The sequence below is a fragment of the Botrytis porri genome (assembly GCF_014898465.1).
Source record: "Botrytis porri strain MUCL 3234 chromosome Unknown BPOR_007, whole genome shotgun sequence".
Lineage (NCBI taxonomy): Eukaryota > Fungi > Ascomycota > Leotiomycetes > Helotiales > Sclerotiniaceae > Botrytis > Botrytis porri.
In genome coordinates, this window is record NW_024066081.1 from 120,525 (window position 1) to 242,537 (window position 122,013).

Genomic DNA, 122,013 nt, shown 5'->3' on the forward strand with positions numbered 1-122,013 from the left:
AGCTACTGTATTCCGCATTCGCTTACAACTGTAATACAGTAGCTAGTGAATTGAAGCTATTTACTAAATACTAACAATCAATATTCATACAGTATACCCCTCTCCCTCTCCCTCCCCACTAACTTCCGAGTCTCCATCCAATCCCTTTCCCCCCAAGAAATACTACCCAAACCCCCCTCCCCATCCACCAAAATACCCCGCCCAAAAAAATACCAAAAAAATACTCACGCTTCACACATCGCAATTCGAACCGAACTTCACGCCCGATACTCAAATACTAAAGTAAGTATACAATTCCACTCCTACCCCCCCCCCCCTTCTCCTTCTCCTTCCTCTTCTCCTTCCCCTTCGACTCTATTTAATTAATTAATTAATTAATTATCTATTTATCTATTTATCTATCTATCTATTTCTTTATTTCTTTATTTCTTTATCTATTTATCTATCTATTTATCTATACATTCCTCAATACTAATCTCCTCTTCAAAATCATCTCAGATATACAGAAATCATTCAATCTATCAACTCAAAATCCTAAATAACCTTTGATTCATTTGATTCAGCATTTCATGAGTGAGAATTTTAAGCTCCAAATGCCTAAATAGGTATATGCAAAGAGTACGACGCAGAAGTGAGCCTTTAACTAAGCGGAAAGTTCACAAGATAATAGAGTACAATCATCAGAGATAATTAAGTAAGATCGATCTTCATCTCCGTTCCACTTGAAGTTCTTACCAAATATTATGATCCCACATCACTTTTCAAACCCATCATGTCACATACATTACATCCAAGACAAAGAAAATTCACATCTCACAATATCACAATTACATATATAAAAAATTCATCAACAACTTTTAAATTTTTGTATCTTGTTCAGTTCAGTTCCAGTTGAATTCCAATAATACCCCCGAACCCATCCAATCATCCATCCATCTTCATCATAAAGTCATATCATTCAACCATTCCCATTCTATTCATTCCGATCACCGTCAACCCATTTGCGTTCAGGATTAGTTACAAAACATTCAAGCTTCGCACCTTTTCCACACATTCCATACATATGGCATTCATCCATTGGGCTAATCATCCTCATGTGGTAGAATCCATTTCATCCCCCTCCCCATCAAACCCAAGGAAACTCACAACTGCAACAACTAACAAGATAAGCAAGGAAATGGTCATAAATCATAATAATAATGTGTGTAAACGTCAAGCTCAACAGGAGCTCAACAAAAAGCAAAGAAACTAGAAGTCGGTCCAGGAAAGAAAAGCCGAAAACATTAAACAAAATTATTGTCTATTCAGCGATCCAGTTTCCCTTTCTCTATTCATCCTTCCCGACATCATGAGAAAATATTGAGACAGGTTCCTCGGTGCTGTAGATGTCGAAGAGAAAATGGCCCCATTCATTATTTTGGTCGTCCATCTGAACGAAAACAAATCATTTAAGCCTTTCCCATGAACGAAAAACACAAAATGCCCAAATCCCAAATATTTCATGTCGACGCCTAGAGTGTCATTAATAGGCGTGTTTCGTTTTTTTGTTCTCGAGTGCAAAATGAAAACCCCCAAGTAAATAAATCCCGCTTGCATGTGTATATCTTTGGGATCATTTCTCAACAGATTATTTCCTCTCCCATGTTTGCATAGCGTAAATTCGTTAAAGCCGTTCCGATGATCCACGTTAGGGTCATCTAAAAATTTCAGTCATAAACTCGTCGTCATTCCAGGTTCAAATAATTTGCTGAATCTATGTTCGGCGAATACAAAGACAATCGTGAAGATAAAAAAAATTCTTTCAAAGAGTGTGCTTGTGATTGTCGAGAATGCTTTTGTGGCGCGAGCCAAGAATAAAAAAAACAGTAGATCATGATGGAGAAAATCAGATCACTGGAAGAAAGTGCAAAAATATGCGTTCAAAATCATCGATTCGAGTTACCGGCGTCTTTGGGCAATGGTCGATTGAGCTCGGTTGAGTCCTGGATTGTAAGATGGTCCAGAAACTGAACCCTCACGGATCGTTTTCCGTCTCTTTAAACCATCAGCATCGGCCATTCCTGGACCTCTACTGGATGGTCGACCATCGTCATCGTCATCTCTGCCACGTTTGTTACTCCCAGGTGCACCATTCATGATATTTTGCTGTCCGGCATAACCATTAGACATTGAAGCTCCAAGATCTGATTGTGGTGCGTAAACATCACCACCTGCGCTGCCATTAGCTGTACCGCGTTCTTGACTGACTACATTATACAAATTACTCGAGGGAGGTTGAATTCGCGGGGGTGTACTGTAACCACCTTGCTGTTGTGCATAGTATGTTTGTGGTGCTGACGCCGTTCTAGGAGTTGCTCGTCCGGAAGCTGGATTATTTGGTGAGCCAGTCATCTCTGGTGACAAATGGGTGTGTTCACCTGTTATTGATCCTACGGCTGTGCCATTCGAGTAATTGTATGGCCGACGACTTGAATCGTAATTACCCTGGCTATCATGAGTGTATTCACCGCCATCATGATCTTGATCATGTTCTTCCTCAACTTGGCCATTCCCTTGGTGATGAATCATCCCATTCGAATCCTTTGGTTCATGATGTTGGGGCTCAGCATCTGGTGCTCTCGCCAATGGTGGACCCATTTCATTCTTGATGTATGAATTTGGCTGTTGCGAGTATTGAGGCATGCTTTGTTGAGGTGGTGGGGCTTGGGCATACGCATTCTGTGGCGGGGGTGCTTGAGAGTACATCTGTCGAGAGTCGTAAGGTTGTTGAGTTTGTTGATATTGTTGCATCGATTGAACTGCAGTTCCTGGAGGGGTGGTAGCTGGAGTTGTTGGCATTGAGCGAGCATTACTTAATCCAGTGTCAATTGACAGGGGATTGGTACCTTGCACATTGCCCATGGATTGCCCAGGCCACTGGAAATTGCCGTTAGAATTATCCATACTGCCCATTACACTAGATGCACTTGTGGGAGGGGTGGGGAATGTGTGTGATCTTTCGAGAGCAGGACGACCAACATTTGGATGAGGAGCAAGAGAATGCTGTGGACCTGGAAGGGGAGCGCCAATTGAGTTAGCCATTGAGTGATGGTGATGTTGGTGTAATGAAGGCAAACCAGGTGCTTGTGGGTTCCGCATTTGGTTTTGCTCATTCTTTCGACGTTCTGCGGCTGCCATTACGGCATTCGTTCGTGTCTGGTTCGTTGGGTGGTATAAAAGAGCGCCAATGTTGTGAACAAATAAAGGATACAATAATTCCGTAATCTTCTCCTTGTTTGCAAAATCCAGTGCCCGCTCGAAAGGAATCCTGATGTTTTGGTTAGATATGCACGTGCACCAAAATTCCAAAGTTTTGCTTACCAAACACCCTTTAAATGCATAGGACCAATTTTCACAACGTGTCTCATTTTCTCGCTTTTCAGGATACCATCTCGTCGTCCACGAGTCATACCAGCAACGTTCAATAATTTTGTGCCGTTAATCATGTGATTATCTTGCCAAGTTAGCATGATTTGTTTGATTCAAGAGAGCTAAGCTTACCTTCACGTCGAGCCACGCAAACACCCTTTGCCTCTACTTGAAAGCACAAACTACCCTCGTCTTCCCAAAGAGTCGCTGTGACTCTGGGCTTCATTCCTGGTGGGGCAACTTGGCCAGTTTGGTCAAATTGTTGTGGTCCACCGTAACCTTGGCTCGGCATACCAGGTTGAGTGGTCATTGCTGGAAGTGGTAGAACGTTGCCTTGGCCACCCATTGATCCAGGAATTTGAGCCGATTGTGGAGATTGAAGTCCATTGCCATAGTATTGACCGTATGGTGCTTGCTGCGCCGGTGAATAATGTGGAGGTCCAGGTTGAAGTAAAGGTGGTTGATGTTGAGGATATTGACTCAATGCACCCGATGTGGCAGTTTGAGGTGGTGGTTGTTGACCAGCCGACATGTGTGGAGGATAGTACATATCTTGAGGACCGTGATTCATGTTGTTCTGATATGGCTCTTGGCTGTAAGAGTATGCTGGGTTTGAAGGTGGTGTACTGTAAGATCCTTGAGGCAGAGAAACAGGTAAACCACTGCTAGCTTGAGTGGGAGAAGGGGTTTTGGGTCCGTTTGAGGAACTCGCTGTGGTGTAAGATGAATGAGAACCTCCGTTCAAAATTGAGGAAGATCCAAGTGAGCTAAGTGACCCAACCCGGGGAGATGAAGTACCAGACGAATATGCCTGTTGCGGCGGTGGCAAAGGCAAAGCGGGCAACCTTTCATTCACGTACAGTGGTCGCTGCGCGGCGTGATGATTGTAATATGGTACTTCGGAAGGCCCCCGGGTTTGCACTTGCGATATCGACGGAAGATCCAGTTTTTCGGTTGGAATGATCAAGTCCTGAAAGGACAATGATCTGGCAGACTCAATAAAGGGTCTTCCGAGAAGAAAGGTAGAATTTTACGTTAGACGACAAGATTCAACTTGTGGTCTATTCGTGTATGCGGGTAAAATGAGTAACTTTTTCAAGAAAGATAAAAGTTGCTGAACCAAGAATGGAGAATGATGCTTGGGTATATTGACTATCGTCGATATGAAAAATCAAAACAGTCACTGCTTTTACAACGAACGCGAACGTAATGGGTCGTTTATTTTTCGTGAAATAAGATGCATATGCCAAAGATGCAGAAGCAGAACGATCTTGTAAAACCTCAAAAAAAGACTCGAAAAAGAAGACGTTTGGCTCGTGGAAGTCGTTACAAATGGACTTGAAGCTTTGTTAATCCAATTGAGGTGCGATTGAAGCTCCACGACAGGATCGTTGGCAGTTACGCGAACCTGCAGGTATGTATGCTTGTGCTTGTCGCTTCTCTGGAAGGAATCTGATCCGTGCTTAGATTCGAGGATGGGAACGTTAAAAAAAAAACGTGAAGCTCGTAGAGTATTTCGTGGAATAGAGGAGATCCAAACTGCAGTGGAGTTTACTTTGCAAGAGGCGTGATGTGTACTGGTGGATAGGTTGTATGTCGGTCAAAAGAATTGAGGATATTCGCCAACTCTAATGCAGGTACACCAGTCAGCGCTGCAGCAATTGCTATGAGAAACGATGCGCAAATCTACACGATGGGTGAATGGGGGAGGGGGAGGGACGAGGTGGATGGAGAGAAGCGGGAAGCGCTGGACATTGAAGGTTGAAGATTGAGCATTGGAACAATGAGGTACATACCTTTTGTTTGAACTTTTCTAGGATTTTCCTTTTTTTTTCTTTTCGTTTTCCATGCACCTCTTTGAGGTATAAGAAATGGGGGAGATCGGAAAAGGGAGGATGAGAGAGTGGATTGGAGAGTTTAAAAAAAAAGGCGCGGAGGGAGAGAAGAATAGAAACGAGGGAGGAGGTTGGGCGGTGGTGATGTGTGAGAGTGAGTGGTGGAGGTGGGTTTGTGGAAAGTTGAAGGGTATTGGTTGAACAGGATAGTCTTAACGAGAGTGCATGGATTGGTGAGAGTAGCTCTAGCCGTAGCCGTAGAAAAATAGATTGAATGGATGAGGTAAGGTGTGTCAAAGTGGTCAAGGTATGGGTTGAGTGTTTTGAGGTAGTTAGGTAGTAAGGTAGTAATCGAAGTGGGTGAGTAGAGTGGAGTAGAGGAGAAATAGAGGAGAGTAGTTAAATTTAAGTGTAAGTGTAATAAGTAGAATGAAGTAATAAGTGAAGCTAGACGGAGAGGGAAGCTAGCTCGTGAATAAATAAAAGAATAAAAGAAAAGAATAATAATAATAATAAAAATGGGACGAGTAATCAAATTTAGATAAAACCATCAAAGATGGATCAAAGATGGAGAAATAGTTTATCTAATTAGTCGTTGATGGTGAGGGGGGAGGTAGATGCGAGGAAAAGAGGTAGATAGGTAGATAGGTAGATAGATAGATAAATAGATAAATAGATAATAAATAAATGATAAAAGAAAATGAGGAGGAGGAGGATAATGTAAATAGATGATGGCTGATGTCGATAGATAGTCAATACAAGAGTAGAGACAAGAACAATGTTCTTCTTGTTCTCTTGTTCTGCGTGTGCCTATGTCTCTCTCTCTTCTTCTATTTTCCCTTCTGTGCCTTGTCTAGCTGGCCCTTGTAGGAGAGGTAATGTTTTGGTGTGTAGTACAGTAAGGAAGAGTGGAAGCGTGCGGGTGGAATGGATATGAAGGGTTATGAAAAGAAACAAGGCGTACAAAACGGAGTAATAAAGTGTTCGATTTCTTGGTGGACCTGACAATGATAATGATAGTGGAGAAAGTCTTCAGCCTGTTTCTCTTCTCTGGATTGGTGGAGTGAAGGGTGGAGTTGAAGTTTGGAGTTGTTGATTCTTCTCTCTCTCTTTTCGGGGGGTTCTGAGGTTTCCCTTTCTTAGATGTTTTCTCCCTCTCGTGCTCTCCCTCTTCTCAATTCAATGGGTTGATACAATAATGTTTTTCTCTCCCTCTATCTCTCCAGCCTTTTCTCCCTCTTTCTCTCTCTCTCTCTCTCTTCTAAAGTCTCAGGACGTTCAGTATGTTCTGCCCTTGGGTGTACACTCTGAATCGGGACTGGGTACTTTCGAAAGTGGATGTTTGAGGCCGTAGCGATCCCGGAATGAAGCTAAGGGGTGGTGGACGTGTGAATATGTATGTGAACACCACCGAGCCCAAATATCTTGCGCTAAAATAGGACGTTTCTATACGGACGTCGGAAGCACCTAATCAGCTAGAGTGAAGTTTAATTTTGGTTGATGAGATAGATAATGAAGTGAAGCTTGAGATTGCAGTCCAATATGTCGAATTCAAAGACGCTTGTGTGTGTATATGATCTTTATTTGAAATCGTTGATGAACGAATGATATGTATGATATGACATGACATGATATGGTATGATCCCAGTGGTTTGTTCCAGTCTACAGGAATGAAGGACAGTTGGGACTCTCATCCAATTCCCATTCCCATTCCCATTCGCATTCGCATTCTAAAATTCTCACTGCTCCATCATACTGCGCGTCCAAATCATCAATATAACCTGAAGTTTCCACTTTTAGTTTAACCTTTGCATAAGAGATATCATTTTTCTTTCCATTTCTTTCCCTTCTCTTCACTTCACTTCACGACTCTGGGCTCCTTCTTTGCCATATCCTAGTCAAGCTTCACTCGAGGATCCAAGAGGCGATAACTACGATACAACCTTACCTTGCCCGTCTTCCTTGTAAAACATTTATAATAAAATGTAGATAAAAAAAATAAAAAAAATACTTCTCGTTTTCTGCCAGGTCGCTAAATTAGCGTGCACATTAATTAGAGTTTCTTAGTTGGGTAGTAGTTGTCTCCCTAGTCGCACTAGTCGATCTATCTGACGGGCTGCGTCGCTCCTCCAAAACATCAAAAGCTTTTTCTTCTTTCTCTCGCATCCATCCATCCCCTAGTAAATCGCGCCAATGCTTAAACCTTGTACAAAAACTGGGGTGGTTGGACAGCACAATGATTGTCACTCTACGAAGTAGACGAAGGGTGCGAGGGTTGGTCCGACCGAATTAGAAGAAGAGGAAGAGGGAGGATCGAAACGAGAGCGAGAGAAGTAACAGGTGTGTGAGGAGTTGACTGAGTGAGTGACAAGCCAGCAAATGATTCAATTATACTGTCTAGGTCCAATACCATCTTCAACCTCCTTCGAAGAACGAAGAAGAATAGCTAAGGGATTGTGAAAGTATGAATGCAAAACATTTTACAATACGAATTCCTATTTTCATGTTCAAAACCTGCATGCATGTCACCCAAAAATACCAATCTAGTACAATCATCCCCTTTCTTCAATCCCTAGGTACATTAATCATGGTTACTCGTAGTGCTTGGTGTTGTTGTACTTTTCACTCTATTTTGCTGCGTTGGTTGTATTCTACTTGTATCGTGGGGTAGGTATCTCGAAAATGTGAACGTGATACCTCTTAATCCCTACCTTTGTCTGCTCTACGTACGGAGTACATGGTACCTTTTACCTATCGAGGACTAAATCCATCACGGACTTGACGAGAGAAAATGATAAAAACCATGAACGGACAAAAAAAACTGCGAGGTGGCAGTATGGGGCCAATCCATCCATCAAAAGTGGCAGCGTCGCAGAGTGGCCGTGACCGTGGCCCTTGAGTTCTGGCCGCTTGAAAACAATGGATACTAATAAATACAAGGATTCGAGAAAGGCTGGCTGGCTGGTTGTCGATTGACTCAATTGAGAGAAAGAAAAAAAAAGAGGAAAAAACAAGTACGAAGTAATTATGAATTGAAACGAGGGTTTTTAATATATGATCGCTGACGGCCCGGCAATGATTGGATGATATTGATAGCAGCCGTTCCGGTTCCCAAAGTATCAATGGTGATCAATTCACTGGATGAGATGAAGTGAATGTGAATGTGAGGGAGGACGAGGACGAGGACGAGGGAGAGGAAGAGGAAGAGGAAGCGGAAGAGTTATTTTTACTTTCCCCTTCGGATGGTTTTGTTGAGAAGATGATGTGGTGGTGTGGTGTGGTGTTGTCGTTGATATTGTTATTGTTATTGTTATTGTTTTACCTTTACACCGATGAAGGGGTAGTGATGGCGTTCAAGTTTATTCTCCTGATGGATGTGAATGTGAATGTGAATGTGAACGTGAACGTAAACGTAAACGTAAACGTGAGCTGCTCTCTATTCTTCCAAATCCCCAAGGGCCAAAGGGAATCAGATCAGAATATGAAATATCGATACATACCTTCGATACATACCTACCTACATGACACAGTAATGAATTGCATAAAAGAGAGGTTCGAATTCGGATGTAAAGTAAAGAGAAGGCTGCTTTAAGCATATAGCGTACTTTAAATACCTTCGGATCTTCGCTTTCTTTAGTAGCTGATCTCTTCTTCACAATCCTAGACAGAGACCTTTCAAACCGAAAAAAAAAGATGAAAAAAAAAAGTGGCCAGGACAATGATAAGCCGCTTCAACCCCAAGAAAAGACGGAACAGCAGATGGTGATGTGATGATGAAGGTAATGATGATCTGATGCGAGTATTTACTGGCGGGGCATCTTTTTTCTTGATGGTTCATAATTGAATCAAATCAAATCAAATCAAATCATAACATATCACATCACATCAAATCAAATCAAATCAGATCAGATTGATCATTAATACCGGTACATGGATGGCCGACAAAGTGGCGAGCCCGTTCTTTCTCTTCTGTCTATTCCTACATCCGGATTGTGATGGATGATCTTGGTTGACGAATGGATCTTACATACCATCCCGGATTCAAGTTTTACCAGGGAATTAACTTTCTTCAACAGCCATCCAAGCACTCCAAGCATTCTTCTTTGCATTTGAACCTTTGCTTTACCGATCAAGCCTGCATCGCATTACCTGCTGCGACGTTTTCCCTCCTGGCGGCGGCGGCGGCGTAGACGTCTCCTTCCGTAGCTAAATGAAGACATGCTGTTTATGTATTGTACATTGCCCTTTCTCAAACAACCCCCAACCCCCAGCCCTCAGCCCTCAGCCCTCAGCATCCAACCACATCATACACCACACACTACATTCATTGTAAATACCTAGAACCTACTACCCACACCTTGCTGCCGCGCAAGAAAAGTTAAAATTGGGCTGAGTGAGCCCGGGCAACTATTCCATTATAGGAGGGGCCGAAATGCACTCCAGACTTTTCCATCCAGAATGAAAGCACCGTGCCCCAATTCTGCACAGATTCTGCGTTCTGCACATTTCCGGCAGCGAGATGTACGGAGTAAGCAAAGTGATGAAAGATTCCTATCGGAAATTTTATGCTGATGCTCATGCTGGTGCTCATGCTCATCATGCTTATACTTCAAAAATGGCTCATGCTTCATGCTCATCCAATTGTCCGACGTGTGTCCTGTGCGGTGGCCGGGCTTGATTCTTTCAAGCTTGATCGCTGTGAGGGAAGGGAAAGGGTTCGGTGGGTTACTGCGATGCACTTTACAAGCTTGTTCCGCCTGCAAGACGGGATCTCCTGCTTTTGCATATCGTTTTTCTTTGATCCCGTCCCCCTTTTTACTACGGTCTATCCTTGAAGGCAGAATAGCTTGGATCATAAATATCTCGTGGATGTGAAGGCAACACCAGTCACCAGTGCACAACAACACCCCATCGAGGACCACCACCACACAGTGACACACATGCACAGATGGGAGATCAATGGTATTGCCGGCATAGCATGGCATGGCATGGCATTGACAAATACTACCCAGGGAACAACAGTGAAATTATGTAACGTAGCCCCGTGACCTTTTTAGTATTAGTAGGTATTTGATGACACCAAGCATTCATATATTATCATCTAGAAACTCTAACTTCTTTACTTCCGTATCTACCGATTAGATACACGAGCCGCTGAACCAGTTTCCAACCGCCGTCTTCTGTGCATAAAATTTGAGAATCTTCCGTTCCTCATCACGACATTTGCCAGATCTGCCACCAGCGCCGATCGCATATCTAGCTTCGAACGCCTCGTGAGCACTGCTTTCTCCTTTGGTGATGCACTGGTTCTCGGACTTTTTCCAGCTTTTTCATCATATCCTATTCTCCCACAGGTCCTTGATCATACAGTATCTGAATATTATCATTCCTATTGAGTCCTTTGATACTTTGTAAACTACTCGGTGATATACTCCGCTGACAATATTCCGTCTTCCGTATGCAAATCTCGTAGATAATGTAGATGATGCGATGCGGTTATCGGTTACATGTGCGTTCATTACCTACCTAACCTTTCATGATTGATCATCCCTAACGAGAATGTCCGACATTTCACGGACTGATCGGAGCGAGTCTTGCATTTGCTTAGGATCGCTAAAATAGCTAGCGTTGACTGAGCCTTCGCTAGAACAACATCTAGTGTGTGTGATACGCCACGGGAATTCGATATATTTATCCCCTACCTAGGTAATTTCCTTTACTAGAAGGGAGACCAAAAACTTGGTGGAAAAGGAAGTACGAGAGAATTTTGATATCAGCCTCGGCTTCCGGACGAGATTTTACCAACGATTGCGGCGCGTGCAAAGTAGCATCCTTCTTTCAAAGCGACTTAAACATGATAGTATATCCTCGAGGGTTCTCAAGGGTCTCAACCAGGTAGACGGTGGGGCGTTTCGATTGTCAATAGATGAAGAGGAGAAAAGACAAGTTGTATCCCTGATGTGATAACAAGGTGGTAAGGTAATTAATTATTGATTATTGGGGTGGTTGATACCTACCTGGTCTCACACTTGGAGAGTGATATCGATTGATTCTCAGTATCGTATCCAACCACAGATTAAGTCTCTCCGTGATAGAAGATTGTCCAAAGGGATCCATTGAGGCATTAAGGAAGCCTAGATGAAGGGAGCCGTTCTATCAAGCCAGTAAAGTATCTCATGACAAGTATGCTGAGGTTTAATAAAGCAGCATCAATTGTAACTTTCCTCCTGCCACTTTTGCAACATCCACATATCACGCCTTCGGCTCTTTTCCCCGCCACTTTACCACCACCAGTTTCTTTCTCTATCCCGAATTAGACATATCAAATACTGTTGTCAAGAAGGTCTCGAAGCCAAGGATCTTAAGAAACAGCCGTAAGTTACTCTATCTGTGAAGTCTGTAAACCGGGTTGTAACCCTTCATCAGTACCGAGTAATGTAGTCGTTCGGATCATTTACTAATTTCATAATAGTATGATCATACTCTATCTGTTCTTCAACGATGCCGACAGGCTACAGTAAATTGACGGCGATATTACCTATTCATTAACCGGTCTCTGCAAGGATGGGGATGTCATCCGGTTTCCCCATTAGTCATGTCACACAGCGTGCACCGAAATGGGCAATTCGATGTCCATGGTCTTGTCATCTTCCAAGACTCAAGAGCAAGGTTTCAAGGTCAACAGCAAGGTTGGTGAATTACAACTGAAGCCGGAACAATGGCCGAATTAAACGGTCATCGGTGTCATTCGAAAACGAGTGGTCTTTTGCGATTATAAAGATGCTGCCCCGTTCCATCCTTACTAGTATACATGTGCTACAATGACAGGCTTTCAGAGCGAGCGTGTTCAACGCAGGGTTCCTTCCGATGTGAAAGGGAACTCCCTTCTTCTATGCTTCTCCCGTGAGAAGTCACGCTTGGTCACAATGAATCTAGCAATTGAAGAGGCTCAAGCTGCCATGCCAGTGGTGTATGCATGGAAAGACTCTTTCCTCAACAGATAATCCGAAAGATGGGAGATGGTAAAGCTCCATGCTTCAAACAAAATCATACATACATACCTACATTGATTCGCATTGGCAATGGAACCTCTGACACGGCTTACTTCCTCCAGATTGCATTTTGTTTGCTTACAAGTTGCAACCAAACAATCCATGTACCGACATGCGCGAGTCAGGGTTGCAGGTGAGATTCTAGATCCCTTTCGTATTAATTGTCTATCCAACATTGAATGCATTCCATCTCCAGACAACAGACATCATGATGAAAATGTTATCATTGTAATATCGGGAACGAATCGGCAACACACGAGCTGATTCGAATTGAAGCCCCAAGGACATATACTGTTGGATGAATATTCAAAGGGTGGGGATGTTGTCTCAAAGCTCAAGATGACATCTAGGGTTTTCGAGCTTGTGAGTCGTGACCCAGGAACCTCGTCACACTTCGTCTCGATAATACCATCGTGGACGAAGGAGACTGGTGGAACGAGCACCTTGCCAGTCTCGAAGTTAGCCATGGTTCCTCTCAGCCAACATTTTCATATTGTCAATCCGCCTCGAATTGAAAAGAGTCATCGGAAAGATATGAATTCAATTTTGTATCACATTCCCACACGGTGAGAAGCAAATAGTGAGATTTCGAAGTTGGGTGGCCGGTCAGCCAGCCCTTCCGCGACCCCGACGCAAGGAACGGTGCGGAAAATAGTACACAGCATATGATACCGCTACTAGAACTTTTTGTATCTGAAGTCATGATTTTTTTTTTACTCACAATGGGTTTCATTCATTCATCAACGTTTATGGAGCATTATCATGTGCTTTCAACTCCTTGAGACGAGACCAAACGAAACTTCCCAGCTCACTTGCGTCATCACGCATACATGCGTATCAAATATCTAGATCTTGATTCTTAAGGTTTGATCAATTACTGACAGCTTGATCTTTTTGGGGCAATTATTGCGTAAAATCATGTCGATCTATTTATCTCCAAAGATTTATCTTCATGTACTCTGTATGTATGTACCGGTATGTATGTACACATCGCAAATCCATGAACCCGCCGATTTGCGGAGGCAAGATGATGGAGATCTATTTCATTTCTGTAAGAGCAGTTCTACAACAGTTGGTTATGTCTGCTGGTTAATGGAATAATGCGGCTCTCCGAGACAGGTATTGTATGCCATGCTATGGTATGATTCTATGTCGTACAATGAACTAGAAATTGTATGCAGATGGGGAGGAAGGAAAGGGGTACGAGAAGAGGGAGAGAGATTCAAATTGCACCTTCAAAATTTACTCAATTGGGATGCATTATTCGGACCGCATGTGAAAACTCAACGGCACCAAACCGATATGAATCCGAGAGATGACTTTCAGGATTCTGGATTCTGGATTCCGATCCATACTGGTATCAGTGTAAAGCTCACGAGTCACGTTGTCTTACACTTTCAATTCTTTGTATAGACTATCCAAAATCCATTGGCAATACGTGACCCACGTATACCCATGAACTTTTTTTCACCGCCTCTCGCGAACACGATCCCAGCCACCTTGCTCCGCATCCAATTGGTCCCGTTTTACCTTTTTTCTTTCCCCCAGTCTCCGTGCAGCAGCCTGTGAGCAGCCGCTGCGCATGCAGGATGCAAGTGTTATGAAGGCAAGGGCCACCAGAAAATTTCGGCATCAGACCCTGCAGAGTTTTGGTGCGCAGTGTGCTAGTATGGCTATCCTTGTTGGATGAGATGAACGGAGGAAGGAGGGGAAACTTAACACTGCTTGCTGGATGCTTATCGCGACGGGCGTCATCGAGCATTATCTGGTATGGTTTCTGTTTGTGAATCTTTCTTCGTGATTCAATCAGTTCACCACTTCGAACCATTTCCAATCTTCTCTCATGAATACGAAAGCCCAACAAACAAGGAACAATCTCCCTTAACCTTTAACCCATCACGCAAAATGAAAAAATTCTTATTCATAGTACATACATACGTACCTACCTACCTTATCCTCCTCCAATAACCACACTCCATAAGGCTAGTCCCCTTTATCACTTTTCTGCACACGCGGAAAACGGTCCGTCTTACACCATTTCCAGCATCCCTGTCCTGTGTCGTTCTTGGCCTGCTTGTCTCCAATCAATACCTCCTACACGATTATGGTCTGTGTATGTAACGAGAAACGCACAACATCGAGAAGCAGCAAGCCCAAAGATGCGCTAGCGCAAGCCCCATGGTGAAAATCCCGAAGCGAGGCTTTCCCAAAGCGTGTCACCGAGTAGGAAGTACTGCTTCTTTGGGACTGGGGTGGAATATATTGTGGTTTGGGGGAGGCTTTTTGTTTTTTGTCTGGATGGAGGAAATAAGAAGAGACTAGGGATGATCATGGATGGAGGGCGAGAAGAGCGAAAAAGGCTCGGTCTACGACGTGGTGGATGGTGATTGGGGTAACGTTGTTCAAAGCGAGGACGAGAGCGAGGTTTTTTCATACTCCGTCGTCTGAGAGCCTATCCGCGAGTCTCGAGGGGAGGAAAGGTTTGTTCTAATTTTTGTGATCGACACTCGTTGAGGGGGTTTTGGGATGTGGTTCATATTCATATGATGATGAGAAAAGAATGATCTGGGAGCGTAAGGTGGGGGGTGGGACGAAATGAGTAATGGAAGTTGAGTCTCGAAAAGAGGGGAAGCCACTTGATTTGAGCATTTCGTGAGTCTAATTGAGGTTCGAGATTTGCAATGTTGGGATCTGGATTCTGGACATGCAAGTTGACAGTATACGTACGGTACAGTTGTTGTGCATGCATACGGAGTAGGTACTGGATCGTGCAAAAAGCTTAGACTATCACGACGGAGTATGGAGGATATACATACGTACGATATTGACATTTGCCCGCCGAAACTATAATGTCGATGCGGTATAGATCAACAACCTAGCTTGATGATGGGACTACGCACTACACTACGCTGCTGCACCGCGCTGAGCGTATAAATTCTTGGCGAGAATGGGAATCATAGGACAAAGCTTGAACCCTAGACGCCAGTAATCATCCCTGAGGGGGAATTCCTCATTGTGTATGGTTCATGATTGAGTGCCGAATAAAAAATCATTAATAGCTTTAGTATGATAAGAATCCCCATCCAACATCTAGTCATTCAACGAACTATACTATCGCAAGTTATTATTGATCTGGGTCTAGTGGTAAAACCATGAAGAGAATGGATTAATTTATTCTTTTCTTTTCAGAAGCAAAAGAGTGCTAACGTTAGCGGGGGACGGAGAACCGTTTGAATTTTCTTTTCTTTTTCTCTTGTGTTGGCGATCAGAATGAGGTGGATGACGTCTCTTAGCGTCTTCTACACCGCCTTTTTGTGGTTGAGAACCTAGAGAGGGCGAATGAGGGGTTCTCGCTCTAGCGACAACGAACCTTGGAAAAACGACTTTTTTTTTCATTGTGCTATCGTTATCAATGACTGATGGATTCTCTGGGGCATCCAATTGATGGCTTTGAATTTGGAATACGACTAGGTCGATTTTTTGTCATGATTATGAAATAGATGGTGACTTGGAAACTTGGAAGAGCGATTTTCTTATCTCACTACTTTAGTCCAACAACCAGAGATAGTTCTAGTACCCACGTACGGTAAAATAAGACAGCGAAATCTTACGGGAATTGGAAAGGACGGTTTGGACAACGAAACACCATGCTTGATTGTACGTGAATGTCAGCTTCTAGATACCCATGAAACTAAATTCCCATGGGGTTATAGACAAGGGCTGAGGTAAAACAAAGAAAGAAAGAGACCCAGAAATTCTGTACCAAAAGTTATGAAAGTACACATATTGAACCCGAGGATCAGTTGCAAATGAAAAAAGTAACACAAACGCTGCTGACACAGTCGATCAAAACAATCAAAAATCTAATATAGCCTTAATATGGTATCAATATATTGTAATTCCTCAAGACCCAGTACGTGCTTACCCTCGCAGGGTAATACCCTTCTAACCCCAACAAAACCATTCGGAGATACTCCATATGTAAGTACCAAGAACTTCACATGGGAAGGACGTTGAGGGGAGTGGTACTTGCATCTTACAGTGGTGAAAGAAAAATATATGTCCGCGAAAACGGGAGTATCCGTTCTCATGTCATGTCATGACCCTAAAACCTCAAACCAACCCGCGCCATACATACATACATACCTACATACATACATCAGTCCAGACTCGCCATGTCAATCCGTACATGTTCTCGTGACCCTCACATGGTTGGAAAGATGTGCACATTTTTGACCTCTCGGACTCAACCCCCAATTTGGTACAACCCTCGTGTCCCAAAAGATGCAATTCTAGGATCGATGTATATTGCTCGCGCATAATTTTTTAAATGATCTGGGTGTTTTGTATAACCCCAATAGCGGCTCATCCAGACTATCATTACACTATCAACCGGTAGAAAAAGAGTTAACAGGGTGTTGTTGATAGAGGTGATGTTTGCTAATGACCGGAAAACGGCTGTTAAATTCAAAGATGGAAGTACAAAACATTTATGTAAATAAAGAGCAGGCGCGGCACGCAGGATAGAAAAGGCATGTGAGGAAGCAACTACGCACGCCACTCACTTGATTGCCTTGAATGGAAATAGGAACTTGCAGAACTGGGAAATGCACAATTGGATACTTTTCGTATTTCGGCTTCTTCTGAAGGACGCACCAGCCATCCATCTGAGGAATGAATAAAAAGACGCACGACATAGTTGCAGCTTTCAAATTACATGGAGAGTACAGTAGGCACTATACTGTAACGATCGTGCATCAAGCCGGCTGCTGTTCTGCGAGGCGAGGCGAGGCGAACGGGTACTTGCTGCTTGCATATCCTATGCTATGCCCTCCTTATCCCAGTGCCTCCTTCATGTAACCAAGATATGTTTTTAATGAAAAGATTTGGAAGGGCAAAGGAAGTGAGTGGCAAAGTGAAGATCAAATGAAAGAGATGTTAAGTTTGTATTCAATCTCGTAACGTATTGAAAATTCATTCAAAGGGATATTCGGAAGCTCTTTCGCCTTGCTCGACCAAAGATTTCGAGATGAAAAGGGGGAGAATCTAGAGGTATCGGATGACATTGAAATTTGAAGGAATCATCGGATTGAAATGCATGATCGGGGATGTTTCTTCCTAGGGTATGACTGATTCTCGCTCAACCTTGAATTTTGAATGAACACCATACACATCATCTAATAATTTTTCATTCATTTTTCAAAACATGATGTGATCACCCATCAATCATCCCGTATCCGTTCGAAACTTCGAAGTTACTGCAGTTCTTGAATGGAGATATCGGAAAATAAGATTTTCTTGGTGAATTTGGTGAAACAGACAGTGTACATGGCTTTTGAAGTGATGAACTGGTTTCGGGAAAGAGAGGTTGTTGTCTTGAGATTGGATTGGGGGCTAATCGATTTCTGGATTCTAGAAATCAAATCTAGCCAGTTGTACCAATGAGGTGATCCACGTGATCAGGCGTTTTGGGCGCGCCTTCTGTAACTGTATCAACGCATTCGCGCTTGTCAATGTTTTCTTTTACATCTCGTTTTTGGAAGTCAAAATCAACGACGAATGAATACGTGGATTGCATGAACTGTACAGTTGAATCGTCGCGATTTTGAAAAGTTACCGACTAACCGTATGGGCTCAGATATTCGATACGGCAACAACTATAGTGTGATTTTTCTTTGTTTGAATAGATTATCATGATCCTTGAATCTCTACGACTCGCAAACTTTACAGGAAGGATACACCCAAGCAAGTATAGGCTCAAAGGATAGCCTGATCTACAACCTTTTACGAGAAAACAAGCATGGCACCCCCAAAACCGCAAATACCTCCGGCGGCAAAACCAGTATTTGGTGCCCATTTTGATGCGTGGAATTCATCAGCGACAGGTCATCAACGGGCAGAGAATAAGATAGGTGGTTCTACAGGATGGAGAGAATCTCGAGCATCGAAGCTAGGCCACCAGTTCAAGTCTGGTGGTACAGGTGGCAAAAGGATCTCCGACAAAGTTGGGGCAGGATCTGAAGACTGGGATAAGAAAGCGAACGCCTTGATTCCGAAAGAAGTCAAGGCAAGGGCAAGACGAAGTGTCAGCGACATGTTAGTGGGGAAACCAGGCTGTATGTTTTGTTGTCCCTTTCAAATTCCCTGTCCAATGCTATCATATATACTTTATTGATGCTTGTCTTTCCCATTTAGTGCCGATGAGCGCCGAAGAACGACTGATGGAGATGCGGAAGCTCGAAGATGAAACTAAAGCGGAAGAGGGTGATCTAGCCCGTAAGTCTAGAGGCATCTTTGATGAGCTGGACATCTACATAAACGGTAGTACATATCCAATGGTCTCGGACCACAAGCTCAAGCAGTTGCTGGCAGAGAATGGAGCACGAATGTCGATGCATCTGGGCAGGCGACAAGTCACCCACGTTATCTTGGGCAAACCTTCTGGTGTAGGAAGTGGAGCTGGAGGTGGTTTGGCTGGGGGAAAGCTGGAGAAAGAGATACGAAGGATTGGTGGTTGTGGAGTGAAATATGTCGGTGTAGAATGGTATGGGCCTTCCAGTATCCCCTGTTTGCATATTCATACTAATATTTCTGGCAAATACAGGGTATTAGAGAGCATCAAGGCAGGAAAGAGACTTTCCGAGACGCGGTTCTCGAATCTGAAGGTAGCTCCGAAAGGCCAGCGGAGCGTTTATGGCATGTTCAAAAATACAGCCAATGCCAACGTAGATTAACAATTGACGCTAAGGACACCGAGTGGGCAAGCGAATTGTTCATGCTTCCCAAACTTTTTTGGCTCAAGTCTAGTTTTCGAGTCTTGGGAGGTATGTCATTGAGGTCCATGCATATAGTATGTATGATGTATCTTTATATATATAGCATAGATGCCATATTCGGGTGTCTGCTTGCTTCTACGGCGTTGTGTCAGGAATTGAGGTGCATTCTAGGTGGCTGCATAGCATCTGCGATAGGGATAGGAATAGGAAATATCATTTGGGAGGTCTAGAGGCGTTTTGGTGAGATTGTGGAAAAGGCTGTCCCATGACATAATTTGATATAACAGTAACTATAACAGTAACTAAGAAACATCAATCACATTCACCTTCATCATGCTGTCTTGTCATGCATGTTTAAGTGATGTACCTTCAAAGAACGGCAAGAACATACTTAACAATGACATTTGGCCCATCACCCCTCATACAAGCATCCAGTTTCTTTGATGTGAAGTATCTGAGTCTTTTCGAATCTAACAGTGTCTCTCTCATTGAGTGAGAAACACTCGAATGTCGAGAACGGAGGCGGTGACGATAGTTCCTTGAATCTATGGCTTAGTATCAGTTATTTGTGACCAAAATTGATATATCTAAAATGTATCCAGAACACTATCGTTCACCTATTGCATCACTTAATAGATGAGTTCCGACAACATATAAGGTTTGAAGTTATTGACAATTTGGATTGTCCATTCTGAAAGTAGAAATGGTAGATTCAATTGTCCCAAATATCGGAACGGCGAATCGTTTACCGATGCACGTTGCCCCGTAAACAGAAAAATCCACCATTCACAACACATCATACGAAAAGGTTTATCCACCACCGCACGATATCTCAAACATTACATGATCACTGATTCAAAAGATACACTATCATAATCACGAACAAAGAGAGTTAGCAGATGGCGGAGCCCCTTTCGGATTTATCCAGCGCAAATATCAATACTGGAAGCCCATCAGTTGTTAGCATTACAAACTACACCATGTCTGAAGATACCAGCTTTACAGAAAACACCCCCATGAGTGGGAGCGTGGGGAGTCCACCAAGTTCGCCCTTCGTCGATGCGACACACGATGCGACAGATCCAAGTAAGGAGAATATCTCTCCTATTAAGAAACAAATGCTGGTGTCGAGGAACTCAACTGATGGAGACCATATGTCACCCCTGAAGCTATTGAAGAGCCAGACCTCACCCACCAAATCATCAGATGGCACACGCAGTCCGAGAAAGATGTCGACGCCCATGAGATTCCCTGTGAAGCCCACGACTGCCACACCTTCACCTTTGAAATCGCCTGACCCGCCGGTCGTTGTTGAGCATGAAATGGACCTAGATGACCCAGTACTAAGGGATAATGAAGGACTTACGAAAGCAATCGAGATATTGGAAGAAGACGATGATGATAATGATAACGAAGAGGGGCAAACGATAAACGAAACTTTTGCATATATAGGTACCGGCAGCGCTACTAGTGCTTCAGAGAAAGATGCGCACAATTTGATGGACGATACAATGGTCAGCACATTCAGCGAATTTTCCGCTATGCCAGATCTAACAACGTTTTCGAAATTGGGACATACCAGCCCGAACTTCCCATCAATGGGTGCACCGACACCAAGACAAAATCATCGATTCAGTACCCCGGCTACGGCGCGCAGGCAAGTGAATACATCTGAGGAATTTTCACCAGCACCATACGGGCATAGAAATGTCAAGAGTAGAGATGATGAGAATACCACTAACCTTCTTGACTTTACCGCACAAATGAATGGATTCAACGGTCGCGGTCCCTCACCTTCAAGGAGTAGGATGTCAATGTCACCTTCGAAAACTTCTGCACCTGAACATTGGTATGGGCCAAGCACCGCCGCAACACCTAAATCAAACCGAATGAGCAACTTACTCGATTTCGATATTCCTCCTGCACCTACACCTAGAAGTTTACCTTCTATTACACCTAGAGAAATCGAGAGATTGAAATCAGACTTCTTATCGGAGATTAGTAACTTGAAAGCTACGTTGAGCGGAAAGGAAGCTGAATTGCAATTCATGAAAACGGCCGTTGGAGACGCGGAAAAGAGAGTTGGGGAGAGTCAGGAACAATTACGAGAAGAACGAAATTTACAAGATCAACTGGCGGCCGAGAAGGAGGAGTGGGAGAAGAGGGGTCGGGAAATGGAAGCTGTGTTGAGGAACGTCAGAGAAGAAATGGTTCAAACAGAGCAAGAACGTGAGGAGTTGGATGGTCGATTGGAGGAAAGTGAGAGAAGAAGAGAAATGGCTGAGATTATGGCTCAAGAGGCACAGAGGAATTTGGCGGCGATGCGTGCTGGAAAAGCTACACCTGGAGCTACTTCACCCCCTATGGAAACGTCTTTGAAATCGCCAACAGAATGCCAATGCGGAGGTCGAACTGTCGAACTTGCGGTCGAGAAGGTATCCAGAGAGTTGCATTCCCTTTACAAAGAGAAGCACGAAACTAAAGTCCAAGCTCTCAAGAAAAGTTATGAACGTCGTTGGGATAAGAAAGTTAAAGAATTGGAAGCTACTGTTGAGGATCTCACCAAGGAAAACGAAGAATTGAAGTTGGGCGGCAATACCACGACAACTAGATCGGAACTTTCGGCGGACGATATCGAACAACAAGCAGCACTCGATGCTAGAACCAAGGAATTGGAGGCAGAACTCGAGGGCCTGGGTATGGAAATTAAGAGCGTCAGGGAAGACAACAATGATCTCCGACACATGCTTGAAGAGGAAAGAGCCGAGAAAACTAAGCTGGTTCAAGCTGTTGATGAAATGATCCCGATGATTGCAATGTTTGACGATATGGTCGCGAAAAATCTTGAGGAGGAGAAGAAGCCTGTTCCAGTTCGAACATCTCCAATACCAGAAACACCCGCCTCGCAAAAGAAACAACATATCTTCGAAAGTCAGATGAAGAGCCCTACCTTGGCGAGAACGAGTAGTGTTACTCGACCAAGTGGATTAAGAGCGCCAAGTGCGGCTGGAGGAAGTAGGATCGGCAGAGGTGGAATTGGCATGGGAATGGGAATGGGAATTGGTGGTGCGGCAGGAAGAGAGAGAAAAGGAAGTCATGGGAGTGTGGCTAGTCAAGGAAGTAGACCAGGCAGTGGACTTTCGGGCAGAACTAGTAGCAATTTATTGAGTAGTATCGATAAAATGGGAGGGGGAGGGTATGGCCGTTAATTCTATATCATGAAAGGATTGGCGTGGAGGGAACGGGTAGTAGGCTCTTGGGTCTAGTTTGGTTTGGTGCTTGTATATTCTTCTTCTTGGTGAAAATGCTGTGATGATTATTGTGGTTAGGTTGGAATGCTTCAGGGGAAGAAGCGAGGGGGATGATGGATTGGTGAAGATACGAAATAATGATTGGGTGGCGTGCTATGGGTATGGATATGGATGGATGGATGGATGGTAGTTGCATACCAATGAAAGCTCGACCACTTGCCATATCTGGTTTATGTTATAGTGGCGGCTGGTTGGCGCCTGGGCGTTGGCGGCATTTGCGCTGCGCTAGGGGAGGCTAGTTTCATTAATAAATTGGTTTTATCTGTGCTTGTTCTCGTTATTGTGATGAAGTGCTATGATGCATTTTGATGAATTGTGGTGAGGTAGGATGGGATGGAGAGGTAGGGGTGTTTCCGAAATCGTCCTCCGGTTATACATGTGTATTGTGCAGACTTGAGACTAACGATTTGGGAGTCAATAATAAGCACGCTGTTTGTGTGAGCTAGAGAGTGTGAAACTGGTTCTTGCAAGTGCAGGTTTGGTGGTGAGAGCAGAAGTAGGGGTGGGGGTGGGGGGGTTAAGATTCCCCCTTGGTTGGTGCAGTGGATAGGTATGCTGAACTGCATTTCCGAAGAGCAGAAAGATATACAGCCATTAGATCTATATCGTGGATAGTTGAGTGGCAGGGTGAGGTGATTAGCAGAGCGGGATGGGGAGAAGGTGGTTTCGATGGTTTATATGCTGGGGATAATGATGAGATTAGAGGTGGAATGATGTGCGTTGACATGGGATATTATTGTCAGTCATTATTATGGTGCAGTATTCATGTCTATTCTCCTATTTTGCTAATTTGAATGTGATTGATATCATGAGTATACCATTTCTTCCTTCTTCCTCTTGAAAACCCATGCTCATCTCGCTTTAACGCGGAAGCTACAATACATGTGAAACGAAGAGCTTGGAAATTACAGGCCTTCTGTGTTGGCTGCTTCTCCCGATTCTGTGATTGCGCTGCTTTCTTTATAGTTCGAGGTTGCTGTAAATGGGGAGATGGAAATGAAAAATTGAGTGGAGTGAGTTAGTTGAAATCATACTCGCTGCCACTGGTGTTCTAATGATTCAGCAGCAAAGTAAAGCATGTAAGTGTAGCTGACCCACAAATTTGAGATCTTAAAGGGAGGGTGTAGAACTATTTTTTTTTAGCTAAAGGTAGCAGTGTATAGGGTCGGCTCGCATAGCATAAAATCACATAAGTCTTTGGTGATTTTTGGAATCTAAGATGTGAATGTCATTTAATGAAGGGGTTGATCTAGGAAGTTATGGATGTGTGTGTGGATGACTAGAAGAACGGGTATATATGTTTCCATTATTCCTTTTCAGTTCGCGCTTGCGTCATGGTTTTCGATAATTAAGATTCACATTCTCGGTCTCTCTTCTACGATTCGAATACCAGAGTGTTCAAGTATTCATATCCGAGGCATGTATATTGCACAGCCGGAATATTGCTCGTAGGTCTCCTCCCCAATCAGTGGCACTGGATGAATGATTACCATTTGTTTAGATCATCATGGGACTGTTCACATATCCCATATCTCAGCTCCAGGTCCCTGATTCCTTCAGCATGAGACATCTATAAACCATCTTTGATCCGTACCAGAATGAACTCAAGAAATCAACTAACTATCTACCTAGTATTACCATGACTCCATGAGAGATCAAATTACTTAAGGAATGACGTTCGAAACTGTCATGGGGTGTATCAAGAGATTTGCGGCAGGTACGCATCCGAATGCGGTGAGAGTAGGCTTCTGGTCCCTGAATTAACTAAGTATTAGCATGGAGCCGGACTGCAAGTCGGAACTAGAAACATTCGGGAGCTAAAGATAAACTGGAACTACTAAGGAGACTAGGAAATTCTCAAAAGCGGTGTACATACGGTGGGGGTGGGCAGAGCTAACAAGATAGCCGACGGAGTGAAAATAAGGGGGTTATAATAGCCGAGTGACGGGTATGGGGAAAATGTTAGTACTGGGATTGGAAGCATATTCATTGAACGAAAACGTTTATATTTAATACTAGCTATTTTGTATGATCTAAGAGTGACATTCAAGTTTTGTTCTACCGATGGATTTCCAAAAATTGTTTGGCGGGGTTGGTACTCATGACTTCGCAACGTGTCATACCTTACTTCATTCTCCGGTGATGTGTGGGAATCTACTCAAGCATAACCAATTTCCTTATGAGTTCCAGGAAAAAGATTTGTTTCAAGAGCACAAGCCATCCCAAGGATTCGAGAGGAAGCGAATATGATTTGTTGGGTTTAGGTTTCTTAATTATTGCAAGATTACAATTTTTTGTAGGATGTGATAGTTCTTAGAATCCTATTGAAGGTATGAAATGTAGACTCTAAGTTATCCATCAGATTTCAAAAGGTACTGATATTCCCGGATTTTGAGTTGGCTTCGGCTGATGAAGTCTGTAGATGTAGGATTTTATAACTCCTCAAGTGAGCCCATTCTATCCTCTGACAATACCTGGTTCCACAAATGTTTAAATCAAGCCGATTTTAGATAAATCGATGTACTCTTCTATACATACGGCAAAGAAAGATTGAGGGTTCCTTCGAATCTATAGCGTGGGTGGTAAGTGAGAGTAGTTTCTTATAGCAATTTATCATGAACATACTGTGGAAATCCCCCAAATAACTTTATTTTCATACTTGAGACAAAGAAACTTGTCAACAGAAACAAAACAATCTTGGAGATGTGACTGTACAATAGCGTTGATATTCTAATCTTCTGCAGAATAACTACTCATCAATTCTATAAAAGCCAGCTCCCCGACGACTCTCAAGTAATATTCTTATCATTCATAGATTCATCTACTCATCATAACACACCACAGCCAATCCACTAACTTCCCCCACAAAATCTACAACATGTCACAACTTAGCGTCTCCAACGACAAAGTCTTTAGGACCAAGACTAGAAACAAGACCACGAAGGTCAGGAAGAACAAGGTACAGATCCAGAACCATATCACACAACTTCCCGAGACCCCATACTTAGAGATACCACCCCAAACCGAAGAACCCCAATCCTTCGACCCCTTCGCGGAAGCAGAAGAAGTCGACCTCAAACAAGTCAAGCAAATTCACGTTCGCGCTCAACAAACTCAAGTCCGAGCTAAGATCGGGAAAGATGGAAAGAGAAAACCACATTGGGTCACCACCATCCAAGGAATTCCCGAGAAGTTCGAAAAGAAAAAGATCGTTCAACACTTCAAGAAGGCCCTCGCGTGCGCGGGCAAAATTATTGAGGACGAGACTTGGGGTGAGGTGATTCAGTTACAGGGAGATTGTAGGGAGGTCGTCTTTAAGTTTCTCACGGGAAATCCAGGGTTGGAGTTGAGTGAGAGTGTTGTTATGGTTCATGGATAGGTTCAGAAGATTGTTTACTCGCTGGTCGAGAAACAACAGGTGAGAGGTATTCCTTTTATTTGTAATCGTTGGTCTAAGTACAATAAAGTGAAACCTTTCCTTTGTTGTTTGTTGAATGAATGAATCAAATACCCAACACCCTTTCGAGTGAAAGGGAAATTTAAGAGGTTTTTACCCACCCAAAAAATGTTCCTATGTGAATGTGATACTATGACTACAAGAAAATGTGTGCCTATTCTTTCTTTGAGCTGTTGATCTGACTACCAAATACAAGCTCTATCAACTACGTGATGCTCAATAACTTTGTTTGGAGAATTGTTCAATCTTTATCCTTCCGGTTCCTTTGTGTATGAGATTGACCTCGCTCGAGAAACCTCTATATACCGATGAGCACACTCAGTATTTGTGTTCCGCTCGTAAGATCCGACCAAAAAGTCTACGAGACAAGTAAATCTTCGTGTGAGTGGTAGTTGCTTATTACCAACTTCCTTCTATTTCAGTATATCTCGCACACCATCCATACCAGTTTCTTGTTGAAGTTATGGTGATCAGAAAACAAGAGAATCATGTCGTTCCAAGGAGAAGAAATGCACGTGAAGTAGTAAACACTCTACACAACGACAGAATTAAGATGACTGGTCCTCTTGAGCTGTCACCTTCACTTTCTTCCCCTTACCGAGAGAAAAAATCCGTGGACTCAATCTCAATCAAGGTTTGTTCATGTGCCTAACCTTTGAACTCAACTGATTAGCTGATCAAACTTCCAATTAGTGCGGGACAAATGACAGAGATAAAGAAAAGAAATTCGGAAGAGTCCTCAAAATCCTATTATATGGCATCGATAGAGGAATAAAAGAACTCCGGGCATTGTTGGGGTTCCATTTCCTTTCACATGGCTGTTGTTGGTGTTTACCACTAGGCAGTTTTCACTAGCTTAACAGAAGTCATTGTCATCAAAGCTATCTCTGCTGAATAATACTACCGCTGGCGTCGCTAGTTTCTATGATTTCTCTATTACCAAAACACAATTGACAAGATTCTCCTTAGAATATTATATATTTCTTAGGGTGATCTAGATTTCTCGTATATAGGCTTCCAATACCTTCATTCAAGACGATCCGACTACATTCCTTTGCCGTAAAATTGCTTTGTTTAATTGCACTGCAGTACCCTCAGACTCCCACTTGATTCGCATCCAACAATCACGGCGCCAATTGCCAAATATTAAGACAAATAGGTGCAGGTGCACAATCCCTCGCTATTTATATATCAGATCAACCAAAATCTGTCCTTGAGAAGATCCCAAGCTTAATCTCTCCACCGGGAACCGTATCAAATTTCCAACACCGAGCATCCAGACGAGAAAGCATCAATGTGGTTCCTACCTTACTGATGACTCTAGGGTCAATATGTATATGTATTCGGGCGTGGGCAAAACTTGTGATTGTTCGTCCAGTCAAATTACGTTGGGAATGATTGTAAGATTTATGCTCTCTGTTATGATGTTGAAAATAGAAAACTAATTGAAGCTCAGTGACCATTTCTCTAAGCTTTATACGTAGCGTTTCTCGATTAGATTTTCGAGTGCTGATTATGTAGCTTTTGGCTATAGCTGCATATATCACTACAATTTTAAGTAAATCTAATTAGAAATTTACATCTACTTGATCTTAACAAAAAACTAATTTCAAAATAGCCGTTACCCCTTGAGAAACAACCCGTGACCACCAATGTGACGTTCCCCTATCCGCAATATTTACCAACCACAGCATAATTGCATGTCTAATAAATTCTTCTATTCTAATTTTACCGGGTTCAAAAGTCCAAATCATGCTTCATACAATACTCACTCAAATCTAGCCATTAAGTTTAACCTTCATCATCAACCCCACAACTCTGGGTTTCGTCAAACTCACTCTCTTCATCACTTGTATGGAAATATTCTTCACCCAGAGCTGGGCCAAAATAGCTTGTACAATCGGTGCCATCATATCTTGAGTATTTTACACCATCAATCTCAATCTGGCATTGGTCTGGGGAGACCTGCGTAATGGTAGACCATAGAGACATCAAATATTGTCTGATTCTTTCTTTCGCATGCAAACTTTAAGTTTACCTCGGGCTATTGTGGGGTTCATAATTGATATATACTTGATTATAATACCGTTGATTGCGGTCAGTAAGTTAAAACCAACGCCGAGAAAGAAAATTGGCGTGGGGTTGATATTCGCTACGGGATTCATGTAGGTCAAAATCTATCCATGAGGGGGAAAACATACTGATAACTGAGTAGTGCTACTATTGGATCAATTCTGAGTATCATTTATCGATTGAGAATTGACAATAATGATGATGTATTATGGAATCTTTCAGGTGTTGCACTTGTTAGGTGAGTAGATCTTAGACACGGAAGATTACATTTATGCGTAACTAACGATCCCGAACTTTCAGTCTGCTTGAAATCCTTCTCGGCATCTTCATAGCTTGCACAATAGATATCTCAAGATTCATCTGCATGTATAGAGGGAGATTCAAAGACATAAGATGCTCGTTGTTATCCTGTTCTGGTTGTAGAAATATGATGAAGACTAGAAAGATACGAAAATTGACAAAGCCGATAGATAATAATTCCAAGGAAAGTGTTCGGGAGGATGAAAATAAGCATGAGAAACCTATTAAACTGTATCCTGGGCTCGATATTTCGGAAACACCTCCTGGGTCTGCTTCTAGTAATGTAGAGACGTCTAGACCGTCGAACGGCAACGAGATGCCACTACGAGTAGTTTTGGCACCGGGGTTTTGGGTACGAGGTTCTTTTTGTAGTATATGATCTGCAAATCAGTTGGGTATGTTGATTGAAGTATGATGCCCTTTGGGATAACGCGAATCTTTTAACTCGACATCGTTTGGTTCTAACTTCTGCTTCGACTTTCAGAACTCGCTTAAAGTTAATATACAATCGTTCGTTAGACTCGCTGGGCTTCTTTAGAGAATCCCTAAACTACGGTTCCTACCACATGAAATTTCGTTGTTGTTCAATATCAGCATGTAATGTAATCCATGCGAGACTGTCACCGTCGTTTGAGCAACCTACGGTCTTTCTATTGTCAATCCCGATTCATAGATTTCACCACTGGATTTAGGAGTACGAAGTCAACTGCCACTCTAAAGAACAGATTCAGATAAGTTTCGGACGATGTAAAAATCATCAATTTCCTTCTTCGTCATCATTACCACTATCGGCATTTAACAATCCCTTATGCCCTTTCCACATCCAAAGTTTCGTAGTTTATGTACACCACCTTTGAGAAAGTCGCAGAGAATCAAGCGAGTAGACTAGGTTCCAGTTATTTTCCTGTCTTGACTATTGCAATCCTGCCCCTTCCTCTATCAGGTTAGGTAAGAGTTCTTCGACATCTCGGTATTCCGCCTAGATTTTGTATATAAATATTCTTTAAGCAAGAGAAGGGAATCAAACATATGTGGATGTCTGAAATACCGACGTATGTCACAACCACAATATCTTTGGATTGATTCTCAATGTTGCGCTACACACTTTGAGTTATTGGGGTTTTGGTCCACAGTTTTGGCTGTGTGTCATAGAGAGAAACCTAAGTTCGTGCCCATTCAAAGAAGCATGCAAAACTATCGCTGTCATTATACTCTTAACACAAGATAGGCTGTTGCTGCTTCTGTCATTTACTTCTTGTCGTTTACCAACTAAGTCAGGGGATGAAATTTTTTTCCGCTTGACATCCCAAACTTCATCTGTACTGGAACTCATAAAAAATATCTCACCCCATTCAGCACCTCTATCCCACCGCAGCTCTATCAAGGTATTGCACCTCCCTTCTCTATCCTCTTCTGAAGTTCTTCTTGCTACCTACATAAATTCACACATATCCTCTCACAAGCAATTCTTGGAAGAAAACTTTGACACGTAAACACGGCTTCAACTACGCTATATATTTTGCAGGGCTGAAAATAAAACAACCGAGCTAGACATCTCGTCTTCAAGTCACGACTCTGTGGGTATAAATGCATCCATCGAGTCTGAATCCCAACATCCAAACACATAAATTCCAAGGTGGAGATTGGTCAATATGGGACTCTAACAATCTATACTCTTGTCCCATCTCTTGAATTCTCATTCTCATTTCTCATTATAAGATTTTTTACCAAGTGTAGCCCGACTTGTATAGTCAGACTGTCAGACCAACTGTCAAAGTTCTTATTGTCATTTTAATCTTACTCTCGCAGAATATAAGGTTTACTGTCACTAGTAATCACTCACTGATCACTGTACCAATATTCTCCTCTCAATCTCCAAAGTACTCAGGTTTGTAGAACTCAAATCTGGCAATCCTCTTCAGTGCCACACCTCAGACTCCATCCTACTCAGCTGACAAGATGAGAACTCCATTTCCTTCCATTGTTGAGCTGGCTGTTATGTCCTTATCTTTTTCTCTTTAGTCGCCTGTGTATGGTCTTATATACCATAAATAAGAAAGATCTCTCCATCACCAGAATCCCCTCACCGAGCCATGATTCTGAAAGAGTGAATATGAGATCCCGATTCCCGAAAAGTTTGCACTACCTAGGTAGTTCGTTCATCTCCAATCCCATATTCAGATATAAAAGCACACCGATCTCCCTGAAGAAAACCCCTAAAAAAATCCACACAAAGGAATCGACCATGTCGATGAGGCAATCCGATTTCTGAGACCGGATACACGCATCAAATTCCCATTCGGCATCAAATTCCATGCTTAGGCCAAGCCAACCAACTTCCACATGACCATCGTCGAGATATCTATCATCTAGTTACAACAATGACAGTAGTAGTAATTCGAAAGAAAGCGACAGTGAGAAAAGGTGTCGTCATTCAACTGAAACATAACATATCTCTCATCACCACAGAAGATACGTATATACGATGCAACTCATCTCCTTCCGACTCCCATCCCAGCATCCATTAATCAATACAACGGGATGGGAGAAACTTCCCACATTGTAAGATTGCAAAGCCATCCACAGAGATGTATCTCAGCAATACTATCCTACTTTCCGCAATGCATGAGTCTTCTCCAGCGACCTCTCATCACATCAATCTTTACACCATTCGCTACCTCTACACTGTACAGACCGCATCTCTAGCTCCCAAACTTCTCTCCTCGTCGACCCCGCCATCTCAATGTTATTCGCTTGCTGATCCCACAACGCTTTGTTTTCAGATGTATCTCTGTAATCAGACCTCATGTACCCATCCAACCCCCCCTCATCTCTCATCTATTCAACTTCCATCCCCGTATCACCTCTCATCTCATTCCAACCCACCGAGTTCCCATCTCAATATTCCATCCCAAGATCCCAGCCCAATATCCCATCCCCCTACCCAATCTCCATCCCCCAATTTCCAAAACATACCCACCGCACACAGTCTACAGCACAAATCCCATAATCCAACAAGTCTAGTCAGCATATCCAGCATATCCACCCACCCACCCAAGCAGCCAATCTATCCATCTCGGATTCAGATTCTTACCTCCTACCTCCGACTTACAGCGACAGCATCAAAGCAGATTCATTCACCTACTCATAACGTATTTAGGTACTTCACACTTATAACAATACCATAGCAAGCACCGCCCTCGCCCCCCATTCTACAGCCCAGCTAGGTACTGATAGGAAAATGAAAAACATGTGTGACCCCATTTCGATCACATCCAAATCCAAATTCAAACCATCAAACATCATGTCCTCATATGAGCCAAATCAACATTCAACAGATTTTCAATTCCATTGTATTTTCCCTTTCTCAAAATAAAAAATGACGAAAACTCCCAGTGGACTATGTACATTTTGTACAGACTCTTAAACCCACCCCACCCCAATGTCATCCGCATATCCATCCATCAATCCGTCTATCCATCCATCTGCAATCTATATCAAGCAGCCATGAGATTCCTCAACTCTCCACACCTCCAACCACACCTCCAACCACACCACACCGACCATCTACTTTCTATACCACATCCTCGTAATCTTGGTATGTCTCATCTTCTTCTGCAATTGGAAGATTCCATACATAAGCGCCTCACTAGTTGGCGGACATCCTGGCACGTAAATATCGACCGGAACAATACGATCACAACCTCTTGTAACACTATAACTATAATGATAATATCCTCCGCCATTTGCACAACTTCCCATACTAATCACCCATCGTGGATCTGGCATTTGATCATAAACTTGACGAAGAGCAGGAGCCATCTTGTTGGTCAAAGTACCAGCCACAATCATAACATCGGATTGACGAGGAGAAGCACGGAAAATGATACCAAGACGATCTTGATCGTAACGTGGGGTTGAGAGATGCATCATCTCGATGGCGCAGCAGGCGAGTCCGAAGGTCATGGGCCAGAGGGACCCTTGTCGTGCCCAATTGGCAATTTGATCAAGTGTGGTTCTGTTTGCGTAGTATTAGCTTTTGTTCTCACATTCCCTTTTTTGGTCGCCACTCTAGCGGAAAGGTCCCAAAACACAACAAAAGTCTCCAGTAAAGCGAACACTTCGAACGAATGTATCTCCCGCTTATCCTATACCATTACTCCTGATCACATTACTCCCCCTGCAGCCCGTCCCGCTCCCCCCATATGTCCATCAGACAACCCCCAAATGTAAAATCAAACTCACAAAGCATATTGCATAACACCCTTCTTTCCCTCTTGACTAGGAAGAAGCACTTCTCTCCTCTCCTTTCCCGTAACACTGAGTTTGAGGTTTCCTCTATCTGCCGGGTGTCTCGTTTCCATTGCCTGAACTTGTGCTTGAGCTGGTTTAGTTGCGCTGTTGGAGATTGCTGCTAGGGATCGATAAGGGAGGAGGGATGAGGCGGGCTTGGCTATTCATTGTGTTAGCATTGGGTATAGGGTATAGTTGATGCGATGGATCAGTATAGAAATGCAAAGGTCAAGTTGCCATCAGTGTTCGCAGTGAAGAGGCAAAGAAGGGAATAAAGCAAAACAAACCTCTCAGTACCATTGCCCCCGCAGATCGTGTAGTCTTGAACATTTTGCTCGTCTTGCCTATCTCGTTCGTCTTATTTCTTTGGATCTTATTAAATCTCCCTCCTTTCAATTAATTCAATTGAGGATAACACAAGGAAAGGAAAAATAGAGGGGAGAGGTCGGTGTCGGGAATCCCGTAGCGTTCTGAGGTTACCAGTAAGTCGTCGATGTCACTAAGGTTCAAATTATTGATCTCGGTTGATTAATTCAAAACTGGTGATTGGTCGAGATCACGTGGCTGATTTGTGATATCCTCATGCGTGCCGCCACCACCGAATCAATGAGATGAGTTTTAAGATATTGTACATTGACATATAAGATTCTAGCATCCGGACTGTAAGAATTAGACCTACTAATTCAAAGTCACAAAAACATTTCATATGAAAGAAAAACTTCAGTCCAAATCAACGTTATCATCCTAAGTTTTTGTCTATCCAAAAGTGCAAACCATTGCAATTCCACCATCATTTTCCATTAACCCATTTCTTTTCCATCAACTCTAGCAATATAATGATAAAAATACAAAGTGAGTAAGAACCAACACAAATACTAAGCTTCGGACCATGTTTCTCCTGGCCGAACACACCTAGGTGGTAGGTATATTGAACAACCCCTTTCGCGCTCCCTAGGCATCATACCTATGCATTTCAGACATTCACTCCAACATACCAATATTCATACCACTCTGCTTGAAAAAGCTCACCCTACTTCCGGACAGTAATATCGCCACGACCCTCAGGTATTTGCTCGGACTCCAATGGTTAAATCTCTTCCTGACCATCCCACACAACTTGCCGAATACCCTCACGTAGGTCTGTATGTATGTATGTAGCACAACAAAACACCATAAAGTATATACATGGTAGAAAATAGGACACACAAAACAAAATGAAAGACCTTTCAATTAAGTCCTGTATACCCTGCGTCATCCCAGAAGCCAATCCACATTTATTGACCAGATTTCTTAGCATTTTCCGCCATAGCCGCATCAATTTGTGCATCGACTTGTTCTTCATCAACTTCATTCTCATCAGATTTGAAATTATCCTTTTCGCTTCTACCACGTGGTGAAAGTCTTTCATCACTTTCCTCTTCACTGCTCTCACTTCCGCGTAAACTATCACGATTGGTTTGACGACTTCGAGTCATCTAGAAAATAAGGTTAGCTTAAGTAGATATTGAGAATGGATCAACATACCCATGACCGTACACCACCAATAAGACCTAAACTGTATCCTGTTGCAAAATCACTACCCGGACCTGGACTATCATTTCTTGGAATTTCCAGGCGACGTGTAAGATGTTGTAGAGCAGATGGGCTTGTGAGGGATCCGGCACTATTTGCTTCGAAACTGTGCATGCGTGCGGGACTACCGGGACGACTGGATTGCCAGAATTGTTTCAATTCTTTGCCCAATTCTTGACCAGTGGTACTCCAATTCGTTCGGATAGCTTCTCTCATCTCAGCAACATGACGTTTGAGATCGAGTTCATTCTTTTTGAGCCATGATACGTTAAGCTCCTGTCTTGTTGTGCCCCGCTTGAATTGACGTGCAATATATTTCTCATAATCTCGAACAATCCTGCGTAGATGTTAGTAATGATTTGGGAGACAGAGAATCAAAGACATACTTTGTAATGATACCAGTCGTGCTGACACCCTCAGTTCTCTGTGTAACCAAGAATTTTCCTTGCTCCTTGATTGGTTTGTAAATATCATCTCCCTCATCAGCTCCATATGGAAGATCATCATGCGCAACGTAATCAATCCTTTTCTCTGCTAGAAATTCCGGAGTAACAATCCATGGGCAGTTCTCAACAACCTCATCAACCCATTTGCAATGTCTTACAGTCTCAGCTCGCTCTTGCCCAGAAAGAACCGTAAGTCCTTTTCTCTTGTGTGTTTCCGCATCTCCTGTAACTCCGACCAAAAGGTAAACGTCTGGGAATGCTTTTTTAGCTTGTTCAAGCTGTCGCATATGTCTGCCATGAATTAGTTACTACTTCCAAGTCCGTAGTTTATAGAATACATACCCAAGATGAAATAAATCAAACACACCATCCGCATAAACACGAACTGGTCTGTCAGCCGGGGGTGGATTGGTTTTGTATCCAACTGGATCTGTCAATTTTCCAATTGGTGGCGGAGCCATTGATTGTGTGGTCTCTTCTTTCTCTCCCTCTTGTTCTGGCACTTCCTCCTCTCCTTTGGAAACACTTTTTCTTCCCTTCTTTCCAACTCTGTTCGCAATGTCTGTACTACCTTCAGTTGTGTCGGATGGTTCACCTGGGTCCCGCGCACTGTCGGATCCATTAACTGCTACTTTCTCGTGTGTAGATGAGCGAAGACGTTTCGCGGGTGGGTTTTGAGAGTCCATGGAGATAGTCTTTTTGTGACTTGAGCTACGTGTTTCTCTGGTTTCTGGAGCTGTGGATTCGCCATCTTCCCCAGATGCATCTCTTGATGAATTTTGTAATTGATCGAGTGTTGAAGATTTCTTGGATGATGAAGCAGTAGCAGTACGCTTTCTCTTTCCTACACTTCCGCCCGATGATGGAGAAGACATTTTGAAGTTTTAACTTTCAATCTGAAAAATACTCGACTGACAGCGAGGGGGATTGAGACAAGTCGATTATAAGCTTTCGCGTTTTTGTGTTTAGATTGTCGGTGCTGTGCTTTGCTGCGCTGGAGGTAGTTCTTTGACAATTGGAGGAGCTTCCGGAATTTTCAATAATTTTGACCAGGGTTCAGTTAGAGGTAGTTGACCGTTGATGTAGTCTTTCTTATTAGTATTGCTGTGGTGGATTAGAGAAATTAATATCAATGCAAAGACAGCTTTGAGATTCGAGTACTTCGTAGATGTGTAGATAGGTTAAATATCACGACGACGATGAAAAAAAGAGTTATGCTTTCTTTCTTTCTCTCTGGAAGAAAAATCAAAACTTTATGTAAATTTGATGAACATTGAACATAACGTTAAGCATAAGTTAATATAATCATAGGTGTGTGATAATTGATTTGAATGGAATTGTCTTGTTGTCCTCACATAAAGCTAGTTTTAAACTAAATTATGACTGGGTAGGTAGGTAGGTAGGTAAGTAGGTAGGTAGTCGGCAGGTACCTAGGGACGGGACCTGTTCTGTCTCTCCTGCTTCTTTCTGCTCTTTTGAAACTTAAACCAGGTTTTCTCTTGAGTGAGGCGTGGTTTAAATTTCCCAATATCGTCATTCCAATTGCTATCGTCAAGATCAAGTAAGGTAAGAAAAAGTACGCACGTGCGACGCTAAGAGAATACGAGTGATCGATTGGCTGTGAGGGATTAGGTAATCTGGTCAATTCACATACGTAGGGAAGGAGTACAGTACATGTAGGTCGTAGGTACGTAGGGTAGGTAGATAATAACAAAGAGACGGTGAACTTCATTCCTCCTCCAACTCCTCTACCAATTAAATAATCTCACCATCCCACCATTCCACCATTCCACCATCCCACCATCCCACGACTTGAAAGCATTTTTTCACTCTGCAGTTCCGCCCGTTCGTGGGGTACCTAACTAGGAAGGAAAGCTCATTATCATCCATTGACCGCATCTCTGAGTCTCCAGGATAAAACTTACCTTTCTCCACTTCAAAGCTGTGACCTATGATCAATTCCCCCCATTCGCTGCAGTGCAATGGATCCAAGCCAAGTACAAAGCATTGCCAACGATTCGATTCCATTCGATTACTCTGTAGACACTTCATCACTCTACTCGCTATCTATTCGCTACGTCTTGGGAGTCACCTTGGGGCTAAAAAGAGGGGACCATCTGCAACTTAACACACCTGCGAACATGCAAACACATTCAATCTAGAAACATTAGATGAACTCGTAAAAGCTTTGGTCAGGAGTATATCAATTGATGGTTTTCAAGGTACATTGAAACTCGGCCTTAGTCTAGGGACCCTTCCTATAAGAGATCTGTAATGTAAAATTGAAGAAGAGAAAAAAAAAGGACTCATCATCATGATAATATGACTCGCTGCGTATGAAGATCGTAAGTTCAGAAAATGTCATGTTGAAGGAGAAGCCACCACGCCCTAGGCATCTCTATCATGTTTACTAGATATAAAGTTTTCATAACCTTTATACCTTCCCCACTCCATACGCCCTATTTCCTCCCTGCAGTCATGAAGATTTCCAGGAGACATTGCAATACGTGAATTTATCTCACGTTATGCTTATAAAAATGCACACGATTCGCAGCCCCTTCTATTCCAGATATGGCCGCAAAAATAGTCATTCATCAAGATGAATCTGGTCTGCATAATTTCTCGAGTCATTAACATCTTCATTCCAACATCCTCCCCTTCCTTCGTCTTCCACTTCATAAATCTCGAAAGGTATACCCATGATACCCAAATTACTCCTACTTCTCTCCCGCTTTGTTCGACTTTGGTAAGACTTCGTCTACGACTGCCTGATACTTTGGCTCTTTTGGGTCAATTTTTTCGGGTAAGGCATCGGATTCGGGAACTTCGGACTGAGGCTGTCCCTTGGGGACTTGGCTGGCGAGGTCCTTGTCTTCTTCACTGTGATCGAACATTTCTGTATCATCGGAATCAGTGAGGACTTCTGTACCATCTCCAAGAAGAATGATCCGTCCACGTGGGTTCCCACCGAAAGACTTAAGCTTCTGGTCCATATCAACATCATATCCACTGTCACTATCATCAAAGTTATGATGAACACCAGGTCCACGGAATTCAGCTATTAAATTTGTTAGGAAATATTCTAGTCTTGGGACTCAGCGGAGTACTTGCCATACTCCGGAGGGGCACATGGACCATCTCCATTTGCAACACGCTTTGCGATTTCATCGTACCACTCTTCCTTGGTCTTGCCGTTCAAGAGACCAATGACAATCATAGTCATGTTATCACAACCAACACCACCAGTTTCCGAATTGGATGCTAAACAGTTATCCATCATATTCTCGCAGATTTTAGATAAATCTTGCTTGGCAACAATGCCTCGTCGAACGAATTCGATAACAGCTTGGGATGATTGGCAATCCCAGATACCTGCAGATCGTGTTAGCCTTGTTGTTCTCGATGACTCGTCGTAAGCTACTGACCATCACAAGCGACCACTAAAAACTCGTCATCGTCTGTAATATCGTGTACAGTAACATCGGGGAATGCAGTGACGATTTGCTGCTCAGGCGAAAGCTCTGCGCTCTTTTTGAACTCGAAATCGCCAATGGCTCTTGATAATGCAAGGTTACCATTGACACGACCGAAATCGACGAAGCCTCCAGCCGCATTAATTCTGGCTTTTTCGCCTGCACAGTTATAGATTAGTATTTTGTGCAGTCCATCGCTAATATAATGAGAAGCTACCTTCGTTTTGCGGCTTGTGGTCGAATGACAGAGGCTTGGCACGACCCTTGACTCCCAAAACACTTCTGGAGTCTCCAGCATTTCCCTTATGAACAGTAAGCATATTTCGGCGTCTGTTGCCTCGTATAACATACCACATAGATCTTCTTGTGCGAAATTATGCCAACTGATGCGGTACAGCCAGAAACTTCCTCCTCGTATCTTGGATCTATAACTCATATTAGTCTCGCTGTTTGGTAGAAGGAGGATTTTGCTCTAACCCATCAAGATTGCTCTGTCTGTTGCAAGGAAGCCATCCTTCAAGGCTTGTTCAATATCACCCTTTTGGAATGCTTCTTGTTTCGCGATGATCTGGTGTATATTTTCTCCTGCAAAAAGGGCTACCCGATCCCCTCCATGTCCATCGTAAACACCGAAGAATGAAAGTCTGCTATCGATTGGAGCTGGCTTCAATTCCTGTCCCTTTGTATGTTGTAAATCGAGGATAGTCGCGTGCGCGTCCTCCATGCTGATTCTCCATCCCTGCATGGAGGAGACACCATAAAGTAATCTCTCATCGCCTCCAGTAGCTGAGTGCTATCAGAGAAAGCCATGTTAGTAACCATCGGCAGTGGTGGCAGATAGATCTTGGTTGCGGGAATGCAGCTGAAGACCGAGTCTTTGCGGGATATTTTTGTAGAGAGATTGTGCTCATTTAACAAATTACATAGAGTCTCTATACTACTGCGCGGCGCAGAAGTATTTCAACACCAGCAGGCAATACCAGGTATGCGATACCTTGGCATGAAAGACCAGCGCCGACAATGACACAGTAAACAGATAAGGCGAAAAAAGATAAAACAAACGTACCTTCTCCACGACGGGCTCCGAAAGAGTCTGACCCATCTTGAAGATAGATCTAAAACCTCTCTACAAAAATCCAACACGCAATTCAGATCTTTCTCTCAACAATATTTCGAGATCTTCGAGTGGTGTTCCTTGACAGAGATTGCAAAGAGGTATGGGTGGGATGCGGGGTCGTGATTTTCTTGGTAGGAAAGGTGGAAGAGATTATAGATAGAATAAATACCTTGGTATTATCTATAAGAAAGACAATTATCGGGATTGAAAATCTAATTTAATGGGAATGTCAAGATTTGGAAGAATTGTCTTTGTTCTTCTTTGCAGATCGCGTGCAGTTTTCTGGAGGAGGGAAGGAGAGAGGTGATGTTACTAAAAATGACGCTTTTCTTTGCCTTTTCTTGCCTTTTCTTGCCTTGCCTTGCCTCGCCTTTCTTTGCCTTTGGCTTGCTGTATGTATTAACGAATACCCTGCGCAGAAGAGCAAAGGACGCTAAGAGAGGTTCGCTTATTTATCTATAAAGAGTAATAAACTGTGATAGAGTGGGGGGGGGGAAACAGGAAGGATCGATTCTTTTGATAGGGTTGAGTCAGAAGAGAAGGGAAGGGAAGGGAAGGGATACTCCGTATATCGTAGTAACTGAGGTGACGGAATGTGAGTGAATGTGAGTGAATGTGAGCTTGTTTTTGGGGGGTGAATGGCTTGGTAAGAAGACCTCGGTGTAGGTAGGTAGGTAGGTGCATGCAAGTATGTGGGTAGATAGCTAGCCAATAGGTTATTTTCCTAAAAAGGGATGTAATTAACTTATAGTAACTATCTGGTATATCTAGAATCTATCTAGGTACATGGCTCAAAGACTCGTAGGATATATCCATCTTAACATCGTGAACAGCTACCATATACTCACTCGGTTACACACCAGACACCACATAATAAAATCCCAAATCTTCGAGCGCAGCGAGCTATGGGGGTTTGGGGGCTTGGCCCCATCAATTGATTCGTTGTAAGCAGTAAGTAGTAACGAATGTGTTTGGTAAGGTTTCAATGACAGTAACGGTGAGAATACTCCGACCAGTGGCAATTTAACTCATGATAGACGAGTGAGTGTCTTCAAGAGCTCAAAGAGCGAGACCCTCGAAAGCTTGAACATCATGAGTACCCCTATGGCTCTTATGTCAAATTATATCACATTTTTGCATTTCTCATCTAGATGACGGCTATACCAACGTCCTTAGCCATGAGAACGAATGAATACCAACATTTTTGTCATATGTATTCTCCCAGTTGATATCTATCAAAAGGTCACACCATGATACCTTTGATAAGCTCTGAACTTACCCACCTACCTGATAGCAATATTTGTAATTGGAGTTCCCAGCCTAGGTATTTTCTTCTACTTCGTACATTTAATTAGTTCGTGTTGCGTTTGAGAGCAGTCTGGGCCCGTTCACCGGGTGGACCCTTTGGATGTTTAGCTTTCGGAGGAACTGAATAGACTGCGCCGCGCTCAGATATACCTAGTAATTACTCTGTACATTCTGAATAACTCAATCGCTATCATCAGTTCCTTTCCTCTACCTAAGGTACATACATAGGTACTTATTAGCTGGACAGTGCAAACATCCATCGTCATTCTGCTCGGGCAGACTACAATTGTTAGTCTTTTGTTTTGATTTCTCAATAAACAAATATATTGACAAAGTGGTATTACTCGATTGATACAAGTATATTCCGACAACAATTTGTTCGTTGGATTTTGGTGGGGGGTGGTGTCATCTGTCATAGCAATCACTGTACCCAAATTTTTCCCTGAAAAGCAACAAAGCTGGGGAATCTTCGCTGAGCTTCCGGTATATGCATAACAATCGTTTGACAAGTCATCTTCATCCGTTACCACCCGCGCTGCGTGAGATTGTATCATCAGTCATATTCTACCCGGTTCCAGGGAGGTTTTCATGCTGTCAATGATGTTGCATCAAGTGGTCCTATGGATCCTCGTCAACTCAAGGCGGATTATGATGTGGAACTCTATGGTGTTTTCTCGAAGCAACCGAATGACTACATCGTGATACCTCCCGGTACGATCATAGGAGATCTATCTTTGGGAAAGGGGATAAGTGACCCCAAAGTATAAGGGAATCCCTAGCTCTGAAACATGTCTACTTGGTGGTCCAAAGTTAGTCTTGCCTGTCAAGAGGATGTTTCGACGTCTAGCAAGTCTATCCTGTGAGAACATCAAGGAATGTGTCGATTCTCTTATTCCATTCAGAGAAATCTGGCAGATACAGGAAGATATATCAAAATTGTCTGCCACGTGGAACCATCAAGTTGGCTTCAAGAGACAAAGAATACAGCTTTGGAGATGTCAAGATATGCCGCCAACACATGATTTGGCAGACAAGGAAGACATTACAATACATTTGTTACCGCGATTCACCAACAACTGAGCCGGTGTATATTTGTTAAGATGGAGAATCATGCCCTAAAAGGTTTCTATTTACTCAAGCGAGTTATCTCATCAAGCAATTGCCTCTTGTATAGCTGTGAGATATGCCGGTTTGAATTGCGCAGGCAGGTTGTAATTATAGGTTAATGGGATGGGATCAGTCAGTCTTTTCTTATGGAAAGATGTGACTAAGAGTTAACAGCACAAATATGGAGCAACTATTCCATCTTCATCTAGCACTTTCAGACATGTTCTTTATTACACATACTACTTCATCGAATTGCCAACCTTCTGATTCTCTTTCGTCATCCTTCCCTTTTTTGCTATCTCTTTCTCGTCTATCAATTTTGTCGGCTTCTAGTGTTTTCATTTCCAATTTCTTTCCAAATCCAGAATTCGGCGGAACACCCACTTGGATGCGTCGAACTCTTCATTCAAGCAAAATATCAGTTTAACAACATCTTTTGGAACAATTTGGGATTCGAGAAGCTATCTTGTCTCAATTCTACTGGCATATTCGGCTTCGAGACGATCAAGGCACATTTTCGAATCGCCTGTCAAAGCCCGATATTTACATGTATATATAGCATCTCATCTTCATAGTTTGTAGTCTTCACTAAACTCGCCATCTCTGTCTTCCGTCACTATTTACTACGCACTTGTAACGACTGCAAATTAAATCACACACCATTCACTCTTACCAACTGATCCGGCTCTCCTTCTCTGATCCTCTCCAACCATCATCCCCCATTCTCCCAATAATTACATAGTGAGTCTTCCAATTGTCTACTTTTGACAAAGATGGTTGCTTTTCAAAATGTCTTGGCCTTTATCGGAGGCGCAACAATCCCACTTTCTGCAATGATTTATCGCCAACTCAATCCTCCACATACAGCTTACCAAGATTGTCTCGAACATCTCATGGAGTTGGATCAGCGAGCGAAGGAAACATGGCAACGTTCTGAGATTCCAGATGGGACCTGGATAAAATCGAAAACTCGTCTTACGCATACCGCTTTGTGCAATATGCATCACGGACTCGAAAGTATGCCCTGGAAAGTTGAAAGTCACAACTAGTATAATATGATGGATTCGGAAGCGAACGTTATCGTGCGAAATCATTATGCTGAGTATGATGCCACTTCTAATCACATCACTTGAATTAGTTGACTTGATCTGTACTGACAAAGTTAAGGAATCCGCAAGAAAAACATGGATCGTCGAAATGAGACAACTCACGCGGTATCAGTGCCAACCGGTTTGTCAATTGGTTGTAAAACAGGTCGTCTTCAAATACGCTGTATGATCCCCTATAGCCGGGAAATTCACAAGTTTGAGGATGTGCTATCGTCTTATACTTGAAATTGTGAGGCCTAGAAATTCTTGGAGCAAGTCACGATGGAGCGATAATTAGATTGGATCATTTCATAAATAGTCGTTGATGATTGGAGAAATCATTTTGATGATAGATTCTGGCTTGCAACGGGATTCAATGTGTATTTCTTGCGTTACAGACAGTAAAAACCCCATTCCCTACATTACATTCGTCTCTCGCTTGCTCCATTATCTTCCATGTCTATTCTCATTATCAATGTTCTTGTGCGTGCAGTATACATGTAGAATTGAATAGTTCTAGTCAGTTTCCTAACATAGAAATCACCATTCCCTTTCCGCAAAACGCAAATTGCAAAAGTTTGAAAGTTTGAAAGTTTAGAAGTTTAGAAGTTTATAAATTCACTCTTCCACTCCAGCAATTTCGTTCTATCCCCTATGATCCCAACATCTCTCAATATAAGAGATAACAACGCTTAGCAAACATCAAATACCAACTAGTGCTCCGAAAACCCTAGCCTCCTATCGAGTTTCCTACTGTGATACATATAATCAAACGTCCATCCCGAATATTCCTCTCTCATCTCATCTCCTCTATCCAAAATAATCCTCCCACCCATCTCAATCCTCCAAGCTTCAGAAGAGTATTAGCAAGATAATAGACATAGCTATGAAATCAGTCACTAAATGTCTCAGATCCGATTCGGAAACTTTCTAGAGTGTTTTTGATATGTCGGGTTGAGGTTCGAAGGGGGGGAGGGGTTTGAGATGTGTATATATATGGTTCGTTTGTTCAGTTTTGGTTGTGAGTTTTTGATTAGTTTATGGTTCTGGGTTGTAGATTGTAGATTGCATATTGTTACTATATTTTCAAGCTCATCGTCTTGAAATATTGAATATCAAGATCAAACATCATACCCGCCCAACCCAAGCACCACAAATCCAATACTCACCACACGAAACCCCCACACGCAGAGTAGAACAAACAGATCTCCACACCTACACCATTTCCTCATCCTCTCACCCACCTGGCCATCCAACTCCAACTCCCGCCCCGAAACGAGGAATGTCCCTATCCGCCTTTATTCTGTCCCTCATCATCTTCAAGATCATACATCATATCCGCCCATATTGTTTTTTCGTTCAAACGCCTTTGGACGAAATCGTTTATTATTCTATGGGGGGGACGCTTGCGGGTTTGTTTTTGATTTGGGTTGATTTTGGATTTGATGGTTTGGAGGCTGTGTTGAAGATTTTGCTTTGTGTTGAGAGGAAAGATGGGGAGTAGAGATAGTTGGGCTGAGGATGGGATGAAAGAAGGAAGGGGGGGGGATGAGAGATAAATGGAATGGTAAGGATGATAGAGAGGGGACTTGTATTGACTGGGAATTACTGGTCAATGGGTGGGAATTGAGAATTTAGAACTGATGCTTAAATGATCAATTATCAGTTCTTGAGGAATTTGTATCAAGGAGTTATTAGATTGGTAGTCTCTGTGTACTTTGATGAATAAATTCACCTGAGGTTGAGGAATTACATTCTAAGAAACTCGTCACGGAGATTTTACTTTTCCCTTTTTTCCCTTTTTTTGCTTTCTTTCTTTTTGATCATCTGTTCCTGTTCTTTCACTACCATTCTCATCGCTATCTCTGTATTTTTTATTACAATCTCTCAGATTAGGATTAAACTATGCTATGGTTCCAGATTTCAGGTACAGCTTCAAGCTGTACATCTCTTTTCATCAATAACTAGCCCGCTACTTCAACTCGAGAAAGGATTTCCAGGGCAAGGTATGGAATCCGGAGAGAGATATGAGTGAACCATCATGAATACTCTTTGTACAATTGCCACATCTGCGCGGACTCGAATCATTAGTATGCTGGCTTTGTTTTAAGTGTTAGTTGTATCTCTATCTTCGAGTTTTTATGTTCAATCTCTGGCTCGTCAAGAGAAACTGGCTCCTTGCTGATTGCTAAGTGACTCTCGATATTGGATGCTCATCAATCCTCAAGTACATTATGTATCTTCTGGAGAATATTCAACAGCGTAGAAGTCTCAGTATGGTAGCAAGAATCCAATGAGCTGCTATGGAATGGGAGGATATCGTAGGTCCGGAAAAAGATGTTCAGAGGAACATTACATGAACGATTGAACCCCCAATCTTTCTTTTAATTAGATTTTACATTTCCTATTCATTTGTTACTCGGCTACCTACGGTAATCACAAATTATATATTTAGAGAGTGTTTTACCCGAACCAGGTAAAACTCTCAAGTACTTGAGTCAAGTTTTTCAAGCGTATTGTAATGTGGTTCTGCACACTTTTCGTTATCCCTGCACTAGAGAAGGAACCCGGAGAGATAGAGCAGTGTTTTATCAGTCAAGAGGAAAGTTTCTGGTATGGAGAGTGGTAAGAAGAGAGTAAGGGTTTGAACATGAACATGAGAGGTGACAAGGTAGAGCACTTGGTGACATTAAAGGTCCATAAAGGGATTTGCTCGTTGATTAGGGAGGGGGGGTCAACTCTTGAAACCCTTATTCGTGATGAATAATCATCCATAAAGGTAGAGATAGGTGTGAAGGCTCAAAAACACGAGTTGATACAGAGCCGTGACATGGAACGAAAAGTAAAGAAAAGACTAATAAATGAATCATAAAAGATAAATAAATCGTGTCACAGATGCTTACTCCCAAGATCTTATATATACAGCTAATTGAAAAATAAATGATCGTATATACTCCCTATTACAACAAAAGTGGATACATACATTCGTTCTAGAAGCTCAAGCGGAGTGATCATAAACGTAGCGCTTATTTTGACCCTCCCTTCTCCCAACACCAGCATAGGAACTTAAACCTGAGAATACCCCTACTTCCTCCACAAGGCTCAAGAGTGGAGAAATATAAATCCCCAAAAACGGACAATACCCTAACACCCAAGTTTTAGAGTTAAACCCAACATTCATCTTATCGTACCCCAGATGTGTTTCACCAATGTCAAAGATGTTGGATGGGATTTTGAGAAGTGATGGGTTGGATGAAGGATTATTACGCAAAACCAAGAGAGTTTCCCGCTGGATATTATTTGGGCTAATTATGCTGTGGTCAGAGTGTGATGTATAGAAGTTGTATACGCCACAGCACGATTAATGAAAGACTAAGTTTCTAAGGGTGGGAATTGTAGTTTGAGGAATACACTCGGGTTCGTGGAGGATATGTGCTGTAATTAGTTACTGAACTTCGAATGCAGAAAGATATCGCATCATGTTGCTATAGCTTGTGAAAATTTACCGCTGTCAGATATGTAGCATCACGAAATAGTAAAGAGTATCTAGCGTTCACCAGATCTAGTCGGAACTAGTTTTGCATCTACATCACGCATCACATCTTGTTTCCCTCCTCCTATTGACATGCTACCACACCCAAAGAATTACATACATCTGTGAACTTTGCAAGCTTTATTACTGGCGTGGATTTCTAGTCTTGAAAATCGATATTGAATGTAAGATTACATAAACTTTCAACACAATTAAAGGAGCTATTCACGATAGCCGAAGAACATTAACCTCCCTCACATCTACATCCCCACAAACCTGAAATTGACTCAATTCTTCCAAAGGATCTCCCGATTTCAATAATTCTTCTATCCCTACCCACCCACTCTTTCTCATAACAAATTACACTATGCATCCCAAACATCCAAACATCATATAAAATTAGCCGCCATACATCTGTATCCACTACCAAGCCAAGGAAATCTCTCCACATCCATCCATCATCCATCTACCCATCCTAACCCACCCCATCAGCCCCGTATATCGCATATAATTAAAAATTGACCTTATTCCCAACCCTACACCTCTGTTCCTAATTTCCCGTCTCACTAACCTGTCTATTGTCATCATCATCATCATCATCATCATCATCGTCAAAGAATAATCTCCAAGCGCCCGCGCGCCGACCGAACAAATCTCATTCCCAGATCCTGGCGGTAATCCGGAGACTCGGACTCAGCGCTTGCGATAGCTCGCCAGTTGGGTTGGGTCGCTGGGAATATCCCTTTAATTCCTAGCATGTTTCAATGGGCGGAGTGATAGTTATGCTATAGCGGGTGCGAGTACACCTTATTGCTGAATGGGAATCTCGGTGTCATCTAGATGTTCCCTGCGAGTTGATTGCAATTGAGATTTCGACGCTAAATTTATAGGTGCGGGCTAGCAAGTGATTTCCATAGGGTTGGTTCGATGGAATTGATGGATATTCTATGGATTTTCTGGAGGAGATGTTGGTTGAGGATTATAATATTATTTCTCGACCATTGATACCTATCCACAGTAACCCCATAAGAAGTATTATCAAGGTTTAAAACTTCATTGCTCATTAGCCACCTTTACGATTTCAATGGTTGAAACGGCTTCATGGGTCACGTTGTAATCCTACAAGATCAAATGAACAATCTCATCACGAGGACGAGGGAATCGACCGCCTATACGTGAAAGCCCAGAACGGCGTACACGATAAGCAATGCGAAGTTACGGCTCGTGAATTGTGTAGAGCCGTGCTCATGCTCAGTCATGCGTTCAGATAGAGGAAAGATGATTCTACGTACAATGGAGAAGAGAGTTTTACGAATTCCCGATCCTGTTGCCGCGGGTCTGGCTTGGCTTTGAGGATTGTGTTGTTGAGGAGAATGGTATCGTGTAGATGGATGTTGATGTGATGATTGAAAGGTTTGAGATGAGATGGAAATGTATAAAGTACTGAGATGAAGCTGTCGGAATTACTTTCTACATCATCAACATCATCAACAATAACAACATTCAATCCAATCTACAACAACTTCCAATATCTTCACCACCACACAACAATCGCCCACCAGCAAATCATCAAAATGCAATTCTCCACCATTACCTTCCCCCTCCTCGCCCTCTTCCTCACTAACACCCTCGCCATGCCCTCCAGCCCTAACCCAAACACTAACCCCCTCGAAACTCGCTCAAACGATTGCGCCACCTCCTGCTCTTGCGGCACCGTCGTTCCCGCCCCTAAAGGATTCAATGTAGTCGGGAAAACCAAATGTCGCTGCTACGGACAAGTCGGAGATTGCGACTTGCTTTTGGGTGAAACTGTTGATTATAAGCAATTGGTAAGCTTTTTTGTTTTCTACTTTCGTGATGTGGCTAATTTGATCTGTGATTTAGCTTATTTGCGGTCAAGATGGTTCAGGATGTGTTTGGGTTTAAGAATTTGATGGGGATAGTCTCTCTTTTCTGTCTTGGTTTGGATTTTAGGCGTGGGAATCTCGATTCTAGAGTTTGAGTGAGGTAGAGAATGGTTTGAATGTTGTCCTTACACTTCTTCTCTTCTCTTCTCGCAATTACAACGACAACAACGACAATCCGAATCCTCCATCTCTCACCTACAAGAAAGAGAGTACGAAATGCGAATCGAGAGACTGATCAAAGAGTTGGTGATCGGAGGACGTTGTATGATTGATTTCCTTTTTTTATGTGTCATTGTTTTCATTTGTATGTTTGGGATATGATGGAATAGAGTTAGAAGTTAGAACTTTTCTTATGTACTGGATACATAGAAATTGCTTGCAGTTTAGATAGAATATAAGATTGCCTGGGCCTGGGTATTACTTACAACTTTCTGCTTGGACGTTTTGAATTCTTTGTGAAAGTGATTTTTGATCTTATGTTTTGATTGTGGTGGCAAGCTCTTTCTTTCCTTTCCATCCAGATTCAGTGATCTGTCTTCCATTTTCTCTCCAACACCTCTCCTCTGTACCCCCTTCATATTCTTGATTCCTCGCTACACCAATCTTCCATAGTCATTGGAATAGTATATAATAACATGAATTATAAGTATGTCACTTCAGTGAAATACACATTTTATGTCATACGTTTTAATAATTATTACTAGATTCTACATCACTAGACCTATTCATTTGAATTGAATATTGAATATCATAGAAAAATATCAAAACACTGGGATTCAATCTATTCCTTCCCAAAGAGGTAATATCAAAGCTATTTTCATTGGAACATATAGAAATATATTGAATACCTTTAGATTTGAAAGTAATATGATTGAAACCTTTAAAGATTTATCTAATTCCAGTATTTCTATAGATTGTTAGTGTTATACGTATTTGTATATATTGATGTAACATAGAAGACTTCAATGAAAACTACTATATTAATAATTGACACTGCTATAAACAATAAGAGAAAGTGGTAATAGTAGCACCCCTAATGAATCCTATCTCGTTCTGTGACAACATTCCCCTTCATCACCCTCCTCTCCCTAACCTCCTCAACCTCTTGTCTTCAATTCTTTTCTCCCCCTGCCCATTCATTTACTCCCCTCCCCCCAGTTTCTTCCCTCCCTCCCCATTGTTTCCTCCTCTCCTCCTCTCCTCGGCCCGTAGAACCTCCCCTCTCTCCTCCAATCCATTCATCTACCTTTCACATTCCACATTCCACATTTAACTTCCCAGCTCAAATCAAATCAACCCAGCTCAACCGAACCCAACTCCAAAACAACAAAAGCCCCTAGATCCCAGTCCATAAATCTCCTCCAAAAACTTCCAAACTCATCAATCACACGTGCCGGTATACCTCCCTCGAGGAATTACTCATTCACCCCCCAAGCGATTCTTTCCCGGAAAGATAAACAAGATATCCACACCCATTCCACAACCATAAGCATAGGTATGACTATATATGTAATTATCGCTAAGGGGAAAGGGAAAGGAAAAAGGAAAGGGAAAGGGAAAGGGAAAGGAGAGTAGAAATCTAATACAATCATATCTCCCTCGTAAACTCTCTACCTCTCTCAATTTTTTTTTCAATCAACCAACACCAAAACCAAACACAATACATCGAAATCCAAAACCCCAGCATCGAAAATCACAATCACAATCACAACATGATTTAAGTTACCCAAAATATAATACCTCAAATATTCTACAATATATCCATCCACCCGTCCGCTTCGACTTTCGAGATTCGAATCTCGAATAGCCAGAAAACTATATAATCTTACCTCGTATTTCGTGTCGAGTATTTCGTATCGAGTAGTTAACTTATATCAAGGAGATAAATCTCAACTTAGCTTCTCAAACAGGGAAAATATGAGTGGTTGAAAACGTGGAAAGAGAAAGGGGGCAAGTTGGAAAAAACAAGACGAACAGGAAGATCCGTCGCATCAGACGGTATATTATCATGACTAAAAACCTGAGAATCAAAAGACTATCTTTGTATTCGCATTTGAATTCATGATAATATCTATCCTTCCTATCCTTCCTATCCTTCCTATCCTTCCTATCCTTCCTATCCTTCCTATCCTTCCTATCCTTCCTATCCTTCCTATCCTTCCTATCCTTCCTATCCTTCCTATCCTTCCTATCCTTCCTATCCTTCCTATCCTTCCTATCCTTCCTATCCTTCCTATCCTTCCTATCCTTCTACCATCCTCCTACCATCCTCTTACATACTCATCACTCGCCCTCCGGATCCTATTCCCGTCCCTTCGATCTCTCCCCTCGATGAAAACCGGATAGGTAAATACTAAACAATCACTCATATACCCATCCACCCATCTACCCATCATCCCATCATCATCACCTTCACAACTATCATCTCTCCCCATCCCTCTCCATTCTTCCCAATCCCCCCTCCTCTCGATAATACAAGAGTTGAGGCCCCGGCTTATCGCACACTAAGCGAAAACACACCAAAACCTCTCATTTCTTTCACTTTTGAACTATATATTGATTTAATCAATTTTTAAATCAAACTTGTTAGAGCTACACGTAGAATAAAAAATGATGAGAATATTTCAAAAAAAAAAAAAAGAATAAAATATTTTTGCTATTTTTTTTCCAAAAAGTTGTAAATTTCTAAAATTAAATTTTTTAAAAAATCTCAAAAAGAGATTTTTAACATAGGAAAAGTAATATATGTTATAAATTTATAAATAATTAAATTTTGATAATCTATAAATTTATCAAAAAAGAAAATTTAAAAAAATCAGTCGTTTCTAAGATTCTTATTATACTTATTTCTAAATTGTCTAATTTTTAAATCAATTTTTTCAATTTATTAAGAAATTATAAAAATAATTCTTTTTTATATAATGATATCTGAATGTTATAATTAACATTTCTTTTTTAAAACTAACAATTTTGATATTTTTTACTTAAATACTTTTTAAAAAAAATGACACTTTTCTCCTAAATTTCGATTTCTTAATAAATTTATTCTAATCTTAATAAAGGAAATATTATTCTGATTTCAAAATAGAAGAATAATAGTCTAATCTTAAAATAGAAAAGAATCATATTCTAATATAAAAATGAAAATATAGTTTTATCTTATAATTCTATATCTTATGATATACTATTATTCAATTAAAAATTGATGTTTAAAATATAATTTGAAATATAATTTAATAAAATATTTTAATTTCATTAATTTATTTAATAAAGAAATGTTTCTTTTTAAAATTAAACTGATTTAAAAATAAATCTAGAATATTATAATTTTTAATTTCAGAAGTAAAATAATGAAAAAGAACTTAGAATAAAAATATCATTTTTGAAAATGTATTTAGAACAAAATATCATTCTTTTAAAAATACATTTAAAATAAAAATATCAAAAGAACTAATTAAAAAAAGAAGTATTAATTTTAACATTTTAAATATCAACACATAAAAAAGTGCTATTTCTATTATCTACCGATTTTATATAGGAAAACAATCTTTTTGTAGGGATTTTGTTACAAAAAAGAGTAACATGTAATAAGCCAAGGCCTTAACTCTTATATGCACTATACACATAATCAAGAACATCCCCCATCCCCCCTCCTCTCAATAACATACATGTACACAACCGAGAACATCCCCATCTCATCCCATCCTGGAGGAAATAGGAAATAAACCACATTCAAACTTCAAACTTTAAGCTTCACTACCTTACCACCAATCTAACCACAACCGCACAATCTAAAAAGAAAATTCCCTATCAATCATTCCGTCCACTTCCGCCCACTTCACTTCCCCTCCAGTTCACTTCCCTCCAGCTCACTCCCCTCCAGCTCACTTCCATTCCGTCCCCCAAAAAGAAATAAACCCAATCGAACCAGACAATACACATAACAAGGACTAGACGTAGCAAGAACCAAACATAACAAGTAAATACCGTGACACTTGCAGATCCTCTCTCCTCTAGACGTATACATATACAAATAGTCCCCCTCGCTTCCCCAATCCATGATCACAACACCTCTCCCCTCTTCTCCCCTCCCCCTTCCCTCGAGTCCCTAAAGTACCAATATACGTCCCAGTATCCTAATATACACCCATGCACACCAATGCACACCCATACACATCAATACACACCCATATACACCAATGCACACCCATACACACTAATTTACACGCATACACAAAAACAACCCACTCCTCCCCCTTCTTCTCCAACAACAAATCGTTACATATCACACAACCTCCCATCTCCCATCTCCCATCTCCCACCTCCCATCAATCTATCAACTAACTAACAAACCAACCACCCAATCAACCACCCAATCAACCACCCAATCAACCATCCCCGCCTGCCCCGCCCCGCCCCGGCACAAGACTGCCTCTCTATCCTCCTAATCCATCATCAGATTTACCAGTAGATTTAGATCCAATTTCAATTTCAATTTCATTTTCAATCTCAATCTCAGTCTTCAATTCGAGAAAAGAATTCCTCAACACCACACACCGGCTACATCACACACACCACTATACAGTATGAAGCCACAATAATCAATATAAATCCATCACTATCCGTCCACGTCCATTGCACTCCCATTACACAGGATCATCTCACAGTGCACATACACACAACCCGCCATCTCAACACATCAATCAATCCATTTCAATTTTCAATTTGCATCGAATGTATGTATGTATGTACTGTTTTTATTATAATATACCTAATGTCTCCATCATGAACCTCCGTCCCTCCCTCATTTCCACCCCCCAGCAACCCATCCCATCCCATCCCATCCCCAGATAACCACATAAACCCCTCTCCCTTTATGAAAATAATCTTTCTCCTTCCCCTCCTCAATCCCATCCCACATCTCATCAAATCATATCAACCGCCCCTCCCCAACCCCAACCCCACCCTAAAATCTATAAACCCTCAAAACTCAACGAATGCCATTGTAGTTTGTATTTGTAATATGCAATACGCAATACACATGAAAAGTACTGTCTTTCATTTCATCAATCCCATTCCCACCCAACCTAACCTAGTCCATTCCATCCTATCGTAATCCTCCTCACTTCTCATCATCCCCCAATTTGAAAATTGTAGGAGAGAAAATAAAGCAATATCATAAATAAAGAGTAGAGAAGAAAGCGCTTGCAAAAAAAAAGCAATAAAAAGATAGAAGTCAAAAGCTTCAACTCCGTCATTCACACCATCAGGAAAATGTCTATCACCAGTTATGACCCCCAAAAAATACAACGCTTGCTATTCATTCCATTCCAGTCTCATCCTAATCTTTGCCCTATCCTTGTCTCGGCCTCACTTTCTTATTTGTTCCATTGGCGTCAGGTACCTCCCTTACGAACGTAACATGTTTATCATCTTTCTTGGTGCGATCCTGACTTCTCCCTAACACCGCTCCTCTGACGACTTTCTCGGTGTCTCCATCCTCGATATCGATTTCGGCGACATCACTACCCTCGTCAGCATCTCCTGATGATACACTCTCTGCATCATCATCACCTTCGTCGTATTCACCATCATCACTAACAAGACTTGGAGCGTTGTTACTAACAACCGTGTTTGGACTTAGGTCAATAATGGAAGATGTATCGGGGATGCCCATATCAGTATCTCCATCATGATCGTGATCTCGAGTATTAATAGGCTGTGAGCGGTTATTTCTGGTTTCCGATACAGGAATAGAAGTGTTGAGGGTAGCGAAAGTTAGACGAGGTGAGATATGAGCTTGACCAGGTCTCCCCGAAGCATCTATACCTTTGCTACTTGTAGGTCTACCAAAAAATGGTGACATGGTAGCCCGAGCTGGGATACGCATACCAGTCATTGGTGTATCTACTGCACCATCATAGCCACCAGGACGGCGTGAAGGTATAGCAGCAGTCGATTTTTCAGTGGCTTCATCATCAGAAGATTCCTCCTCAGATGCTAAAAGTTCATCCATATCAATACGTGTTTTCGCATCACCCACTATCTCATCAAGATCACCACCAAAGCCTCTGCTTTTTAGTAGCTCGGAAAGATGAGGTGTAGCGGTTGATGGTTTGAAATTTTCCCTTGGAGGTTGCACTTTGGGTTTCACAACGGGTTGCTTTTGTGGTGATGACGTTGCACTTCCAGGAATCGAAGTCACACCAGGGAGCCTGCCTTGTAGGTACAGATTCATAGAATCTTCGATACGAGACCGAAGAGCAGTATAGGCTTCTTGATCGACGGGCGTACTTTTAATGAGAGGATGAACACCGTCTCCAATTGGTGGTGCACTTGGACTCTTCTCCAAGATAGGAGCTGCACCAGCTTCATCGACTTCGATAACATGTCCGCAAGTCTGAGCAGCTTCTTCATGACTCTTGAATTCACAATGATGAGCAATGCGACAATGATTGATGAAACCTTGAGTACTGGAGAAATCTTCGCGATTGCAAGTCAGGCAGACAAGCTTAACCGTTTTACCATCACTCCGCTTGAGAATACATGGTCCAGACTTCTTTGGTTGAACATGACCGGTGGAAAGAGATTGCAAACTGTGAGATCCACGAGATCTCGATTTAGATGAGACATTACCTCCTTCAGCGATACTATTTCTAGTAGCTCTTCCTTCTGGTATCGACTTGCCAGCGCGTGGCCTTCCCGGACCTGCACGTGAATCAACAATATCAATACCATCAAAAGCAGGATCAGGAATTAACCATTTTGCCCAATGTCTTGTGTACGGTCCTTCGGTAATTCCATACGGCGGAGCCCACTTTGGAACTTTGTCGCCACTCCAAACTGCTGGACCCGTACCATCACTAACATTAACCCTCGACTCGGAAGAAGCTTCAGCATCAGCCCCTTGCATGCCTGGGAATGGTATCAAGTGAGCGCGACGTAACTGTTCCAGAGAGACTTGACATTTTGCTAGTTCTGTTTCGATTAGGCGCAATTCGTTATGCTTCATGAGAATCTCGAGGCTGAGTTGCGATTCGATTGTTTCTCGAACCAAACCTAGATCGACGACGTGTTCTTGCATATCTGTCATTACAGCATCTTCCGCCGACGAAGGCGATCGACACCCTTGCTCCGACATTTCGCGCTTCCTCCGTTTCACTTCTTGAGATGATGTTGTTGTCGTCGCCGTCGTCGTCGTCGTCGATGATGAAGTGTTGGTCAAGATGGGGATCGGAGCGTTCGGACTACTACTTCTCTTTCGTTTCGTAGGACTTGGGCATTCGTAAAGACCGGCGTTTGCCATATTATATTTTACTTCTCCATCTAACACTTGGTCGCAACCCCTGGATTCGGAGATCCAAGATGGCAGGCGAAACATTCGCATATAAATGGGAAGGAGTAAGTTGCGATATTTAAGTGAATGTGCGACCGGGCACTACTTTCGTTGAACGGGTGATTTTTAATGCGCTGATAGTTGACTTAGTTTGCGCTATAAAATATGGTTGAAGTAAAAGTCAAATTCACTGGTGGTGGAAGCGCAAGTTTTGCGAACTGACGTCGATGCTATGATAAGGACCTCCCTAAAAAGTGACGGAATGAAAGTCTAATAAGATAAAATTTACAAGTTCGAAAATGGAAATCAATTACAAGAGTTTATTGTGTAGAGAGAATTGGAAATCAAAAGAAGGATTGCGTGAGAATTGAAATTATGCCGTATGAATTTTTGGCTTTGTCGTTGATTTGATTTGTGTTGGAAGGGAAAGAAATGGGTGTCGTGTCGTTGGGGATAATAAAAGGGTTTGTCTTTGATTGAAATGTTGCGACCGTGTGGGTGGTGGTGGTAGTGGTGGTGGTGGTGGTGGTAGGTATGAGAGATGCGAAATTCGAATTGGGGGGTGTGTGTTGAGCGGGAGGGAAGGGGGGGATATGAGGAATGTGAAAGGAGTTGACGTATTGATTTTGGATAAAAGTAGGTACGGGTCGATGGGTCGGTCCCTAGTAAGGTAGTGTCATGTAGGTGGTAAGAGCTGGGAGCAGTGAAGGAGGCGAGACGGTAACGTTCTTTCGTTGGTACGTGAGTGGTTTGGGTGGTGGTCTTTGGCGGTGGTGCACACTTATTAATCAACGGGGTGTGGTGGTGGATTGAGTGGATTGAGTAGATTGAGTGGCTCGAGTGGTTGCGTGGGTGAATAGAGAGATGATGGGTGGATGGATGGATGGATGGATGAATGAATCAAGGAGTGGATGGGTCAAAGAATCAATGAAGTAATAACAAGAGTGGATGGAGTGATGGAGTGATAGAGTGATAGAGTGATAGACTGATGAACTGATAGACTGATGGATGCTACCGGTATGTCGAAAGAGACAAGCGGTAAAAGAAGTAGATACGGTACGTAGATACAATACAAGTATCCTAGGTAGGTAGGTAGATGGGTAACACAAAGCGGCGGGAAAGGAAAGGAAAAGAAAAGAGAAGGGAAAGTCGAATGATTTTGGGTCGTTTGGTGTGGTCTGGGTTCTGTTATTACCAATGAATTTCCAAATAAAATGAAACACTTACAGTAAAATAACAGAGAAGAAAGTCGAAGAGTGAATGATCAAAAAAGGGATTCTATAAAATCAAGTCGTACATATATGAAGAGTGAAGAAGTGAGGTTGTTTTCAATATGTTTCGTTGAGTACCCTCCGTATCGTATTGTATCGTATCCGTAGTATGGGATGGGCAGTGTGGTTGGAAATCCGGAGTGAGATTTGGTGGTTTGGTTTTGATGGTTTGGTTTTGGTGGTTTGGTGGTTTGCTTGTATTTGATTGAAAGCTGGAGGATATAAATTGTGTGTAGATTGTAGATTGTAGATTGTAAATTGTAAATCGTAAATTGTAAAATGTAAAATGTAAATTATAAATGGTAAATTGTATTTTCCAATCTATAAGTATAATCAAAAAGGTGTCTGTTCAAAGTGGAAGAAGTGTTCGTTGGTGGCTTAGAATAATAGGTTCATCACCTAGGGAGAATAATTAATAAAGGACGGGAAAGCCCATGAGACGTCTAACTTTTCATTCCTGGTCGAGTGGTTGAAGTTGGAAAAGTGTCACATACCTATTGCCTACCAACCACCCACCTACCACGACTCGACTACCTAGGGAGGGAAGTCTGATTAATTACGCTGGAAGAGGTCAAAGTCCTCTTTTCTTTTTCCATTTGATTATCACTCATCCATCACTCAACTCAACTCACTCCATACCATGCATTCATTCATTCATTCATCCATTCAACCTTCACCAATTCGTCCTCAGCGGACCCATAAAAAGATTAATGCTCACCAAGTCTACCAGACTACGAAAGTACACTACCACACTACCACACTACCACCCGTAATGCCCGTGAATAATTTACATTCCGGGTGGCAAGGATGACGACGGGGATTACCAGTCTGATTATTGCTTGGGGAAATATCTTGGAATGAGCAAATGAAGGAAGATCATTGGGTAAGAAGATAAGCAATCCCGGTTACGGCCCATTGTACTTCCCAACTAAACTATTCAAGGATATTTCTTCTATTCTCGATCCCCCTTCTTTGATTCCATGGACGACCCATTTTTGACGATGTCCATCTTCGTATGCAAGATGTTGGACCCACGAAACGTATGGGTAATGGGAGGGATGTGCTATTTCATCCATGTATCGCATGATTCCAAAAGTAGATCATACATGGAAAAAGGGGAGAGGAAGTAGAGGTGAAGCACATGTGAAATCGACCTCCTGGGTATATAAATGAAGGGAGGAATCCACTAGGTGATGTGTTTCTTATGTATGTTGCGGTGTTGAAGCCATTTCCACTTCACCAACATGTCTACATATCATTCACCTACTCGGTCTCTGCTTAATGCGTATACACTTCATACGTACTTGAACCTAGTTCATTTTGAGCTTTGGAGGGGGGTTACTTTTCCACTATTCTAAAACTGACTCATAATGTTCTCGACCAAATGCTAATAGTGTAAGCCAAGGATATTGAAAAGGCTGCCCCAGATTTATACATCAAAATTAGAACCATTTCATTAGCAACCGTGCGTGCTCTCCAAAAGGTACTTTGGCATGAATCCCATGAATCCCCGAAGAGACAAGACAGAAGGCCGCGTGGATAAACCTACATTCCTATCACATCGTAGAAATTTCTCAAATAGATATCCGATACGACCACACTCTTTTTTCTTACTTTGCGTCCTCGTTCATCTTGATATTGGCTTGCCTAGGCTTGACGGTTTAACTAAGACCAGGGCAAAGAGGCGTGGATGCTCCCGAAAGGTTCAGTCAAACAACTGTATCTGAGACTATCTTGGGCAACTACCCTTGTTTGATTTTATTAGATGTGTATCGAACATCAACCTCTTCGGGAGGCTGCGCATTTCTGGTCCCATGGGGAATCTTTCGTGATGCCTTCCTGCATCGTGCTTGATACTGTACACCATTTACCGGCCGATATGCACAAGGCTTGTGACAGTGACATTTGCGTAGCCTTGAACACGAAACGAAACGAAACGAAAGAGCAATAGAAAGAAAGACATTCAACGCTTTCGTAACCTTATAATATACACGGATAAGGGTTTCGAGGCTGTCGATATGAAAGGGAGTAATTGATCCATTGATGCACGAGACAATGCCGTGATAAACCCCCCACTCATCTTTTTGATGAGGGGGAAAGCTTATGTGCTTATCTATTTAATATTGGCCAAGCGCCGATGATGATAAAAAAGACCAAACTAATCTATGGCTTTCATCCATGTAACACTCGGTGTGAAGAAATGATGCGCCTCTTCATGACAGGACAATGTCACTGCGAACCTTGGAACCCAACGAATCGGGATATTTTGTCTAGCCTTGCAGGACGATTCTACAACATCTGCAGGACAAACAGTTGTGGACTTCCCGATGAATTTCGGGTTCCTGTATAAAGAAGATTCTTGTCAGCCTTTGGTATTATGAAGATGATGAGATCAATGGATGAAGGAATACAACATAATTGATAAGTTTCAATATGTAATGAACGACGGAAATTTATTACTATTGAGAAGTCTCTCTGGGTCTAGAAACTATGAGGACGCGGCGGATGCGGCCGCTCTGCTGGCTACGAGTGAAGTGCTCAATTCTAGGCTTTTGATTGGTTCATTAAAATCTTCCGACCTCCGATGCTCTCCAAAAGCTGCCCAAAATTTACCCAAGGCTGGATAATGCTTCAACCTAAGTCCTCTCAAGATGTCGAGTTGATATTTCCAGAGTCTTCCTTCAAAGGTAAACAAATAATATCTTCACTCTTTATTATATGACTTCTTTCTATTCCATTAGCGAACCTCGCACATTCATCCCTTGACTGTATCTCCAAGCTACCATACTTTTTCTCATCTTGCAAGCTGGAACTTTCACCTTAATCTTCATACTCAAAGATATAATACAGCGCAACTTCGAATTTCAATACCGACAAGGACGAGAATGGCACGAACCAAGGGCGCAGCTCGCAGAGGCGAAGCGGGGCATGAGTTTCGAGAGAATAAAAAGCGCAAACGCGAACTGGCAGAGGGTGCCTCAAGAGACAAAGGAAATTTCCCCTCCGTCTTCCAGGAACAAGATCGACCCTCGAAAAAAGCAAGAGCAACTACAACTGTTACCAAGATATCTTCTCATCAATCTCCCTGTGTTGCTCCAGACACTCAAGATCGAGCACAAAATGACCTTTCCTCTTCCGTCCCAGCATCGTCCACACCTGGAGGGCAGCGTCAAATTCCTGCACCTCATGATCTAAACCACACACACCGAACAACCGAACTGTCTATCCTTTCCTCCTCGCAGATCCAAAAGAAAGCCTCGCGCATCCTCTCGATCCTCAGTACCTTTTCCTTCTCAGATCCAGCACCCCACGTCGTGCTTTTATCTGCCAAAGCACCTGTTGCAGGCAAACTCATTACTATTGCAGAGATAGCTAAGCGGGAATTGGCGAAGAATGGCGCCAAGTGGTTTCAATATAATGTTATTGGAGAATTAACTGCTACTATTCCGAGTAATACTGCAGAAGCTGAGAAGACTGGAGATGAGAAGGATGGAGACACAGAGATGAAGGATGGGGAAGAAGAAGAGGAGGAAGCTTTTGAAACCATGAAAACTCCATTTGAGAGAGCACTCGAGGCAGAAAATAGACCTATGATTCGAGCTGTGCCTACGTTTACTCTCTATCTATCTCGAGTTAGGATTGAAAGCTTGAAGAAGATGTATGGGTATGTATAACCACTTTATTTGAACCACATTCGCACCGTACAGTAACTAATCCAAAAGTTTAGAGAGCAAACTAATGCCTTGACTTGATCGAGCCATCGCACGGCTAGAGGAGAGGAAGGGTGTATTATACCATGACCGAATGGATGGACCGTAATTGAAAAGGAACTTGGCGTTTGACGGACCCGGGAGGAAATATTCATAGATGGAGATACCCAAATACTTGCTTTCAAGGGTAGCAGGATGGTAGTGATATCAGCGGGGGTGCATACACATCAGCGCACACTCAGCGATGCACCAATACATAATATGAAAGCCTTAGCCCAGCGTGTTAATTCAGACCCAAAAATATACATACATTTATATGACATGCCAGCTACGGCTAGTTATCACTATTTGGTGATGTGATTACTTCCACCTTTCCCCATCTAAATAAGCTCGCTCTCAGGTGAATAACTAACTACATTTTCCTGCGAATGTCCAATATACATACATGTAAGCAGTTGATATACTGCTGGTCTGGCAGTAATAATTATGTATCGCTTCTCGATTGTAACGTTCTCCTTCATCAGCAATATGTCCTCGACTCTCAACCCATAGTCTGCCCCTTATTCTCGCTTGCTCATACCCTTTACTACCCATCTCCTTTCCAACCACAATCACAACTACAAGCTTTCCCCCTTCTCATATTTCCCACTTCCCCTCCATCCTTCTCTGTTCTCCTCCTATTCAATCCCTCCCGTAAACAATTCTCAAAATAAAGTTCACCACCACTGCCACCAACAGCACCAAAGCCAACACAGTCGGACCGACCCGGTCATCAAATCCTCCCTGTCCTCTCAACCTAATACTCTTTGCACGCCAATGGTACGTATACAACGCATATCCCATTGTCAACATGGAGATGACTGTGAAAATGGAAGCGGAGATGAAGGCAGGACGATCGCCAAAATTCAACATGCCGATTGCGAGGGCGCCGAGGATGACGGTGAAGTTGAGCCAGGAGAGAAAGGTACGCTCGTTGGCGAAGAAGACTTTGGGTTCGACGCGCGTGGGGAGCGCGATGCGTTTTCCTATGAGAGGGGGGAGGTTAGTTTGAGGAGGTTGGGTGGGAGGGGAAAATGGGATTTGGAGTTGGGAATAGATTAAAAAAAAAGTTGGAGCTTGCGGGAGCTTGAAGCATCTGCATTTTGCGAAACTCTCTTGGAGAGATGAGAATTGAGAGAACTAACCAGGCGCAGTTTGAAGAAGTGGTTGACTCGACATCTTGAATAGAATGAGATTTGGTTGCGAATTGTGTGTATGAGGTATGACGATAAGGATTAAATGTTTAAGACACCCGATTGCTTGCTTCGACCAAAAACCGTACTACGAGATGGTAGAGGTATAGTCGCTTTAGAAACCCTTCTTCTTCTTAGTGGCAGATATTCGTACTCGATTTCGTAGAATCCGTGAGCGAAAACTCTTTCAGTGAATCCGAAGTTGTGAAATTATGAAGAAAGCTGGGAAGTTGCATTGGAAGATGATTCGGAAAGTTAACCTTCACATTTACTTTCTTCTGGGCTGAATTCATAAATGAGATGAGATGGGCCCCACTCTCTAACACGTTTCTACCGATGCGATATGATTGGACAATGCGTAGAGCTTTCTGGGACTATCACACTTGACCAATCAACAGTGATGCAACACGTTCACTCGAAACCGGATAGCTAGCTCCTTGTTTGTGTTGTGTTGCCCTGGCGTGCCTGGTAGGGAAATCAAAGCTTAAGCCTCGCAATCATAATAAAACAAAGGGAAAGATTCAACAACATTGACATTGGAGATTGAGTAACAAATTATCATACTATTACATCATTTACAAAAAAAGACACAGCGAATATGGCCACTCCTGTAAGTTTCTAGTCGAGGTTGAATTGGGAGGGAGGGGGGATGAAAGAAGATGGAACTGATTGTATCATCTAGCCAATTTCATACACACGATTGAGACAAATCGCAAGTGATGTGAGTTTGTTAAATACCCCCCCAACATATATTGTGTTGGCGATGTTTTCTACTGGATGGCATACTGAGAATGATGAAATAGGCCTGTCAGAATGCACTTGGAAGTGCAGAGTTCTATGAACACAGCAAGACCGAATCTTGGAATACTACCATCGTTGTATGTATACAACCCTTCCTCCTACAAAGACAACAAACCCGCCGCAGTACAACGCGTAACTATCTAACCGCTCCTCCCCACAGAACTCGATTCTCAAATCCCTCATCTCCGAATCTACACCTTCAACTGGCGCTTCCCCATCTTTCAAATATGCAGTCAATTCCACCATCATTCAACATCTAGTCCCTACCTCTTCACTCAACAAATCCAAAGCATCACCTCCAACAACCACAGAAGACACAACAGACGATGCGAAAGTAACAACAAGTGATGCACAAGGAGATGCCAAGAGTACAGATGGTAAACCTCACGTAGGAAGGAGGGGAATGCACAGTGCGACGGGAGCTTATTGGAACGAGAAGACGGATGGCATGTGGAGTTTTAAATATGAGGGCGGTGAGAATAAGGGCCTGGATGTGGTTATCAGTGTTATTTGGATTGCGTTGTAGGGTAAGAGGTTATGAGATGGGGATGGAGATTGGAGGATAGAAGGGTTTGATCAATATGAATGATTCGTCTGGAGGATACAAGGGTTAAGGACAATATATTGAAAGTAGATGATGGAGGGATGATTCCAGATTTTGTGTGGGGAAGAATGGGGGATATAACATTGAGAATTTGGGGTATGGGGTATATGATTCGCACTCTTTGCGCTCCAGTCGCAATTGAGATGATGGAAGTCGATCGACTGTTTGTTGTCAGTGGAAGAAATCCTGGCAGGAGACAAGTTTGATTGATATGATGTAAATTCGATAATCTTTGGCGGCTTATGCGAACCAATTGTACCATTTCATTCATTTCACTTTTCTATTTGAGCATTTGACCATGTTATGTTGAGGTGGTATTGGATGTCAGTATTGAATCGGCTGGTAAATTGCCTGATGTACCCTTACTCATTTTGATGTACGAACTGATTTTGTTGATTGGTCTACATGACAACAAGATGAGAAAGTAGCTCTTTTGGCACTCTTCTCAAGTACGGTGGTGTGATCTTTATAATCCCGTTTCCAAACCAACTCTGGGTGGCAGACTAGAAGTACCGCACCTTCAAGATGTACGATACTATTCCGAAAAGATGGTACTGTATCATATCATTAGCTCGGAAAAGTGTCGGTGAGTCTTGGTTGCCTTACATTGTCGGAGTTGCATTGCTTTACAACGATCTACATCTTATCTACCCGGATAGTCTCGATAGTATATAAAAATATGTTACCTCATCGCCAGCAGATACAGAATATATAAAAATAGACGCGATTTTGACATGATTGTTCCATGGTTCTTCATAACTCCCCCTTACTCAATTCTAGTCAGAATCGAAACCCTGAGATTACCTAATCATCGAGTCATGTACGAGCACTTCCGAGTCACGGATCTCATTCAAAAGATCCCACGGCTACCCTTTCAAAGCCTCGGATCAATTACGCTATCGAGGTTTCAATCCGCTTTTAGTGAGATCAACAGTGGGTCAATTCGAGTGAAGAAAAGGTTGGAAGGCAAATGGGAGCTCCGATTTTTCACCGCAAGAAGGGTCCTGAGTGGTCAATCCGATGTTGGGTCCTGGTTGGATTCATGGGAGAAGGGTTCCGGGCTAAAATGGTGCGTGAGAGACTCCGGGGTGGGCGGATACTAAATAGTTAGGTCATGTCTGGTTTTTGGAGATGGTTTTTGGGATAACTTGAACTTCTTCGTATACATACCATTAAACCATTGACGATTAGACGAATAGACGATTGAACGACGAAACGAAGACACGGATTTCAAGCGAGAGATTTTATATGCGAAAGGAGGTTATACTTGTTGTATAGATTGGATCACTCGACGAATCATCCCACACACGACTGTATATTCAAGAGAGAGTTTACTTTGTGGAAATTGCCACGAGTTTAAAGTTTCAATATAAGATAGGAATCACGAGAGTTAGGAATCACGAGATATATACATATACGAACGAGAAATCGATGATATTGTCGCCCCTGGAGTGATATTTAGTAGGAAGAGTGAGTCAATCTTTGGACAAACCCGGATTCTTTACTGATTCAAATACTAGACAACACCGCTTTTTGAATCATCGATCTTCTGCAATCAAGTTACAAATACATCTTGACGAGATTGAAATCTCATCAAACAAACCTGTGTTGCAAAAACCACACCATCATTTCTATATCAAACGATCCATCAAATTCACCACCTCACATTACCCCATCTTTCCCACAAGAAAATTCACCATGTCTCCCCACACATCACCAAGGGGAACCACAAGCTCGGACCCTGAACCCTCTGAAACGGGTCTCGAGTCCATGTTGAGAGATCTCATGACTTCTTCCCCATTTAATACGGCTACTTCTTCATCTGTTCCTGGTCTAGGCTTAGGTTCCCCGGCTTCACAGACTGCGGATCTGGAGAGTCTTCCTAATACCGATACTGAGAATTCTTCTGGAGCGTCTTCCGATTTTGAGGATGGTGATGTGGATGGAGATACAGAGGAAGAAAGTGACTGGAAATTCGAAGTTACCCCCGAGATGACTCGTCGATTATCCATCGTGCCAAGTCCGGAAATCACAAGAAGATTAAGTCTCGTGCCCATGTCTATGCCTTCACAACTTCTCCAAGCATCTCAATCTCTCTCTCAAGCTCTAGAAATGCAAGAACAAGATGAAGAAGCCGTCGACGAAGAAACCGAAAAAATTACTCTCCCCACCCTTCCAAACGAACTCAAGCTAGAAATTTTCTCCCATCTAGACCCCATCGATGCCACCTGTCTCGCTCTCACTTCCCGCCATACATATCTCATCTACCGCGCCATCCACGGCACCGCTCTCCCTCTCAACACCCGTCGCGTCGGACCCAATAACCTCGAATACGCGTTCACGAAATCGACCGAGAAGATGTGTACGCATTGCGGCAAGGGTCGCTGCGAACTCTGGATGCACATTCGAGAGTTTATGGAGACGGGACCCTTGCAGAGAGAATACTGTGGGATGAAGGGAAATTTTGGAGGAAAGGGAAGAGAGGGTGTAGATGGTTGTTGGAGGGGGAAACCGAGTAAACCGCGGAGATGCGGAAAACATCCTGAGCGTACGACGACGGTGAGGGTGGAGGATGGAGGGGAGAATCTGGAGAGGATTATCAGGGAGGCGAGGGCCGCGGTGGGGGTTTAGTTACAGTCAGTGGGGAAACAGCGACATATCGTATCGTGCCATGCCGAGCAGAAAGTATTCCGAGAATTCGCGAGAGAGAAATGGGGAATTGGAAACGGAGTGCGAAAGGAAATCCATATGTGAGCATCTGGAGACAGAGATAGATGGATGAGTACATATTCTCGATCGTTATCTAGATTTACACGCGATACCCATTTTCTTGATGATTATTGCATGTTTTGGTCGTATATTTTGCATGTTTGCATGTTTACATAGGTAGACATGGATAGAAGGATAGAAAGAGAGAATTGCAGGTTGATGTATGGTTGGGTGGCGGGTGGCCGGCAGGATATTTTGCTATTTTTGCTTTTGGATGGATGAATTGGTTGGTTGGTTGGTTGATTGATTGGTTGCTTAGTCGGTTGATTGCTTACATAGGGATGGGTGTGATGAACGGATAATTATGATGGATGAACGAATGGATATTGTGTACTTGAGTAGATTTCATTGCTATGCCAGATCCTTAGTCACAAATCGTAGATTGCAGATATCATGTGTGCATACATGAACTCGACTTGAGATTCCTGGAGCGTTTTTGAGGGGGTTTGAAATTTGAGGAGTTTGAAATTTGAGATTTGAGATGTTTTTGTTTTTGTGTGTGTGTGTATGTTATTGTGTGTGTATATATATATGTTTATATTTTTTGATGTGATATGATATGATATAATATAATGAGATTTCATACGAGTAGGTGTCTTGGGTTGGCTGAGAGAGATTTTTTGAAAGGTCTGAGATTATTAGTATTTTTTATGCTGTTGGGATGGGTTCTTGATGTAGTTGGTGTTAATGATTGTGTATGTGCATGGAGGCATACGTAGGCATGTATAGATGGATGGATACTGGGGATACATCATCATTAAATTTACACACGTGTTTAATTCTCTTTTTTGCACAGGTATGAGTTCTATTCGAGTAATCAGATTGGTTTGGTTTGGCTTGGGGCGTATGTAGGTGTGTAGATGTGTAGGTGTGTAGGTTTGTAGGTGTGTAGGTGTGTAGATGTATAGATGTATAGGTGTGTAGATGTCTTGATGGTGAATAACTGGTAAGTAGTAGAAGTCATTAGAGTCATGCTTACTACGTGGGTTTTTTAAAGGCTTCAGGCTGTATAGAGCGATGAGATAATATTTTGAGACTTTGAAAGCTGGTAGATGATGTGGTGTAGTTTAGTTTTTCTTGGTGAATGGTTTTTGCATAGGGGGTAAGAGGCGAACTTCTGTTTTTGGAATTGAAAAGACTAGTATACTCCGTATGAATTGATGTGTCTGATTCAGGTTCAAGTTGCTCTTCGTGTATAGATATATAAGCTGGATGTCGTTTAGTGGTAGTGAGTAGAATCGCGTTAGATACATCATATATAGCATCTCAAATCATCTCAGTCATCATTCTTGAGCTGTTCAAACTCATAGGTAGAAGCGAATAGGGGAACCTAGATAATGTCGTTTTTGTTCAAAAGCCAGTGCGAATAGTATTGTAGTTAAATTCCCCTTGCTCACTAGGTATCCAGACTATCTGCACCTTTTGCAAAGGGTTTTGGATCGTTAGCTGACGCATGTAGGTCTGTGATATGTGTAGTGTGGGAAAAGAAAAGCTTGGACCCGAAAGAAAAGAGTTTATCGGGCTGGCGAAGGCAACTTGACGGAGATAAATTGACGAGGAGCTCGAGGAAGCTGGAAGGGGAGAGCGGGAGGGAGGGAGGGAGATACTAGATTTTGAAGAACAGAAATGCCATGAAGGAGGAAGCAAGCGATATTCACAGGGAAAGATGAAAGAAAAGAAAGAGTGCACTCCGATCATAATTTACAGTGTTCTCGTCGTGTCATTCTGGAAGAATGAATTAAGCGAGTATGGATTGAGCAATTTGAAAGAAAGAACACAAGTTACTCACTGGAAGGATGGAATCCAATGAATAGGATTGTTATGGTGTAAAGATGAGAAATATGTATTTAATCCGCTAGTGTAATTGTAGAAATACTAGTGAGAGAAGAGGAGTTAAATTCTGAGAAACCGTGATAGTACTCTGCAAAATGAGAATGACATGCATGGGAATAAATAGAGATAAGATTACTTCAAAACCAATGCACACGCAATTAAAATAGACTATACTCGCGCTCAATAACAGATTATACCGTGGCAAAACATATCTCCGAATCCACAGTTCCAGTCTAAACAAGTCTAAACAAGAACAATATCTCGCAGCTCAGATTCGTCCTCCGGTCACCTTTGACCTTCCATAACTCCATATATATACGTACAAGGACCAATGAATGAGTAATTTTCACATATAGGTCGTAAGACAACTGGTACTTCTAGTCCCTTCAGTAGAAAAACTTCGTCGCCTTCTTGTGCTGTGTAGGCAGCTAAACCGAGCAACTGTCAAGAATAAAGAGAGAGTTATTCTGTAGGTTGCCAACTCTGTTTGAGATTATGATTGCTGTCCCTATGATTTCGCTAAAAACGTCAACCACGGAGAGCTCTGAAGGGAGATTAGAAAGGTGACCAGGGTCGGGACTCTGATTGTTGATCAAGGAGATATGAAAGAACATGGCGATCTCCGAAAAACCCTTCAAATGCAGTTCATCTCTACCTTCCACGGACAGAAAAATTTCATAAGCTTCCTTAGCTTCTGCTGGATCTAACAGCTGACAATCTGAATAAAAGCATCAAGTCATATAAAAACCCGAATACTGCCATGAACATTGGTTCTCTTATATAATGCATACCACTAGAGGCACATATGGTAGAAAGAAATGCGTTCTGTGATTCATGGCGTGTAGAGTAGAGAGATGAAGCGTCAACAGCACAACACCAAGCTCTAGAGACCCTGAGTGCCTCAGGTCTTGATTGTGATACAGATAAATTATTAGGAATATCGCAAATAAGCACATGCAAAATGAGGCCTAGACTCAGACCTTGTAGATGAAGTTCCCCGGCTATTATTTTAGGAGGCTCATCTAGCAGAGAGCCATTTGATGCACGAATACCCTCATGAGATTTGCCATGAAAGTAGCCAAGCTCACTTTTATAGATGGTTAGTCTATAGTCAAGCGCTGACTGTCGATTTCCGCAATCGGGTACCCAAGACGGCAGACGTGAATCATCACTAGACAGTCGCGCAGCGAGCAGAATGATGTTTAGATTTAGTGTTGAGTGAAACCAGCATCTAGTCAGTTCCTCACATAGCATCTCGAAAGGTTGATCGTAGCTGATTTCAGGGAGATCCAGATTCCGAAATCGAAGCAAGGGGTATATGGAGAATATCTTGTCATGGGGACTGTTGCATCATGCTCTAATACCGATGATAGGAGGTTCATTTCTATATCGAATGATTTCGGCCAAGGATGTTGTGTTTCGGTCAATTGGGGCGGAGTTGGATTGGATGATCTCTTCTGTGACAATCGGATGCATCTCATCACGAGAGATGTTTTGGCATCTGGTGAAATCGATCTTAATCGTTCCCGAATACTGATAGCCGGGAAATGACCACTGTTGATGCCAGAGTCTATAATCTTCACCAATTCAACAACAATCAAACCAGAGTATAAAAGTTGCCAGTGAATAGAGGATGATCTCCATTTGACAACGCATTTTCTGGAAAATGCCACTTCTTGAATGGTCCAACAGCGAGAAAACCATGGACTATTTTGCAATTCAATCCAACCATGATGAAGTTTCGTTCCTTCTATTCAACGATTATTTAAAGTTCATCAGGATACGTAAGATTCGATTGACTATTACCTCGTAGTTGGTCGCCGATTTTCTATGAAATATCTTGTCTCCATCTGTTAATCGTGATATTTGATACTCTCTTATATATCAGCTCTAGTATTGTGGATGCCTGTAGTATCCTCAAAATTCCTTTCGTCGAGACTGAGCATTGTCCTAGCCAAACTATAACACAACTGGCTATGCAATATACTTCGCCCATGAGTTGTATTTGTACAGTGCGCTCTTCCTCCGATGGCTTACTTTTCTCCTGGTCGATGCAAATAGAATCAATCCAGAGAGCTCGACTCCGAAACCGACGTCGTAGACGGACTAGAGCACTGTGACAATTTTCCGTCACGAGAAGAGACTTGCCCTCACATGCGATGGGTATCGAACCAATTCTCGAGCCCCAAACGTACGAGAGGGCTTCATCAGGCCCTGGAGTTTCATAGTGGTGAGATGCATACTTGTTGATGTCGAGTTCCTTGAGACGAAATTGAATGGGCGCATTTTGCTCTACTAAAGGGAGAAGCTTAAGAATACGAATGGATCGAGGAGACTCAAGTCGTTTGTGCTTATAAGGCTCTAGATTAGGCATCCTGTAAGGAGTTGCCAATCTTCAATTTCGGATCGATGTTGATTGGAGATTTTATGAGAAAAGTCCCAGACTTGGGTGTAGTCAATATATGTATGTGGACGGCGAAGTTTTCGGAAGGTTAGGCAAAGATTCAAAGACACCTCGTGCTTTAAAATTGTTTGTTGAGCCTTGGTCGGGGCCATGCGCGGATATATAGATATGCTGTACTATCAAACAGATACGATACAGCATAGCCAGGCCGTGTTGGATTCGCAGCCTTATACTTACACAGAATAGAAGTTAAGACGGGTCGCACCACCTCCAGGTGATCAGAAATACATGATATTAAAACTTGGTAATAAAATCGAATGTTTGACCGATCAGCGATTCTTTTGTAGGAAGAGAAAGATGCCGTGTAATCTGCGGACAAATATAGGTGAGATGTGATGACTTGCATATGAATCAGCTTGATTGACTACCAGTCGATGCGTGGATTGATGGCATACTTTCCAACCAAGGAACAGTAGGAGAAAAGTATGGACAGAGGAATATAAGACTGCAGAAACAGAATCCAGTTTGAAAATACCATAGTCGGTCACTCTTTCGGGACGCCCAAAAACATTGTGAAGATCTAAACTTATCCATTAGAAAGTTGTACTATACAACGGCTTCAAGGTATTCTCTAAAAGTCCTTAAGACTATCATGAATGATAATTATGACGAGATATGAAGACGAAGGCTGTGCAGGCCCAGTACGTATGTTTTTTGTGAATCTTGTATCGTCGTGTAAATCAAAGAGCACAAGAACTGCTTTCGAGTCCCCAAGGGCCCGAGTGTGTACTACTTACTCTATACTGATATCATTAAGATCATGGAGATCATGGAGATACCAGTGGTTGTACGAACTAACAGGACATTTCAAAATTGGACTTGAAATATCTCTTCACATAGCTACTCGTATATCTTTAGAATTATCAGAATGACTTATTAAAAATTGAATATAAAAAGATAGATTCTGAAATGAAACAGTTGGAGATTGAATTCGTTAAAGATTTTGAAAGATAAGAAATGCCATGTTAGTCCGTACACCCACTGGTTGGGGTACCTAGGTAGGTATATAACCTAGTAAATTTCTCGCACCTCTATCTAAAAGGAACATATGCATATACTCAGTCCCCAAGCTGAGCTCATACACCGTAACCCAACAGCCTAAATCAAAACTTAAACGAGTTTCAAATTGCATAGTTCACATAATGATTCATCCGAGCAGACACAAAACTAAAAATCAATCAGATACAAACTTCGCAGTAGTTAAGTCAAATAACAAGCCAATCGTCCTCATATCCAAATCCCAATCCCAAACTTTACATGTTACCAAAGAAAACCTTCCCAAATCCAGTTCCAAAGTCCCAGCATAAAACCCTACTCCACCTTCCAAGTCCCCCGTACCAGTAACCCTGATATCCAACTCTCACCCCCCCCCCCCCCCCCCTTCAGAATCCATCTCCTTCCCCAAAACTATCTCCTACCCCTCACAACCGTCCCATTAAAAACCTTTGTCACATTCCTAAACCCTGCATTCACAACCCCCGTCGCATTCCTCAACAACCCATTACTCGCCGAAACATACTCACAAGCGCCATCTGGACAATACCCCCTACTACATGCGAAATTACACAGACCATCATACAACTCATCATCCAAGCCCGGGGCCGCAGTGCCAGCTCCGTCAATAGTAGGTAGAGGTGCATTAAGCACGCCTTGAGCTGTGCATGTGCAGCTGTGGATGGGACAGTATCCGTAGGGACATGCGTATCCGCATAAGCCGCCTAAATTGTCGATGCCGGTTCCGCTAACGCAGGCGGGAGGAAGAAAGGGAGAGACGGTTTCGGGAATTACGCCGTAGTTTGTGGTGCCGCAAGCGCCGGGTCTGGAGGGTTTGTTAGTGGGAAGTTTGGACGGCTGGGTCATCAAAAGAGATGATACAAGAGCACCACTTACGGACAATATCCAAAGAAACAATTAAAAGAGCAAAGACCCTCATACTCCGAAGTTAATCCCTGCGCCGGATATCCAATCGTACCATATCCCGGTGTATTCACCGCAGTAGGCCGAGTCGGTTGAGGTCCATAATTTGTACATGTACACGCAGTATACTATCATCTCAATTAGCACGATTCCCAATCTTTCTCGGCAAAGCTATGACAGATTCGAGATACATACCGGACAATAACCCAATCCGCAAGCAAAAGAACATAAGCCTGCAAAATTATTCACTCCAAATCCTGCAATACAGACTTGTTCTGATATGTTAAGTGCAGGGGTGGCAGTTACAGCACTACCGGTCTGGAAACCTGTGTATGCATTATAGTTTGTGTAACCATCCCAAGTCGAACAGTCGCTAGCGATGGGATTTCCCTGGAAGATTATGGAACCGCTGGATGGGGTGTGTACTGTGACAATCACATTTCCGGTGTGGGAACCGTAGGCTACACTTCCGTGGTATATTCCGACGGCATTGGAGGGAGTGTCTATCCAAGTGGCGCCTATTAAGGAAATGAGTCTAAATTAGCCTTGTGTTCTTGATGATGCGGGGTGTGTCATTCTTTAAAGACAATTGAAACTTACCTAAATCAACACCACCAACAGTAACAGTAACAGTTCCAACCTCAGCAAGCACTGCAGAGTAGAATATCTTATCTTGGACAACATCTGTAGGGTAAAATTCAATCTGAAGCTGATTGGCAGTATTCCCCGTCGTGTCACCATCACTACATGCACTGTTGTCTTTTGAAGTAAGTCGATACCAAGCTGTGACGACTTCTTGTTTAACGGTGGCAATACCATTTTTGTAAGTATCAATCACAAAGGGTAGAGTTTGTCTCCATGCATCATGAGTCATATTATCGGCGTAATTGTAAGGGCCATTGCCATGTATGGAATCAAAGATAGAAGCATATTCTTCTTCGTGAAGAGGTCCTGAGATTTTGGATTAGAAGATTGGAATTTTTGGGGATCGTGAATAGAACATACCGATGTAATGAGACTCTCCATAATCATTCCATGTGATGATTTGTACCCATTCTGGTTGAGGGTCAATGGACAAAATTTCTTGCCAACGGCTATTTGAAAATTAGATTAGCTATTGAACATAAACTGGTGGTGTAGCGAGATATCTTACTCGAACCATAAATCATCCCCACGCCACAACCAATTCTTGTCGTAATTTGGCAAGTTTGTGTAGAACCACTAGAGAAACCCGAGGTTAGTGAATGATAATCTCGTTATTGATGGTGATTATAATTAGAATACTGACAGGCGAAACAGGCATCATGTATGGCATTGGAACGCCTGTTTGATTCAAGGACACGAAGTAAGAAGCATCAGTATATGCATTCATATCCTCGTTACCCCAAGGCCATCTACTAAAAGTTAGTAACAAGTCGATGTTACCAAGGGTGTGAACATACGCATTCCAACTGAACAATCCATCTGCAGTTCCACGGGCAACTGCCGCTTGTGCACCTAATGAGGACCAGTTCGGCACTAGAAAGCAGCCAGTTTGTGCTTTGATTGTAGTCCAATCGGCAATATTATCAACTCCTTCAAAAGTTGATACGAAAGGCTTCCCAAGATATTTGTAATAAGCAAAGCTTGATTTATAAGTGTTGAGAAGACTGATGACGTTGGCTTCTGGCCAACGAGCAGTGCCACCTAGTGAAGCAACTATTTAGTACATTCATGAACATAGAAAGATGCGTCAGAAAAAATCGAACCTGTATAATCGAAGGAGATAAACAGCTTGAATCCCGTAGTCTGTGCAGCAAGGAAAGCATTTGCTAAAGAATTGGGAATCGAGCTATCTCCGTATCCTACATTGAGCGCAAAAGCATCAATATGCGCTTCTTGAGCAAGTCGGATATCTGCTATCCAATTTGTTGTGGTCCATGATGCAACATTCCCAACCTATTGAGCATATTAGTTGCGAGTTAGATTTCAGAAGGACTAGCTGCACGAACCAAAAAGTGGGCGAAGACATCTTTGGCATATATATGACATGAGGCCAGAAGGATTGTGAAGATTGCACGAAGCAACATAATGTGTTAATATTTGAAAGGCAATGATCGACTGAATACAGAAGTACTTTCGCAAATTGAAGCTTCCAAAGTATAGTTGAAGGGTTACGAGAAACATTGAGACTGAAAATAGGCCTATATATACGAAGAATCCAGCTCACTTGAAGATCGAGTCACCAAGTCGAGCTCGCTTGAACATGAGCATCCTCCTGCCAATCTGGGACTTCTCATTTCGGATGAAATATCCTCGTCGTCGCTGTCAAGGTAGAATCAATATCATGGTGAAATTCTGATCTTTGTCGCAATTAAACTGTGAGCAGGTGCAATGCGCCGCGTTGCCTCGTTTGTAGATATTGGATTTCTTCCCCTTTAAGGTTATTCACGGCGATGGCTTACCATTTGATGTGATGAAGATAGATTAAACGATTGAGGCTACCTAGGTAAGTGGGGGGCCTGGGGGGGCTTCCGTTAGACGAGGAGAAGACAAGGGGCTGTGCCGCAACACAATCACACCTGGAATAATATTACACTGACGGCCTAATGACCGCACATCATCTTTTAGCGATTCGGACCTTTTTATTTGTCTGCTTGGGGTAATTTAACCCCTTGGGAATACTCCACTGTACACCACAGAAGAAATCCGGGGATAAAATTAAGTCAGACCGGGTACCTGTCCCTTGATGACTGCGCTTCTTTAGGTGTCATGATTGAAATCTTTCCTCGGCGCTACAAAAGGTCTTTTTCAAGGTTACAACGCTCGATTACGCCGTCGCCAGATATATTGTTTTTGCAACCGCCGCTTCTCTTGAAGAACCAGAAATGCCTACTCTAGGGCGTAAGGCGACAGCCTACATGAGCCTCGGTTCCCAAATTGAGCTCACCGAGCCAGATTTCATGAATGTAAACAGGAGGCCTCAAGAAGTCGCTCGAATTTGAAGCTGTAATGCCTAAACTATCATGGCAGGACACGTACCCCCGGATGCAATCTCTGTCAATTCGGTCTGACTCAATGTAACTGTACAAGTATCATCTGTTTTTGCATGCCAGATTCAATATCACCATATTGTAACACCATACATTTGCCTTCACGGTGAGATCTCCTTCGGACGTACGGATAGAGTCAACCTTTGATTAGCGGGAAGATATACACCTCGGTGATATTGTTGTCAATTTTCATATCGTAAATGAGTTTTACCGTTGACTGGAACTTTCAAGTCAATTGATACTTGACATTTCCTCTTTCCACCTTTCATCTCATTGTACGGTTGCAAACTCATCTTTAGGCTTAAGCTTTTGATCAAAATAATGGTGTTGTAGAAGGGGCAAGCTAGCATTGACTCGAACCCTTGAGCCAACTATGGAATTGACTGTGGAGGTGAGCTCTCGATCTGAATATATAGCAAACGAATTATCCCTTCATCATCTACAGAATGCTCTGTTCGGGTATATACTCACACCTCCATAAATGCAACTATCTCCATCTCTACCGCATAATGAATCTATCATTCAGATGGCCTTTAATTATCCGACTCTAAACGACCCTCTCCATTCTCCATTCTCCAAATCCTCATCACCATCCTTTCTCTTTCTAAGCTGTTTTTTCAATTCTCTGTTTTCCATCTCAAGCTGTTCAATTCTTTCTTCCAATCCATCCATCTGTTCCTCGGCACCAACACTGAATTCTTCGATAATTTTGAAGAAACGCCAGAGACGGAGGATAATCACAAGTGACACGACTTCTTCGAGGACACCATGAAGTAGCACATCAACTAGACGGAATATGGTTTAGTTTGAAAACAGGATAGAGGTGTAATGTGGTGGAGTGAGTGAGAGTAATTAATTATATAGGGTTAGAAAGAGACACGTGAATAGTACATACCAACGAATCCGGCAACGATCACAGTAGCATCGAAGCAGTGAAACTTGCTACGAAAATAGCTAAATGGATTCTGTTAGCTTGGGTAATAACAAGTCATGAGGGAATTATGTAATCCGAGGAAGTGGAATTCAACGTGAAACAAGTAGTATTGGCACATAACTAGACGTGAAGAGATATATAGCAGAACTTTAATGGTGGGTTGATTGGCATGCCAAGTCTAGTAAAGAGAATGGATTTTCGAAGCCAACAAGCTCCAATGTCCAGAGACCCAGTGGAAAATACGCACCTCAAACCAAAAGCCCAAAGGCTAGCAACCAATTCCACCATGAACAAGCAACTGAATGTCAATCCAGCAATTCCCAACCCACCTCTCACATCGTTCCAAACTGGATCCGTCTTGCCTTCTTTATCGTTGTCGCATTGATAGAGATTTATGATTATATCCGAAATAATGCCAATTAAGTCGCATGCAACAAGGAGGAGAACGGTGTAGTGTTGAGCGCGAGAGGATAGGAAGCTCTTTGCGGAAGTTTGAGACTTTCGGTAGCTATTTGAGAGCTTCTGGAAAAAAGAAGGGTGAGGTACATGGTGATAGGAGGGTCCAGAGGCAATGGAGATGGGTTGAGAGGAGGCGCGGATTAGAGGAGCATGTTCGGAAATGTCTGAGTTGCGTCGGGACATGTTGTTATTGTTTATCTTAATAGAAGATCAAGTGCCCTCCGCTCCAAAAGGCAATGCTATCGTTCTTTTGATGTTCGATAATTCTGGAGAGACTTTTCACGGAGGCTAGTACTTGTGGTTAGAAGTAGAGAGAACTCTGGTTGAAGCAAGAGAAATTACGGTGTACTTGAAAAGCCCAAGTGACTCCAATTTTGGATCCGAATTTCGAATTGGAGGAACATGTGATTGTACAGTGTTGAATCTGAGGTCTGATTGCGGTGTATGCGCAGCTCTTATCGGAAGGTATCCATCCATATGTAGCAGGAAACTCCAGCTGTTGTACCAACACCATCTTCTCTGCAGATTGGATTGAGTAGGGATTGTCAGCTGTAATAGTAAAAGATGGCAAAGCAGATTATGTTGAATCCCATTGCCATTGGCACACCTTCCAACCGTCTTATGGATTTCATCACGGAAAACATTACCTGGTGGTACCGGTAGCTCCAATCTATTTGAAGTCAATCTTCAAGCGCATTCAAAATGCTAGCTAGGGGCTTGGCATTGCTTATCTGTCTGGCAGGCGGCGGTAACCTCAAAGATCATTCCACGAGCGAGTGCAGAAGCCGAATTAGCCGACCTATCTATCCAAGCGCTTGAAAGATGGCATGGGCGGGTAGCCCATGTGTGGTAGCCTTGTGGAAGTCTAGACGATTTGTGAATAACCTCAACCAACCTCAACCTCAACCTCAATATATTTATTTTTCATTTGCAACCTTTGCATCTATATTCTATGACCATTTGAAAGTTTCGGTGAGTTGTTCTCAAGCTTTCCCATTAGTATAATGATGTCGTTTCATTTCTTTAAGCAGCTCAATGGTCAAATAACATTTACTCTTCAAAATTCGAGAAGAGTCTGGTAATAGCTTGAGTTATCATCGGATGAAATACAAGATCATGCTAGCAGATCAATTCACTTTCAATTTCATTCTCCGATAAGATTGTGCAATCTTCAGTGATTAGGTTACAGTTATTAAAGTTCTTGCTAATAAGATTCCTCGCAGAGGCGCAACCTTCTACTTTTCATCAACATCCTCCCTTCGAGCTTGCTTGAGGATCCATCTACTTAAATATTTTACAACATTACACAAGTGCAGTAGTACTATCTCAGGCGACCAAATCATGGCAGACACCGATCCAAAGCTTCAAGACCAGGTTATGGCTGGCGAGGATGATAATAATGATGAGGTATATTCAGAGGTGGAAGATCCTGTATCGAGAACCAATTGTTGACAACCGGCTTAGGAAGAGATCTCGGCCATGAAGCGCCGTGTTGCAGAGATGGAAGAGGAAGCTGCCAAACTTAGAGAAATGCAGGCAACTCTCGATCAACAAAGCACTGATCTTAGAGAAGACAAGGAGGATATCGATAGTCGCAGTATCTTTGTCGGAAACGTCGATTACTCTGCGTCCCCAGAAGATATCCAAGCTCACTTCCAAAGCTGCGGATCTATTAACCGTGTAACTATCTTGCTTGACAAGTTTACCGGTCATCCTAAGGGGTGCGTTCTACGAAATTTGGCTCCTTAAAACCTCGACGGATTGTGTCGAGTGTCATTGTGATAAACGCTACCTGGCAAGAGAAGGATGCTAATCTAGGTTTATGCAGGTATGCGTATGTAGAGTTTGTTGAGCCAAGTCTTGTTGCACAAGCTTTAGTTCTCAATGAGAGCGTGTTCAAGGGTCGCAACCTCAAGGTAAACCTTCTCTCTCAAACATTTCTCTGCACTTTAAGCTCATTGCTGTTACAGGTTGTCCCCAAGCGTACCAATGTCCCCGGAATGCAACGTGGCCGTGGTGGACGAGGAGGCGGTAGAGGTCGCGGCGGCTTCTTTGGTGGTGGACGTGGCGGCGGTTATTCTCCTCGTGGAGGTTACCGTGGAGGTTATAGAGGCAACCGTGGCAGAGGTTTCACACCATATTAAGCCACGAAAACTTTTGCATGAGTCTTCTTTACTCTAGCACATGATAAGATGGGGAGGGCTGCCGAAGTGATAGCATTAAAATGGGGAATTTGGGGGAAATTCATTTCTTGAATTATCAAACAATCATTCGAGAAGCGATTTATTCATGAAAATACCACGGCGTTTATCTTGAGCATATGGTCTCCTTTGTAATTCTCCATTTGGAGTTCCTTGATCATCTTGAATGAATAGTCTTCAACTATGAAGCAGAATTTGAGTGTATGCCATTAATATGATTGCACAGAATTGACGAGTACTAGGTGAGTAGGTAGTGAGTGATATGGTGCTAGCGTGCTCTATCTTATATACAATTGCTTTTTAATCATATCAAGAGGTTCCGTCACAACCGAAGATGGACCTATGCTACATAGGAGGTCCAGGGCCTACTCGAAGAAGTCTGACTACCATGGATCTGAATTCCTTCCTAATAACATTTATACTAAATCGCCTTATTCTTTCATGTTTTTCGTTTCCTAAATCGCCCAAGGTAAATCTAGAAGGGGCTATTTCCTTACCTTGAAATATCACGTTAAACACTGCTTACTCACGTGTTGGAGGGCACATTGTTCTTCTGTACACGATATGCTCAAGGATTTCGTATCCTGGAAGAATCTGACTCGATTTTGGTCATATCAAATGAGTCTTCGCAACCCTCATAAAATCTTGGTGCAAAAGCAGCAAATTGCCATCATATCCACGAATATTGGGTCTCTTCATTTGACGGTAGAGAACCTGGAAGTCTGGCTAAAGAGGTATGACGTGAAGTATAAAAATAGGTGGATGATTATCAATTTTGCCTGAGGAATTCTCAACCTTATTAGCGGGGGCATTCTGTGCCGCCTTGACGATTTGATTGACCAAACTCCCATTCCTCTTCTCAATCAATACATTGAACCCCCCTTTTACGAATATTCTCTTCATTATCTTGCCTTCATGCATGACGAATCCTTGAATCGATAACGATAATCGCAAAATCTGTCAGATTCGTAATTTGGGTGTAAGGGGGCTTTTGCAGCTCTACTTAACACAGCCCCAAATTGACACAAGCGCAAAGCTTCCACCACGGCCAACCTTTGAAACCCAGGGAACTTCAAAAGTATTCTACGATACTATTCTACCGTTATCTATCATTGACGCTCTAAGAAACGATCCCGCCATCGCTGGCGAACCTTTACGATGGCCAGCAGTAGCAGAATAGACTCAAGCCTTCCAGCGTATGTTTGGAACTCTGTCATACAAGGAGAAGAACAGAACTGACAAACTTATAGGCAGCCCAACCTGCGATTAACTAGTAGGCTTGTTCGGCAATTGAACGTCAGTTGATATACTAATCATCAACAGTAATTGCTGCCGACGGCTTGTACAAGCGTGATGTTTTTAGTACAGATACCGATCCTCCCCAGAAGACAACTGTTTTTAACCGTGTGACTTAGGATTTCCGGACCCTTTTGCGGTTGCGACATTGAGTGGCGAGCAGACGAAAACGACCGCTGTTATCAAAAGGACTCTGAATCCTTACTGGAACGAGATCTTCGACCTGTGAATATGGAATATCCTCTAAAGGAAGACTCTGGGCTGATTTACTTTTAGGCGTGCGAACGAAGATAGCATATTGGCAGTACAGATATTTGACCAGAAAAAGTTCAAAAAGAAGGACCAAGGGTTCTTAGGTGTAATAAATGTTCGTGTTGGAGATGTCATCGACTTTTCTTCTCCCCAAGATCGTGAGTCGTGATATTTCCCCTTGTTACTATTCACGTTTGGGGGCTTATATTCAATCACACAGAAATGCTCACCCGAGATCTGAAAAAATCGACGGATAATCTTGTGGTACACGGAAAACTTATTATAAGCCTTTCCACAAATCTAGATGCCCCTCCAAGAGGAGGTAGCCTCGCCCCGCCCACGAACGACCATTCAACTTCAAGCAACCGACCTCCGATCCATACTCCAACTGGCTCTGTATCTGGTTTCTCAAACGCTGCTTCTTCGCCTGCTTCTCATACTCCTCAACCACAAGGAGTCGTTATGGCAAACGGAGCTGTCTCAAATGGACCAACCCCAGGGCATGCACCCGCTGCAGGCAGCGGCGGAAGCAATGCACCTCCGGCCAGTGCAGGAGCAGGACATCGAAACGGTTTGAGCTCATTCGAGGATGCTCAGGGTAGATTGCCCGCTGGATGGGAAAGACGGGAAGATAACTTGGGACGAACCTACTACGTCGACCACAACACAAGATCTACAAGTTGGAATCGACCATCTGCATCAGGGACAACCGAGACAAGGCAGGACGAGAGAAATGCTAACACTCAAGTGGAGCGTCAACGACATCAGAACCGAACTCTACCTGAAGATCGCACCGGTGCCAATTCACCAAATTTGGCACAGCAACAAGCTGGCAGTAGTGCTAACACCGCTGCTGCGACTACAATGATGGCTACTGGAGCTACAACTGCAGGAACCGGGGAACTTCCACCACTCTGGGAACAGAGACATACTCCCGAGGGCCGTCCTTATTTCGTGGATCACAACACCCGAACCACAACTTGGGTAGACCCTAGGCGTCAACAATATATCCGCATGTATGGTGGTCAAAATGCCAACAACACCATTCAACAACAACCAGTTTCACAACTTGGTCCTCTGCCAAGTGGCTGGGAAATGAGACTCACAAATACTGCAAGAGTCTACTTTGTGGATCACAACACCAAAACCACTACCTGGGATGACCCGCGACTGCCCTCTTCGCTAGATCAGAACGTACCGCAATACAAACGTGATTTCAGAAGAAAGCTTATCTACTTCCGTTCACAGCCAGCCTTGCGCATTCTCTCCGGTCAGTGCCATGTCAAGATCCGAAGATCACATATCTTCGAGGATTCTTACGCTGAAATTATGCGTCAATCTGCCACTGATTTAAAGAAACGTCTTATGATTAAATTTGATGGAGAAGATGGTCTCGATTATGGTGGATTATCGAGAGAATTCTTTTTCCTTCTTTCTCATGAAATGTTCAATCCTTTCTATTGTTTATTCGAATACTCTGCTCACGATAACTATACTCTTCAAATCAACCCCCACTCCGGAATTAACCCAGAACATCTTAACTACTTCAAATTTATTGGTAGAGTGGTTGGTTTGGCCATCTTCCATCGCCGATTCTTGGATGCATTTTTCATTGGTGCCCTGTACAAAATGATGCTTAATAAGGCAGTCTCCCTTCAAGATATGGAGGGAGTTGATGCCGATTTCCATCGAAGTCTTCAATGGATGTTGGATAATCCAATTGAAGGTGTTCTGGACCAGACATTCTCAACAGAAGATGAGAGATTTGGTGTTACAAATGTCGAAGACCTTAAACCGGGCGGAAGAGATATTGAAGTCACAGATGAGAATAAAAAAGAGTATGTTGATTTGATGGTCAAATGGAGGATTCAAAAGCGAATTGATGAGCAATTCCAAGCTTTCATCACTGGTTTCCATGAGCTTATTCCAGCCGAGCTTGTTAATGTATTTGATGAAAGAGAGCTTGAGTTGTTGATTGGAGGTATTGCGGAAATTGATGTTGACGATTGGAAGAAGCACACAGACTATAGAGGATACACAGAATCTGATGAGGTCATTAAATTTTTCTGGCAAACGATCCGCAGCTGGGATGGAGAACAGAAATCTCGCCTTCTTCAATTTGCTACCGGTACTTCTCGTATTCCTGTCAACGGATTTAAAGATCTTCAGGGTAGTGATGGGCCGAGAAGATTCACAATTGAAAAGCAAGGAGAGCCGAACAATTTACCAAAATCTCACACCTGGTAAGCTACCTCTAAACATCTAGATATCGTACATACTAACAGCATAAATTAGTTTCAACCGACTGGATCTTCCACCATACAAGAACCTTGAGCAGTTGCAAACCAAATTGACGATGGCGGTAGAAGAGACAATGGGATTTGGACAGGAGTGATTTACGTTTTGTAAGGGTTTCATTGGTTCTGCATGGTGTTATTTTCTATACAAGCTGAGGGAAGTCCAGGTTTCTCAACTTTTATATTACCTGGAATGGATCGGAGGTATGAATTATTATCCGGAATAAATAGCCGTCTAATGGCTCAAGTCTCGTTAGGAAATGCATTGTAACGATTGATACATTAATCGAAAGAAAACAAATCCAGCTCAGAGTATCTGATGACCTTGTATTTAGTGGGTATAGCACTAGAAAGAATGATCATTCGTTACCATTATGAATTATCCGTGATGGTTTTCCTTGATCTACCATCCCCAATCAAATATGAAGAGAACATTGAGCAAGATTTGGGGCTTAGGTGTAGCCTCCTGTACGACCTTTTATATGGTAGGTCGCATTTGCCAAAGAATAGGGACACAAGATATAATGACAGCTTACTAGTAACCAATCCAATCAACTCTTGATCACGCGCACTTGTTTCGAGCGACAATTTTCGAAAGCGTACTTTGTTGAGGGCAATCCAAGTCTAAACAATAGGTCTGGCAATCAAAGATATAATGCGAAGCATGCTGTTGAGACTTGATGAATAAACATATCAAAAAGCAAGTGTTGAGAAATAATCTCGGTGGATGGGTAGAGTGTAGAATGGGCACGGCACAAGCATTAAATCAAAGTTATCGAAACTAGTGGTCTTTAGTTGTTGTTTGTGTCTCTAATTGATGTAGATCTCTGGAGTTCTGCTTCGGGCCGCTTCTTCACTTCTTCACGTAGAGGTTTCCCCGTCCGCAATATGCCTAATGCAATGCATACATTGATGTAGTCGATTTCGAATTAGTTTTCGAATGTTTATTTGTGTTATTGATTCGACCAACGGTAACAATTTACTTCGTATATGTATGTATGGAGGTACGTTGGAAGTAGAAATATGCATGGCATGTTGAACGACGTGGGCAACATGGTTGCTCGGCGACCCCTGAAACATGCAACCTAAAGTCGTCTATGTACACAGACTAGACTCTTTTCGGAAGTGCACCAATGAAACTCTAGGTATTTTGGGGTAATATCAATGCGGGATATGCTTAAAAAAAGAGCATGGGGAAGCAGTCCGAAGATCATTCTGAAGATTGTGATATATTGGTTGTCCGGGGAGTTTCTTTGCTTTTGAGTGTATATTAATTTGGCTGGAATGTCTTGGTTGGTCACACGGGGAGGTTGGCTTTTGGACGGTGAAAGGAAGGAGATGGTTTATATATTTATATTGGATGTATGCGCGATGTGAAGTTTCTTCTGTTTCTCTGCTTTTTTTTACCTGTGCCGCGTATATCACACCGTTAGATCAATTGATCATTTTGAAGTTATACAAAAAACACGTACTACATTACTCTCGCATATACTACCTGTCTAGTACTCGCACTTATACTTCCATACTCGTACATCTCATTTGCATTCATTCTACATCTCTAAAATCTCAAACTAAACTTCCAAAATGCACTTCTCAAAAGCAACTCTTCCTTTTGCGGCCTTGGTTTCCTGTGCTGCTGCTACGACTACAGTAGCGGCCACAGGTGGTTTCTCTTCTTCGTGCGAGGGACAGAATGTTCTCGATGCATGTGTGAGTTCGACGACGGCAATTGCTCAGGCGTGTCAATCTACCGATTATCTTTGTTTGTGCACGAGTTGGAATTCAGTCTTGACGTATGTTTTCCCTTCTTCCATTTTGCCTTCCGAGTTTTCTTCATCCGTCCTTTGCAGTATGATTGACCCGGACCCTAACTAATCTATCTACCTAATAGCTGCTATAATGTATGCCCCAACGACACAGGCTACACAGGGGTTCTCGCCAACAAACAAGCCTATTGTAATGATGCCTTAGCCTACGCATCAACTACCACTTCCTCTGCGATCTCAAAAGATTGGTCTACGACTGCCGCTGCAACTGATGCGACAGCGACAGCGACGGCAACAGGAGCAGGAAGTGGAAGTGGAACAACTACTGCGAAGACGCAGACGACTGGAGGGAGCTCATCAAGTAACACGGCGAGTGCGGCAGAGTCGACGAGTAGCCAGAGTAGTGGGGCTGGGGAGAGGATTGTGGGGGTTAATGGAATGATGGGGGTTCTTGGGGGTATGGCTGCGGTGGCTGCTGCGTTTTTTTAGGAGAGGTTTGGGAGAGAGAAGAAAGGGGTTGTGTGGTTAATGGGGTATGAAGGGGTCAGTATAATTAACGTGAGGGATGTTGGGTATGAGTTAATTTGGGGAATGAGACATGCTATAATTGATTGATTAATTTCTATTGAATAATGAATGAGCAGACGGAATGAATGTTGGAGATTTGTTAGGCCAAGTGGTATATAGTATTATTAACTGATTCAATCATTTTCATGAACTCGGAGCATGGTGGTTACTTTTTATTATTTGGATTACGGGGTGAGTACCTAGGGATGTTAAAAAAATCATTTATATTCTATTGGGTTTTAGATGCAAATAATTTATTAGGTGGTCCTGATATGTGCACGTTGAAATAGATAAAGTAGTATAGATATGTATTGCTTTCTACTGTATGTACAAACACTCAATCGGTTCTCAAAAATATCCACAGGGAAAAAACAACAACAACAACGACAACAACAACAATCACCCAAAAGCCCATCCATCATTCTTTGACTAACACTCTCCATATATTCCTTACCTTCACCACTCAGAATGTTCATCTGAAATAATTTATCCAGAGCAGTATCCGGCCGTGGTGGGCTCGTCGCCTTTGTTGTTTCCAGTGAACATTTGGCATGCATGGGAAGTATCATAACAGACATTCTTCAGCGTGGCGGTATCTCCATAATTAGAATTGATACCGGCGAGTGCACCGCCGTTAACAGCAGTGGTGCCTTCGATGTAGACGTTACGCTTACATTGGGATTTGCACTAATGGGAAGGTTAGTTATGCATATTTGAGAGGAACGAGAAAGAATAAATGGGATGAAAAGGAAAAAGCCATAAAAGGAAAGAAAAACTTACGTTTCCGCAACTTCGGTACAATTTTCCATAGTCCTCAACATAGAAGTTGATGATGTTGACAGTACCACATCCATTGTGCTGAACGACTTTATCGGTGGCGTGATATGCTCCGCCTCCTATGATCCATGATTGATCACCAGCCTTGTCACTCTTGATGGAAATGGCATCCTCGCATACGTCTTCGAACCAAACGTATTTGAGAGTGCAAGCTCCAGCACAGTGAACACCTTCAGCTTGGTTTTTGCCGATGATGACATTTTGGAGAGTTGCTCCGTCTTGGAGGAGAAAGACCGCCTCGGAGTCATCTGAGGGAGAGTGTTAGTCTCGTTTTCGAGGGATTTCACATGTATCAGAGTAGTTGTGTTACTTACCTCCTTCACTCTGTCCAGAACAAGCACCAGATCCACGATCATATCTTGCCCAAGCACCGTCAAAGGTCTTTCCAGCAGCAACTTCGATGACTTTACTGTTAGTCTTGGTCGAAGTTGCTTTGGGGACGCCTCCAGTGTAGCCTAGGCAGGCGAGAGCCGAGGGGAGGACTGCCATGAGGCTTACAAGTTTGAGCGTGGCAACCATGGTGAATGATTAAAGTCGATGCTGTGTGTAGATAAATTCGATGCTTTGATGCTTGCCAGAGGATGAAGATGATGGTCATTCAGTATGGCATCATGGCTCTTATATAGTCACAAATCTGTGGAGTATTCGGAGTTCCTGCACCTCACTCGAGGATAAATTTCTCCACGCCGATGAATTCGTATAGATCCATAAAATACTCCGGAGAGTAAATACCCTTCTTGGAACGAGATGCTAAATCATTGATTGGCATGTTCTAGAAAGACTGCAGCTTAATTCGCGCTTTCTTTCACAAATTGAGGGAGCCGAGGAAACAATTTGTGAATACGAACGGAAGAACTCTTCTTGCTCCATAACCAAGCTGATCAGATTCAAACCACGAGATCATCTTGAGCCTCAACAGCAAGAAAATGTTGAGAGCTAGCGAGATGATCATGATAACAAAACAACCCTTGAGGGTCTGTTGTGCTAGTATCATATACATGCACTTTCGGGACGGATACTACTGAGTACCGACCTGAAAAGCGAAAGCAATTGGAGCGATTAACTCGAGCCTGCAATCTTTGCCCAGACATTCCCCCGTGGTTTCTCCAAAGCTGTACTACATCGTCATGTGCATATGGGACGTGGTGATTGGAAGCTTGGCGGCTATGGAAGCTTAATTATTTTTCCGACGTCGGCTTGGCGCTTACACCGTTACATGGCATCCACTCAGATGAAACCATTGTTGGGGGTATCGTGAAATTAGGGAGCAATGACTCGCTCGCGACAGGTGTGGTTAAAAGAAACTTCGCAAATTAACCGCCAAGGAGCCGCCAAGCGCCAAGGCAGTTGGTCCCGACAAGCTCCTGAGCTTGGTGGACGGATTATATTTCTGCGCTGTGATTCTCTTTATATTGTTGCATCACCCTCATCAGTCTCGGAACGAGACACCGTCCGAAAATTAGACGCGAATCCTATCCATGGGAAGTGGCAACTGATAGCAAAAATCTGAACAAAGACTCCTGATTGTATTAAAGGTAGGACTTTTTATTCAACTTCTTCTATAAATTTTGGCGGCCGACGTTTCGCCTAGGTCTTCTAGATTTGACGATGTAGGATGGGATGTAGGATGGCATATGGGACGTATGGGACGACCATGTTTAAATATCTGGGTATGGGTATGATTATGCTAAAACAGATATCTAGCTATCTAGCTATGGGTATCAACTGTGGGCTCCTTCATCTTTCCTTTTCTTATTGTAAAAAATTACAATGTGGTAGAGATACCGTATCCGTGACCTCTCTTTAACTGAACTGATTGACAAAAACTTTGTAATTACCAATCCGAATCTGTCAACTCAAGAGTCCTCGATCTCGAGACTTTACTTCTCGAAGACGGCATTTCTACCTTCTCGTACTCTTTTACGAAAAATCCAGATTCTCTCAGGATGTCTTCCCACAGTACGAAATACATCCAGCTATCCTCAAATTCGGGCTCCGCCAAATGATCCGCATACACAATCCGTCCCATATTCTTACCGTGCCCGACCATACCGACTCCATCGGCCTCCTTTCCAGTGTCCTCCAACCCCCTCGATCCCCAGGTCCACGCTTCTTGTCTGCGACCGTTATCAGTAACGATCTTCTTGACTCTGCATTTTGCGCAGATAGTCAGATCATGATCGTTTCTTCGAGACTCGTAATGTTCGCCGCCGTAGCTGAGGGCCTTTATCTGCGGGATAAAGCTGTCAGGATCACCGATGAAAGAATAATCCGCGCGACGCTTCTTGACTCCTTGTACAAGAGCTCTTGCAAGAAGATCGATGATATATTCATGAGGCGGGAGTTTGGTCGACGAGGGGTTCTCGACGAGGTCCCAGAATTCCTTCTCCATCGCGCACTCATACCAACTTGTAGGTGGCAGAACTCTGTAGCACCCGTCGCACCATTGTGCGCCGCCGCTCCAGAAGAAGTTCTCGTTCCACAGCAAGTCCGCGAGAGTCGGGAACCATTCTACTTGACTATCATGAAGTGGCAGAAAGTCAAAGCAGCGCTTGTCCATATCCAAGATATAGTTTCCGCACGTTGATACCTGCAGGCTGAGAGGCAAGGACAACCGAGCAGCATAGCAGGTATCGGGAATTGAAGGGTGACAACTACCATGGATGTATTTGTCAACGTCGGAATACTTCTTGAATACTCTTCGGAAGTGGGACCCGGTTAGCGAGAAGCACACTTTGGAAACGACATCAAGCTCGCTCACGATCTGCAAGATGATATCGACTGGGCAATTTTTAAAGGCACCGACAACATCGCTATTTTGAGTTAGCCAACTTCGCACATAACCGAGGGGGCTTAGGGGAGTATGAGTTGCAGGTGCAAGGCATAGAGAGGTGACTTACGCGCTGTCGTTCACAAGTGGTGATACAATTGTATCCTCCACATCCACATCGTCGATGTCTTCTTGTTGCTGCAATTGCAGCTTTTGCAAGCATTGCTCGACAGAACTTGGAGAAGACATGGCTATGTGTATGTGGCTAGATGTACCTTGAATATCTGTTAATAGATGTGACTTTAACTACTATAAGATAAAGCTGTGTTGTGTTTGAACTCTCTCCGTGATTGAGTGATGTTGAATGAATAGATAGCCTCGATACTAAATGATGATATCAAGAGAGCATCCAGGGGCTTGGTGGTGAATAATTTCGAATCAAGATGGTGACTTACGGAAATGAATATAGTTGAAGATATTACTATTAAAGAATTTGGACGAATATGTTCAAGTGCCGAATTATTAGATAGTAGTAGTAGTAGTAGTAGTAGTAGTAGTAGTAGTAGTAGTTGTTGTTGTTGTTGTTGTTGGTATCAAATAGAAACAAATATGAACTGAATCTTCCTAATTCAACCAGTGTCCCTGAGATTTTAAAGAGATGTATGAAGAATATCTTCAAGTGTCAAGGTATTGAATGGCAAGTATTTGATAGGTGATAGATTAAGACGGATGTCTATTCTTTTATATTGTCAGCTATCTGTAGAATGTGAAATGTATGATAGAAATCCAAATCTTGAAATGTATGGGTGTGTCTACGGTTTAAATACAAATGAGAAGTAGCGTATAAAGTTGGTGACTTGTTGGAATTCATTAATGGTTGAACTAAGAGGGGCTTAGTCGACAGTATGAACAGGAAGATATTATTCATAGTAGACTATACTGCCTCAAAAGTCAACTGTTTTATGTGACTAGAAAGTCCTAGTATCAAGATCTACGGTTTTTTTTCTCGGTAGCGCCTGCCGTAAGAGTTGGATCAAGAGATACTGTCAGATAGATCTTTATTTTGGAAGGCGTAAGTATCTAGCAACGGTTTCTAACAAATTTTCAAGGCATCCAGAGTAGCTAGCCTAAGCGATTGTTGATCGAGGTTGCTGATCTCGGTCTTTGTTAAGTTTAGGACATGAATATTTCTCGAGATCGTGCCGAAAAGCTTATGGAAGTGTTTTTCTGACTTGAATTGGGACCGGAGAACGAAACTTGAAGACCCAACTAACATCAACTAGTTTCCAAAAGTTTCTCCTTAGTCGAAACGACATACTCTCATCTGATTAACTAAATATGTGTACTACATTCACGGTTTTCTAAATGGCACCGGAAAAGAAGAGAAAATAGCTCTAGTATTATAACGTGCAGCTTGCCCTCACTTTTCGAATAATCCCCCAACTCTTACTTTCACTCGTCCAATTTGTTTAGGTTGCGCTAAGTTTGAGATGGACTTCTTTTACCAACCACTCTTAACCGATACAAACCTCATGTAATGAAGCCACATACTGGTCAAGAATAACAGTCTTTCCAAATTAACCACCTAGCGCGGCAATCTACATTGGCAATCTTCAAGGATCTCTAAACTTCATCCGCGCTATTAAATGTAGGTTCCTCTGTGAGTAATAAAGGCAGCCAGGTTATGGCCCTTAAGTTATAGACCATGGATTACACGGCATACCACGCCAATACACAAGGCCATATCCATATGCTGAGTCTCACTTGCGATTGAATTTGGGGATTAAGAAAGGGACAATGAGCACCAGGGGCCAGCGAATCAGAATTCGGCGATTCATTTTCATCTTGAGATCGATTCCAACTTTTCTGAAATGAAAATTCGATGGTGGACACCTTTCAAGTTCTGGGTTCAAGTTTAGTGATATGTCAGAAATCCAAATTAATCGATTAACGTTAGATCAAATGTCAGTGCGTGATAGGTCAATGCTTAGCCCTTCCTACTACTTTCAGTTCGGCTGTTCTTTCCAATTATACTACTTTTTAATTTGATTGTCCTGTCCATTTGTAGATCTATAATCTGATATGGAACCTGCTCCTAGCCTCCACAAAATGACATGCATGGATCGAAACGTCTTGATTTGAGCGCTGTAGTAAAATGCCCACTTTAGGGGTATTGTCATAAGTGTCTCGCAACATAATCGTGGCATTCTGAGTAGGTTTAGTTTGAGTTGGTGTAAGTATTTAAAGTTCTTCAACGTTTCGTTTTGACTCTCGCAGGTCTAGAAACTCACCAAGTGGTTGCGTAATTCATCAAAGGCGTTGGTAGGTTAGTGCGAAGAACACAAGCTAGAAAGAGCTAGTCAATATAGTTGATCACTGCTTCGGTGAAGTATATCATGGCCGTTGGGAAGCCACGTTTCGAACGATGATTTTACGGAAATCGACATTGAATGAATGTACGTTGCTCTCTGAATTTTTATACGTCATCCTGCCTGGTATCTCGGAAAATGAGGTTCTGTCTTGCGCTCAAGCTTACTTCTAAAATCTAGAGGCACTATGCAAGTCTTGATAACTGCTGGCTACTTAGGTACAGATACTGGTAAATTCCACAAAAATAGCAAAGCAGCATTTCATGAACCAGAATCCCTTTAAATTTTATAGATAGGTTCGATAGAACCAGATTGAAGTACAGATTTCGATGACGCTGCCTTCATGCGGATGGTACTGGGTCTAGACCAGGAATCTGAACACCTTTATATCCCTGTACCCCAGTACAGATATGCAACAGAAAACAATAAAGCAGTATTTGACTTTCAACTAGTCTTCACACCCTGGTATAGATATGCAACAAAACATGGAGGTGTCAAATCCTCTTTATCCGGTTCGACCAAAACTTTCTCGATTTTGGGATCATGGCCAATCAAACTTCGACAGACCGATTGCGTTATGGACCTTTGAGCATGATCGACACTTACCAGCCTCCCATTTTCGAAGAAAAGATGTGTGTCTACCTCCAATTCGAAGGATACTGACTACATCCAGCGCGACATTCGAGTATTTCGTCCACCTGCCTAGATAGGTATTGCTTAATTAGAACCCTAAGTTTGTACTTCGAAAAAAATTGGTGAGCCGTGAAAGATTTTGCAAAAAATAGACCTATCATTTCATTCTCGGCAATGAACGTGAGAACCAGATCATTTTACCAGATCCAATGGAAATGAATTGCTGCAAAACGTCAAGAAGGACATGGCATGATGTGTCTCCAGAGGGTTGACGTTGCGATGTTCTCCGACTGTCGGCAGTTCGGCGGCAAGTTTAACCTTACATGTGAGTTATGCATGATTAATAATCAGTCGATTATTGTCAACGTCCAACGTCGGTTACTTGAAGGAATATCTTGTATCACATCCAAGCATCTGGATTTCAGCTTCGAGGAAGCAATTCTTTCGTTATATTACTCGTTCATAACAAGCTTGACCCAATGGCAGCCCCTAATGAAACCTACACTCCGGCATTTCCTCCAAAATCCAAGCCCCACATTTCAACCGGCATCCCCTTTCCTGAAGCATGTGCCCATCACATCAAAGATACATTCCATGCCTCGAAGGTCTACATAATTGTATCGAACTCTATCAGCAAGACTTCCAATTTCAGCTCTCTCAAAGAACGCCTTGGTAATCTGGTTGTGGGCGTCAGGTATGGAATCAAGCCGCACACACCATGGGATGATGTCTTGGAGATCGTACAAGACATGCGAGAGAAACAAGCAGATATCATTGTTACGCTTGGAGCTGGATCACTTACTGACGGAGCAAAACTCATTTCATTTGTACGTTGAGAATGTTCATTTATTCAGGGTGCTTTCTAACCTAACGGTAAAATCCAAAATTCTGGACAGCCTTAGACCTTTGCGGTTTTATGCGTACTAGATCTACCACCCTATGCTTTTACACCCCCTAATTTTGATAAAAATCCTTGCGGGATATCCTAACACGGAACTAGGCATTAGCAAACAATGTATCCACTCCCGATGAATTCTATTCTCTCTCGGCAGAGGCCAAAACCTCGGGTCTAAAGCCATGTCAAGTCCCTATAATCAATATTCCAACATCTCTTTCTGGTGGGGAGTACTCTTCCTTTGCTGGCGCGACCAATACTTCGACGCATCAAAAGGTGTCCTTTAGTCACCCATCAATGGGCGCATCTCTCATCGTTCTATCTCCTCCCCTGTGTATTTCTACTCCTCAGCATGTCTGGCTTAGCACTGGTCTTCGATCCGTAGATCATTGTGTTGAAGGACTATGCTCGCTTAATGAAAATGTTTGCGCCGGAAGCGACGAGGAGTTTTCGAATGGATTGAGATTGCTTGTACCAAACTTGTTAATCACTAAGAAAGATCCGACAAACGAGGACGCGAGATTAAAGGAAATGTGGGGGGTGGTGGAAGCAATGAAAGGAGTTGGTAGAGGTATCCCGATGGGCGGGAGCCACGGAATTGGGCATCAGTTAGGACCACTAGGTGTTGGCCATGGCGAGACGAGTTGTATCATGTTACCGCATGTATTGAAATACAATGCAAAGCATGGCAGCAATGACGAGAAAGTTATTGACGGTCAAAGAAAAGTACTTGACGTTTTGTGGGAGGAGGCTACCGTTAAGGAGCTACTCGAGAGAAATGGTCTGGAGAGAGAAACTTCAGATGCAGGTGATGTGGTGGGTGCTATCGTGCGCGAGCTTGGCATGCCGAGGACACTGAAGGATGTGGGTGTGAAGAAGGAGCAATTGGATGCACTGGCGGATAATTGTTTGAAAGATAGGTGGTTACCTACAAATGCTGTACCTCTGACTAGTAAAGAGCAAGTGCTCGAAGTGCTGGAAATGGCTGCCGGTTCATAGTATGATCATTGTGAGGGGCCATGTTACTAGTATTCACACTCATGATTCAAAAATGTTTGTTGATGTTGTTCTTAGCGACTTCAAGAATTAGTTGCGCATGTATGCTGCAGCATATCACAATTGATTTCAGTCCTTGCGCACCGATTACCTTCCAGGACCACAAAAGCGTTGGAGAATAGTAACGTGGAATAATTTGCAATTGCAATACAATCAAAACTTCGAGATGAACAAAACGCAAAAAATGTATATTGTACAGTGGTCAAGCTGTTTGTTTGGAAGGGAATGTGTTCTTACCAATTGTGTCCTCTCGTCGCGCTACCACCAAATTTTGTATTTGTCCTGGTTCCCTGGTACAAGCCAGGTAGTGGGTCCCATTGTTGGTTTTGATGTTGATTTTTTTCTGCAGAGCAGGTTAAATTCAATTGCTTATAGTCACACTCCGAAGAGGTCGGACTTGTCGATCCATAAAATCCTACCCTGAGAAATTATTAGCATAAGAATCTTAGAAGTAGGAGTCGAGGCATATAACAGCTTGACCACCGAATATGTTTGACTTTGTTGTTCTGGATCAAGATATCTTCAGTTATGTGGTACCGTGCCCTGAGAGAGAAGTGAATCATGATGAGTTGATCAAGTGCGCGTAACACGTGATGGCGATTGGAATGAATTGTTTGGCTGTTTCTGGAAACTGTACATCAGCACCAGTGCGTTTGTGATGTAATAGAAATGTGTGTACGGTACCTTGTGATGATTCCTTTCTATGTGTACAATAAGTTCAATGGGAGTCTTTATATCTATGGATGCGCTGCCGTATATCAAATGGTACGCAATTGTATGTGTCATATCTGATGGAGCCGTGATCTTCTAGAATTCAGGTTCCAACAAACAACCTATGAACAACTCCTACTCATCTGATTCAATCGGTCGTAGTAGATAGATTGATGATTCAAAGGAAGGTATTGTGGTAATACTGCTGAAGAAGAACCATACTTAAATATTAAGCTCTCTAAGATACTGGATGTATTGGATTGATTTGCATCAATTTTACTAAAGGAAGTTTCAATATCTGAAAGACAACAGTGTTTAATACACATAAGGTTCCGCCTACCAATTTCTTCAGTCCGATCCAAGTCTACATTTGTCTTTTACAATTATAATCCCGTGTTCGACAAGTCTAAAGGCACATAGCGATCTTTCTCTGGAATCTCACAATACCTTTCTGTAGAGCTTTGGAAAGTTACATTTAGATCCATTGTATCTTATATTCGTTATTGAATATCAGTACAATGGACAAAACACTTCACAGTTATGGACTCTTAGTCACTCAGCTTGACGACAATGAGTCTACATCACCAGATCCACCCTTTAACACGGAAAACTATAACCTGGAAGAGAATCTTGGAGATGAAAGCAGCCTTTCTGCGGTTCAACCTCACGAAAACTCTCCATTATCAGCTTCAGCTTCACTTCATCAGCCTCTTGGGTCTTCTTTGCCCGAAGTAGAGACCCCTGTTCGCATAAACCAACGACAGCTTGTCCAATCTCGTCCTAACTTCCCGCGCAGCAACACAGAGCATTCGCATTTACATACTCATGTTAGCCTCACACATAATTCAAATCTGTCGCCTCAAGATCCCAGCTTCTCTCCATTGGAGTGTCCTCCGTATCCAACAAATGATGTCAACTTCGATGAATGGACCAACTTTGCTGCCTATTGTGGCACGGCGCCAGAGCCAGAGCTTCTCAATCTTCTGTCCAATGAAAAGAATGCAAGTCTTCACGAAAAGTACTTTATACCTCGATCTGTAGATGATATTAATAGCGAGAATCCGTCCTCTTGTGCCAACAAAGTGACGATGCGACTTAGAACACACGACTTTGAGGTAACAACTGCTCAATCCACAGAGTCACTTTCCTGATCGAGGAGTTGTGTCTCGAAAGACACAAGTTTATGGAAAATCTTGCGCCATTTTAATTAACTGAAAGCCCTGGACTGGAGATCCAGAGAGAAATTATAAGGTATGGATAATGGTTAGCTACTTGTTGCTTTCTCCAGAGAACGTTGATTCGCCACATCTCTTGACCGCATTGCTGCTTTGAAATGTTCTCGAGGAACCGGACCGAAAGCGCAAAGTATCTCTATATTCAGCATGGTCTCATATATTTCTTTCAATGTCAGATGATAGAGGTAAAAGGGCGCGCATCTAGTACTCACCTTAAATATTTTCCCCTAAGAAAATTGATCTAGTGTATTTTGATCCCAACAGGCTGAGATGTGAGTGTGTTAGTAGTGAGCTCAGCCTTGTCTATTTTTCAGAAGGCTGGGTTTTGGCTTTGTGAATATCAGTCTGATCAACACTCACTTCAAATGTGATCATTTCTTTCATGTTTGAATTTTCAAGGAGTTGCGATCTTCCTTACAAATTTGTTTCTTCTAAACCAATGCCAATCTCACTCAATATAATCTCAACCACAAGAGATGTTGACTTGCCCACAAAACGAATACGCTTTCCGAAACAATTGACACGCCCAGCAAGTTCCAATATCCTGCGTATTACATTTACAACTCGCACCAGCTTCCACAACTCATCATAACCCACACGATGGAATTTTTCATTTATCATATGTGCAGTATATCCTATCACCTTTCAAGTCTTTGCTAATGTGAAAATTTTCTTCTGCAGAACCACCAAACAATTCACTTACAATCACAATCTCTACTCTTCCATTCCAACCGATAGTAAATGGTGAATGAAGACTACAAAAAATGAACGAACAAAAGCAAACAATTGGCGACAACAAAATCTTGAGGTGTCATCTACATTAGTTGGATTTGATGGCAAAGGTCACTCACAGGGATATTGATTGCCTGTCTAGGCTTTTCCTCGAAGCGAGAATACATTTCTGTGAAAGGGGCGGCAGAACTTCGGGAACAACCATCAACAATGTCAACCTGCTGTGGAAACCCTAAAAGTCAACGAAGTATGCTGAGGAAGACAAAATTGTGGTAAGTGTACAGTGTATTTGATATGTTAAACTTATTACAGGCGTTTCAGTTGCGGTAAATCTCAAAGCCAAATTCTGACACTGGAGCTGCAGATGTTACAAAGAATGGCACATGTAATGCCTAGCATCAAGGTAGAGTGAGCAATTCGTTATCTTAGGAGGGGTTAAAAATTGAAACAGAGATTATCATTTTACGAAGCCCAATTTCTTTCCAAAGCGGGGAGCAGAAACGATAGAACGCAGTCCAGAGATACTGGCAGATAGCTGCGGAAGAAGCGCGACAATGTAGTTTTTACATACATATCAGGAGCACGAGATCGATTTGAAGGCACCGAGAATGGTCCCTTTGGCGCACGGAAAGAAATATCTTGAACAGTGATGGAAATCGAAGGATGTCCCGGGAGTCGAACGGCATGGCGAGTCGTAATCGTCGACAAGCTCAGAACCCTACAGAGACTGCTCAATTACGTTGGCAGGTCGAAGGAGGCGCCAAATTCTACTCGCAAATATTATCTTATAGTGGTCTCCAGATTCTAGGAAGAAATTCGCATATACTTGGTTCTATATCATCTTTGAGCTAGTTCCGCAACATGTGCACCATCGAAATTGAGGACAGATGTTGATATATGAGAGGAGAGATGTACGTGAGAAAGGTCCAGGTTTCAGGACTTTTCTCGTATTTTCTTCATGTAGTTAGATAAATACGTATATTAAAAACAGTAATGATTCAAACTCCATTTCCGTGAGTCCGCGAATATTGGCGCAATAAGAATATATCCTCTTGCAAACATATTCGTGAAACATGGTTCTTCTCAGCAGATATCATGCCATATGTCTCTAGCACCATCATCTCTCTTTTTCACGTTTGTTTCCGGCATGGAAGCTTCAAAACAGATTGTAATACACTTGCCGATGTCCGTTTCAAGTTGAGTGAGCTTCTTGGTACGTCAAAAGTGTGTTTGGGCAATAAGAGAATGGGTGGAGGATGTTCTAGTATATATAAGTGAATAGTTGAAAGTAGATAAAGTGACTATTATGTATGTAAATTAACATCATGAGAAATCTCATGTTATCCATATTAACGTAGTAGATGGCTATAGAATCCACTGAAAATAGAAGTAGGAGTAATTCTAAAGTGATGTTGATTTGTTTCGTTTGTTTATCATAGCAACTATTTTCCTAAACGAGTACATTGTTTATCTTGTCTTCTCAAGCGCAAAGCCTCTCCTTGATTCTCATTCGCACACCATCTCTCACGAACTACGGTACCATCAATTTAGCTGCCAGTAGCTAGCATACGCCGAACAATATGTTTACAATGGATGATGAATTAATGTCTCTTGAGGAGCTTGAGAGATTGATGGATGAGCAAGAAATGAACAATACCATGGCAACATCAACTTCAACAACCATTACTCCCAGTGCTGTTGCTACCATCGCTACGGCTACGGCATCTACGAATATCTCGGAAGCTAGCAATGAGGGAATCTCTGGCACAATCTTATTTAAAGAACCAGATATTGATCAACAACCACCATCTCTCCCAACAACCATTTCCGGCGCCAAGATGTCGAAGAGATCTGGTACTCGAGCCAGAAAGCGCAAGGCTAGATCTGCTCAAAAACTATCAAAAATCTCTGTTTGTATCACAGAGAACCGAGAAGCCCACCAAAGCTACTCCATGGAGAGAGTTCCATGGACTGATCAGCAAGACAAAGAACACAACGCCTCCTACTTTGACGATGCCAGTCTTGCTAAGCAAGCTGTAGCTCTCTCTTTCGACGACTCTGGAGGCTCCAGCGCTGACTCTCCTCCGGTTCCTAGCATGGCGAATGCTCTAAATTCCCTTCCTACCAAGCCGGTTGCACCAAATTCGAGTTCTGAGCAACAAACCACCAAATCCTTCGCCCCTTATGCTCCGGGCAGAGGTAAATTCACTATTTCGAGCCATTCTTCAGCTCAAATAGGCAATCCCAGCTCGGTTCCTACCCGACTTCCAGGAGGCCCTCGTGAGGTCATCACGATTAGCTTCGTCAATATGGGGGCTTTGACCTCTAGATTGAAGGATTTGAATGCGGCTAAGGAGGCTAGCACCGACAGCATGGCTATCACAATTAGCGGACCAATTGGCGACAAGCAAGTGGAGGTATCTGGGCCTATTGGGTCTAATATTCGTGGTTTTGTGAAGAGAAATTGCCCTGGGTTAAGTGAGAGGCAGATAAAGGCTGCACTTGAGTGAAAGGGGGGGGATAAATGGGCCAATAGATGTATATTAGACAGATATGTAGGCGTTAAATAGCCACTAGTTACTAAGATTCAATAATTTGTCGAGAAACACCTGATTTCCCCTTCATAAATAGTTGTTATTGATGTGAGACAATATAATGTTCTCATTATTGCAGATCAGGTGATTTAATTACAGTGGTTGATGGTTTAGGTTGATTATGGACAATTAATCATTGTGATTAGTGCAACCCAAGTCGTACAGTTACATTTTTTGAATTGTTGAATCAAAATGAGACAATATGAAGTCTTGATTGTTGTAAGATCTTATAACAGATGATACAATAACATTAATTAATAGTTCAGATCAATGTGAGATGATATGGCGCTCAGAATGTCCTAAAGCAGATCATACAATTATATTCCTTGAATACTTGGTTTGACTTGAGTAAATATAGTTGAGTTGGTTGGAAGTATTAGACAAGAGTCGTTAAAATTCCATGAAGGAGCAGAGCAATCAAGGGGCTCAGCTGATGCCTGGAAATTCCAAAAATGAGTATGCTCACACGCGTTATGACATTAAAAGCACTCGAAGCTATAATGGACTTAATCCAGACGACAACTCTGAGATTTCGCAAGAAGAAAAGGAAGAAACTTTCGTTTCTAATTTGTAATATCAGATAAGAACCCACTAATATGTAAATTCGTTCGAGATAACCTAGCACCAGTCGCTGAATCTTCGAAGGGTATATGCTGGAGTTTTGAGCACCAGTAATTAGGTATTTTTGCTGGTCTGTTCCATGAGACAAGATAATAGCCACCCAGTTCACAAGTCTAAGGCGAGGGTTTTAAAATCTACAAAGATTACCTCTTCGAATATTACACAAGTCAAAGTATGTGATCCTGGAGCAGCATTCTGCGGCTATCATCGTGGCATTTCAGATAGCTCAGCTTCAGGCGTTGAAAGCGTAATCATTTGGTTTTTAGTCATTGGTGTTTCAATTCCATCTGAATATTGAAGGCACTATCATCTAATATCAGCCATGAGTTGTCCATCCCAACCTCGAGGACTAGAGTCATGACCATCTGATAGTAGCTCCCAGTTCTCTAAGGTCGTCTGCATATCAAAGTACTACACTACCATCTAATATCAAAACCACCAATTTCCAAATTAAACCTGGATATTGAAGATCCTACCGCTCAACACCTGCGATCAACCCTTCAGTCCAACCTTATAGTATTGAATGGGTCATCATCCGAAGTTTTAGTCTTCTTCATCATGATCAAATATTAGATTTCCCACATCTGCAAAGAAACCCAACGTCGAAATCCAAGTGAATATCAAACAACACTTCTTCATTTATTCTCCATTTCAACTGACTTAAAAATCTCCGAATCATGTATATGACACAAATATTGAGGTCCGTATATGGCAATCTATTCACACTGTCACGTCCCGCTCGCTCGCCATTCTATTGTCATTTAAAGGAAAAAGAATGATTATCTATCTGTGCCTGTCGTGTCCAATTTTGGGCATCATGCAAAAGAGGGGTACATCAAAGATTTAATAACAAACACCACCAGGGAAACAAAGGTACATAGATATACATGAAAAGTCACTCCACAGAAACATCGGTTTGAGAAGTTTATAAACACACCCAGATATGGGTATTTTGGGCTGGAGAATACATGTTACAATATATGGTATTCTGGTAAAACTACACTCTTCTTTTAGGTATCTAGCATAGCCTATGTGGCTTTAATAAAACATAACGGCCCGTTCGTATAATCCCAATCTCACCCAGTTTACTCTATTTATCTTTGAATTCCTGTGAGAATATCTTCTGCCATAAATCCAACCACTTTTGTTGTTGTGCTGTGAGGGCCTTTCCAGGCGTTTTGAAAGATTTGGTGAGTATATCTCGCAGACGAGCCCGCATTGTTTTAATAGCAAGCATCGTTTTCCAATCCGACACAGCGAATCGAGCTCTATTACCATCTAGTATGAAGACACCGGCGTACATCTATATTAAGATTAGCGGGAAGTTTTAACGATATACTTAGATAGAACTTACATCGCAACGGACATCTCCGCAGAGTAGAGCAATTGAGAATTCTTCTACGGCTGTGGTTTCATGGGCATTGTAAAATCTGCTTGGGCTTAGTGGTGGAACTAGATAACATTAGGATAGAGAGCTTACTGCTTGGCCTGCATAATATGATAATACGAGAGCCATTTGAGCTCATGATGACCCTTATTTACAGAGGTAGGATGCAGACTAATAGATTGATTATTGGCGCAGTTGCGGAATCCCTTACCATCCCGGACAAGAAGCTTTGGATAGAAGCTCCAGCCAATGACAGAAGAGACAATGATGTCATTGTCACTGTTTGCATTGATTCTGAAGGGTATTTCGAAAAATTGTCGACGGCGGCTCGAGTAACGTGTTCTATATTGATTAGACTGTATTCAGGAAACACATACGATTAACATACCTATTCAGAGCAGTTCTCTCAGCCTCCGTGAGAGGAAGAAACCCAGAGTCCACAAGACACACCACCAACTGCCCTTTCAAATCCTCGATATTCGATAAACTTTGCTGGCTAAGAAAGTTTTTGCGACAGAATTGATACTCGGAGCCATTTGCCATGCAAACTTTCTTCCAAGCTAGGTAGGCGTTATAAACCGTCAAAATATCCGAATCACCTTTTCTGAAGGCGAGTCTGATAGTATCCGCTTGTTGTCGTTGTCCAAAAGGAGCAGAGAATGGCGATTTTGAAGATAGGATTGCAGCGATTGTTACTGCTGCATCGAGACATTTGAAAACGCTACCAAGGAGCATAAGCTTTCCCAAGAAAACATCAAGTGGCAACCTCGCCAACTGGAGACCCAGAGGCGTTAAATCTTCCCCTGCTGTCAAGGCTCTAACATCTACAAGCGCGTCAATGGCACGTCTGATATTCTTAGCGGACGGAGGATCCAATGCTTCACTCAATGTCTCCTCGATGCCACCTAATTTACAAATCTTGACTCGAATGGCAAGATCTTGAAGGGATAAACGGAGGAATTCTGGGGTTTGCTGATCGGCCAGGATTTCGTCGTGTCTATATTTAGTGAAAAGATGAAAGCAGAGTCCCTCTTGCACTCTTCCAGCTCTACCTCTTCTTTGTTTGGCATTTGCCTTGCTAATGAAGGTCTCCAATAGACGAGATAGCTGTCTCCTCTCATCGAATCTCATCTCGCGATGCTTTCCTGTATCTATCACACAAGTGACATCTGGAATAGTGATACCAGTTTCAGCAATGTTGGTAGCCAGAACAATTTTTCTGATACCAGGTGGCGGCACAAGGAAAGCAGCTTCTTGATCCTCACTTGCGATGGTGGAGTGTAACGGGTATATATACCAGTCTGACGAGAATGCTGGGTGCCCACAAAGCATATCATTCAAGGTTCGTATCTCAGCAATACCTGGAAGAAATACAAGGATGGCCTTTAAGGAATTAGCATAATTCAAAGTGATACTCAAAGGTCTGAGACTGGATGTGATCTTTGGTGCAATATCAGAGTATCTGGCTCGCATCAAAGGTTCCAAATCGGGGCATTGGTTTGGACGGAACTTACTTTACTATACGGCGCCAACCGGTCATCATCAGCGATCTTTGCAATTAATTGCGTTACCAGATCAAATTCGATCCGATACTCATCAAATTGTGCAATAGTGTTACGAGTTTTGTTGCTGTATCCTCGTAGAGCTTTCGTACTTTCACTCTTGGTTGTCTCGCTTGAAACGTCATCTGCGAGCTCGACATCGTCATCAAGGTCGGTATACTTTTCTTGCAAACCATTATCTAGAGAAAATCCTGTGAGCTCAACAGCATCTTCTAGATATTTGACTTGAACGGGGAATGTACGGCCTGGGACATTCAAGACAGGAGCGCCATCTAGATATTTTGAAAAGCGATCGGCATCGACTGTTGCAGACATTAGAACAACTTTCAGATCCGGTCTCCGCACCAATAGTTTTCGAAGGACGATAAGTAAGAAATCGCTGTCAATTGTGCGCTCATGAACTTCATCAAGGACGATATGCGTGATATCTCTAAGGTCGTTTGACCCCTCGAGCATTCGCATCACGATTCCAGTAGTAGCATATATAAGTCGAGTCTCTTTTGATGTATTGGACTCGAGTCTGATGGCATAGCCTACCAGTGAGCGAGAAGTGCCAAGATCGCTCTTGCGTTCGCCCAGCTCTTCACTCACACGGCGAGCAAGAGAGATTGCAGAAATACGTCGAGGTTCTGTGCAATAAATTTTGCAGGGCTTTCCTCTGGACAATTGGTGCTCTAGAATAAATGCTGGGACTTGCGTACTCTTTCCACATCCAGTCTCACCACAAACAATAACTACCTGTGAGCGATCTATAGCACCGAGTACCTCATCTTTGAATGACCACATAGGTAGCTGCATTCGTGACTGAAGCATGTGCTGATAACTATGCGACGAGGATTTTTCGACCCAAATTCTCTGATATGCCTCGGAGGGGAATCCTGCTTTGGGACCTTTGTCTATGGAAGCTTCCTCGTTACCAGTCGTCCTGATGGCTCCTCGATTTCGGAAAGCGCCATGTATCAAAACACCATCTTCTAATTCTTGATCTCGTTTTGCGCGAACCAAATCACGGAACGTCTTGATAGCATTTCGATCTTCTTCATCCGACTTTTCCTTCTTAATCTCCGCAAATTCGGTCCAAAGATCACGCCATGCCGCTGGTAAACGGAGAGAAACTTTATCTTCTTTTGCTGACGACCCAAAAATGAGAAACAATGCAGTTGTAGCAATATACGCTTCAGACTGGCGGGAGTCAGGGGTGGATATAGAAACCATAGTAAAGCTTTGTAATTTCGGACTTGAGGCATATTCGACCTGAGGGAGAGGTGTAGTTGCAAGTGGATCTTGTGATTTTGACCAGGTGATTCGAAGATTATGACGATTGGAGTAACTGGTATCAGAAATGAGAGTGTAGGCTAACCTCACTGAAGAGTCCCTGTTATATTTTGTAAGCGTGGTCCATTTCTATTAAGTTCTGTTCCCCTTACCTTGCTCGACAGGCTTCTTCAAGCACCCTAGTTGGGTTGACACCTGACCATTTTCCAAAATCTCGAACAGTAACCTTCGTCCCATCCTTACCGTTAATCACCGTACTGCTTTTACCAGTCAGCGGATCTACTTCGTTGACAGGTAAGCTGGCAAAAAGATCAGCTAGCGCGGCATCGTCGTCGCTACCAGTTTCCTCGAGCATGGCTTTGCCAATCGCAGCTGCCTCTCTGCTAATTTCGTCATCAGAATCCACTGAAATGTCAGACTCTTGTGCCTCCTTATCTGCAGCCAATTCAGAAGCGCGCGAGATAGCTGCATCTCTCTCTAACTTTATTCTTTGTTCGTTCCACTGTAATTCTGCAGGATATTTGTCAAACAACACATCATCCTCTATTTTCTTGAGCTTTCTTGCTAACCGCGCCGACTCTATGTCAACGGGGCTTCCATTGCTATGTGGTTTCGGAGCGCCCCTTTTACCATTTGAACGTGTATCAGTGGTAGACTTAGAATTTTGGAGTATGAACATCTTTTCTTTGGTTTTCAGATATACTGGGAGGAGATCTTCCGGGTCAATGTCGCTGTCATAATCTACTATGGCTACTTTCTTGTTTTCTTGCTTCTTTCCATTTCGAGGGGTATTTCCTCCATTTTGGATGGATGCAAAATGCCTCGTATCTGATTCGATTCTTGGTGTAGTTGTTCCCGAGGCCATCGGGCTGTCGAACGGTGTACCTGGAAGACAATTTATTAATTTTAGTAAACTTGAAAACAATATGGCTATACATACCATTTTGAGACTTTTGCGAAGAAGCTAATCTGCGGTGTGCATTCTGGTAGTCAGGCAATTCTTCCCTTGAACATTCACGGGAAAGCCACTCCAGCGATTCTTCCATGCCCCAAATTGAATCCTTATTACTACTGCCAATCTTATCCGAAATATCCAAAACATGCTGGAGAGCCAATAATACTTTATCTGTCACAAACCCAGCCCCAACGAGAGCTTGTTGTAAAGTCCAAAGTCGAATTGCAAGCTCCTCCTCCGATACCTGCTTTAACGAAGTTGTATCTGTTGCTGGACCGGAAAATCGCCCTTCCATTTTGATTAAATCCAAGATCTCTTCCATAAGCTCAGGGGGTAGCCATTTCCTCGTGTTAAGAGTTTCCGATTGGCCTCGTAGAACTCTGCGATCAGTTTCTAATCGGGTCTTTTGACGAAGCGCATCTCTCTTTGACTTCTGCGAATGTTTCTCGACGAGTATTTGAAGCTCAGAATTCTCGAGTTGCTTTTCGAACTCTTCGGGAGTCAAACTAGAATCCGGAATTGAAGATCCGTTCCCTACGACTTCGCCAGCCTTTTCCCCTAATTGTTGACTCTCAGTTGTATCGATAGCGTCATCCGCTACATCCTTTTCCTTAATAGCTTCGACAGCTTCTATTTTGGGTTTCGAGGCAATCGAGGTGGTAGCAAAACCTCTGGCAGGATTTGTAGCTGGCTTCTTCTTTTTCTTGCCACCAGCCATCTTCTAGATATGTTTCGATAATCGGTAATTAATTTTGTTGGTTCAATGTAAATATCAAAGTTTCTAAAACAATGCAGCCTCGTAACGCCAAATACTAATGCCAAACGCGGGGCCGATTTATAGTGGGGTTCAGTGTCTCCTTACTGTATACTGTTACTCTGTACAGTGGAATCGCTAGGGTCGTCATTTCCCTCCAACTTTTTTCTCGGAGGCCGCGATAACATTAATCCAGTCAGTCAGTTCACTTCTCAAGAATTGCACACAGATACTAGGTATAGACAATCATACGAGCAGTTTGCAGAGTACACAATTGAGATACTTGAGAAGATACTTGAAAAGACCATCGGGTCATGAGAGATCTTGAAGGTATACAACATGTCTGAGGTGGAGATTAATGGCCATAATGAGGGGGTGGATTTGGACCTTACTCTTACAAAGGCTGCGCTCACTTCCTCTTCAACAAATTTACGATTGGGGCAGTTGAAATTGATCGAGGAGAGACTTTCAAAGAAAGGTACGCAAATGCACAAACTGTCGAACAATACCCTTACTCCTGCTTACCTGCTAACAATGCTTTGTTTAAAGAGCTCGATCCAAAACTTTTCCCCGTTCTTCTTCAACTTTTATTTTCTACATATCCATATTACCACGACAGAGATTCGCGACTTGCTGTCCAGCCGTGCATACGACATATATTCGATTCTGATTGCGCTTTTGAGCTTCTGTCAAGTTTCTTAAATGCATTAGATGCCGAAACTAAGAAGGGAGGGCTGGCACCAAGCAATGCGTTTGTTTTGGTCGAATATTGTAGTGCGATCTTGCAGGTAACCACTAATGAAGTCAGATGGAAGAGCTGGGGTTTAGTCGTCGTGGCTGGTAATGCGCGGGCACTTGAACTATGCATCACATCGAAGCATAGGCCGTCTGCGCTCAAGACTACATGGCGGGGTCTGCGGAGTGTTTTTCAAAGCGCCATATTTGAAACTGCAATTGGAGACAGTATCCAGAAATTGAGTTCCAAGGAGGCTCAGCCTTCCTCCAAGAATGCTGTGATGCTAGGGGCAATCTCAGGAGTATGCGCCAGGAAACCACAAGCAAAGGTGGTTCTAGAAAGCAAGAAGTCTTTAATTTATGGCTATTATACGCGCGAGATCATAGCCTCTAGGACTCCACTACCTTCACATATTGCCAGTGCTTTAAAAGACTTTTTCTTAGACTTTGCCACTCAGGAAGAATTTGAGCGAGAAATTGTACCAGGCCTCGAGAAAGCGTTACTAAGGGCTCCTGAGATTGTACTAAACGACCTTGTCACACCACTCTTCCAGTCTCTACCTACCTCAGTAGATCTCTCAAACGTTCTCCGATCTAAGCTTCTAAAACCTATCCTATCTAATATCAAGTCGACCAATCCCACAATTCGTCAAGGAGCACTTTCTGCATTCAGAGCAATTGTACCCAAATGTCATGATGAATCCTCTATTGCTCAAGTGTCAGAAGAAATATTGACACCATTAAAAGGGGGCAAAATATCTGCGGCCGATCAGAGGGCCAACTATGCAGAAATGCTAGCAATATTACCCGTCTCCAAGTCGAATGCTTCGGCAGCTATTGGCCTTGCGACCATCGCAGGAAAGGAAGCCAACGAAGCCGCATTGTTAGCAGAGACTTTTGCTTTGTTACATTACCTGAAGAATAGAGTGCAGAACGAATCTCCCCTGGATAGATCCATCGTCAACACCTTCACAAAAGGTGTATCCGATAAAAAGGTCCCCGTGAAGAAACTATGGACAATTCGTCTCGGAGAATTGCTATGGGATACTGAAGAAGCTGAATTATCTGAATCAAAGGCTTTGGCAGAAGAGACTATTACAGCATTGGTAGATATTTGGCAAGAAGTGACGGCGAATTCCATACCTGCAGCTCAGTCTGGCCTTGTCACGGCAGCTTATGTTCTTGCCGCAATCTCACAGACAAAATTAAGTGTTATTTCGTGTCCAAAGATTGATGCAGCGCTCAAAAAGGCTCAAGTCTCGCATCAATCACTACTCATGGAGCCTAAGCCATCGTTCTTACTAAACCCTCGTATCTATAGCAAACTTTCTAGCCACGATGATTTCATGTGGTTTGTTAGAGCCTTGTTTGCCTTTCCGGATCAGCTTGCTTCTCTGGACCCGGCATCCCTATCAGGTATTGGTTGGTCTCAGGCTGTCATTTTTTCTATATGTTCTCCTAATGTACATCATGATGTCAGAAGACATGCTTCTCATTTACTTTCCCAGCTATATGTTCGCTTCCCTGGCAACATATCGAAAATCGTCACATCTGGTTTGTGGAGATGGTTACAATCTATTGAGCTTGGAGAAAAAGACAGTGCTCCAATATCGGCAAAAACGGAAAATGAGAATCTGCACTTAGTACTGAAAGCTATCTGTTTGACACCAGCGGAAATCACGCGACGGGGTGGTTCTCTGAATCAGGTGGTAGTTAAGGATCAAATGGTATCGCTGTTGGTTATCTGCCGACCAGAGTTGCTGCCAAGAGTAAGCTGGATCGAGCTATGCCTGAAGGCTGAGGTTGATCCTGGCAATCTTGCTAGAGAAAGTGGGGATGCTTTGTTGAAGCAAATTCTCGACATCACAAGCATTCAAGATTCTGCTGCAGTACCACAATCCACGGCTGTTAAAGATGCTGCATATAATGCCGCCGCTGAGCTTGCTTTCGTTGCTCCAGATGTTATGACAGCACGAATTGTTGAACTAGTAGAGCAAGACCTAGACGCGACTCAGCTCGCCAATGTTGGCCCAACGGAAGCGGCCATTTTCCGCACTCCAGAAGGAACTGCCTTTGTAGACGTGTTAGCATCTAAAGCTCAGAGTCATACTCCGAACAAGAACACGAAGGATTACGATACTTTGAAATGGGAGGAAGATCTCCGAGCCTCATTAGCGAAGAAAAAGGGTCAGCAGAAGAAGCTCACTCCAGAGGAAACAGCCAAAGTCAAGGCTCAATTATCGAAAGAATCCGAAATTAGACGCCAGATTCAAGCTCTAGAGTCAAGAATTCTCCGTGGAGTTGGAATCATCAAAAGTCTTGCAACAGGACCTCCAACAGAAGCTTCTCTGTGGATGGGACCTGCCGTGAGAGCTTTGGTAAAGGTGATAAATGCTGGAGCTGGATTGATCACTGGTACAGCTGCTCCTGATGCTTATATTCTCTGTGCCGAAAGAGTTTCTAGTCGTATAGGTATACTCCGTTCATTTATTGGGTTAGCAACGCTCAGAGCTATGAATGTTCCGCAGTTGCCACCGGCCTTGACTCAAGAACCACTTGGGGCTCTTGTCACACGTGTATTGTACCGCCTCAGATTCTCTGCAGAACAACGCCCATTCGATACAGTCTCTCTCATCTATGTTCTCCCTCTCGTCTTCCTAGTACTTCGAGATGGCGGATTTGGAGAAAGCGATGATGCTGAAGCCCAACTTGTTCTCGCTCTGGAATTCCTTTCTTTTCATACTGATGCCTGTTCCGACGTTTTGGTACCTCGGGACCAAGTTCTCTCCACTCTAATTTCGTCGATGCAGACCTACAATCAGCATTACAAGGCAATCAAAGATTGCTTGACAGATCTATGCAGATGTATTGCACCAAACATTACTGATAATGAGATCTCAATTCTTGCACAAGGAGCCATTGTTCCACAAGTTGCTGTACGAAGCTCGGTATTACAGTCAATTAGTGCAGAAATTGATATGAGTGAGCTCGATTTTTCCAATGAAATTTGGTTAGCATGCCATGACGATGTAGAAGAGAATGTTGAGCTTGGGCGAGAGATCTGGGAGGAAAGTGAATTCAAAATATCTACCGAATCACCATTCCGAATGCTACCATATCTTGAAAGCATGGACAAGCAACTTCGACGAGCTGCAGCTAGATCTATCGCCGAGGCTGTAAAATTACAACCTTCAACGTTCAAGGACGTGCTTAGCCGTCTGCAATCCTCTTATACGGAGTTTGCAAAGCCTCGAGTTCCTCAGCTTGATGAGTACGGTATGCCGAGGAAGATGGATCTGTCGGACCCATGGGAAGCCCGAAATGGAATCGCACTTGCATTTAGAGAATTGGCTACAGTTTTTGACGAATCGCTCCTCACTCCATTCCTCAACTTCTTAATTGAAGGGCCACTTGGTGACAGAAACTCAATTGTCAGAGAAGAAATGGTTGAGTCTGCCACAGCTATTATAGCTATTCATGGAAAAGACAAAGTGGAAGAATTGATGAAAACTTTTGAACGCACACTTGAGACACCGGACAAAGGTTCTGAGTTTTCCGATAGAGTAAACGAGGCTGTCATCATCATGTATGGTGCCCTAGCACAACATCTGAAAGCCGGCGATGAACGTGTACCAAAGGTTGTAGACAGGCTTCTAGAAACATTAAGCACCCCATCTGAGACTGTTCAGTATGCCGTGGCTGAGTGCCTGCCACCACTCGTTCGTGCATCCAAGGAGAACACTTTGGACTACATCCAATTGGTTCTCGACAGACTGTTTAACTCGAAGAAATATGCCGGTCGACGTGGTGCAGCATACGGTCTTGCAGGTCTTGTCAATGGAAAAGGAATCTCCGCTTTGCGAGAATACAGAATCATGCTTACACTGAAAGGTGCGATCGACAACAAAAAGGATGTCAATCACCGAGAAGGAGCTCTGTTAGCTTATGAACTTCTCTCCATGATTCTCGGTCGCATATTTGAGCCTTATGTTATTCAAATTGTGCCTCAATTGCTCTCGAGCTTCGGTGACTCAAGCGCAGATGTTCGTGAAGGTTGTTTGGCAGCAGCAAAAGTGTGCTTTGCAAGCTTGAGCTCTTATGGGGTGAAACAAATTTTGCCAACATTGCTTGATGGTCTTGATGACGACCAATGGCGAAGTAAAAAGGGTGCTTGTGATCTCCTAGGTGCAATGGCATATCTTGATCCACAACAACTTGCCCAGAGTCTTCCAGAGATCATTCCACCCTTGACGGGTGTATTGAATGACAGTCACAAAGAGGTCCGTCTTGCTGCTAATCGCAGTTTGAAGCGCTTCGGAGAAGTTATCAACAACCCCGAGATCAAGAGCCTTGTCGATGTCCTTCTCAAAGCTCTCAGTGATCCTACTAAGTACACGGACAATGCATTGGACTCACTCATCAAGGTGTCTTTCGTCCATTATCTTGACGCACCTTCCCTTGCTCTCGTTGTTCGTATTCTTGAGAGAGGTTTGGGTGATAGATCGGCAACCAAACGAAAGTCTGCCCAGGTTATTGGCAGTCTTGCTCATTTAACAGAGAGAAAGGATCTCGTATCACATCTCCCAATCTTAGTCGCTGGTTTGAAGATTGCAATTGTTGATCCCGTACCAACTACTCGTGCAACTGCATCCAAAGCTCTGGGTTCTCTCATCGAGAAATTGGGAGAAGATGCTCTTCCGGATCTTATTCCAGGTCTCATGCAAACACTCAAATCAGATACTGGAGCCGGTGACCGACTGGGATCTGCACAGGCACTCAGTGAAGTTCTTGCTGGATTGGGTACAAACCGCCTCGAGGATACTCTTCCAACAATTCTTCAAAATGTTGCCTCATCCAAACCTTCCGTTCGGGAAGGCTTCATGTCGCTCTTCATATTCTTGCCCGTATGTTTCGGAAACAGTTTTGCCAACTACCTTAGTAAGATTATTCCACCGATTCTCTCTGGTCTGGCGGACGATGTTGAATCAATTCGTGACACGTCTTTGAGAGCTGGTCGTCTTCTTGTCAAGAATTTCGCCACGAGAGCTATTGATCTTTTGCTTCCAGAATTGGAGCGAGGTCTAGCAGACGACAATTACAGGATTCGTCTCAGTTCTGTCGAGTTGGTTGGTGATCTGTTGTTCAACCTTACTGGTATTAGTGCAAATACAGAACAGGATGAGGTCGAAGAAGGTGCGCAAGAAGCTGGTGCATCGTTACTCGAGGTACTTGGTGAGGAGAAGCGCAACAAGGTATTGTCCTCGTTGTACATTTGCCGATGCGATACTTCTGGCTTGGTTCGAACAGCCGCTGTCAATGTTTGGAAAGCTCTTGTCGCGAGTCCCAGAACGCTTAAGGAGCTTATTCCTACGCTCACTCAACTCATTATTCGACGATTGGGAAGCTCCAACATGGAGCAAAAGGTTATTGCAGGTAATGCACTTGGTGAATTGATTCGCAAGGCAGGTGATGGAGTTCTCTCAACCCTATTGCCCACCTTGGAGGATGGTTTGCAAAATTCCACAGATACAGATGCTAAGCAAGGAATATGTATTGCACTTCGTGAATTGATTTCATCAGCATCCCCAGAAGCTTTGGAAGACCATGAGAAGACATTGATCTCTGTTGTCAGAGTCGCTTTGATAGACTCGGATGACGAAGTCCGAGAAGCAGCAGCCGAAGCCTTCGATTCGCTACAGCAAATTCTCGGCAAGAAGGCTGTCGACCAGGTCTTGCCATATCTCTTAAGCTTACTCCGTACAGAAAGCGAGGCTGACAATGCCTTATCTGCACTCCTGACCTTGTTGACTGAAACGACAAGATCAAATATCATTCTTCCAAACCTCATACCAACGCTCACCACCTCGCCTATTTCTTCATTCAATGCCAGAGCGCTTGCTTCGCTTTCAACCGTTGCAGGACCGGCGATGGCAAGAAGATTACCTACTATATTGAATTCTTTGATGGATAACATCATTTCTTCCAAGGATGAGGATCTCAAGTTAGAGCTCGAGACATCCTTTGACACGGTTGTTCAGTCCATTGACGAGTTCGATGGCCTCAATGTGGCTATGAATGTTCTTCTTGCATTAGTGAAGCACGATGATCATCGCAGAAGAGCAAACGTGGACTATCGCCTTTCCAAATTCTTTGCCGCAGCTACAGTTGACTATTCTCGTTACAACCAAGATATTGTTCGCGCTTTGCTCGTTTCATTCGATGATAGAGACGCGGAAGTCGTCAAGGCCGCCTGGACTGCACTTTCCGAATTTACCAAGCACTTAAGGAAGGAAGAAATGGAAACACTTATTTATTCGACAAGACAGACTTTACAACACGTTGGCGTACCTGGATCCAACTTACCTGGTTTCGGATTGCCCAAGGGTATCAACGCCATCTTGCCTATTTTCTTGCATGGTCTTATGAATGGTACTGCCGAACAACGTACACAATCTGCCTTAGCTATATCCGACATTGTTGACCGAACAAGTGGGGATTCTTTGAAGCCATTTGTTACTCAAATCACTGGTCCGCTTATTCGTGTAGTTTCGGAAAAGTCTGTCGACGTTAAAGCTGCCATTCTTCTAACTTTGAACAATTTGCTGGAGAAGATCCCGACGTTCTTGAAACCCTTCCTTCCACAATTGCAACGTACATTTGCCAAGTCTTTGGCCGATACATCGAGTGAAGTTCTTAGAACTCGTGCTGCCAAAGCTTTGGGTACTTTGATTACTTTGACTCCAAGAATTGATCCTTTGATCGCCGAGCTAGTTACAGGCTCAAGAACTTCGGATTCCGGAGTTAGGAATGCTATGCTCAAGGCATTATATGAAGTTATTAGCAAAGCCGGTGCTAATATGGGAGAGGCTTCGCGCAGTGCAGTACTCGCATTGATCGATACTGATACGGAGGATAATGATGTCTCTATGGCTATCACTAATGCCAAGCTTCTCGCAGCATTGATCAAAAATCTAACCCCCGAAAACGCTTCAGGGCTAATCAAGAATCGGGTGGCAACAACTCACTTTACTCCATCTACAGTTCTCGCATTGAATGCTGTACTTGCTGAAGCACCATCCGCATTGACGGAAACTGTCTTTGCTAATGACTTACCGGAAGTCATTTGCCAAGGCATGGCAAGCAAAAATGTAGGTAAAACCGTATCAACTTTCAAGGTCAAAGACTAACTGTTCCTCAGGACTTCATATCAGAAAACTGTATCCTTGCCGCTGGAAAATACCTTCTTGCTGATACCGCCAACCATGAATTCGAAACGACGAAACCAATATTTGAATCATTAGCAAAGTTGATTCAACCAGGAAATACGGCCGATGCTCGTCGTCTATCACTTGTAGTAATTCGCACAATCTGTCGCCACCAGACAGATGCAGTTCGACCACATCTTCCCTTACTCGCCACGCCTGTATTTGCAGGTGTTCGAGACCCTATCATCCCCATCAAGCTAGCAGCAGAAGCAGCCTTCCTCTCATTGTTCAATGTCGTTGAAGAGGAAAGCAAGGTATTTGACAAATATATCGCTGCTCAAGAACTGGCACCGAATCAAAAGAGAAGCATGCAGGATTACTTTAAGCGGGTTGCATTGAGGTTAGGCAACACAGCACGAGAGAGGAAAGAAGCTGAAGGTGGACAGGGTGGACTGGGTCTTTCTAATGATGAGGTTGATGATGAAAAGGAGATCTCAAGTATTGGAAAGGTGGATTTGGGCGAAAAGGCTTTTGATGCATAAGGAAATGAGGCTACGATTTGATGTGATGATTAAATTTAGCATAAGAAAAGCATTTGCATTGCCAATAAAAATCATTAGATACGAATTTCAATTTGAATTACTTGTGTATAGTAGATTTAGCTGATGAATTTTATTTCACGCCTCGTTTGACAGCGAAGGTTTTCAAACGACTTTGCCGTTTGGCAAAATGAAAATAAAAGCCGAACACGAAGTATCAACCATCACGAGGGCTATCTGATTGTCAAGGTTGTTTCTATATTGGCATTCTTTGATTATCGAATTCAAATGGTTGTATTCGTTTTGGTTTTGGTGTTGAACTTCCTTTCCCTTAGGCGATTCAGCGGATCCGAAAATAAATTGGTAGTGTGATGACTAATCCCATGATGAATTGACATATGCCACGTGATCATCTTCAGAAAATTTCAATTGAGCAATTGAACTAGGCAACCACTTCTTCCCTATTTTCAACATTCGCGTAGCTCCAAACTTGAACGAAACTCCAAATCGCAATTCTTTTCACAATTCTTAAATGCACAAAAGTTCAAAAGTTCAAAAGTTTTTTCCTTTTTGATCAAATTTCTCAAATTGTGGGTAGGGGACAGCCCTAGATTTTTCTTGATTAGTCACTAGTGGAAACTCTAGCGAGGGAAATCTTGACCACGCATTGAATCTTGAACATCGAGCGCCATCGACAAACGACAATATCGACGACCACCACCGACGACCACGAATTCAGTCAAGATGTAAGCCCACGCTGTTGCTAGATATTCTCATTTCATTCAATCGATCATTTCTGTTTGATTCGATACATTGCGAGCCTCTTTGAAGCGACACCAACAACATGACTTTGAAAACATCGAAAAGCATCAAAAGCTGACTCTTTTTTCTTACGATAGGGTCAACCTTACAACTCAGAAACGTCTGGCGGCTTCCGTCGTCGGCTGCGGAAAGCGCAAGATTTGGCTCGACCCCAACGAGACCAGCGAAATCTCCAACGCCAACTCCCGTCAAACCATCCGCAAACTCGTTTCCGATGGCCTCATCATCCGCAAGCCAGTCACCATGCACTCCCGCGCACGCGCTCGTGAACTCACCGCTGCACGAAGAATTGGTAGACACCGTGGTTTCGGTAAGAGAAAGGGTACCGCAGATGCCCGTATGCCAAGGTACGACATTCGCCACTCCGAGAAAATTATCAAGAAATACATACATCATACACGATAGATTGTTGAAGAGAAATATTGGGCTAATATTTGTTTAGCCAAGTTGTCTGGATGCGTCGTCTTAGAGTCCTCAGACGTCTCTTGGTCAAGTACCGTGCCAGCGGCAAGATCGACAAACACCTTTACCACGAGCTTTACCACTTGAGCAAGGGTAACACTTTCAAGCACAAGCGTGCATTGGTCGAACACGTAAGTATCATATTGGCTGCTGCTTGCTAACTGGAATCATCAAACTGACAGAATACAATAGATCCACAGAGCTAAGGCCGAGAAGGCACGTGAAAGACTCCTCAAGGAGGAGATGGACGCCAAGCGTGCGAAGACCAAGGCTGCCCGCGAGAGAAAGGCAGAGAGAAACCAAGCCAAGAAGGCAGCTCAATTCGGCGAGGCAGAGGAGACCGAGACAAAGTAAATGGTTGGGCTTTTGTGGTGGTAGCATATGGAGTGTATCTGGCAAGGTTTATAATACAGGCCGGTTGCTTTCGATATCTTTTGATATCCTGCATTATCGCACGGGCAATGGTATCATGATCTTTCACTCAAGATTCTTTGGTGTTCAATGGTTTTTTGCAATCAGACGGTTCAAACGTGTAAACGATACCTGCTTTTCTCCATATCATGATTACCTTGGTGATGACTTCATTTCGTCCTACACAATCTCAAGTTTTCAGTTCAAATTATGGTTGTATGTTTATTGTGTCCAATTTCCCATTTATTTTCTTTTTCTATGTTCTCGCAAATTGCATTTCAACGCCCCTGACCCTCACATCCCCAGATTGTCTTTGAATTCGCTCCCATTGTATGATCCGCCAGTATCTATCCTCCACTATTTTATTTCAGCGTACAAATTTACATGTATGCCGATAAGCAATCCATCAACTACGTCACCAATTTCGAATTCCTCCCCCTCTGAAGTGTCTCCATGATTGAATGTGATTTTGGTGTAACGATGTGAGAATGATATCAATGGTGACATCGCAATTACCTCCCATGCTAACAGAGAGTGCAATGATTCATGAACTGAATTTACACGAGCCCGCCCTTGTCAAACCCTTGATCTGTGTTGAGAGCAGAACTTAGAGCTTTTGAAGACATGAGTGATAAAGACATGAATGATAGCGACTGTTCCTTCACTTCTTCGTCTCATTCCATTCCATCATTTCATTTTATCATGTTATCAGGAAATAAATGAAGATTGAGGGGAGGGATCGGCATATCTTAAGTTCCGATACTCAACCGGATAAGATGTTAGCTTGTTCCCGATGGCGGGGATCTGGGAATCACTTGAGTGCCATATAGACAAACAAAGCTCTATCTTTCGGTGCAAGAAATTGCTTATAGTTTAGTCGTACGTTTTCATTTTTTACCCACGAACAATTGGAATCTCTAACTCAATTATAGGAAATCATGTCGCTCTTTAAAGGAGCTTCAAGAACTGTGTTCAGGGCTACTACTGCGCAAAGGGCAGCAGCTTCAATATGTGGCGCGAGAAGAGCGGCGAGTAGTAGTCGAATGACTATGGAGAGTCAACAAAAGGTTTGCTACCTGCCAATTGGATTCGCAAGTAGCAAAGAGCTAATTTGATTCGTGATAGCTACTTTCAGCAAACCTTGAACATGCAGATCCAGCAGTTTTCAGCATTCTCCAAAATGTACGATTTCCCTCGCCAGACTCCTCGTTTGATGATACGTAAAGACTGAATAAAGCATTATGATTAGGAAAAACGGAGGCAGAAGCACTTTATCAACCTTATTCCTTCCGAAAACTTCACATCACAAGCTGTTTTGGATGCATTGGGAAGTGTTATGCAAAGTACGTTTGGAGTTCGATAGTGTGATAGTGGGATGAGTCAATGTTGACTTTCTGGCAGATAAATATTCCGAAGGATATCCAGGGGCAAGATATTATGGAGGAAATGAGTTCATCGACGAATCCGAAAGATTGTGTCAAAGTCGTGCCCTACAGACTTTTGGATTGAAAGAGTCAGAATGGGGTGTCAATGTTCAACGTATGTCTTACATCTGATATGGGAGTTCCTCGCTCATAACTTATCTAGCACTGTCCGGCTCTCCCGCAAATCTTTACGCATACTCTGCTCTCGCCAATACACATGACAGAATAATGGGATTAGATTTACCTCACGGTGGTCATCTTTCTCATGGATATCAAACTCCTACCAAAAAAATCTCAGCTATCTCAAAATACTTTGAAACTTTACCATATCGATTAGATGAAAGCACAGGACTTATTGACTACGCTAAGTTGGAGGAGCTCGCTACATTATACAGACCAAAGATCATTGTTGCCGGTACATCAGCGTACAGTAGACTCATTGAGTATGAGCGTATGCGTGAAATTGCCGACAAGGTTGGAGCATATCTATTAGCTGACATGGCACATATTTCTGGTCTCGTTGCCGCAAAGGTTATTCCAAGTCCTTTCGAATATGCAGATGTCGTCACAACTACTACACATAAATCACTCAGAGGGCCTCGAGGTGCTATGATTTTCTTCCGAAAGGGAGTTAGGAGAGTCAATGCAAAGACAAAAGAAGAAGAGATGTGGAACCTTGAAGATCCTATTAATGCATCAGTATTTCCAGGACATCAAGGAGGTCCTCATAACCATACTATCACTGCATTAGCAGTTGCATTGAAACAAGCACAAAGTGTTGAATTCAGAGCTTACCAAGAAGCAGTTTTACTGAATGCAAAGGCATTCGCAAAGCGTCTGGGTGACTCAAAAGATAAGGGGGGCCTCGGTTACTCTATCGTCTCTGGGGGTACCGATAACCATCTTGTACTCATTGACTTAAAACCTCAAGGAGTTGATGGTGCACGAGTTGAACGTGTTCTTGAACTTGTTGGAGTCGCATCCAATAAGAATACAGTTCCAGGTGATAAATCTGCCCTTAAACCTGGTGGGTTAAGAATGGGTACACCAGCGATGACAACTCGTGGTTTCCAACCTGAAGATTTCGTACGGGTTGCCGATGTTGTAAATAGAGCTGTTACCATCACTCAACGATTAGATAAAAGTGCAAGGGAAGCAGCAGAGGCAAAGGGAAGAAAGAATCCTGGTAGTGTAAAAGCTTTCTTGGAGTATCTTGGCGAGGGTGAGAATGAGAGAGAGATTGTACAATTGAGAAGTGAGGTTGAGGAATGGGTTGGCACTTTCTCTCTACCATGGGAGGAGAGTAGTTAAAATGGAAGATGGAGGGGAGGAAATTCAACTTTAATGGGATATACAGTAATTGTTTGGGGAGAATTTAGGATAGACGCTATGGTGGCTAGCATATTGTGAATGATAATGTTATGCATGGGTTTGGTTCTCAACTCCATACCATTTCTAAAAGTTGATATTGATTTCCATGATGAGATTATGAAAGTGTTTTATGGAAACATTTCTCCGTCAGATCTGATAGTGATACCAGTGAAAGAATTTTCATTCGATCATTTACAAACTCATATGACATAGTATTCATGATCACGAATCCTAGGTGCATAGCTCGATTGATGCTTCTGTGGACATACATGTACGATAATAAGTCAAAATTCACAACTTTTCCTATACAATAAAGCCATAGAGACGCACACTTGTTGGAAGTTCCTAGTATATAGACAGACAACATTTCAATTATCAAGGGAAGAAGCAATTCATGAAATTGTTATGTAGAACTCTCCCCTCCTTTCATCCAATCCAACTCTCGCAATTTCCAAACCCCGTTGACGCTCGGACCACTATCGCGGATGTTGAGCTTCAACTTCAGACAAGGCTCAAGAATACTCAATTCATAACCAATTCAATCACAAACCCAATACGCCGTGGAATCCCAATCGCATTCCAAATATGGCTTCACAATCCGTGGCAAAGGTGGCTCAAGCTGCTAATCGTGTTATTCCCGTTCACAAGGTATGTACTTAATTATTTATTTCTCTCTTTGTTCTTGACCCATCTCTCTCCCAGCACCTCAAACCCCAAGCTCAAGTTCAACTCCACCTCTAACATCCCTCCCAGAAACACACCGTCCAATCCACCGGCATCTGGGAAACTATCCGTCGCTTCCTCGCCGTCGATCCCACCCGCTCCAACGGCGTCCCCCTCAACCCTCAATTCCGCAATCCGCCCCCCGGATCCAACGAACCCTTTTCCTTCATCGACCCGGTTACTCTCCCGGCAGGCGATATTGCCGAAAATCCCTACTGGAAACGCGATTCCCGCCGCTCGTATCCGCAGTTGAGTTTTGTGGGGCAGAGCGATGTGGTGGGTTTGTTGAGTGTGGGGAGTGAGGCGGCGCCGCGCAAGGAGTTGGTGGGGGAGGAGGGAGTGAAGGAGTTGGTTAGGGTTGGGGAGGAGGGGAAGGGTGGGTTGGCGAGGTTTCTTGGGGGGGAGATGGAGGGGAGTGTGTTGGAGGTGTTGGGGAAGGGGGGGTTGCCGCCGACGCCCGCGAGTGTGAGTCCGAGTTTGAGAGTGGAGGGGGATAAGTATCATTTGACAGAGGAGAATGCGTATCCTGAGCAGTGAGTGGTTATTTTTTTATTCCTCTTTTTGAGGGGTGGGGGGTTGGTCAGAGGGGTTTTGAGTTGGGAGTTGAGAGGTGGAGAGGAAATGGATATGGAAATAGGAGGATAACACTCATGATACTATGTGACATGACCAGCTAACATACCCCAGATATCCATGCCGAACTTTCAAATAAGTAAAGAAGAAGAAGAGAAGACGACAAGAGGACATGAGGACAAGATTACAGGATGATGAAAAGGGAAAGAAGGAGCATGCAGGGAAGAAAACTTGTACATAAACATCCATACATCCATACACAAAGTTACGGAATTGAGAGAAGAAGACAGGAGAGGAATTGCATTACATATGAGATATTGAGTTCTTATCATATCATTTCGTATTATGTTGCATGTATGGTCGCGTGTAGTGTATAAGTATATTTTCTTTCATTTGTTTATTTGTTTTTTAAATTTCCATTCATTTGTTTATATTCTATGTTGAGTACCTAGATATGTTAAGCATGTGTTATTTTTTGTTTGTTTTTTTCTTTGGCTTTCGGAAAAAAAACTGAATGAAAGAGAAGAGAGAAACTCGTGAGAATTTTGGAGGGGTTATCATGAAATATGATGGGGGATTGAGGGGTGTTGAATCTTGAATACTCTGGGCTATGGTAGAGATGAGATGAAGAAAGTGGTGGAATGGGGAGGATGAGGAGGATGATGGATTGCTCTAGTTTTTGTTTTTCTTTTTCTTCTTCTTTTTTACCTCGGTCTCAATCTCCATCTTCATTTCCATCTCACTCTCCGTCTCGATCTCCATCTCAGTCTGGATTTCGATTTGAATGTTATGTAAGGAGAGGAGAGAAGGGTAGAGATGGTGGAGTGGAGAAGAAAAGGAAAGGAGAGAAAAGGAAGGAGTAGAGTAAAGAGGATATCAAAAGCGTACCTAGTAGGTAGATAGGTAGACAACCTAGATCTGAAATCTTTATATCTATTTGTTCGTTTGTTCATCATTTTGGCTGTTCGTCTGTTTGTTCGTTCATACTCTTTATTTCTGTGATGTGTTGAGCTAGGTAGGGAGTTGGTTGGTTGGTGGGTTAGTTAGTCAGTCTGTTAGCTGGATAGTTAGTCAGGAAGCTGGATAAAAGTGAGGGTATTGAGGTATGGAATCATAGGTATTCTTTGGACTTTATGGATTCGAGATTTCGAGGTTTCTTGTGGTTCATGGATTTGTGGGGGGGGGCTTCTGTCTATTTTGTCTGTTTTGGTTTAATTGGGGCTTAGCCTAGGGATATAGAATATGGAAAAATTGGGATAAGGGATATTGAAGAGCTTGGAGAAGTTGAAAGTCTTGATGTTATGTATGTGTATATGTATATGTATACAATATTTGATAATCTAGCTAGGCGGGTAGATGGATAGGTAGGGAGGTAGGTATGTAAATAGACAGATATAGATATAGATATACATTTGTGTGTGTATACGTGTATGTGTGTATACGTGTAGTAATGTATACATCTATCTCTTTTCCTTTCTTCCTTTCCTTCTTCTTGATGAGAAGGAAAGAGAGTCATTCTGATTTTTACAGTTCTGGTTTGTGTGACTAGGAGTGTGGTATGAGAATGGGTGTAGGGTATCAGTATGAGGGTATGAGTGTGGGAATGAAATATAGTATGGAGATAAGATAAGATGGAATGGAATAGGAAGGGATGGGACCATAAAAAAATAGAATGGGAATATTATGAGAAAGGATAGAATGGAATTGGATGGGGATAAAAGAAGATGAGGATAGAATGGAATGGGTAAAGAATAGGATTATATAACAATCATAGAGGAACAGTATGGTGATGTAATGGGCTGGGAATTAGATAGAATGATAATGAAATAGATCAGGATGAGAGTGTGGAAGGGGAAATATAAATGGAAATGGAAATGAATAGGTTAGAGATACGTAGATATTCAAAATTATTATTTGTTGCTGGGATGACTGAGTAGGTGGAATAGGTGAAGTGGGTATATTAGGTATGATGACTGTGAGATGTTTCATGTTTGATTTCTGATTTCTGATTTTCGATATTGAAGGAGCAGAGAGGAGAAAGGAGAGGAGAAAGGAGCGGAGAAAAGAGAGGAGAAAGGAGAGCAGAACAGATAGATGCTAAATTGGTATTGATTAGGTATCTATTCTATAGGCTACCGGTGATTAGGTGGATGGGCATATATGCACACATATGTCTGTGTCTTTCTATCTATTCACATTCTGCTCTCAAGAGGTAAGAGAGTAAAAAAAGGGGCATTTGTGTATCTTGAATCATCTTGTTTTGATTTATCTTATCTAATTTCCATACGTATATACATACTCCATCTTTTCTATTCTTTCCGTTCCTTCATTTTGGTTTTGGTGTATACCAAGTATAAAATGTGGGATATGGAGGATGGAAGAGGAAATATTACGATACAGAAGACGAGAACGGGGCAGTTAAGAATATGAGAAGGGGAAATAAGAAATGGGAGGTAAGAATAGGAGATGGGAATAGGGAATAGGAATTAAGGAGTATGAGAACATAGGAGTATGGTAAAGTGTTTTGGAAGGAAAAGGGGAAGGAAAAAATAAGAGTGGTTTGTAG

The 122,013-nt window shown here is 42.7% G+C and overlaps 34 protein-coding genes across 34 annotated transcripts; 22 read left to right on the forward strand and 12 right to left on the reverse strand.

The window, feature by feature from the left end:
* Window positions 1–844: 844 nt before the first annotated feature.
* EAF01_005404 (uncharacterized protein) lies at window positions 845–5,036 on the reverse strand. The gene is made up of 3 exons (XM_038913657.1): window positions 3,541–5,036; window positions 3,361–3,493; window positions 845–3,307 (listed from the first exon to the last, which is right to left on the reverse strand). Exons 1-3 carry the CDS (start codon window positions 3,977–3,979, stop codon window positions 1,939–1,941), a joined length of 1,941 nt encoding a protein of 646 aa, XP_038770106.1. The 5' UTR covers window positions 3,980–5,036; the 3' UTR covers window positions 845–1,938.
* Window positions 5,037–12,064: 7,028 nt separating this feature from the next.
* Window positions 12,065–12,247, forward strand: EAF01_005405 (uncharacterized protein; the record flags this gene model as incomplete). Its single annotated transcript, XM_038913658.1, has 1 exon — window positions 12,065–12,247. The coding sequence occupies one exon, from the start codon at window positions 12,065–12,067 to the stop codon at window positions 12,245–12,247; it is 183 nt and encodes a 60-aa protein (XP_038770107.1).
* Window positions 12,248–12,634: 387 nt separating this feature from the next.
* On the forward strand, window positions 12,635–12,865 carry EAF01_005406 (uncharacterized protein; the record flags this gene model as incomplete). Its single annotated transcript, XM_038913659.1, has 1 exon — window positions 12,635–12,865. The coding sequence occupies one exon, from the start codon at window positions 12,635–12,637 to the stop codon at window positions 12,863–12,865; it is 231 nt and encodes a 76-aa protein (XP_038770108.1).
* A 4,869-nt stretch (window positions 12,866–17,734) lies between these two features.
* Window positions 17,735–19,726, forward strand: EAF01_005407 (uncharacterized protein). The gene is made up of 4 exons (XM_038913660.1): window positions 17,735–17,878; window positions 17,934–18,411; window positions 18,491–18,839; window positions 18,900–19,726. Exons 2-4 carry the CDS (start codon window positions 18,096–18,098, stop codon window positions 19,027–19,029), a joined length of 795 nt encoding a protein of 264 aa, XP_038770109.1. The 5' UTR covers window positions 17,735–17,878; window positions 17,934–18,095; the 3' UTR covers window positions 19,030–19,726.
* Window positions 19,727–19,970: 244 nt separating this feature from the next.
* EAF01_005408 (uncharacterized protein) lies at window positions 19,971–22,280 on the forward strand (the record flags this gene model as incomplete). The annotated part of the gene is made up of 1 exon (XM_038913661.1): window positions 19,971–22,280. One exon carries the CDS (start codon window positions 19,971–19,973, stop codon window positions 22,278–22,280), a length of 2,310 nt encoding a protein of 769 aa, XP_038770110.1.
* Window positions 22,281–25,260: 2,980 nt separating this feature from the next.
* EAF01_005409 (uncharacterized protein) lies at window positions 25,261–25,761 on the forward strand (the record flags this gene model as incomplete). Its single annotated transcript, XM_038913662.1, has 1 exon — window positions 25,261–25,761. One exon carries the CDS (start codon window positions 25,261–25,263, stop codon window positions 25,759–25,761), a length of 501 nt encoding a protein of 166 aa, XP_038770111.1.
* Window positions 25,762–27,858: 2,097 nt separating this feature from the next.
* On the forward strand, window positions 27,859–28,591 carry EAF01_005410 (uncharacterized protein; the record flags this gene model as incomplete). Its single annotated transcript, XM_038913663.1, has 3 exons — window positions 27,859–28,004; window positions 28,055–28,150; window positions 28,213–28,591. 3 exons carry the CDS (start codon window positions 27,859–27,861, stop codon window positions 28,589–28,591), a joined length of 621 nt encoding a protein of 206 aa, XP_038770112.1.
* A 3,188-nt stretch (window positions 28,592–31,779) lies between these two features.
* EAF01_005411 (uncharacterized protein) lies at window positions 31,780–32,835 on the reverse strand (the record flags this gene model as incomplete). Its single annotated transcript, XM_038913664.1, has 3 exons — window positions 31,780–32,230; window positions 32,458–32,665; window positions 32,793–32,835. The coding sequence occupies 3 exons, from the start codon at window positions 32,833–32,835 to the stop codon at window positions 31,780–31,782; spliced, it is 702 nt and encodes a 233-aa protein (XP_038770113.1).
* Window positions 32,836–33,779: 944 nt separating this feature from the next.
* Window positions 33,780–35,398, reverse strand: EAF01_005412 (uncharacterized protein; the record flags this gene model as incomplete). The annotated part of the gene is made up of 4 exons (XM_038913665.1): window positions 33,780–33,980; window positions 34,030–34,414; window positions 34,464–34,814; window positions 34,866–35,398. 4 exons carry the CDS (start codon window positions 35,396–35,398, stop codon window positions 33,780–33,782), a joined length of 1,470 nt encoding a protein of 489 aa, XP_038770114.1.
* Window positions 35,399–36,703: 1,305 nt separating this feature from the next.
* EAF01_005413 (uncharacterized protein) lies at window positions 36,704–39,808 on the reverse strand. The gene is made up of 7 exons (XM_038913666.1): window positions 39,063–39,808; window positions 38,474–38,789; window positions 38,348–38,421; window positions 38,214–38,298; window positions 37,949–38,155; window positions 37,659–37,895; window positions 36,704–37,581 (listed from the first exon to the last, which is right to left on the reverse strand). Exons 1-7 carry the CDS (start codon window positions 39,096–39,098, stop codon window positions 37,241–37,243), a joined length of 1,296 nt encoding a protein of 431 aa, XP_038770115.1. The 5' UTR covers window positions 39,099–39,808; the 3' UTR covers window positions 36,704–37,240.
* Window positions 39,809–42,301: 2,493 nt separating this feature from the next.
* Window positions 42,302–43,106, forward strand: EAF01_005414 (uncharacterized protein; the record flags this gene model as incomplete). The annotated part of the gene is made up of 2 exons (XM_038913667.1): window positions 42,302–42,545; window positions 42,696–43,106. The coding sequence occupies 2 exons, from the start codon at window positions 42,302–42,304 to the stop codon at window positions 42,860–42,862; spliced, it is 411 nt and encodes a 136-aa protein (XP_038770116.1). The 3' UTR covers window positions 42,863–43,106.
* Window positions 43,107–47,722: 4,616 nt separating this feature from the next.
* Window positions 47,723–48,074, forward strand: EAF01_005415 (uncharacterized protein; the record flags this gene model as incomplete). The annotated part of the gene is made up of 2 exons (XM_038913668.1): window positions 47,723–47,977; window positions 48,033–48,074. 2 exons carry the CDS (start codon window positions 47,723–47,725, stop codon window positions 48,072–48,074), a joined length of 297 nt encoding a protein of 98 aa, XP_038770117.1.
* Window positions 48,075–53,408: 5,334 nt separating this feature from the next.
* Window positions 53,409–55,442, reverse strand: EAF01_005416 (uncharacterized protein; the record flags this gene model as incomplete). The annotated part of the gene is made up of 1 exon (XM_038913669.1): window positions 53,409–55,442. One exon carries the CDS (start codon window positions 55,440–55,442, stop codon window positions 53,409–53,411), a length of 2,034 nt encoding a protein of 677 aa, XP_038770118.1.
* A 3,637-nt stretch (window positions 55,443–59,079) lies between these two features.
* EAF01_005417 (uncharacterized protein) lies at window positions 59,080–60,649 on the forward strand. Its single transcript, XM_038913670.1, has 2 exons — window positions 59,080–60,326; window positions 60,390–60,649. The coding sequence occupies exons 1-2, from the start codon at window positions 59,548–59,550 to the stop codon at window positions 60,412–60,414; spliced, it is 804 nt and encodes a 267-aa protein (XP_038770119.1). The 5' UTR covers window positions 59,080–59,547; the 3' UTR covers window positions 60,415–60,649.
* Window positions 60,650–61,053: 404 nt separating this feature from the next.
* Window positions 61,054–61,590, reverse strand: EAF01_005418 (uncharacterized protein; the record flags this gene model as incomplete). Its single annotated transcript, XM_038913671.1, has 2 exons — window positions 61,054–61,397; window positions 61,557–61,590. The coding sequence occupies 2 exons, from the start codon at window positions 61,588–61,590 to the stop codon at window positions 61,054–61,056; spliced, it is 378 nt and encodes a 125-aa protein (XP_038770120.1).
* A 530-nt stretch (window positions 61,591–62,120) lies between these two features.
* On the forward strand, window positions 62,121–63,348 carry EAF01_005419 (uncharacterized protein). The gene is made up of 4 exons (XM_038913672.1): window positions 62,121–62,214; window positions 62,287–62,325; window positions 62,408–62,482; window positions 62,566–63,348. The coding sequence occupies exons 1-4, from the start codon at window positions 62,203–62,205 to the stop codon at window positions 62,929–62,931; spliced, it is 492 nt and encodes a 163-aa protein (XP_038770121.1). The 5' UTR covers window positions 62,121–62,202; the 3' UTR covers window positions 62,932–63,348.
* Window positions 63,349–63,534: 186 nt separating this feature from the next.
* EAF01_005420 (uncharacterized protein) lies at window positions 63,535–64,112 on the forward strand (the record flags this gene model as incomplete). Its single annotated transcript, XM_038913673.1, has 2 exons — window positions 63,535–63,676; window positions 63,790–64,112. 2 exons carry the CDS (start codon window positions 63,535–63,537, stop codon window positions 64,110–64,112), a joined length of 465 nt encoding a protein of 154 aa, XP_038770122.1.
* A 595-nt stretch (window positions 64,113–64,707) lies between these two features.
* On the forward strand, window positions 64,708–65,640 carry EAF01_005421 (uncharacterized protein; the record flags this gene model as incomplete). Its single annotated transcript, XM_038913674.1, has 1 exon — window positions 64,708–65,640. The coding sequence occupies one exon, from the start codon at window positions 64,708–64,710 to the stop codon at window positions 65,638–65,640; it is 933 nt and encodes a 310-aa protein (XP_038770123.1).
* A 3,799-nt stretch (window positions 65,641–69,439) lies between these two features.
* Window positions 69,440–69,985, reverse strand: EAF01_005422 (uncharacterized protein; the record flags this gene model as incomplete). Its single annotated transcript, XM_038913675.1, has 1 exon — window positions 69,440–69,985. The coding sequence occupies one exon, from the start codon at window positions 69,983–69,985 to the stop codon at window positions 69,440–69,442; it is 546 nt and encodes a 181-aa protein (XP_038770124.1).
* A 1,497-nt stretch (window positions 69,986–71,482) lies between these two features.
* On the reverse strand, window positions 71,483–74,428 carry EAF01_005423 (uncharacterized protein; the record flags this gene model as incomplete). The annotated part of the gene is made up of 10 exons (XM_038913676.1): window positions 73,984–74,428; window positions 73,741–73,930; window positions 73,435–73,678; window positions 73,281–73,386; window positions 73,146–73,213; window positions 72,998–73,086; window positions 72,593–72,943; window positions 72,188–72,510; window positions 71,966–72,120; window positions 71,483–71,894 (listed from the first exon to the last, which is right to left on the reverse strand). Exons 1-10 carry the CDS (start codon window positions 74,059–74,061, stop codon window positions 71,483–71,485), a joined length of 2,016 nt encoding a protein of 671 aa, XP_038770125.1. The 5' UTR covers window positions 74,062–74,428.
* A 1,133-nt stretch (window positions 74,429–75,561) lies between these two features.
* EAF01_005424 (uncharacterized protein) lies at window positions 75,562–76,600 on the reverse strand (the record flags this gene model as incomplete). The annotated part of the gene is made up of 3 exons (XM_038913677.1): window positions 75,562–75,809; window positions 75,920–75,978; window positions 76,206–76,600. 3 exons carry the CDS (start codon window positions 76,598–76,600, stop codon window positions 75,562–75,564), a joined length of 702 nt encoding a protein of 233 aa, XP_038770126.1.
* Window positions 76,601–77,758: 1,158 nt separating this feature from the next.
* On the forward strand, window positions 77,759–78,561 carry EAF01_005425 (uncharacterized protein; the record flags this gene model as incomplete). The annotated part of the gene is made up of 4 exons (XM_038913678.1): window positions 77,759–77,824; window positions 77,882–78,138; window positions 78,246–78,333; window positions 78,388–78,561. 4 exons carry the CDS (start codon window positions 77,759–77,761, stop codon window positions 78,559–78,561), a joined length of 585 nt encoding a protein of 194 aa, XP_038770127.1.
* A 1,215-nt stretch (window positions 78,562–79,776) lies between these two features.
* Window positions 79,777–82,561, forward strand: EAF01_005426 (uncharacterized protein; the record flags this gene model as incomplete). Its single annotated transcript, XM_038913679.1, has 7 exons — window positions 79,777–79,814; window positions 79,869–79,891; window positions 79,942–79,980; window positions 80,034–80,139; window positions 80,191–80,324; window positions 80,387–82,409; window positions 82,462–82,561. The coding sequence occupies 7 exons, from the start codon at window positions 79,777–79,779 to the stop codon at window positions 82,559–82,561; spliced, it is 2,463 nt and encodes an 820-aa protein (XP_038770128.1).
* Window positions 82,562–84,047: 1,486 nt separating this feature from the next.
* Window positions 84,048–84,718, forward strand: EAF01_005427 (uncharacterized protein; the record flags this gene model as incomplete). Its single annotated transcript, XM_038913680.1, has 2 exons — window positions 84,048–84,256; window positions 84,355–84,718. The coding sequence occupies 2 exons, from the start codon at window positions 84,048–84,050 to the stop codon at window positions 84,716–84,718; spliced, it is 573 nt and encodes a 190-aa protein (XP_038770129.1).
* A 357-nt stretch (window positions 84,719–85,075) lies between these two features.
* On the reverse strand, window positions 85,076–86,221 carry EAF01_005428 (uncharacterized protein). Its single transcript, XM_038913681.1, has 3 exons — window positions 85,948–86,221; window positions 85,577–85,881; window positions 85,076–85,483 (listed from the first exon to the last, which is right to left on the reverse strand). Exons 1-3 carry the CDS (start codon window positions 86,150–86,152, stop codon window positions 85,283–85,285), a joined length of 711 nt encoding a protein of 236 aa, XP_038770130.1. The 5' UTR covers window positions 86,153–86,221; the 3' UTR covers window positions 85,076–85,282.
* Window positions 86,222–87,467: 1,246 nt separating this feature from the next.
* EAF01_005429 (uncharacterized protein) lies at window positions 87,468–88,652 on the reverse strand (the record flags this gene model as incomplete). The annotated part of the gene is made up of 2 exons (XM_038913682.1): window positions 87,468–88,446; window positions 88,534–88,652. The coding sequence occupies 2 exons, from the start codon at window positions 88,650–88,652 to the stop codon at window positions 87,468–87,470; spliced, it is 1,098 nt and encodes a 365-aa protein (XP_038770131.1).
* Window positions 88,653–91,884: 3,232 nt separating this feature from the next.
* On the forward strand, window positions 91,885–93,299 carry EAF01_005430 (uncharacterized protein; the record flags this gene model as incomplete). Its single annotated transcript, XM_038913683.1, has 2 exons — window positions 91,885–92,232; window positions 92,406–93,299. The coding sequence occupies 2 exons, from the start codon at window positions 91,885–91,887 to the stop codon at window positions 93,297–93,299; spliced, it is 1,242 nt and encodes a 413-aa protein (XP_038770132.1).
* A 1,286-nt stretch (window positions 93,300–94,585) lies between these two features.
* Window positions 94,586–95,218, forward strand: EAF01_005431 (uncharacterized protein; the record flags this gene model as incomplete). Its single annotated transcript, XM_038913684.1, has 1 exon — window positions 94,586–95,218. The coding sequence occupies one exon, from the start codon at window positions 94,586–94,588 to the stop codon at window positions 95,216–95,218; it is 633 nt and encodes a 210-aa protein (XP_038770133.1).
* A 2,396-nt stretch (window positions 95,219–97,614) lies between these two features.
* Window positions 97,615–98,544, forward strand: EAF01_005432 (uncharacterized protein; the record flags this gene model as incomplete). The annotated part of the gene is made up of 1 exon (XM_038913685.1): window positions 97,615–98,544. One exon carries the CDS (start codon window positions 97,615–97,617, stop codon window positions 98,542–98,544), a length of 930 nt encoding a protein of 309 aa, XP_038770134.1.
* A 1,795-nt stretch (window positions 98,545–100,339) lies between these two features.
* On the reverse strand, window positions 100,340–105,146 carry EAF01_005433 (uncharacterized protein; the record flags this gene model as incomplete). The annotated part of the gene is made up of 7 exons (XM_038913686.1): window positions 100,340–100,552; window positions 100,604–100,679; window positions 100,730–100,978; window positions 101,025–102,019; window positions 102,151–103,573; window positions 103,626–104,358; window positions 104,414–105,146. 7 exons carry the CDS (start codon window positions 105,144–105,146, stop codon window positions 100,340–100,342), a joined length of 4,422 nt encoding a protein of 1,473 aa, XP_038770135.1.
* A 375-nt stretch (window positions 105,147–105,521) lies between these two features.
* EAF01_005434 (uncharacterized protein) lies at window positions 105,522–113,664 on the forward strand (the record flags this gene model as incomplete). The annotated part of the gene is made up of 3 exons (XM_038913687.1): window positions 105,522–105,660; window positions 105,732–113,065; window positions 113,116–113,664. The coding sequence occupies 3 exons, from the start codon at window positions 105,522–105,524 to the stop codon at window positions 113,662–113,664; spliced, it is 8,022 nt and encodes a 2,673-aa protein (XP_038770136.1).
* Window positions 113,665–114,193: 529 nt separating this feature from the next.
* On the forward strand, window positions 114,194–115,299 carry EAF01_005435 (uncharacterized protein; the record flags this gene model as incomplete). Its single annotated transcript, XM_038913688.1, has 5 exons — window positions 114,194–114,219; window positions 114,348–114,407; window positions 114,561–114,830; window positions 114,926–115,076; window positions 115,138–115,299. The coding sequence occupies 5 exons, from the start codon at window positions 114,194–114,196 to the stop codon at window positions 115,297–115,299; spliced, it is 669 nt and encodes a 222-aa protein (XP_038770137.1).
* An 873-nt stretch (window positions 115,300–116,172) lies between these two features.
* On the forward strand, window positions 116,173–118,261 carry EAF01_005436 (uncharacterized protein). The gene is made up of 6 exons (XM_038913689.1): window positions 116,173–116,235; window positions 116,289–116,423; window positions 116,482–116,538; window positions 116,606–116,699; window positions 116,758–116,895; window positions 116,944–118,261. Exons 2-6 carry the CDS (start codon window positions 116,295–116,297, stop codon window positions 118,089–118,091), a joined length of 1,566 nt encoding a protein of 521 aa, XP_038770138.1. The 5' UTR covers window positions 116,173–116,235; window positions 116,289–116,294; the 3' UTR covers window positions 118,092–118,261.
* A 475-nt stretch (window positions 118,262–118,736) lies between these two features.
* On the forward strand, window positions 118,737–119,586 carry EAF01_005437 (uncharacterized protein; the record flags this gene model as incomplete). The annotated part of the gene is made up of 3 exons (XM_038913690.1): window positions 118,737–118,799; window positions 118,905–119,407; window positions 119,562–119,586. The coding sequence occupies 3 exons, from the start codon at window positions 118,737–118,739 to the stop codon at window positions 119,584–119,586; spliced, it is 591 nt and encodes a 196-aa protein (XP_038770139.1).
* Window positions 119,587–122,013: the final 2,427 nt, after the last annotated feature.

Coding starts and splice junctions, on each gene's coding strand:
- EAF01_005419 (XM_038913672.1), top strand. Junction 62,326..62,407: donor TGAGACAAATCGCAAGTGAT/GTGAGTTTGTTA, acceptor ATGATGAAATAG/GCCTGTCAGAATGCACTTGG. Junction 62,483..62,565: donor CTTGGAATACTACCATCGTT/GTATGTATACAA, acceptor TCCTCCCCACAG/AACTCGATTCTCAAATCCCT.
- EAF01_005428 (XM_038913681.1), bottom strand. CDS start 86,152: ATGGTTGCCACGCTCAAACTTGTAAGCCTCATGGCAGTCCTCCCCTCG. Junction 85,882..85,947: donor TTCTGGACAGAGTGAAGGAG/GTAAGTAACACA, acceptor ACTCTCCCTCAG/ATGACTCCGAGGCGGTCTTT. Junction 85,484..85,576: donor TGTACCGAAGTTGCGGAAAC/GTAAGTTTTTCT, acceptor CCTTCCCATTAG/TGCAAATCCCAATGTAAGCG.
- EAF01_005436 (XM_038913689.1), top strand. CDS start 116,295: ATGTCGCTCTTTAAAGGAGCTTCAAGAACTGTGTTCAGGGCTACTACT. Junction 116,424..116,481: donor CTATGGAGAGTCAACAAAAG/GTTTGCTACCTG, acceptor GATTCGTGATAG/CTACTTTCAGCAAACCTTGA. Junction 116,539..116,605: donor TTTTCAGCATTCTCCAAAAT/GTACGATTTCCC, acceptor CATTATGATTAG/GAAAAACGGAGGCAGAAGCA.
- EAF01_005413 (XM_038913666.1), bottom strand. CDS start 39,098: ATGGGTCAGACTCTTTCGGAGCCCGTCGTGGAGAAG. Junction 38,299..38,347: donor CGCACAAGAAGATCTATGTG/GTATGTTATACG, acceptor ACTGTTCATAAG/GGAAATGCTGGAGACTCCAG. Junction 38,156..38,213: donor CCACAAGCCGCAAAACGAAG/GTAGCTTCTCAT, acceptor ATAACTGTGCAG/GCGAAAAAGCCAGAATTAAT.
- EAF01_005417 (XM_038913670.1), top strand. CDS start 59,548: ATGGCACGAACCAAGGGCGCAGCTCGCAGAGGCGAAGCGGGGCATGAG. Junction 60,327..60,389: donor AGCTTGAAGAAGATGTATGG/GTATGTATAACC, acceptor CCAAAAGTTTAG/AGAGCAAACTAATGCCTTGA.
- EAF01_005404 (XM_038913657.1), bottom strand. CDS start 3,979: ATGAATCACGGTCCTCAAGATATGTACTATCCTCCACACATGTCGGCT. Junction 3,494..3,540: donor TTGCGTGGCTCGACGTGAAG/GTAAGCTTAGCT, acceptor TAACTTGGCAAG/ATAATCACATGATTAACGGC. Junction 3,308..3,360: donor ATGCATTTAAAGGGTGTTTG/GTAAGCAAAACT, acceptor CCAAAACATCAG/GATTCCTTTCGAGCGGGCAC.
- EAF01_005407 (XM_038913660.1), top strand. CDS start 18,096: ATGGCACCCCCAAAACCGCAAATACCTCCGGCGGCAAAACCAGTATTT. Junction 18,412..18,490: donor GTTAGTGGGGAAACCAGGCT/GTATGTTTTGTT, acceptor TTTCCCATTTAG/TGCCGATGAGCGCCGAAGAA. Junction 18,840..18,899: donor AAATATGTCGGTGTAGAATG/GTATGGGCCTTC, acceptor TGGCAAATACAG/GGTATTAGAGAGCATCAAGG.